This window comes from Eretmochelys imbricata, chromosome 3 (genome assembly GCF_965152235.1).
Source record: "Eretmochelys imbricata isolate rEreImb1 chromosome 3, rEreImb1.hap1, whole genome shotgun sequence".
NCBI classification, from domain to species: domain Eukaryota; kingdom Metazoa; phylum Chordata; order Testudines; family Cheloniidae; genus Eretmochelys; species Eretmochelys imbricata.
Genome location: NC_135574.1, coordinates 44,837,450 through 44,981,628, shown reverse-complemented (window position 1 = coordinate 44,981,628; position 144,179 = coordinate 44,837,450).

Below are 144,179 nucleotides of genomic sequence, written 5' to 3'. Positions count from 1 at the left end.
CAAGCAGTCAAGGTCTGCACACACCCAAACCTCTCTGCTATATCACTGGGCTACTTTCCATCTTGCCTTCTATCACCCTGAGACTGACTGTAGCCTCTATTTGAACCCACTTCTAGTCTCAGCTACTGGTATTTCCTCTTGTTTTTTCCTCCCCCCCCCTCCCCCCAGATGTTCTGGTTTAACTTGGATTTAAACTTGGAGAGTGGTCAGTTTGGACGAGCTATTACCAGCAGGAGAGTGAGTCTGTGTGTGTATGGGGGTGGGTTTTTGGAGGGGGGTGAGGGAGTGAGAGAACCTGGATTTGTGCAGGAAATGGCCTAACTTCATTATCATGCACATTGTGTAAAGAGTTGTCACTTTGGATGGGCTATCACCAGCAGGAGAGTGAATTTGTGTGGGGGGGTGGAGGGTGAGAAAACCTGGATTTGTGCTGGAAATGGCCTAACCTGACGATTACTTTAGATAAGCTATTACCAGCAGGACAGTGGGGTGGGAGGAGGTATTGTTTCATATTCTCTGTGTATATATAAAGTCTGCTGCAGTTTCCACGGTATGTATCTGATGAAGTGAGCTGTAGCTCACGAAAGCTCATGCTCAAATAAATTGGTTAGTCTCTAAGGTGCCACAAGTACTCCTTTTCTTTTTGGTATTTATACAGATACCTCTGTTTCTTTCCAGCTGAGCTTCCTCTCTAATTATTCCTCCTTGCTCCCTGATTCCTCCTCCACGTGCAGCTGCCTTAACCTCTTCATGCCTTGTGTGGGGTGGACACCCGATCACACAGGGGTATGAATTTATGAAGGATTATTAAAATGCAGAACTTGATACCATCAGAAGGAGTAAAGTAGAATGGTAAAGCTCAGGAAATATGACTACATAGGTTGTTTGACCTATCTTTTCCTCTAACCCTATCCACATCATCAGCATGGCTTTTACTGTAGCCACTTTTAACTTTTACTTTTAATATTTTGGAACCCGATTCTTCACAAGCTAGCCTGGCTGTAATTCCCATCAACTTTTATTTCTGTAGCTCCCTCTCATAACACAAATATCGTTTTTAATCATGCTTTAACTCTGACTAAGTCACACTCACCTTTTACTCATTGTAGAGAGTCAATAGCTTCTCTTCACTTTCTATTATAAATTTGTCTTCCATGTCTTACCTCAACACATTAAAAATACTCAAACTGTTCTTCCCACCTACAATTTTGCATGTGTGATCTGTGTCCGGAGGAAAGTTTTTAACCAAATTTGATAATGTTTTATTAGGTCAGTTTTAATGCTTCTAATTCAGTTTTAATAAACAGTGAAAGCAAAAATGGATGCAATGATGAATGTCAGGTTTTTCTATTGCTTCTGTTTCTGACAGTGACTGGACCTGCAGTGATCACAGGTGTGAAAGAGCTTAAACTAAATGACATTTCTGTTTCCTTGTGCTGGCACAAATACAATTTTGATGCCCAAGAAGCATGGATGGCCACTAGCCCCTAAAACACTGACTTAGTTAAGTAGTTTTAATGCATCTAAATAAGTGTGGAAATGCAGTAATATACTTTCAAAAATTCAAAACAATACCACTTTCCAAAAGCAGGTGAAAAGATAACACAGGCAAAGTTTTATGGGCTCTGTGCAATCTTAATTTTCAACAACAAAAATCCAATAATCTGAACCTGAATATCTAGTCCAAATTCTTCTTTTAAAGCTGGGTTGAGGTAAAGGAACACAATTTTAAAACCAGCCTTAGAGAAATTCACTTTCAATCCCGTTTTGTTGTCATATGATCAGGCCGTTGTCACTTTAGTCTCTTTACAATCTTTCAGATGTACTTCACCTTGGTTTGCTCTTTTATCAACTTGTTTGCTTTCCTGACTTTCCATGTGAAATTAACTGCACCTTTTCCCATCCAGATTTTAGCTTCTACTCCCTCTGCCTAGTTTGTGTTCTGTATGTCATGACCAGGTTTCAAAGTGTCATAAACCTTTTTTTTAGGTAGACAGGGAGCTTGTTCTGCATGGTCTGTTTAATATTTACACAGGTCCTCATCCAGTCTTGATTTTTCTTTTCTTCATACCTGCCTGTTTTAGAAAAGCACATATCTGTTGAATCAGGTAGTCAATACTCAGCTTCTAATGTTTTCCCAACCACTATGGTATGATCTTTTCTTATTTTATATTTATATTGAACTTGATTTGAATCTTCCACATATGCATTCTGGAAAGGCACCTACCAATTTTACAAATATCTGCTGAATACCCAAATAGTCTAAGAAGAGCATTTGGCACATTATCTAAAAGCTTTATTTTTCTTCTCTGGTGTCCCATTGTTACCCGGGGTTCTTTCAACCCAAAGCTCTTGGTAACGTTTACTCTGTGTGAGGTGGTGTCAGGAAATAAATCAGGGGAGACATGGCCATCTGACCGATAGATGGCTGGCACAAACAGTACAACGCAAAAGTGCTTTCACTTAAAGCTAAACTTTACTTAGTCTCAAGCACTTACACACATCCACGAAAAGTTAGTAAAACACCTCCAACTGTTGATAATTACCAAAGCTGAGTGTGGCTCTCATGTGGCACAGTGGCAGGCTTCCGGTGGCCAAATCTTCCGTCTGCTGGTGGGGACTGCAAGATGTATCCAGAGGGAGAGTCCAAAAACAGTCCAACTACCTCAAACTTTTCCCCCTTATTTATACATTAGACATGTCCCTTAAAGAAAACTTGTTACAAGCAGTTTCAGTGGTCCAGCAAAAGGTTCCTTCTGATTACTGATTACCCAGGTGGGTTTTTCCAGAGTTTGCAGCCTTGAGGCCCCCAATAGACATTCCTGGGGCACATCCTGCTCTTTGAAAATGCATGTATCAGCCACTTCAACACAATTCTTATCAAGAAGGACATGGGGTCAAGCCGCCCTCTCTGTGGCACCAAAAGACCCCCTCCCCTCCTGCCTTGGTTAAGCTAAGCCTGCTGACTTGGCCAATTTACAGCCTGCTGACTTGGCTGCTTTTAGCAATAAGCCATAGTGGTTTCAGGCACTTTACTGGTTTGCCAAAATCTCCCCATATACCATCACATACATCCTTACCACACTCAGTCAGCTGAAGCTCCTACATGCATAGTGTTTTGATGTTACAGCTATCTTGGATCCCTGCTGGGGTACAGAGTTGGCTCATATAGCATCCAGAATGTTACATATTAAAAATGAACATTCTTTCTGAAAAGTGATTTATACCTCAAATAACTAATATTAGTATAAAAGACGAGTCCTTGCAAATCCAAGCTAAGCCAAACAGTGCACAAATAAACAAAATCTGCAATAATACTGATCCCTAATAGGCCTGCTCCAAGATTTATTGTGTGTTAGCTACAATGTCAGAGCATGGTGCATGCTGGAACATTATGTTGGATTTAGGTCATGGTAAAGATGGATGTTTCTGGACCTGAAAGAAGAACAATAATATTTTAGCCTGCCTCTTAGCCTGACTACTGGTAGCATGTATTGGTAATGCTACTGGGACTTGGTAATCACCTTTGCAGATCATCCATAATGTTCATGGATGTTTGTGAGTGTTCTACATGTTGCCACCTGTGATTAGATGGGCCTCTGGACTTAACTGGCAGTGTGCCAGTTGGGAAGATCCTGAGTGCTGCAGTCCAGCCTTGGAGAGTAAAACTCACATGATTCCTTGGGGAAGAGAGAAACTTCCATTTCCAGGGTTGAGGGGAACCTCGGTTTGAATAAAGAGGCAGCAGGGGGGCTCCATTTTGTGGCGAGCTGAGACTTTGTTACCAGTCCTAGGGGATGGAAGATTGCTTTGTGGGGTTCTGTCCTATACAGGAGCTGCTGCTGAGAAACTGCTGGGGTTTTGACCAAGCAGGGAGCCAAGGGGGCAATTGCTGGGTTTCATCAGAGCCAGGGCAGAGACTATTGCTGTAACCAGAGCTTACTGAGGCTGGCATGAAGTGAAGGCAGCATGAGTAACCACAACATATTTTGTTTGGGAAAGTGTTTTCTGGGGAAGGGGGCTAGAAAAGAGACTAAGCCCTGGTCTACACTATGAGGTTAGGTCGAATTTAGCTGTGTTAGGTTGATTTTATAAGCAATTTGTCTACGCAACCAACCCTGTTCCATCGACCTAAAAGGCTCTTAAAATCGACTGCTGTACTCCTCCCCGGTGAGGGGAGTAGCGCTAAAATCAACTGTGCTGGGTCGAATTTGGGGTAGTGCAGATGCAATTTGACAGTATTGGCCTCCGGGAGCTATCCCAGATGCTCCAATGTGACTGCTCTGGACAGCACTTTCAACTCTGATGCACTAGCCAGGTACACAGGAAAAGGCCTGGGAAATTTTGAATTTAATTTCCTGTTTGGTCAGCATGGCGAGCTCAGCAGCACAGGTGACCATGCAGTCCCAGAATCACAAACGAGCTCCAGCATGGAGCGAACGGGAGACACTGGATCTGATTGCTGTACAGGGAGAAGAATCTGTGCAGGCCGAACTCCGATCAAAAAGAAGAAATGCTAATATATATGCCAAAATTGCACAGGGCATGGTGGACAAAGGCTACCACAGGGACACATAGCAGTGCCGCGTGAAAGTTAAGGAACTCAGGCAAGCCTACTAAAAGACAAAGGAGGCAAACTGTTACTCCGGGTCAGAGCCCCAGACATGCCGCTTCTATGATCAGCTGCATGGCATTCCAAGGCGGGACCCTACCACTACCCCACCACTGTCCGTGGATACCTGCAAGGGGGGAGTCGCACGCAACAGGGAGAAGGATTTTGTGGATGAGGAAGAGGAGGAGGAGGAGAATGCGCATGCGCAGCAGACAAGCAGAGAATCCATTCTCCCTGGCAGCCAGGACCTTTTCATCACTCTGGAGCCAATACCCTCCCAAGGTGGGTTCCCCGACCCTGAAGCCGGAGAAGGCACCTCTGGTGAATGCACATTTGTAACTACAGGGTTACAAAAGCAAGAGTGTTTGATTTGCCCTGAAGAATTGGGATGCATTCGCAGCCAGTACAGCTACTGGAAAATTCTATTAACGTATCTGGGGATGGAGCGGGAATCCTCCAGGGACATCTCCAGGAAGCTCTCCTGGAGGTACTCTGAAAGCCTTTGCTGAAGGTTTCTGGGAGGGCTGCCTTATTTCATCCTCCATGGTAGGACACTTTACCACGCCAAGCCAGTGGCAAGTAGTCTGGAATCATTGCAGCAAAAAGCATGGCAGCTAATGGTCCTGGGTTTTGGTTGCATTCAAGCAAGATTTGGTCTTTATATTTCTGTGTTAGCCTCAGCAGAGTGATATTATTCATGGTCACCTGGTTGAAATAGGGGAATTTTGTAAGGGAACAGTAAAAGGACCCCGTTCATGCTGGGCTGTTTGTGCTTGGCTAAAAGGGATCATACCTGAGAATAGCCATGCGGTGGGGGGAGGGGTGAAGGGATCATCCCAGAGAATAACCATGTGGTGGGTAGGGGGAGGGGTGTGCTCCCCTCGAAAACATCCACCCGAAAACTGCAGCCCCTCCTTTTAAATGGCAAACCCAACCAGCATTGCTTGCTATGGAAAAGGAGGACGCTGCAGTTTGAAACCATTCCCACATGTTACAGAGGCATTAGAAGCTAAACCCGCGTACCTTTTGGCTTACCATGGCTGCCTGGAAACCAAGTTCTGTTGCCCAGCTGTGTGTGATGTGTCACCATACCGGCAGGCGCTCAATATAAAAGGCAAAATGCGACCTGGTACCTAAAGCACATGTGCTGTCTGCTGTGCATTGCTTGATTCACTGTGAAAGAGTCTCCCTTTTGTTCTCAGAAATGTATCATCTTAAATTTTACTCTCCCTTTTTATCCCTCCGCAGGTGCAAATGTTTCTATGCTCCCCCATCATCTCCGTCCATGAGGTTATCACAGATTAGAAGGGGAAAAAAACACACTCGCGATTACATGTTTTCCGAGCTCATGCAGTCTCCTGCACTGATAGGGCACAGCTGAATGCATGGAGGCATTCAGTGTAAGAGCCAGAAAAGCATTAGGTGAGCACGATGAGAAGAGGCAGGAGACAATGCTGAGGCTAATGAGGGAGCAAACTGACATGCTCAGGCATCTGGTGGAGCTTCAGGAAGGGCAACAAGAGCACAGACCACCACTGCATCCACTGTATAACTGCCTGCCCTCCTCCCCAAGTTCCATATCCTCCTCACCCAGATGCCCAAGAACGCGGGGGAGGCTCCGAGCACCCAGCCACTCCACTCCAGAGGATGGCCCAAGCAACAGAAGGCTGTCATTCAAACAGCTTTGATTTGTAGTGTGGCTACAATAAGCAATGTGGCCTTGTCCTTCCCTCCTCCCCTCCTCCCTCACCCTACCCGGGCTACCTTGTCAATTATCTCACATTTTTTTCATTAATAAAGAAAGAATGCATGGTTTCAAAACAGTAGTGACTTTATTTCCATTGCCAGCTGTGATTGAAGGGGGGGAAGGTGGTTAGCTTACAGGGAATTAAAATCAACAAAGGGGGCGGGTTTGCATCAAGGAGAAACACACACAACTGTCACACCATAGCCTGGCCAATCATGAAACTGGTTTTCAAAGCCTCTCTGATGCACAGTGCACCTAGCTGTGCTCTTCTAATTGCCCTGGTGTCTGGCTGCTCAAAATTGGCCGCCAGGTGATTTGCCTCAACCTCCCACCCGGCCATAAATGTCTCCCCCTTACTCTCACAGATATTATGGAGCACACAGGAAGCAACAATAACAATGGGAATGTTGGTTGTGCTGAGGTCTAACCTAGTCAGCAAACAGCACCAGAGAGCTTTTAAACATCCAAAGGCACATTCTACCACCATTCTGCACTTGCTCAGCCTATAGTTGAACTGCTCCTTACTACTGTCCAGCCCGCCTGTGTACGGCTTCATGAGCCTGGGAATCAAGGGGTAGGCTGGGTCCCCAAGGGATAACTATTGGCACTTCAACATCCCCAATGGTAATTTTCTGGTCTGGGAAGTAAGTCCCTTCTTGCAGCTGTTCGAACAGCCCAGAGTTCCTAAAGATGCGAGAGTCATGCACCTTTCCCGGCCATCCCACGTTGATGTCGGTGAAAGTCCCTTGTGATCCACCAGTGCTTGCAGCACCATTGAGAAGCACCCATTGCGGTTTATGTACTGGTTGCCAAGATGGTCCGGTGCTAAGATAGGGATATGCATTCCATTTATTGCCCCACCACAGTTAGGGAACCCCATTGCAGCAAAGCCATCCACTATGACCTGCACATTTCCCAGAGTCACTACCCTTGTTAGCAGAAGGTCAGTGATTGCATTGGCTACTTGGATCACAGCAGCCCCCACAGTAGATTTGCCCACTCCAAATTGATTCCTGACTGACTGGTAGCAGTCAGGTGTTGCAAGCTTCCACAGGGCTATCACCACTCACTTCTCAACTGTCAGGGAAGCTCTCATCTTGGTATTTCTGTGCTTCAGGGTGGGGGAAAGCAACTCACAAAGTTCCAGGAAAGTGGCCTTACACATGTGAAAGTTTCGCAGCCACTGGGAATCATCCCATACCTGCAATACTATGCGGTCCCACCAGTCTGTGCTTGTTTGCCGGGCCCAGAATCGGCGTTCCAATCTATCAACCTGCCCCAATACCGCCATGATGTCCTAACTGCCACATCCCGTGCTTTCAGGAATGTCTGTGTCCATGTCCTCCTCATATCATCCTCATGCTGGTGTCTCCTAACCAGCTTCTGCACATACTGCAGGATATTGTGCAAGGTGTTTACAATGCTCACAACAGCAGCGATGAGCTGAGTGGGTTCCATGCTTGACATGCTATGGCGTTTGCCCGGGTAACCCAGGAAAAAAGGTGCAAAACGATTGTCTGCCATTGCTTTCACAGAGGGAGGGAGGGAGTGAGGGAGGGAGGTAGGGGAGACTGACAACATGTACCCAAAACCACGCACAACAATGTTTTTGCCACATCAGGCATTGGGAGCTTAACCCAGAATTCCAATAAGCAGCAGAGGCTGCGGGGACTATGGGATAGATACCCACAGTGCACCGCTCCATGAGTCGATGCTAGCCACGGTACTGAGGATGCACTCTGCCAACTTAATGTGCTTAGTGGGGACATACACAATCAACTGTATAAAATCGCTTTCTAAAGATTGACTTCTATAAAATTGACCTAATTTCGTAGTGTAGACATACCATAAGTGGTTTCCTTGAGTCTGAGAAGGGAAGTGGTCTTATTATCTAACCTGGATCCAGGGTTACTGAACTCTGGTTATAACAACTTCCATCTTCAGAGGGGTTATGCAGCTTGGATTGATCCCAGGTTAGAATTGTTCTTCCCCTTGTTACTGGACTACTTTACTTGACCATCAGAGTGCTGTCCCTGGCTTCAAGGGCTATCACGCAAGTGTCTAGAACTCTGAAATTCAGAGGACTGCATACTCAACATGGGATAACCAGAGGCAGTATACATGTAAGGTGGCTAAGGTTTATTTACTAGCATAGACTGCATTTATTAATTGATTTATTGAAGTGCTTCCAACTGACTTAAAGGGGTAACTGACTTCTGAGTTACACCTATTGCATAGATTAGCTCAGGTTTACCGCAAGGCATGACAGTCCTTGTGTACAGCGCCCAGGCTGGTGAAGGCACCTCCAAGATTAATTTCCTTATTAGTAAAAGAACTACAGCAGAGGGGTGGATAGAGGATTCCCAGGTATACAACATCACCACAGAGATACTCAGGATCTCCTTTACTGTCAACAACATCAGGTGCCTGGGCACACTGGTGAGTGTTGCCTGCTCCTGACTAACTCGGGAAAGAAAGCGGGGAGAAGGGGGAGGGGGTTACATACAAAATGTAGCTGAGTACCCTTTGCAAACTATTATTTATTATTATTAATAGTATTTATTTGTATAATCATAGCTTCTAAAAGCCCCAGTCATGGAGCAGGACCCCATTGTCCTAGGCGCTGGACAAACACAGAACAAAAAGTATGTTTGAGCAGTTTGACAGAGTATAGCACTAGCTATTCTATTGATGCTGCATGAATGAACTGTATTTATAAATTCCATGAATTGAAGTGTAGCTTTTTTTTAAAATAAGTTTTCAAAATGCATGGCAAACATTTTGAAAGACTTGCTCACAGATCTAGACATGTTTTCTGTAAATCTGGTTATCTAATTACATTGGCTAAACTATTACAGATAAGTAATAATAAAAATATTACAGTGGTGTTCAGAAAGCTCAGTCAGAATCAGGCTCCCACTGTTATAGGTGGTGTACAAACACACCCCACTCACCAAGGAGTTTACAGTCTAAGATCCTGACTGTGCAAACCTTTTTGTGCATGAGTAACAATGTGTGAGTAGTTCTCACATGCATAAAGTTATTCATAAGTATCTGTCTATAGTTTTCATTAGTGCATTAACTGGTAGGCTTTGGACTTAGAAAGATAGGTGACAGGTGGCTGGGGAAAAGGATTAATATTAATTAAAATAGAATTAAAAGAATTACAAAGCACTCTGGAAACATATAAGTAAAATAATTTACTTTCATTTGGTGGTGTCATTTTATTTAAAATTAAAATTACATATAAAGCAAACTGTGGATCCCATCATCTAATAGGTCCCATTGCAAGCCTGGAACCTGTATCAATTATCTTTTCTTTAGAACATAATTTGAGTGTATTTAATACCCTTCATATAAAAGTGAGCCCTGAAGCACTTTACAAACTGATGTTGATCCATGGTTAGAAAGAAATCCTCAACCAGTGAGAACAAAACAATTTGAAATCAGACTGTCAAGGAAATCTGTAGACTCCAGATTCTCTGGGAGTTGCCTCAACACTACCTTCCCGATAACCTTGCCCAGAGATTATAGACAGGGTGATAGTCTGTGTTGCCTAAACTAGTGATTGTGTGTTAATTATATTGATTACTTAAGAATTTCCAATTAACACTCCAAAGTTTGGTATGTTCTAGTCCCAATTTCAGGCCCAGTATTATTAGAATTACTGTTTAGTTGGAAACCCCAATGTGCACAGTTGCAACACTCAAGCTAAGGAAAAAGCCTTTTGAATTTTCAATAATTTTATTAATACAGTTAGCAAAGTTACAAACACCCCAACTTGTAAATAACCAGCCTCTCTCAGCACACCCTTTTCTGTGCAGGTGACCTGTTTATAAAGGCTTCTTCGTATTCTCTCAGATGGTAGGTAGTACCTTAGGATATGGGGCTGCTACCACAATGGTCAGGTGACCTCTCCTAAGTCAGTCCCTCAAAATTAATCAGTCTGAAGCTCATAAGAATGGTAAATTGCCAGCCTCAGAAATAATATTTTTCAGTGGACGACTTCCAACTTATTCCTTTGAAACAGATGTCTTGCTGTTGACACTCTTAGATTTAAATTTTTACTGGTACAAAATTTGCACTCTGCCTCTGACCCCAGGTCCAGCCTGGAGTCAGATAGATTTGCAAATATTAAACCGAGAAACAAACTGCCAGTTAGTTGTAAGCAGAGATTTCCCATCTTAGAAATACCCATTATTTTTCCGAAGTTTAGTGGAAGAAATACTTCACCTTTGAAGATAATAATTACTTCCAAAAGAAACAGAATGTCTTCATAGTGATGTTGCACATCACAGCTGTAAGTTAAATAAACAGACATATCTATTTATGTTCTGTTGCATTGTTCAAAGCAATCTTTTGTGTTTCATCAGAAATGTCATATATTATAGGTAGTAAAAGACCACCAGGTTGATGATTGCTCTGTACCTAATAATATGAATTACTAGCTGGCTCACCACTAATTGTAATTAATGTCTTCTGCCTCATCTATGTAATTAGCTGATGTTGCTATGCATTTTTTTGCTACATATTGTGACGGGGCAAGGCCAGATGGCTATGGAAAAGTAGTGGGAGATAGATATATTAGCTCCAGGCTAAACAAATCCCAGGTACCAGGATAAGTGAAATGGCAGCTGTTCCAGGTCAATTAAGACACCTGGGGCCAATTAAGAACTTTCCAGAAGGCAGGGAGAAGGCTAGGTTGATTGGGACACCTGAAGCCAATCAGGGGCTGGCTGAAACTAGATAAAAGCCTCCCAGTCAGTCAGGTGGGTGTGCATGTCAGGAGCTGTGGGAGGAAGTTGGGCTGTTGGAAAGGCTGAGTAGTACACACCATATCAGGCACAAGGAAGGAGGCCCTGAGGTAAGGGTGAAGTGAAGCTTGAGGAAGTGAGGGCTGCTGTGGGGGAAGTAGCCCAGGGAATTGTACATGTTATGTTTCTAAAAGGACAGCTACCATAGCTGATACTATTAGGGTCCCCGGGCTGGAGCCCGCAGTAGAGAGTGGGCCTGGGCTTCCCCCGCCAACCTTTGCCCCCTGATTAATCACTGAGACTGGGAGACAACAGAGACTGTGCAAGGAAGGATAACTTCTCCTCACCTCCCTTGCTAGCTTATGATGAAAATGGCTCAGTAGACTGAGACCCTTGTCTCTAGAGAGAGAAGGGTTATGTGGAGGGTCCCAGTGAGCCTCTGAGGCGAGCAAAATCCGCCAGGAAACGCAGGACCAATGGAGGCAAGGACAGAGCTTTGTCACAATATATAATCTTTATTTAATTTCTTTTGACTGTTCTTGAATTCAATTTGTGAGTAAATCTATAAACAATACATCCTTAGGTGGATTGGTTAGGGCAGTTCCTCATTAGTCATAGAAATTGTAACTTAGACCAGTGGTTCTCAACATATTTACCATTGTGGGCTGCACATGCACATTGCCTCTGTTTTATGTGGAAGGCAATCATACAATCTGTATACTACCTACACAATATGTATACCCCTGAGGATGTCACATGTGAATGTGCTGCAGCCAGTGGTGAGCTGGAGCCGGTTTGCTGGAACCGGTTGTTAAATTTAGAAGCCCCTTTAGAACCGGTTGTCCGGACAACTGGTTCTAAAAGGGTTTCTAAATTTAATAACTGGCCAAAAGTGGTGCCTTAGGCACCGACTCCATGGGTGCTCCGAGGCTGCAGCACCCACGGGGAAAATTGGGGGGCACGTGAGAAGGGCCACCCGCGCCACAGCAGGTAACCCGGGGGGGCGTGCAGGGGAACCGTTCCCTGTCCCAGCTCACCTCCACCTCCCTGGGCCTGAGCACAAAGCCGCCGCTTGCTTCTCAGCCCTCCCAGGCTTCCCGCATGAACAGCTGATTTGCGGGAAACCAGGTGGGGGGTGGTGGTGGAGAAGCAGAACGGGGCGGCGCATTCAGGGGACGAGGCGGAGTGAAGGTGAGCTGCAGCAGGGTGCGGGGCGGGGTGGGGAGCTGCTGAGCCCCCACCAAATTTTCCCCATGGGTGCTCCAGACCTGGAGCACCCACGGAGACAGTGCCTAAAGCACCACTTTTGATGTGATCAGTGGGGGGAGTGGCCACTCCCCCTGCTCCCCCCCTATACGCTATCCCACCCCTAGGAGCCAGAGGGACCTGCTGGATGCTTCCTTGGAGCTGCTCCAGGTAAGCACTGCTGGGATTCCCCACCTCTCCCCCTGGCAGGTCCCTCTGGCTCTTAGGGGCGGGGTAGGCACCCACTACAGTGGCCCACGAGACCCTCCTGCCCAGTTCTGGGGGCAGTCAGGGGACAGGGGAGGGGGGTGGATGGGGCAGGGGTCGGGGGGGGGCGTGTCAAGGAACACGGGGCGGGGGTTGGATGGGGCAGGAGTCCCGGGGGTGGGGGTGGGCCACGATCCCCTCGTGGGGTGAGGAGAGAACTGGTTGTTAAGATTTTGGGAGCTCATCACTGGCTGCAGCTGTATGCTGATTGGGCCGCAAGTGGGCCGTGGGTTGAGAACCACTGATTAGACTGTCTGTACCTCCAGGAAATTTACAGCAGACCACCTCTTTCTGTATGAGTAAATGTGCCTGCTGCATATTTTTGCTATTCACCTTGTCTGTTCTAACCCCTTTCTCAACTTGAATCTGATTTTTTTTGGTTGTGCACACTGTAATGGGGGAAAGGTCCAATCCATCTGTAACTAATTAGCTACCACCCTGTTGGCCTTTATAAACTCAGTACGGAAGCTCAGTGGAGAGGAAATGAGGGAAAACTGCTAGAGGGTGGAAAGGCTCTGACAGGAGCTCAGGGTGGGCTGCAGAAAGGAATTGCAAGGATAGTGAAAGCTCCAGCAGGACTCTCTGAAAGAGAGGGGAAATGCTGTTTTGACAGAACTGACATGTTTTATGGGAATGTGTTGATGCTGTCCAAACTTCAGATAGAAACTAGAAAGCTGGCTATTCTGTGTGCCTGATTTCCTGCCAGCCTAGTCCTCAAGCTCCTTGGCAGCCTACCTGGGTGGGAAGCTGGAATTCTCTGGGCTCTCCTGGTTATCTATTGGCAAGCTGCTGGGCTCCAGGCTCCCCAGGCACCTCACCGGGTAGACAGACTTCCCAGTTACCCAGGTGTGGGGTAGCTGTCTACCAGGAAAGGCATGCGGCTTGCTCCCTGACTGGCCATTTCACCAGGCTGACTGGTGGGCCAGTGGGTGGGCTCCCAAGCTCCTTGGGGAGTTGGGTGGTGGCTCATTGGCTGGCAGGCTGCCTGGCTTTTCACAGGGTCATGTGGTTGGCTACCTGGGATAAGCACATGATATCTCAAGGTGACCAGATCAAATGGCTACCTGGATTGCTGGGGAGCTGGATGGCTGGCCAGCAACTTGGGCAGCCTAGAAGTTGGAGAGCCTGGAAGCACATATTGTTATGGAAACACCAAAATGATCCTGCTGCCTAGGCAGCAGAAGCATTTCAGTGCTTCTGAAACAAAATATTTTGGAATTTCCAGTCCTGCAAAAAAATTCCAAGTTTTAGACTTTTTGTTTTGATATGGGCTGGAAAAAACCCTCAAGCTCAGAATTTTTTGAAGGATGGAAATCCTGTTTCCCAGACAGCTCTGGATATAAAGTTGACAAAAGTAAAGATAATTATTCAGCAGAAACCACCATGTTTTGTGCCACTTTGGGTAGTGAAGTAATGTAGAAATGCTAGTGTTCAGCATATATTTTTGCAGCGCCATCATAATGCTTTTGACACTACATGGTATTAAAGACAAAGGCCAACATTTTCAAACGTTAGTGGCTTAAGTTAGGCAGCTAAATCTCTATCCAAACCTAAATTGTTGGCCTGATTTTCAGAGATGAAGGTTCCATGTCTCCCACTATTCACAACATAGATAATTTATGTTAGACCAATTTTTTATTTGATTTTTAGGTATCTTTCTCATGCTCGCTGCAAAACTTGCCTGAGTGATTGTGAGGCAGCGTGTCAGAGCAATAGTGCCCCCTCAGGCCAAGGGTGGCACAGCCCCTAGGCTCACTTAGTCTAGCAGGGCTGAGAGTCTAATCCTGTTGCCCAAGGGTCTGAAAAGCCTTTCTCCAGTTCCAAGTCCAGCAAAGGGGTTGGCAGGGGAACCCAGGCCCACCCATTCCACTGGTTGCCAGCTCAAGGACCTTAAGCTAGGTCACCAAGGTCAAGGTTCTTTGACACTGACAATACCCTGAGCTTATTCCTACATTTCCCTGGATCTCTGCAGGCTGTCCTGCCTGTCAAACAGTTCATCCCCTCCTGGGCTATTGTTTCTGGGCAGTTCTTTAGTAGTTTGCTGGCAGGAGCTCACTAGCCTGCTCACTACTCTGGTAGTATCCTCACACTTCTGCTTCCCAACCTTTTTGTCCTCCCAGTTGCTGTGAGGCTTCCAATCAGCAGGGACCAGCAGTGCCTGTATTAACTCTTGGGGCATATGTACCCATGCTGGCCCAGCAACCAGTAGTAGTAATCCATTATAATTTTACCTTATAGTCCTTCAAAATTCTGTGAAATTACTCACTGAAGTATTTTAGGAGCAGAACTAACAGAAACAGCATTTGCTTAAACATATAAATGGTATACAGGCAGTCCTTGACCTTACGATGTTCAAGTTAGGATGCATGGCACTCATGCCATTTATAAATTGACACCCTGTTTTGACATTCTGACGTTGGTTTCAACTTTTTGATGCTCAATCTGACACAATGCCATGCCACTGAAAAAATTCATACACTCATATGTGCGCATCGACGTTCTGTGCTGCCCATCTCCCTGACTCAAGACGCTCAGTTGCTGTTCCAAGGCCATTTTTATATGATGAATTCAAACTTTTTCTTAAAATTTAGTGTTTCTTTGCCCATAATAATGGCAGAAAAAACATAAGTCTGGTGCAAGTGATGCTTCTTCTTCCAAGAAACGTAGAACAATTACTTTGGAAACAAAAATGGAAATAATTAAAAGATCCAAAAAGGGTGAAACACCAACTGAAATTGGGAGAGCTTTGGATATCCCCTGAATGACTATCGTGAACATCCTGAAAGACAAGGTAAGAATTCAGGAACATGTTAAGGGCTCGGCTCCTATGCAATCAACTGTGATAACTAAACAGCGTGTTGGACTTATTGCTCAGGTTGAGAAACTGTTAATCGTTTGGCTGGAGGATCAAAATCAATGCCGTGCTTCTGTGAGTTTAGGCATAATTCAGGAGAAGGCTAGGAGTCTTTATGATGCTCTAAAGAAACAACAGGGGAAGAGTTCTATTGCTGAACCATTTAATGCAAGTAGGGGGGAGGTTTATGCATTTTAAAGCCAGGGCCAATTTGCATAACAACAAGGTCTCAGGTGAAGCTGCCAATGCTGATGAGGAGGCAGCTCATGCTTTTCCTGAGACATAGGCTGAAATAATTGAAGAGGGTGGGTATTGTGCTTGGCAAGTTTTTAATGTTGACAAAAATGGGCTCCTTTGGAAAAAATGCTGTCGAGAACCTACATTGCCAAAGAGGAGAAATCCATGCCAGGGTAAAAAGCTGCTAAAAATAGGCTCACTCTTTTGCTCAGTGCAAATGCTGCAGGTGACTTTAAACTTAAACCTTTGCTTGTGTATCATTCGGAAAACCCAAGGGCTTTCAAAGGATATTCTAAGGCATTTCTCCCAGTGATATGGAAATCCAATCCTAAGGTGTGGGTCAATAAGAACATTGTTTATTCAGTTCCAGAAGTACATCTCACATTTACTAAGAATATTTTTGCTTCTGAGACTTTTCACTATGTACTGTTTTATGGCTTTATTTAAATCATGTAGGTCTATCTCTGGTATTCCTGATATTTGTATCTTTTTATATAAGCACTGACCTCCACTTCCTGAGAGTTGAACATGCTATTTTCCTTCATGAATTTCTACTGTTTTACATTTTTCAGCTTTTTCTTTCTGTTTGTTTACTGCTACATCAGCTTGAGTCTCTGCTTGATCAAGGCTGTCTATTCTCCTTTATAATGTGCAACTCTTGTTTGGGAACTCAGTCTCAAATTTATTTAAGACTGTAAAAGTCTCATAGACTCATAGGCCAGAAGGGACCATCATGATCATCTAGTCTGACCTCCTGCACATAGCAGGCCACAGAACTTCACCCACCCACTCCTATAGTAGACCCATAACCTCTGGCTGAGTTACTGAAGTCCTCAAATCATGATTTAAAAACTTAAGTTTACAGAGAATCAACTATTTACTCTAGTTCAAGCCAGCAAGTGACCCTTGCCTCATGCAGCAGAGGAAGACAAAACTCTTCCAGAGTCTCTGCCAATCTGACCTGGGGGAAAATTCTTTCCCAACCCCAAATATGGCAATCAATTACACTCTGAGCATATTGGCAAGACCCATTAGCCAGACACCTGGGAAAGAATTCACTGTAATAACACGTTTCAGAGTAACAGCCGTGTTAGTCTGTATTCGCAAAAAGAAAAGGAGTACTTGTGGCACCTTAGACTAACCAATTTATTTGAGCATAAGCTTTTGTGAGCTACAGCTCACTTCATCGGATGCTTATGCTCAAATAAATTGGTTAGTCTCTAAGGTGCCACAAGTACTCCTTTTCTTTTTACTGTAATAACACAACCTCCGCCCCCCCCAATCTAGTGTCCCATCTATGGCCATTGTAGATATTTGCTACTAGCAGTTGCAGATGGGCCATGTGGCCTTGTAGGCAATCTCATCATGCATCCCCTCCGTAAATTTAACAGCTGAATCTTGAAATAAGTTAGGCTTTTGCTGCCATTGCTCTGCTTGGAAGACTGTTCCAGAATTTAGCTCCTCTGATGGTTAGAAATCTTCATCTAATTTCAAGCCTAAAATTGTTCATGGCCAGTTTATATCCATTTGTTCTTGTGCCAACATTGGTGCTTAATTTAAATAACTCCTCCCCTTTTGGCATTTAACCCTCTAATATATTTATAAAGAGCTATTAGATTTCCCCTCAGCCTTCGTTTAGTTAGGCTATTAGATTTTTCTGTCAGTCTTTCTTCTGATTTCCTCTAGAGTTCTTTCAGGGAGGTGTCTTCATGATTTTTGCAGGTGAAGATGAAGGCAGGAGTAAGACTAGTTTGGATGATAAAACACATTTGATGCCTGAATCATGGAACTCTACCCTTGAAAAAAACGGCCGTTAATTTTTAAACTTTATTTGTCTTTTCCATCACTATCCTGGCTTTTAGCACAAAGATCTTTATTGTGTTTATAGCTGCACAAATCAAAATTTGTGTATTCTAGCTACCTCCTGACAGACCACTCACTGAACTGCCATTCAAACCACTGTGTTTATTAAAATCTGTTTATTAAAAATACTTTTTATGAATGTAACCCTAAAATGGTTAATGCAGTACTATGTTGTTTTGCTGAGAAATATATAAGCAATGGTAAAATTGAAATATTGAATGTACAAAATCTTGTTGTAGTCATTAAAGTAAATAGTGAGATGACTGATTTAAAAAAAAACCCCTAAACACATTAACCAAAAAATGAAGAATACCTCACACACTTTTGGTCACTGTATAAATAATAAATAACAATAAGAGAGAATTGCTTTGATCAAATATAGTTTTAAAAATATAAATGAAGCCTATAAATATAAAAAGAAAAGGAGTACTTGTGGCACCTTAGAGACTAAGAAATTTATTTGAGCATAAGCTTTCGTGAGCTACAGCTTACTTGCTCAAATAAATTTGTTAGTCTATAAGGCGCCACAAGTACTCCTTTTCTTTTTGCGGATACAGACTAACACGGCTGCTACTCTGAAACCTATAAAGTTATGCTGTATTTTTCCATAAGTGTAAACTTTTGGAATTTATCTCTGTTCAGACCTAGATGGACATGTCTGATATGAAGGCCGACTTAAAATTGTATTTAGGTAAATAGATAATGCATACAGTCTGATTTTTATAATTCGCCTTATTTTCCATGAATGTTTTTATGTTTTATATGTGAAGAAACATTAATAAAAACTTACAAATAACAAGAATTACATTCATACACCTCTTGTTTCACAGTGCTGTCCTTGTGATATGTTACATAGCAGTGATCAGGCCCTCTCAGAGGTCTGGAGAGGCTCGGGCCACTTCCAGCTTTTGAGGCCCCAAGCCATAATAAAAATAAAAAATGACGACACATGAAAACAAAATACGGCACCAAAAAGAGTGAGACATAATTTGAACATTTTTTATTTAACAAATGCTTTTCTAGCCTTTTTCTGTGCAAACACACTAATTATTGAGGAAAAATTTAGCTTTCTTGCAATGTCACAGTTGATATTAAGCATGGTGAGCCCATTCAATCACTCTTGTCCCATAATTGAATGGTGATAGTTCTTTACCTGCTTCAACACATTGAAGGTGCATTCACCTGAAGCCACTGATGCAGTCAAACTGACAAAAATACATGATGCAATTGTGATATTAGGAAACACCCCAGAGAGTCCAAGTTCGAGTATTTCTTGAACCAATTCCCTTGGCTTGCAATCCAATTTAAAGTTTGTGGAATATATTCGTTTGAGGAAGATGACCTCATCACTGAGATCTTGAGATTTCTTTGTTGTACTGTTGGTGAAATTGTTCAGCTGCAGAAAGTAGATCTTCATTACTCAGTGTGTTGAACTGCCAAAGAAACCCCAAAAGGTACAAATTAGTTGCAGTGACTTAAATCTACATGTAAGGCCTGATGGAATAGAGTCAATGATGACGAGAAAGACATTGACCCTAAAATGCTGCTCAGCATTGGATTCAGTAGGTAAGTTGCGATTGGTGGAGAACTCAGATGAAATGCCAGTATTCTGTGCTACTAATTTGGACTCAGTCAGGATAGCATTCCATTGTTCACGAATCTGTTGAATGTCATTGATAAGACATTCAGTGTTATCCCTCTCAACATCAAGCGTAGCATTGCGTGCTTCAATTACCAGATTAGTTTGGTGGATCATTGTAAGTAGCTTCATCCACAAAGAGGACATCAGAATGCATTCAAATTTGGACATGTGCTTCTGAATAGACTCAAGTTCAGTTTGAGCCTGTGCAGTGAGATTGAGAGATTCAAGCTCATTTAAAGCCTTTCTCACTGAATTCAAATGCTGCGCAACTGGTTGAACACCATCAATCTGTGCAGACCATCTAGTTTTGGACATCCCATGCAGTGAAACAGGAAGATATTGCTTCAGAATTTCCCACCTTTTTCAACTGCTGTTGAAGATATTGTACATTTGCTGAACAGTTCCAAAGTAAGTAATTGCCTCCTTTATCCTGTTGATAAACTTTAGATAGTTATTAAAGGATTGGCTACAAGAGTTTTCTAAGGGGCAATTGACCTGGGGCAAGTAACTGGTCCTTTGGTACTTAGAGTAACCTGAATATTGCTGTGATTTCTAGTGTAAAGCAGTGGTTCTCAAACCTATTTGATCTCCTCCCCTTTGTGTCCTCCCGCTCCCACCACACAAGTACATATACTGATAAAAAAAATCTTCATGAAACTCTCACTAAATATTAAAAACAGTAAGGCTTTGATTCAAACAGAGCCAATGATCCATTGTAATAAAAGCAAAAGTGTGATTGATGCTTATAATTAAATGTGCACAGCACGTCATACCAAATGGATTAATATACAGATGACAACAACTTTGTATAATACTATGCAAGTGTAACAGAAATGCATGAAATTGCACAGCACCATTTGATGACCTGATATGTCTGGAGGAATCAGCTTTGCTAGTTATTCATTGCTGTGAGTAAAATGTGTGCAGTTAATTTTTTTCCCTAAAGCTTCACACACCCCCACAGAATACATTCTGTGCCCCCCCCAGGAGGGCCTACCCTCCCCCCAGTTTGAGAACCTTTGGTGTAAAGGACCATCTGTCACAAAGGTAGGCTTATCTGCGTGACAAGACATATTGGAGTACCCAACAGAGATGTCTGTGACTCCATGTTAAGGCTGTTGTAGTGCCTGAGGAGTTTTCACTTGATAATTGGTTGGCGAAATTTAAATATAGAAATCACAGCCAATTTGGCATTTGTGTCCTGTTTCTTAACAGTCTGCCCTGGGGTTGGTACTCACGCTCGTAAGTCACTGCAGGACAGCTTGACTCCTCCATTAGTACCGGGTCTTGTGTTTTGGATATTTCTAGTTTTTTTTGTTCTAGAAATGCCTCATCCACCTCTTCCTCCTAATTTGGTGGTCTATTGTAGACCCCTGCCATGACATCGCCACTGTTTTCCCCCCTTTTATCTTCACCCAGAGACTTTCAACAGGTCTGCCTCTTAACTCTTTCTGGACTTCTGAATAAGTATATGTTCTTGATGTTTTATGCAACACATCTTTCTTTCCCCCCTCCCCCCTGACCTGTCCTTCCTGAACAAAATATACCCCTCTATACTAATATTCCCACAAAGTCTATGTGATTGTGTTAGGGTATACAAGCCCGATGCTGGTGAGGGAAGGGTTAAGGAGCAGCTCTGGGCCCAGTAAACTATGCCCAGCTGCCCCTGCTGGGCCTGTTCACAATGGAGGTTGAGCTCAAAAGGGAGCAGCTCAACTCAGTCTAGGTGGACCAAACAAGAGAGCAGTTGTGTGGTGCAGGTTCCTGCTGAGAAGCTGCTAGGGCTGTAGGTGGCCAGGGCCAACCACCAAGCTGGTGCAGGCCCTTCAGTCACAGAGGATGGCAACAATGAGCCCTGACTGAGAGAGGAAGACTCTCCAGACTTCAACCAGAGACGACTCCAGGAGGAACTCAGAAGTGAACCAGTGACACAAGCAGAGGAACTGAAGCCAGGGTAGGAAGTGGCCTAGAGAGCAGGTGTAGGGGCACCTGCCCCTGAGGTCACATATTTTGAATTATTGTTTTATTGGGCTCTGAGTTGGAACTCAGTGGACCAAGGCAGGTCCGGCTTCGCCTACCCCCAGGCATTGACTCTCACCACTGGGCGATGTGGCCACAGACTCTCGCCACTTGGTGGTACTGTTAGGCATGAACACCAACCTCCTCATCTGCAACTGTGATGCCATTTAAGTCATAATTTAGCTTTTATACTACAGTATAACCTCAGAGTTACAAACAACTTTGGAATGGATGTTGTTCACAACTCTGAAATGTTCGTAACTCCGAACAGAACATTATGGTTGTTCTTTCAAAAGTTTACAACTGAACATTAACTTAATACAGCTTTGAAATTTTATTATGCAGAAGAAAAATGCTGCTTTTAACCATCTTAATTGGAATGAAATAAGCACAGAAACAGTTTTCTTACATTGTCAAATCTTTTTTTAGAATTTTCCCATTTTTTTTAGTAGTTTACATTTAACACAGTACTGTACTGTATTTGCCTTTTTTTTGTCTCTGCTCCTGCCTGATTGTGTACTTCTGGTTCCAAATGGGGTGTGTGGATGACTGGTCAGTTTTTATAACTCTTGTGTTTGTAACTCTGAGGTTTCACTACAATACTTCCAGTTCTTTCTGGTTTTTCCCCATACTCCTTTGGGTATAGACATCTAAGAAGCTGATCAGATTCCCACACTGTTACCCCTTTTGCACCTATGATTCCATTGTTATTATACATGGTGGTTTTTATAGGTATTGGAGCCCTGTCACCATACCTCAGTGGGTCACAGCTGAGGATGGCAGATTCAGGACAAACTGAGAAATAGAGAAGACTTACCCCAAACTGATGGTTATTCTATTATTAGGAGAAAAGCTGGCTCCCCTTACAACATTTAGTGTAGTAATTAGGGAATTCACCTAGGATGTGGGAAATACCAGTTCAGTTCCCCGCTCTACCTGATTAGGGGAAGAGATTTGAACTTGGATTTCCTATCTTTTAGCTCCATTTTGTGCTTCTAATTCATGTGCAGGTCCCCTCAATGGTCACAGTCCACAGAAAGATATGGTTGAGGATTTCAGAGTAACAGCTGTGTTAGTCTGTATTCGCAAAAAGAAAAGGAGGACTTGTGGGACCTTAGAGACTAACCAATTTATTTGAGCATAAGCTTTCGTGAGCTACAGCTCACTTCATCGGATGAATACTGTGGAAAGTTTAGAAGATCTTATTATATACACACAAAGCATGAAAAAAATACCTCCTCCCACCCCACTCTCCTGCTGGTAATAGCTTATTTAAAGTGACCACTCTCCTTACAATGTGTATGATAATCAAGGTGGGCCATTTCCAACACAAATCCAGGTTTTCTCACCCCCCCACACACACACAAACTCACTCTCCTGCTGGTAATAGCTTATCCAAAGTGACCACTCTCCTTACATTGTGTATGATAATCAAGGTGGGCCATTTCCAGTGATGGTTGAGGATGTTTGCTACACAGTGATAAGGCTGGCCCTAGGTTTTGTGGGACTCTATGACTAACAATGCAGTGCTATAACAGTGGAGCATATACATTGCTGAGTGCAGTTGTAATCTACATACTTTATACTGCAACATTTGACTTGGTCTCTCCCAGAGAAAGGGAGAGAAGCAGCGGGGAGGAGAAAGAAATGTATTTTAGATGCAATTCTCTGTTTCTGCACATATGCAGAGGATAAGACACCGCAACGCAGTGAGAAGGGCCCAGAAACATCTGGAACTGATGTGTGGCAGTCATTGGACATGCTCAGTAGCTGTTTCTGAAGCTATATAAAAAGTTAAAGTTTTCATTGTGGGCAAGCCACCTAACAGGTCACCCCCAGCTACCTCTGAGAACTGAGTGAATCGGAACATGTGGTGGAGAGGTTATAAAGATAAGAATTAAAGATAGACCCAAAAGCTGATTGATCTGGACCAAGAGATGTGTCTGCTCTGAGGGCTGAGTCTCAATACCTGGACTGCTTTGGATACAAGCTACAGATTTCAGTTTCATCAGCAACTAAGGACCAGTCAACACAAGGACTGGCACATTATTAGCTGTGGAGATCAAATGTTTGCTGGCAAGGCTCTGAAGTGTTTGGAAAACAAATATGAGGCTGCCAATTGCCTCAAAGTCTGGAGACTGTAGGGACACATGCTATAAATTATGGTTACTCTGTGAAGACTAAGAAATCATCCCTGAAAGAAGATCAGAGGGAAATATGTTTGTGTGTGTGCTAAAGTATAGAAGTATAAATGTTATGTTAGAACCGTATATTTGAATATATGTAACAGCAACAAAGGCGGGGGTATCTGTCTGAAGAATACCCGTATATTTACTCTCTAACAGCTTTTTCTTATTCATGATATTCTAAAAACTCTTTACAATATTTTGTACTATTTACAGTGTGTTTTGTATGCATTAAACATTTGTTTTCAAAGAAACTATATGGTACTCTTTCTTTGACCTTGACTGGGCACTATTAACACTTTTTACATACCATCGCCCTGAAGTTTAACTTATAACTATTTCTTAAGTGCTGAAAAGACAGCTCCACCCTGTGCTTCAGCAGAGTTAAATTGAGGTGTAGGAAGGAGGGGAGGAGTATTAGAGCTATACAGAATATTGCCTCAACTTCCCTGCCCTAACCTGTTACACAATGAGGAAGCCTTTGGAGATGTAACATCAACAAATGTATTGAATCTTCAAACTTATGAACATTATTACATATTCTTATAAGCCAATCAATCATGCCCTTTGTACTGAGTAACTGTCTCCATATCTAACAACAGTTTCTTACAAGAGTTCAAAATGAAAACTTCCTCCAGTAGGAGGAGATGTTACTTAGCAGACAATAATCACACAGAGTAGTACTACTTTTCCCCTTTTTGTTCTTGTTTCCGGTTCAGAGTTAAACCAGTCCTGTTCATGTTGAAGGGATTAGCTGCTCCTTATGAAGTGGTGCTCTGACAGTAGAGAATACAGCTACAAGTTCCAGGGTTGCCTTGCTGCACCCATTGACTCAGGTGATGTTGCAGACTATATAACATGGTTTGAAATCTGCTGCATAGTAGATGGCTAGGAAGATGAGGTGACAGTCAGATGTCACCTTCTTGTTAGAAGGGAAGTCCCAAAGTAAATTCTGGAAGAAGCAACGAAGGAAAAGGAGGGACGGGTCAAGAAGGCAGAAGAGAACAGTTGTTCTTCTATGTGGCACTGTGATGAATTACTGTGCAAGAAACCTAAAGTCTGTGGTTTAGGCAGAGTGGAGACTTGAACCCATGTCCCGCATGAGTGCTCTAACTACGGGGGCTATGTCTACACAGGCAATTGAATGACAAAACTTTTGTCTTTCAGGAGGTGTTAACCCCCCACCCCCCGAAAGACAAAAGTTTTGCCGCAACAAGTGCCGGTGTGAACATTATGTTGTTGTCAGGAGCGCTGTCCTGCCGAGAACACAAACGCCACTCATTGGGGGTGGAAGTTTTTCTGTGGGCAGGACAGCCGACAAATAGCAGCTACATTGTACGACTTTTAGCGGCACAGCTGTGGCGACATAGCCATGTTGCTAAAAGCTGTGTAGCGTAGACAAAGACTGGGCTAAAAGTTATAAAGGAGGCAGCACTACCACCACCTCTACCTCGGTTCTGAAAAGGGCCCAAGCCAGTAGGCATCCTTATGTAACCTTTGGGTGGTGGGCTAGAGCAGTGGTTTTAAAACTCTTTTTTTCTGGGGACCCACTTGAAGAAAATTGTTGATGTCCATGACCCAGTGGAGCTGGGGATAAGGGGTTTGGAGTGTGGGAGGGGCTCAGAGCTGGGGCAGAAGGTTGCGGTGCAGGGGTGAGGGCTGTGGGGTGGGGCCGGGAATGAGGCGTTCAGGGTGTGGGAGAGGGCTCTGGGTTGGGGTGCTGGAGGGGGTCAGGGCTCAGGGATTTGGGGTGCAGGAAGGGGCTCTGGGTTTGGCGGGGGCTCATGGCTGGGACAGGGGCTTTGGGTGCGGGAGGGGGTCAGGACTCAGGGCTGGGGCAGGGGATTGGGGCGTGGACTTACCTTTGGCGGTTCCCGGTCAGTGGCGCAGCCGGGATGCACTGCAGACCACGCGGCACTCCGGAAGTGGCCAGCAGCAGGTCTGGCTGCTAGGCAGAGCCCTGTGGGCCCCCTGCCTAGAAGCCGGACCTGCTGCTGGCTGCTTCCAGGGCACTAGCCTGCCTTAGTTGGGCAGCACTGCTGATGGGACTTTTAACATTCCGGTTGGTGGTGCTGACCAGAGCAAGGCGACCCAACACCTTACATGCTGTGACCCAGAAGTGGGTCGCAACCCACAGTTTGGAAAAACACTGGGTTAGAGTTCACTTCATTGCCCTTCTCCAGTGCCTTAAAAAACCCAACTCCCACAGAAAGTAGCTGGAGACCCAGAGTTCAGTCTCTTAAAGATTTTCAGCAAGGATTGCACAGGATTCAGGCTCCCCACATTCAAGTCCCAAAAGGAACTAAAGAAATGAATTTAATTAAATAACTTTATAAAATCTTATGATAAAGAAACAAATAAGAATCTGATTTTGCAGCGTAACATGGCTATTTTATAATCACAGACAGTACCTTCACAGTTATACATAACCATAAATAAACAAATTAAAATCTGAACAGTTCAGTCCCCACAGAAACACAGCGAGAAGAATCTGAGAGTTCCCAAAAGCTTAGGTTTTGTTCACGTAAGTCTCAGTTAGTGTCTTTGATCACCAATCTATACATTCTGCTGAGTCTAAAACAACATCTGCCCTCCACTTGCTTGTAGGAATCTTCAGCTGGAATCCATGCAGACTCTTCTTCTCATGAAATCACTGCTAGCCAGTCAGCTAACTGATTAACCAACCACTCAGTTAAGTGTATAAATTTAAAGAAAATCCTGTTACAAGAAAATACAAAATTGAGAATAGCAAAATATAAATGATTCTTTCTCCATTACTACATTTAAATAAAAGTTGGTGAATCATACTAGAAGAGACAATTTAACTAGAAGAGTTTGGCTAAAATCAAAACAACATTCAAAGCATACAATTAAAATAGAAGAAGTTATTTTCTGCTCCCAGTGTCCCCTTGCTATAATTAGCATTACCCATGCTTTCCTGTTAGAGGGTACAATATCACTAACCTGCTGCAAAATGCTTCAGAGTTAGGGACAACAGCCTGCTTTCCCAACTCACACAGGGCACATGGCCCTTTGTAAAGCAACTGCCATCATGGAGTCTGACCCCAGCAACAGGGAACCTATTGGATCATACTCAAATCTACCACACCCAATTCCAGAAGCTTCTGGTTGTGGAGTGCTAAATCTGCCTAGTAACAATGACCAGACACAACTGACTCCTACCTTCCCTCAATGGGTCTCTTAAAGACATATCTCCCTATTAGGCACATGGGTTATACACTTAGAGCATTCCTATCTGCTCAGGCCCCACAGGCGAATAGGCACTTCTCTGATGAGGAGTCAGCAGGTTGGACGGTCCACTATTCTGCTGACGAGGGGGCGGATACTGCCTTTAGACGAGAGTGATGGATCCAGTTCTTGTGTCCCTCGATCTGTGCCGCTGTATGGGAGATCAGCAGGACGGTATAGGGTCCTTTCCACTTTTCCTGGAGAGGCTCGTCTTTCCAAGTACGAACAAGCACAGAGTCACCGGGCTGTAAGGAGTGGACGGGAGAGTCCAAGGGGAAAGGCTGGGAATTCTTGGTATACCTGTGAAGAGACAAGAGAACAGCAGACAGGGAACACATATACTGTGACAAAAAACCATTACCCATCTCCCATTCCCCTGACAGATCCGGGGTGCCATTCATAGGCCATGCCCTTCCAAACATAATTTCAAAGGGACTAAGCCCTAATCTACCCTTTGGGAGAACGTGGATACGGAGTAGGACGAGGGGCAAAGCATCAGGCCATCACAGTGAGGCTTCTTGGCACACTTTTGAGAGATGCCGTTTAAGGGTCTGATTGGTATGCTCCACTACACCACTGGCTTGTGGTCTCCAGGGAGTATGGAGTTTCCAGGGGATCTGTAAGGCATGTGAGATGCTTTGAATAATTTTTGACGTGAAGTGTGTCCCGTTGTCAGATTCCATCCACAGGGGGAGTCCAAAGCGAGGAATGATCTCCTTAACAAACTTAAGGGCCACTGTTCTGGCAGTGCAATTACAGCATGGGAAGGCTTCTGGCCATCCGCTGAACCGATCCACTATGACAAGGAGATATTTGAACCCTTGGGTCCGGGGAAACTCAGTGAAGTCTATTTGCCACACTTGTCCGGGGCCCGGAGTGGGTTCTAGGGCAGCTGGTGGCACAGGATGTCCCAGTCGGGGGTTATTCTTTTGGCAGACTAAGCAGTCCGCTTGTACCTGGGCAGCCAGGGTCGGAGTCCGGAAGTGATAAAGTATTTTCCCATTAGTTGGATAAGTGCTTCCCTGCCAGCATGAGTGGTTTGATGTAGTTTCTGCAGCATCGGCTGGATCAGGCCCTTTGGTAAGAGGACATTCCCTTCCGGGGAATGGAGCCATCCCTCCTTTTCCTGGAGACCAAGTTTGTCAGTTAGCTGTCTCTCCTCCCCAGAGTACTGAGGGGTTGGAAGCCCCCCTATTGATGGGATAAGGGCATGCATATGGGCGTTCTCAGTCTGAGGGGATGGCAGGGTGGCAGCATGCTTAGCCTCTCTATCTGCCCGGGCGTTACCTCTGGCCACATCTTGATCTTCCGTTTGATGGGCTTTACAGTGTACCACCGCCACTTCCAAGGGAAGTTGTACGGCATCTAGAAGCCGGAGGATTTGTGGCCCGTACTTGACTGGGGAGCCTTGGGTTGTCAGCATTCCCCTTTGCTTCCATAGGCCAGAATGAGCATGCAGCACACCAAAAGCATACTTTGAATCAGTAAAAATGTTGTCCCGCTTTCATTTTGAAAGTTCAAGTGCACGGGTCAGGGCTATTAGTTCGGCAAGCTGGGCAGAGGTCCCAGCAGGCAAACCTTCAGCTTCCACAGTGTCATGGAGGGTCACAACAGCATAACCCACCCTCCTTTGCCCATCTATTACAGTACTGCTACCATCGGTGTACCACTCATAATCTGCATTTGGGAGGGGTACATCCTTTAAATCCAGACGGCTGGAGTACTGGGCATCTATGATCTCTAAACAGTCATGTTTCTGTTACTCTGTTTCTGGCAAGAGGATGGCTGGGTTAAGGGAGGGGCAAGGCTGTAAGGTGACTTCAGAGTTCTCTAACAGCTTAGCCTGATACCGAGCAATCTGAGACTGGGTGAGCCAAAGCCCTCCTTTTGCATCCAATAAGGCTCGGACCATATGGGGAGTATATATTTGCATAACCCCTCCCAGTGTTAGGTTCTCGGCTTCCTCAAGCACTAGGGCAGTAGCTGCGACCACCCGTAAACATGCCGGCCAACCCTTTGCAACCTGATCCAGTTGCTTAGAAAAATAAGCCACAAGACGTCTCCATGCTCCTAACAGCTGTGTGAGCACTCCTAGGGCCACCCCCTTTCGTTCATGTACATACAACTGAAACGGCTTAGAGAGATCCGGCAGGCCCAGAGTCGGGGCTTCCATCAACTTCCTTTTCAGGATTTTAAATGCCCTGTCAGCCTCTGGGGTCCAGTAGAAGGGGTCATGATCTGCTCCTTTTACACATTTGTACAGGGGTTTAGCCCACAGTCCAAACTCTGGGATCCATATCCTGCAAAAGCCTGCCATACCCAGAAATGCCCTGAGCTGCTTACGATTACTTGGGGTAGGAACTTGACAGATAGCTTCCTTTCTTTCGCTTGAAAGCTGACGCTCCCCTTGCCTTAGCTGTAACCTGATCCCTCTCCACCTCAGACAACAGGGTTCTCAGGAGGATATTACAGTCATCCCAATCCGGCTTGTGACTACTGCGGCACCCCTCAAAGACTGAAATAAACCGGCTTGGGTTCGTGGAGAATTTCCCAGCCTGTGTTTTAAAAGCTGCTAAGTCTATTGGATTGAATGGCACATGGGTGTAAACTTGCATGGTGGTAGCCTGACGTCCGTCTGCCCCTGGGCAAGCCACAACAGTCTCGGTAATCAAAGGATAGAGTCCCACTGAGGGGGCAATCTCTGTAACCCTAGGCATCCTACCCTTATAAGGTGGAGGTGTGCGGGCTGAAGGGGACACCGGCTCTGCCATTACAGTGGGGGTGGGGGTCTGGGGACTAACATTAGCTACTATTGAACCAGTCGGAGTCAAATTACAGCTGTGCAGAATTACAACTCTGTTCTATCTCTTAAAGCCATAAACGCTTGTGCATACAAATGTTTATTCCATTTACCCATTCACTGACAAAACAAAACTAATTGGAGGATTGTGTTGTAATTAGTTGACCCACCTGGTGGCCACCACTCCTGGTCCTCTAGTTGATATTGAGGCCAGTCAACTGTACAGAATCGTTTTAATTGGCTCTTAGTCATCCGATACGCACCAAATACCTTCCAATTTGCTAGAATGCATTCTAGGGGCGTATACTGTGCCCTAACTCCCTGAGCTCTGTCCCTGTCCCATACCTACAGGGTAACTCTGGGCGTTCCCAGGTTCCAACAGAGCATACAATCTGGATTTCAAAAGGTTCAAAAGATTTTCAACTGGTTCCTCACCGTCGCCCGCAGCTGCTCCTCCCCTATGTCCAAGGGACCGATTCCTCACCGTCGCCCACAGCTGCTTCTCCACCATATGAGTGCGTTGCACCGTTGTGCCCTCCAAGGTCGATCAAATCGCGTCTCCTCTGAGGCCCCCAACGAACTCACCGGTGCGTGCTGGGCGTCGGTTCTCGCCGCAATCCTCGATCTCCAGGAGGGGTCCGGGCAAGGCTAAATAGCAGCCTCGTCGCCCACCCAGGGATGCCAAAAGCTGTTGCTAGCACCCAGTGCCGAGAGGCAAAACAACAGCAGGGGTTCGTTATCCGGTGTGCTTCATTCAATAATCACAACGGGGTGGAGAAGCAGAAAAGTTTATTTGAAGCTTCAAAAAGGTACAGGGAGATTAGAATCTCAAATCCTGTACACAGAGCAGGAAGTTACACAGGCTTTTATACATCCTTTCTTCAGCATACTGATCCAATAGCAAGCTGCCCTAAGTATCCATATAGCCAGCCCATACAGTTACCAGCTAGTTCCCTTGTTCTCTGTATCATTTGTTAAACTATACATAAAGCTGCTTTATTCAGCATTGTTCTTCCATATCTGCCCTGTTTGGCCTTGTTTAGTTTCAGGCAGTCTGACTCTGCAACATACTGTTGCAGATCCTCAGCATAACTGCTGCGAGTGCCTCCAGGCGGGTGGGGCCAGGACGCTTGGGCCTAGTGCGAGGGGGCTTCATTGACACTCGTGGTCTTCCATCCCCTCGAGTTACCTAGTGGCCATGCCCAGTGTCCCCAACACTTTCAATGAGACTTAGGCTTCTTAGGGTTCAGGTCTGCAGGGTACTGAGTGCTCCCAAGAGGTGATGAGAGGCCTCAAGTCTCAGGAGTTTCGGCCACTCACACCTTAAAAAACCTCTCAGCACCTTGCAGGATGGAACCCTTATAAAAACTTAAGTCACTTTAAAGACACCAACTGATCATGGATTTTTAAACTAATATATGGTGCAATAACAGTGGTTCAGTAGCAAAAGGTTTGGTTTTTTTAAATGGGCAACCAGATAGATAAACATTTTTCACAATGAATCACTAATAGCTCAGAGGAAGCTTTACAGTCTTTTGGATAGTTAGGCATGTTTTCAGTGTAGATGTGTCACATACTAAATCATAATGGCTCTTGAAGAACTGCTGCTTTCCATTGTATAAGTACTGCTTTGAGTGCTGCTAAGTATTGACTCTATACACCATAATGTAGCAAAAAGAAAAGGAGTACTTGTGGCACCTTAGAGACTAACCAATTTATTTGAGCATAAGCTTTCGTGAGCTACAGCTCACTTCATCGGATGCATACTGTGGAAAATACAGAAGATGTTTGTTTTTATACACACAAATCATGAAAAAATGGGTGTTTATCACTATAAAAGATTTTCTCTCCCCCACCCCACTCTCCTGCTGGTAATAGCTTATGTAAAGTAATCACTCTCCTTACAATGTGTATGATAATCAAGGTGGGCCATTTCCAGCACAAATCCAGGTTTTCTCCCACCCCCCCATCCCCCCCCCCCACAAACCCACTCTCCTGTTGGTAATAGCTTATCTAAAGTGATCACTCTCCTTACAATGTGTATGATAATCAAGGTGGGCCATTTTCAGCACAAATCCAGGGTTTAACAAGAACATCTGAGGAAGGGGGGGAGGGAGGTTAGGAAAACAAGGGGAAATAGGTTACCTTGCATAATGACTTAGCCACTCCCAGTCTCTATTCAAGCCTAAGTTAATTGTATCCAATTTGCAAATGAATTCCAATTCAGCAGTCTCTCGCTGGAGTCTGGATTTGAGGTTTTTCTGTTTTAATATTGCAACTTTCATGTCTGTAATCACGTGACCAGAGAGATTGAAGTGTTCTCCGACTGGTTTATGAATGTTATAATTCTTGACATCTGATTTGTGTCCATTTATTCTTTTACGTAGAGACTGTCCAGTTTGACCAATGTACATGGCAGAGGGGCATTGCTGGTACATGATGGCATATATCACATTGGTAGATGTGCAGGTGAACGAGCCTCTGATAGTGTGGCTGATGTTATTAGGCCCTGTGATGGTGTCCCCTGAATAGATATGTGGGCACAGTTGGCAACGGGCTTTGTTGCAAGGATAGGTTCCTGTGTTAGTGGTTCTGTTTTGTGGTATGTGGCTGCTGGTGAGTATTCGCTTCAGGTTGGGGGGCTGTCTGTAGGCAAGGACTGGCCTGTCTCCCAAGATTTGTGAGAGTGTTGGGTCATCCTTCAGGATAGGTTGTAGGTCATAATAATGCGTTGGAGGGGTTTTAGTTGGGGGCTGAAGGTGACGGCTAGTGGCGTTCTGTTATTTTCTTTGTTAGGCCTGTCCTGTAGTAGGTGACTTCTGGGAACTCTTCTGGCTCTATCAATCTGTTTCTTCACTTCCGCAGGTGGGTATTGTAGTTGTAAGAATGCTTGATAGAGATCTTGTAGTGTTTGTCTCTGTCTGAAGGGTTGGAGCAAATGCGGTTGTATCGCAGAGCAGAGGGTAATGGCTTCAGAGGTGTGCTGGAAATATTCCTTGAGTCGGACAGATATAGGCAGACATCATCTTCCTTTCCAAATGCAAACAGATGGACATCGTACCAAAAGGACTGAAGGTAAAAAATTCATTACAATCCATACCACACAGACTATGCTGACAGCTTGTGCCACACGCTCTCCAAGAAACTGCAGAACCACCTGATCAACATCCTCTACAGCAAACAGGGAAAGATAAAGAATGAGCTCTCAAAAATGGATACTCTCATAAAAAACCAACCTTCCACACAAACTTCCTCGTGGCTGGACTTTACTAAAACTAGACAAGTCATTTACAACACACACTTTGCTTCTCTACAAAAGAAAAAAACTTTCTAAATTACTACACACCACAAGGGGCCACAGCAATGATTCGCTCAACCCATCCAGCAATATTGTTAACCTATCCAACTATACTCTTAGCCCAGCAGAAGCAGCTGTCCTATCTCGGGGCCTCTCCTTCTGCCCCTCCACCCCCACGAACATGATACAGTTCTGTGGTGACCTGGAATCCTATTTTCAACATCTCCAACTCAAGGAATATTTCCAACACACCTCTGAACAACATACTAATCCACAGAGACCTCCCTACCAACACTACAAAAAGAAGGATTCTAGGTGGACTCCTCCTGAAGGTCGAGACAGCAGACTGGACTTCTACATAGAGTGCTTCCGCCGATGTGCACGGGCTAAAATTGTGGAAAAGCAGCATCACTTGCCCCACAACCTCAGCCGTGCAGAACACAATGCCATCCACAGCCTCAGAAACAACTCTGACATCATAATCAAAAAGGCTGACAAAGGAGGTGCTGTCGTCATCATGAATAGGTCGGAATATGAACAAGCGGCTGCTCGGCAGCTCTCCAACACCACTTTCTACAAGCCATTACCCTCTGATCCCACTGAGAGTTACCAAAAGAAACTACAGCATTTGCTCAAGAAACTCCCTGAAAAAGCACAAGATCAAATCCGCACAGACACACCCCTGGAACTCCAACCTGGGATATTCTGTCTACTACCCAAGATCCATAAACCTGGAAATCCTGGACGCCCCATCATCTCAGGCATTGGCACCCTGACAGCAGGATTCTCTGGCTGTGTAGACTGCCTCCTCAGGCCCTATGCTACCAGCACTCCCAGCTACCTTCGAGACACCACTGACTTCCTGTGGAAACGACAATCCATCGGTGATCTTCCTGATAACACCATCCTGGCCACTATGGATGTAGAAGCCCTCTACACAACATTCCACACAAAGATGGACCTCAAGCCATCAAGAACACTATCCCCGATAATGTCACGGCTAACCTGGTGGCTGAACTTTGTGACTTTGTCCTTACCCATAACTATTTTACATTTGGGGACAATGTATACCTTCAGATCAGCGGCGCTACTATGGGTACCCGCATGGCCCCACAGTATGCCAACACTTTTATGGCTGACTTAGAACAACGCTTCCTCAGCTCTCGTCCCCTAATGCCCCTACTCTACTTGCGCTATATTGATGACATCTTCATCATCTGGACCCATGAAAAAGAAGCTCTTGAGGAATTCCACCATGATTTCAACAATTTCCATCCCACCATAAACCTCATCCTGGTCCAGTCCACACAAGAGATCCACTTCCTGGACACTACAGTGCTAATAAACGATGGTCACGTAAACACCACCCTATACCGGAAACCTACTGACCACTATTCCTACCTACATGCCTCCAGCTTTCACCCTGACCACACCACACGATCCATTGTCTACAGCCAAGCTCTGCGATACAACCGCATTTGCTCCAACCCCTCAGACAGAGACAAACACCTACAAGATCTCTATCAAGCATTCTTACAACTACAATACCCACCTGCAGAAGTGAAGAAACAGATTGATAGAGCCAGAAGAGTTCCCAGAAGTCACCTACTACAGGACAGGCCTAACAAAGAAAATAACAGAACGCCACTAGCCATCACCTTCAGCCCCCAACTAAAACGCCTCCAACACATTATTAAGGATCTACCACCTATCCTGAAGGATGACCCAACACTCTCACAAATCTTGGGAGACAGGCCAGTCCTTGCCTACAGACAGCCCCCCAACTTGAAGCGAATACTCACCAGCAACCACATACCACACAACAGAACCACTAACCCAGGAACCTATCCTTGCAACAAAGCCCGTTGCCAACTGTGCCCACATATCTATTCAGGGGACACCATCATAGGGCCTAATCACATCAGCCACACTATCAGAGGCTCGTTCACCTGCACATCTACCAATGTGATATATGCCATCATGTACCAGCAATGCCCCTCTGCCATGTACATTGGTCAAACTGGACAGTCTCTACGTAAAAGAATAAATGGACACAAATCAGATGTCAAGAATTATAACATTCATAAACCAGTTGGAGAACACTTCAATCTCTCTGGTCACGTGATTACAGACATGAAAGTTGCGATATTACAATAGAAAAACTTCAAATCCAGACTCCAGCGAGAGACTGCTGAATTGGAATTCATTTGCAAACTGGATACAATTAACTTAGGCTTGAATAGAGACTGGGAGTGGCTAAGTCATTATGCAAGGTAACCTATTTCCCCTTGTTTTCCTAACCCCCCTCCCGCCCTTCCTCAGACGTTCTTGTTAAACCCTGGATTTGTGCTGAAAATGGCCCACCTTGATTATCATACACATTGTAAGGAGAGTGATTACTTTAGATAAGCTATTACCAACAGGAGAGTGGGTTTGTTTGGGGTGTGTGTCGGTGGGGGGTGAAGGGGGGGGAAAAACCTGGATTTGTGCTGGAAATGGCCCACCTTGATTATCATACACATTGTAAGGAGAGTGATCACTTTACATAAGCTATTACCAGCAGGAGAGTGGGGTGGGGGGAGAGAAAACCTTTTGTAGTGATAAACACCCATTTTTTCATGATTTGTGTGTATAAAAACAAACATCTTCTGTATTTTCTACAGTATGCATCCGATGAAGTGAGCTGTAGCTCACGAAAGCTTATGCTCAAATAAATTGGTTAGTCTCTAAGATGCCACAAGTACTCCTTTTCTTTTTGCGAATACAGACTAACATGGCTGTTACTCTGAAACCTGTCATAATGTAGCATTGTGTCAAACCAGCTGCCAGATATAGTATGTGTACATGTCTTTCTATGTGATAAAAATCTTTATGAAATCTTTTACATCTGTATGAGCAGGAAATTGTGATTTAAATTATTAAATTATTTCATTGTACAATAATCTTGTTCCTCATCAAACACATGGGCATATTATGGTATCATAGCAGGGAAAATTTCATGTTACAGCATTAGGTCACTTTAAGCCAGTGGCTCTCAACCTTTCCAGACTATTGTACCCTTTCAGGAGTGTGATTTGTCTCGGTACCCCCAAGTTTCACCTCACTTAAAAACTACTTCCTTAGTATAGCACTCAAAATCAGATATCAAAATACAGAAGTGTCACAGCACACTTACTGAAAAGTTGCTTACTTTCTGAGTTTTACCATATAATTATAAAATAAATCAATTGGAATATAAATATTGTACTTACATTTCAGTGTATAGTATATAAAGCAGTTTAAAAAAGTCAGTGTCTGTGTGAAACTTTGTACTGAATTCACTAGGGCTTTTTATGTAGCCTGTTAAAAACTAAGCAAATATCTAGATGAGTTGATGTACCCCTAGAAGACCTCTGGGTATCCCCAGGGTACAAGTACCCCTGGATGAGAAGCACTGCTTTAAGCAATAGAAGAGCAAACTAATGTTTGATATGTTCAGACTGTCTGGAGTAGCTCAAGAGAGTGAGTACCAACCATAGGTGCTGATTCTGTGGGCACTCTGGGGTTGGAGCAACTATGAGGAAAAATGATGGGTACTGAGCATCCACTGGCAGCCCCCTATCAGCCCCCCTTCCATCCCCCAGCACCTCCCGCATGCTGGTGGATCCTGCCGATGAGTGTCTCCCCCTCCCTCCCTGTGCTTCTCACCAGCTGTGATCAGCTGTTTCGCGGTGTGCAGGAGGCTCTGGGGGACAGGGGGGAAAGCAAGGACCTGGTGCTCAGTAGAGGGGGTGGAATGGGGTGGGAAGATTTGGAGGCGGGGTGAGGGTGGGGACTTGGGGAAAGAGGTGGAGTGGGAGCGGGGCCTGGGGTAGAGCCAGGGATTGAGCACCCTCTGGTACATTGCAAAGTTAGCCCCTGTGGTACTAGTCGCAGGACAGACTGTTGAAAAGCAGGGCACAAATCCCAAACTGGTTGCCAAGTTCTACACTTAGATTTCACCAACCAATTATCAGGTGTGAACTCCTCAAGCACTATAAGAGACTTAACATGGAGGAACAGACAGTCCTCTTGGGTACTCCAAACTATCTTGCCACCCAGGTAAACCTTTCTTTGTGTTAGATGATCCCTTACACCAAAATCACAGCACTATTCACATTACTCCTAAAGGACTGGTCACTTACCACTGGTCAGTTGCATCTTAGATCTTACACCAAAGACAATGCTTGTAACCAATCCTATTTACGATCTAAATATTGATTAACTAGGAAATGGAAATAGAGTTATTTACAAGGCTAATGCAGTAATCATACTCACACAAACAAGTTACAGTTTTAAGTTTCAAAAGTTGATAGAAGCTGCTGTAATATGCAAGATCTATATGTCCTTTAGGGCTAACCCAGGCTAGGCAACTGGGGCTCCCTTGCTTATGCTTAGAAATCTTGCCCTTTCAAAGTGCAAGCAGCACAGAGATACAGTTTCTTCTTGTCAGGGATTTTTATTCCCTTCCCCCAGAGTTCAGACTGATGGGACGAATTGACATGCACGGCTCCTCTTCATGAGTTTGGGGGACCAATCAGGAAAGTCTTTTGTCCTCTGATGTTCCACAATGGTTTGTCTGGTATCTATGGGCCTTCTTTTGTTGGGCAGGAGAAAACATCTCCTGTGGCAAACTAGTATTTCACACTTGGTGATCTCTCTCTCCTGACAGTTGGTTTACAGTTACAGTCCAAACACTTAAATATTACCTTACAACATGGGATATAGATATTATATAGATTAATGCATGCAGCAATTTACAAGTGTTTCATAAAATCTAAACACTAAACACAATTTTATAAATCCAAAACTTATATTAACAGTACCAACATGCAGGAGAGACAGACTGGTTTCCAGCTATGCATTTGTCAGTATTCACTTGAGGCCTTGGCATGAGCTGGCACCTGATCTGTCAGGGCCACATATATTACTTAGGACTGATCTACACACAAACTTGTACTTCACTAAACTGGAAACTTAGCAAAGTTGCAATTAACTGAGGAACAGACAACCTGTGCCTACTGACAGAGGTGTGTGGGAGGGCACAACCCAGAACAGTTCGTGTCACACCCCACACTGCAGCCCTCTCCCACCTGGAAAGCAGAACCCTCCCTGGAAAGCAGCAACCCCCGCGTGCAGCTCCCAGCTGTTCCTCTGCTCCTGCCTCTGCCTCTCCCTGCCCTGCACAGCTTGCCAGCTCAGCTGCTAAGCAGGGAGGGGGCCTGGCTGCACTGTGTGGCCGAGCAATCTTGGGGGGCCTCTGAACTGACGGTCTGAAGGATCTGGGCTAGGGTTTAAGTCAATGAAAGGAGAATGTGAGAGAGGCCAATCAGCTCTCCTCCTCCTCTGGCAGGCCAATGGATGAATAGAGACTCTAGAAGAGGAGGGGCCACAGTTGCATCCCCCCAACCCCCTTTCTTCTGAGGCTGTCCCAATCACTCCTGGTCCCATTAAGGTTTGGACCCTTTGAGCTATGTGGGTGGCATTCGTTTTGATGATTCATTTTTTAAATACTTTAAAAAAAACAGAAAAAGGAAACTTTTATTCCAAAATAAGAATGTCTACTCACTGACTTGCACAGAAATAGACTTAAAGTGATGTAGTTACTCTGATACAAGTGTGAATGGGGTACAGTAGTCTGGAAAGTTTGAGAGCCACTGTATTAGAAGAGAGACAATGTGGGTGAGGTGATATCTTTTATTGGACTAACTTCTGTTGGTGAGAGAGACAAGTTTTCAGAGCCACACAGAGCTTTTCTTCAGGTCTGGGAAAGGTACTTGGAGTGTCACAGCTACATGCAAGGTGGAACCAATTGTTTAGCTTAAGTAGTTAGCACATATTCTAAGGGACTATTCAAGGTCGAGTGGCCCATTAATACCTCTGCAGTCATAGGACAAAAAGAGGGGGTTAGTGGGTTACAGATTCTTGTAATAAACCATAAATCCGGTGTCTCGGCTCAGTCATTGATTTTTACTGTCTCTCTGAGTTATGAATTTAAGCTCCCAGGCTCGTCTTTTGAAAGCGTTGTGCAGGTTTCCTTTCAGGATGAGGACGGATACATATATTTGTATGGATTACAGTAGCGGCAGTGTTAGTCTGTATCTGCAAAAAGAAAAGGAGGACTTGTGGCACCTTAGAGACTAACAAATTTATTTGAGCATAAGCTTTCGTGAGCTACAGCTCCATATATTTGTATATTACTTAGTTTGAATTCCTAGAATAAGGGCTTGTCTATACTGGCAAGTTTTGCCACCAAAAAACGGGCTTTTGGTGGCAAAACAGAAATAGCGTACACACTGCAATGTGACTTTTTTCCAAAAAAACCCGCCTTGTTTTGGCGACAAAAAACTTCCACCCCTGCAAGAGACTTTTGTCTTTTCCCCTCCCTTTATTGTTCACAAACAGCCAGTGTAGACACCACAGGTTTTTTTCCAATTTTATTGGCCTTCAGAAAGTATCCCACAATTCCCATGCTGCTGTTCTGGTCAGAGGTTTGAACTCCCCTGCAGCCAACCCACCCCTCCCCCTTGCAAGCCCTGGGAATTTTAAATCTCATTTCCTGCTTGGTGGCTTCCCAGATGAGTTTCCCAGGTGGCTTTCCAGACAAGCATGGCTGGCTATCACATCAAACGTGCTCCTGCTTGGACCACCCCTGAGTTGATCGATCTGATCAACATATGGGGAGAGGAGTCTGTTCAGTCGCAGCTGTGAGTGATCTGTAAGAATCGGGACACATATGGGCAAATTTCTCGGGGCTTGTGCGAAAAGGGCTATGATCGGGACATGCAGCAGTGCAGAGTGAAGATAAAGGAGCTGAGGCAGGCATACCATAAGGTGCGGGAGGTGAACCATCACCCTGGTGATGCACCTAAGACCTGCTGCTTCTATAAGGAGCTGAATGCTATCCTCAGTGATGATCCCACCTCCATCGCCGATTGCCTTGTGAATACTTCGCATGCAGCAGAAAGAGGGGGTAACCCAAAGGCTGAAATTGTGGATGAAGAAGTCAAGCTAGAAGAGGATGTGGTGCTCCCAGAAGGGTCGCCCGGTGGGGCAGGCAGCCAGGAACTTTTCTCCACTCTAGAAGTTCTCAATGGGGAGCAGGAAGTAGATGAGACTCCGGGTAAGTTGCTGTGGCTTGTGTAGGGAATCGAAAAGGGGGAGGCAGGTATTGTTTTCTGTGAGCTGGACATTACTCTGTGTAGCTAATCTGCATGGCCAAGCCGGGTGTCGATGGATATTGAGACCTGCAGGGAATCTTCCAGAGAGAGGCTCTGGAAAGTTTCAAATTGGTACTTGTTAATCCTCTGCCACAGATTCCAAGGGATTGCAGCCTTGTTAGTTCCCCCATTGTAGGAAACTGTACCATGCCATTTAGCAATCACTGGAGCTGGGACTAAAGCAGCACATAGCTGAGCTGCTTATAGACCGGGGTGAAATTTGCAAGCGTTCAGCAGCTGAGCCCTGGTTTCTCTGGTCACCCACAGTGGCGAGATGTCAGCCAGCAGGTTGGCCGCCTGTGAAAAAGTGTGGGATAATTTTAGAATGAGTTCCCTGCAAAGCTGCCCTGCAAGCCATGACTTTTTTTGTCTGTATGCACAACCGCTTTCCCCCCACTCCTGAAACTCACCATGACTGAGGTGCTCGCGGAGCTGTGTGCCTGCCTAGAGTCTCAGAGAGAAAGTGATTTCTACTAGCAAAATGCCCTCTTTACTAAAATGTTTAAATCATTTACTGGAATGTAAAAATCCCTCTTCTGTTCAGCACAGACCTTGAAGAACACATCACACACCCCTGCAGACTGGCTTCGGCAGATAAGAAAAAAACCTAGGCCCAGCAAAGAAGACATGTTCCACGAGGTGCTGCAGTGTGATGAGAGACAGACCAGGGAACGGAAATAGTGCTGGGAAGCCGAAAGGCAGGACAGAAAAGAGAATGCTGCTTTTGCTAGGCAAGCCACAGAGAGGATGATAAAAGTTATGGAGGATCAGACAGAGATGCTCAAGTCCCTGATACAGCTGCGGACTGAGCAGATCCATGGTCGAGCGCCACTGCAGCAGATGCACAATTCTTTGCCAACCCCACCCCCCTCTATGGCCACACATTCCTTTTCACTCCACAGCACTCCTGAGTTTCCCCATCACTCCACCCCCCTCACAATGATAGCTGGAGCTACACACAGTTGTGAGGTTTTACCTTTTTTAACAATAAATAAAGGCTAAGGTATTTAATGGTACAGTGTTTACATTCTGTGTTCTGCAAAAGTATATAGCAATCAATTCACTCTCGGGAACAGGATTCTAAAGCATTGTGTTGCATGGGTCTTGTGTCCCAGAATTGTACATGGATGCAACTGGGAAGCAACTCCAAAGCAGACATGTGTTACTGCCCCTCATTGTCGAAGTGGTTCCTCAAAGCCTTTCTGATGTTAATAGCAGTCCTCTGGACTCCTCTGACAGCCCTAGCATTCTGGCTGATCATTCTGGCAGCCAAACGCTCTGCCTCAGTGATCCACACATGAGCAAACATTTCACCCTTAGATTCACACAGATTATGCAAAGTGCAGCACGCGGCTATGACCACGGGAATATTATCCTTGGTAAGGTCTAGCCTGCCATTTAAACACCTCAGGTGAGCTTTCAAACAGCCAAAGGCACATTCAACTATCATGCAGCACCTGCTTAGCCTGTTGTTAAAATGCTCCTTGCTGCTCTTCAGGTGCCCTGTGTAAGGTTTCATGAGCCGGGGCTGTAAGGGGTAAGCTGGGTCTCCCAGGATTACTGTGAGCATTTCTACATCCCGCACTGTGAACTTATGGTCTGGAAAGAAAGTCCCCACCTGCAGCTTTCTGTACAGGCCACTGTTCCTGAAGATGCATGCGTCATGCACCTTTCCAGACCAGCCTGCACTGATGTCCGTGAAACACCCCCGGAGACCCACAAGCACTTGCAACACCATGGAGACGTATCCTTCCTACTGATGCATTCAGAGGCAAGGTGGTCTAGCGCTAAAATCGGAATGTGTGTACCATCAATCGCACCGCTACAGTTAAGGAAACCCATCTCTGCAAAGCCAATCCACTATTTCATGCATATTTCCCAGAGTCACGGTCCTATGCAGCAGGACGCAATTTATTGCCCTGCACACTTGAAGTAATACAGCCCCAAGAGTGGACTTTCCTACTCCAAATTGCTTTGCGATTGACTGGTAGCAGTCTGGATTCGCCAGCTTCCGCACAGCGATTGCAACACGCTTCTCTACCGAAAGGACAGCTCTCAATTTGGTGTCCTCGTGCTGCAGGTCGGGGGACAGCTCAGCACATAGTTCCATGAACGTTTCTTTACACATCCTAAAGTTCTGGACTCACTGATTATCATCCCACACCTGCATGACAATGCAATCCCACCAATCAGTGCTTGTTTCTCTAGCCCAAAAATGACGGTCTACCATATGCAGCTGCTCTGTGAATGTACAAAGCACTGATAAGTTGCTGCCATCCATACCACACTCAGGTGCCTGCGATTTATTCTCTGCTAACTTTGCAAGTAACTGTGCTGCCATGCATGATGTCCTCACGACAGCTAACAGCACATAGGAGAGAAGTGCAGGATCCATCCTCTCTCACTGCAGATGCTGGCACACACTACAAAAGAATGACAATTGGAAGAATGGCACGAAAGGAAGCCAGAGACCTTTGGAGGGGTGGGACACAAAGCGGTGCACGGCGGTACATTTTGCACATCCCAGGATTCGCTGCGCTCTGTTTCCGCATTCTCACAACACTTAGCGATGGATGGTGTCACCAGGCACTTTGGGATACATACCTACAGTCCATTGCTCTCGCTGTTGACAAAGGTGCCCTGAATGTGGACATGATCTTTTGACACAGGGAGCAAATGTAGATACACTTTGGTGACTTTGTTTTTGTCGATTTTTCCTTGGCGACATTAGTTTCATCGAAAATACTTGCCAGTGTACACAAGCCCTAAGTTGTTTAAATCATGGCATCTAGTTTTAGCCCTCAGACATGAATCTATTCAAAAACATTTTGGTGCTATAAGCGTTATTAAAATTAAATCTTTATAGAGCATTTGTGACGGCATGTACTGTAATTGCAGTCATACAATAGTAATATGTAAATATGAGTCAAATACACGTCAAACAATCCTACTAATGTACTTTTTAAATTGCCTCACTTTGGGAGGCACTGCCTTAGTACGTGGTGCATTTTAATTATAGTCAAATTCAGTTTGCCCACCCCTGCCGGGACTCAAACAACCCCCTTTCTTGTAAATTAGTGTTAATAAGTCTTCAATAGATTCAGTTCCAGAATAATTAATTACTCAGTTGTTCTCACCAGTTCAATTCAAGTGAGCTGCATGCAACATGCTGAGCTATTATCCCCTGGTGGGGTCAGGCAGTGTGCATCGTGGCAACTGGTTAACAGCAGTGGGGGCATAACCATTTTAGAAATGACATAGTCATAATAGTCCAGATTTTTAGACCCTATTCTCCCCTTGTCAATATGTAATTTCAACTTCAGTGGGAGTTCTGCATGTGGAACAATTGAAGAGCATTGTGTAGTTGATGTACTGATAGTGATTAATTTATGTGCTAATTGGCTTACCGGTTATATTCAATTTTTTTTCTGTGGAGTAAATAATGTAAATTTATGACCTATTGTCATAAATATAAAGGGAAGGGTAAACCCCTTTGAAATCCCTCCTGGTCAGGGGAAAGCTCATCTCACCTGTAAAGGGTTAAGAAGCTAAAGGTAACCTCGCTGGCACCTGACCAAAATGACCAATGAGGAGACAAGATACTTTCAAAAGCTGGGAGGAGGGAGAGAAACAAAGGGTCTGTGTCTGTCTGTATGCTGGGTCTTGGCCAGGGATAGACCAGGAATGGAGTCTTAGAACTTTTAGTAAGTAATCTAGCTAGGTATGTGTTAGATTATGATTTCTTTAAATGGCTGAGAAAAGAATTGTGCTGAATAGAATAACTATTTCTGTCTGTGTATCTTTTTTGTAACTTAAGGTTTTGCCTAGAGGGGTTCTCTATGTTTTTGAATCTAATTACCCTGTAAGATATCCACCATCCTGATTTTACAGGGGGGATTTCTTTATTTCTATTTACTTCTATTTTTATTAAAAGTCTTCTTGTAAAAACTGAATGCTTTTTCATTGTTCTCAGATCCAAGGGTTTGGGTCTGTGGTCACCTATGCAAATTGGTGAGGCTTTTTATCCAACATTTCCCAGGAAAGGGGGGGTGCAAGTGTTGGGAGGATTGTTCATTGTCCTTAAGATCTAAGGGTCTGGGTCTGTAGTCACCTAGGCAATTTGGTGAGGCTTTTTACCAAATCTTGTCCAGGAAGTGGGGTGCAGGGTTTTGGGAAGTATTTTGGGGGGAAAGACGCGTCCAAACAGCTCTTCCCCAGTAACCAGTATTAGTCTGGTGGTGGTAGCGGCCAGTCCAAGGACAACGGGGGGGAATATTTTGTACCTTGGGGAAGTTTTTGACCTAAGCTGGTAAAGATAAGCTTAGGAGGTTTTTCATGCAGGTCCCCACATCTGTACCCTAGAGTTCAGAGTGGGGGAGGAACCTTGACATGGTGGCATAGCGGTGGGATTAACCTGAAATCATTTTGAGATCCAGTTGAGATTTTTTGAACTAGAAATACAGATTTTAAAAAGGAAATTTTTTTTTCCTTTGGAAAGCAGCTGAAACTGAAAGCTGAAACTGTGGCCAACCAGAGACAAAAGGGGATTATCTTTGTGAATTGCAGGTTTTCTTTGCCTGGAGGCAGGGTACTTAACTCCTGCAGGGAAATTCACAGTCTTCCAACCCAGAGGTTTTTCTTTTCTTTTCTTCCTAAAAGTAAATAGGGGGTGTGTGTTCTACCCATTTGCTTTTTCTTTGGGCTGGGTAAGCAGGTTTCCAAGTAGTTGGAGGTTTTTTGCTTTAATTTGGGCCCAGAGCAGAGACAAGGGAATTGTCTTTTTCTGTAGGCTGACAATCACTATCAGAGAATAGGTATTCTATTCCAGCACCGCAAAATTTTACAGCCAAGTTTTGTTTGTTTATTTCTAAACCTCGGGTGTAAAGTTAGTTAAAAACAGAGAGGTTAGAATGACCAAATCCTCAGCTCGACTACAGCTGGAATTAGCCAAATTTCAGGCTGAGGAAAAACAGAGGGAACATGAAAGACAGATAGAACTCATGCGGCTGGAGAAGGAGGTACAGGAGGCTGCCCACAAGAGGGAAATGGAGGCAAGGAAGCATGTGGAGGAGGAGAAGGAAAAAGAGAGGAAGCATGTGGAGGAGGAGAAGGAAAAAGAGAGGAAGCATGTGGAGGAGGTGGAGAGGATAAAGGCCCAGCAGAATATACCAACAAACCCTAGCAATCCTTCTCCAGGTACCACTTCCCATCCCAGAAAGTTCCCCACCTACAAGGCAGGTGATGATACTGAAGCCTTCTTAGAAAACTTCGAAAGGGCCTGCCTTGGGTACAACATCCCTACTGACCAATACATGGTAGAGCTGAGGCCACAGCTCAGTGGACCCTTAGCTGAGGTGGCAGCTGAAATGCCTAAAGAACACATGAACAAGTATGAACTGTTTAAATCCAAGGCGAGAGTCAGAATGGGGATAACACCCGAGCAGTCTCGTCGGAGGTTCAGAGCCCTAAGGTGGAAACCAGACGTGTCATTTACCCGACATGCCTACCACATTGTGAAACATTGGGATGCCTGGATATCAGGAGCAAGTGTTGAATCTCCAGTAAATTTGCCCTTCCTAATGCAAATGGAACAATTCTTAGAGGGTGTTCCTGAGGAAATAGAAAGATACATCCTAGATGGAAAACCCAAAACTGTAATCGAGGCAGGAGAGATTGGAGCCAGATGGGTGGAGGTGGCAGAGAAGAAGAAAACTGGTCGCAGTTGGAGCGGAGACCAGAAGGGACCACCCCAGACCACACCCTATTACTGGGGGCCGCCCAAGGCCCCACCTACCTCCCAAAGAACCCTCCTGACCGAACAGGAAGCAGATGAAAGCCTCCAGAGAGCTTGGATGGCGGCACGGAGCAACCCACCGCTTCTCAGCTCTTCTAATCGATCCAGGTTTGTTGTAGAAAGAGGACTTTTATACAAGGAAACTCTTTCTGGTGGACACCAGGAAGACTGGCATCCTCAGGGACAGTTGGTAGTTCCAACTAAATACCGGGCCAAGCTCTTGAGCTTAGCCCACGATCACCCTAGTGGCCATGCTGGGGTGAACAGGACCAAAGACCGTTTGGGGGGGTCATTCCACTGGGAGGGAATGGGCAAGGATGTTTCTACCTATGTCCAGTCTTGTGAGGTGTGCCAAAGAGTGGGAAAACCCCAAGACCAGGTCAAAGCCCCTCTCCAGCCACTCCCCATCATTGAAGTTCCATTTCAGCGAGTAGCTGTGGATATTCTGGGTCCTTTTCCGAAAAAGACACCCAGAGGAAAGCAGTACATACTGACTTTCATGGATTTTGCCACCCGATGGCCAGAAGCAGTAGCTCTAAGCAACACCAGGGCTAAAAGTGTGTGCCAGGCACTAGCAGACATTTTTGCCAGGGTAAGTTGGCCCTCCGACATCCTCACAGATGCAGGGACTAATTTCCTGGCAGGAACTATGAAAAACCTTTGGGAAGCTCATGGGGTAAATCACTTGGTTGCCACTCCTTACCACCATCAAACAAATGGCATGGTGGAGAAGTTTAATGGAACTTTGGGGGCCATGATACGTAAATTCGTAAATGAGCACTCCAATGATTGGGACCTAGTGTTGCAGCAGTTGCTCTTTGCCTACAGAGCTGTACCACATCCCAGTTTAGGGTTTTCCCCATTTGAACTTGTATATGGCCGTGAGGTTAAGGGGCCATTGCAGTTGGTGAAGCAGCAATGGGAGGGATTTACACCTTCTCCAGTAACTAACATTCTGGACTTTGTAACCAACCTACAGAACACCCTCCGAACCTCTTTAGCCCTTGCTAGAGAAAACTTACAGGATGCTCAAAAAGAGCAAAAAGCCTGGTATGATAAACATGCCAGAGAGCGTTCCTTCAAAGTAGGAGACCAGGTCATGGTCTTAAGGGCGCTCCAGGCCCATAAAATGGAAGCATCGTGGGAAGGGCCATTCATGGTCCAGGAGCACCTGGGAGCTGTTAATTATCTCATAGCATTCCCCACCTCCAACCGAAAGCCTAAGGTGTACCATATTAATTCTCTAAAGCCCTTTTATTCCAGAGAATTAAAGGTTTGTCAGTTTACAGCCCAGGGAGAAGATGATGCTGAGTGGCCTGAAGGTGTCTACTATGAAGGGAAATGTGCTGGCAGTGTGGAAGAGGTGAACCTCTCCATGACCCTTGGGCGTATGCAGCGACAACAGATCCAGGAGCTGTGCACTAGCTACGCGCCAACGTTCTCAGCCACCCCAGGACTGACTGAACGGGCATACCACTCCATTGACACAGGTAATGCTCACCCAATTAGGGTCCAGCCTTACCGGGTATCTCCTCAAGCTAAAACTGCTATAGAACGGGAGATCCAGGATATGTTACAGATGGGTGTAATCCGCCCCTCTGAAAGTGCATGGGCATCTCCAGTGGTTCTAGTTCCCAAACCAGATGGGGAAATACGTTTTTGCGTGGACTACCATAAGCTAAATGCTGTAACTCGCCCAGACAACTATCCAATGCCATGCACAGATGAACTATTAGAGAAACTGGGATGGGCCCAGTTCATCTCTACCTTGGACTTAACCAAGGGGTACTGGCAGGTACCGCTAGATGAATCTGCCAAGGAAAGGTCAGCCTTCATCACACATCTCGGGCTGTATGAATTTAATGTACTCCCTTTCGGGCTGCGAAATGCACCCGCCACTTTCCAAAGACTTGTAGATGGTCTCCTAGCGGGATTAGGAGAATATGCAGTCGCCTACCTTGACGATGTGGCCATATTTTCGGATTCCTGGGCAGACCACCTGGAACATCTACAAAAAGTCCTTGAGCGCATAAGGGAGGCAGGGCTAACTGTTAAGGCTAAGAAGTGTCAAATAGGCCTAAACAGAGTGACTTACCTTGGACACCAGGTGGGTCAAGGAACTATCAGCCCCCTACAGGCCAAAGTGGATGCTATCCAAAAGTGGCCTGTCCCAAAGTCAAAGAAACAGGTTCAATCCTTCTTAGGCTTGGCTGGTTATTACAGACGATTTGTACCGCACTACAGCCAAATCGCTGCCCCACTGACAGACCTAACCAAAAAGAAACAGCCAAATGCTGTTCAGTGGACCGAAAAGTGTCAGAAGGCCTTTAACAAGCTTAAAGCGACACTCATGTCTGACCCTGTCCTAAGGGCCCCAGACTTTGACAAACCATTCCTAGTAACCACAGATGCATCCGAGCGTGGTGTGGGAGCAGTTTTAATGCAGAAAGGACCTGATCAAGAATTCCACCCTGTAGTGTTTCTCAGCAAAAAACTGTCTGAGAGGGAAAGCAACTGGTCAGTCACTGAAAAAGAATGTTATGCCATTGTCTACGCTCTGGAAAACCTACGCCCATATGTTTGGGGACGGCGTTTCCACCTGCAAACCGACCATGCTGCACTGAAGTGGCTTCACACCGTCAAGGAAACTAACAAAAAACTTCTTCGGTGGAGTTTAGCTCTCCAAGATTTTGATTTCGACATCCAACACATCTCAGGAGCTTCTAACAAAGTGGCTGATGCACTCTCCCGTGAAAGTTTCCCAGAATCAACTGGTTAAAATCGTCCTTGAGATGTGGAAAATATTGTTAGTCTTTATGTACTTGGTAGTATATTTAGAGATGCATGTGTCTTATTAACTCTGTTTTTCCTAGAGCTCCAGGAAGAAATCCCAGCCAGTGTTTCACCCTAGCTGAGATTTGGGGGGCGTGTCATAAATATAAAGGGAAGGGTAAACCCCTTTGAAATCCCTCCTGGCCAGGGGAAAGCTCCTCTCACCTGTAAAGGGTTAAGAAGCTAAAGGTAACCTCGCTGGCACCTGACCAAAATGACCAATGAGGAGACAAGATACTTTCAAAAGCTGGGAGGAGGGAGAGAAACAAAGGGTCTGTGTCTGTCTGTATGCTGGGTCTTGGCCAGGGATAGACCAGGAATGGAGTCTTAGAACTTTTAGTAAGTAATCTAGCTAGGTATGTGTTAGATTATGATTTCTTTAAATGGCTGAGAAAAGAATTGTGCTGAATAGAATAACTATTTCTGTCTGTGTATCTTTTTTGTAACTTAAGGTTTTGCCTAGAGGGGTTCTCTATGTTTTTGAATCTAATTACCCTGTAAGATATCCACCATCCTGATTTTACAGGGGGGATTTCTTTATTTCTATTTACTTCTATTTTTATTAAAAGTCTTCTTGTAAAAACTGAATGCTTTTTCATTGTTCTCAGATCCAAGGGTTTGGGTCTGTGGTCACCTATGCAAATTGGTGAGGCTTTTTATCCAACATTTCCCAGGAAAGGGGGGTGCAAGTGTTGGGAGGATTGTTCATTGTCCTTAAGATCTAAGGGTCTGGGTCTGTAGTCACCTAGGCAATTTGGTGAGGCTTTTTACCAAACCTTGTCCAGGAAGTGGGGTGCAGGGTTTTGGGAAGTATTTTGGGGGGAAAGACGCGTCCAAACAGCTCTTCCCCAGTAACCAGTATTAGTTTGGTGGTGGTAGCGGCCAGTCCAAGGACAACGGGGGGGAATATTTTGTACCTTGGGGAAGTTTTTGACCTAAGCTGGTAAAGATAAGCTTAGGAGGTTTTTCATGCAGGTCCCCACATCTGTACCCTAGAGTTCAGAGTGGGGGAGGAACCTTGACACCTATCATATAGCTTTCTATCATTTATATTTTTAATCTTATTAGAGTTTATAAATCATGAACACATAGAACATCACAGTGCAAATCCCTGCACAACAGCTACAGTATAGGTGATGAGCATACCCACTTCTTAATTACAGTCATGCTTTTAGTGTTATTATTAATTATGTAAGCAGGGTCTGAATGAGCTTTCCCCTGAGATCTAGTGATGAACTGGAGGAGAAGCCTTCAGGAGTACAGACCGTATTTGCACAGATACACCAACTCTACTTAGGTGTGCAGCAGACAGAGCTCAGAACATGGCATCACAGAAGCGGCAGTGAGTGGTGCAGCAGAGGTGAGCACAGGGATGGCAGGTAATTACCAGAGATTATTTTTACAAGGTAAAATCATGGTTTTTCCCACCTTGGGAAAAACTAGCTAGACCCAGTTTATGGCATTTTTTAAATTTTAAAAACAGTTTCATTAATGCGTACCACGTTACAGTTAGTTTTAGTTACATATTCAAATCATGGTTACGTAAAGCAGTATATTTGCAGATTAATTTAGGGTTTTAACTGAAATGGGCATAATACTAATATATGTAATTGTAATACTGAACATCAGAATGTCTGTATACAGTTTGGTTCGGTATTTTCTCAAGGAAGTTATACATGTCATGACTCTTATTTCAGTTTCAACATTATATAAATAAGTTGAAAACATCGGATTATATGAAAATGATAATAATGCTGAGTTGTAGGCTTTATGCTTTAACCATGCAGAGTGCAGACTACCAAGACCATTTGACCGTGCTGCATTCTGTAGCAGCTTTGACGTACCGGATAGACCAAGCCTATTTCTCAATTTTGAATAGATGTAGCCAAAGTTTGAAAAGAGTTGTTCTATGCTTGCTGAACTTGCTGGACACTTGTGCAATTATTTTTTCCAGTTTCCTGGTTTAACCCAGGTTTAAACCGTTATTTACCAGCATCCTGTCCTAAACTAGTTTTTCCCAGGAAACTGCCAAGACTGACTGAACGGCCCCAGAGTTAACCCTGGCAGAGGTGGCATTGAGTGGCAGAGATAACAGTGGCAACACACAGCTAGTGGTGGCACCAAAAAGAGAAGCAGCAGCGGCCAGCAGCAGCAGAGGCAGTGGGAAAGATAGCAGCAGCAGTGAACCTGTTGCAAAGGTGGTGGCAACAGCAGCAGAGGCATTGCCAACCCCTCCTTTTCAGGGATGGGAGATGAACACACCTCTGAACCCTGGTCTTTACGGACCAAGGACAACCAACAGTGAGCAGGGTGCAGTGGAGGGAAAGGGGAGTGGCATGTTAAAGGGACATTCATTCATTGGACTTTCCCACCACAAAGTGGGAAACTAAGGCAAAGGACACTGTCCAACGTACTATGGGGTGGGGGTTTGCTTATGATTACATGCTTCTGAATTGTGGCTGTGGTATTTTCCCAAATTAATGCTGGGTTCCCTTTCCCTGTTAATAAATGTTTCCTTTTGTTAGAGAGAGAAAAGGTGGATGAAACAGGGTCCTTGGTGGGCTGGATGGGCTAGTGGTTAACACCCCCACCCCCAGTCATGGGGGATCCCAGGCCCACCCACTCTACTGGGTTCCAACTGAGGGCCCTAGGAGGGTCAGCAGTGTTTGGCCTCCAATGGGTCCTCTGAACTACCCTCCCTGGATCACTTCCTGCTGCTGCTTTCCCACCTCAGCTTCTGATCCCCGATAAGGAAAAAAGAAAAATGAAAAAGAAGCCCAGATCATCAGCCCCAACTGGGCTTAGCATATAGTCCTGTTCCCCCAGGGAAGTGTCTAGAGCACCTTTGTCAGGACCCTTCAGGGTAGGTCTGTCCTCCACTAGGGTTGCCAGACATCCAGTTTTCGACTGGAACGCCCGTTCAAAAAGTGACTCTGGTGGCTCTGGTCAGCACTACTGACCATGCCATTAAAAGTCTGGTCAGTGGTGCAGTGGGGCTAAGGCAGGCTCCCCTCCAGCTCCTAGGCACAGGGGCAGCCAGGGTGCTCCATGTGCTGCCCGTGCCCTGAGAGCTGGCTCCACAGCTCCCATTGGCTGGGAACTGCAGCCAATGGGAGCTGCAGGGGTGGTGCCTGTGGATAGGGCAGCACGCAGAGCCGCCTGGCTGCCCCTGCACCCCGCCTAAGAGCTGGAGGGGGGACATGCCGGCCACTTCTGGGAGCCGCCTGTGGTAAACGCCACCTGGAGCCTACTTCCCACACCTCAACCTCTTGCCCCAGCCCTAGGGCAGCACGCAGAGCCCCCTTCTGCACCCAAATTCCCTCCTGGAGTCTGCAATCCACGCCCCCTCCCACACTCCAACCCTCTGCCCCAGCCCCGTCCCATACTCTGAACCCCTCAGCCCCACCTCCAAGCCCAGAGCCCCCTCCTACACCCCAATCCCCTGACCCAGCCCAGTGAAAGTGAGTGAGTGAGCAAGGGTGGGGAAAAGTGAGCAATAGAGGGAGGGAGATGGAGTAAACGGGGGGTGGGGCCTTGGAGAAGAGGCAGGGCAGGGCCTCAGAGTGAGTCAAGGGTGTTCGATTTTCTGCAATCAGAAAGTTGGCAACCCAGTGGACCTCCATCCAGTCTCCTTCTTCTGAGCTGAGTCACTCCCTTTTCAACCCTGTCTCCAGTTGGAGCATTCTCTTCAGGGCTGGCAGGGCAGGGCTACCTGGGTCCAGTATTTTCCTTTAACCCCTTCCGGCCCAGTGTGGGATTTGTATACCCCATGACAGTGGGTGATATAAGGTCTTTTACTGGACCAACTTCTGTTGATGAGTGTTAGGGGGCTTATTCCTTCACCCACTTACTTCCCTGGTCCTTCTCGCATGAACAGAGAGCAACAATACCCGAAGTCCAAAGGTGCAAACAATTCGATGTTTATTGGGGTGAACTTCCAGCAAGCATGATTCCAGTTTCCTTCCTTAGTATCCTCCTTCCCAGCTCTGACACCACAGAGCCTTACACCTGTGTCCCTGTTCCCATTCCTACCCTTAGCTAAACATGATTCCAACTTCCTTACTCCCATTCCCTGTTCCCATCTCCCCCTTTAGCAAAACATGATTCCAATTTTCTTACCCCCATTCCCTGTTCCCATCTCACACACCCACATGCCCACCCCCACCCACACCCAGTCACTTCCTCATTGACTACAGATTATATAGTAAAACTTGAGTTCTGCTTAGCTATACCTTAACCAATCATTTTCCTGAAATTTAACTAACCAATCCTAACATATTGTAACATGATTATGTAACCAATTATATCCCACCACCTCAATTAGTTTACACCCAGCAAAATTAATTATACAGCAGACAGGAACAATCACAGAACCAGACAGAGATTATACAGACAAACAACAGCAAAGTGGGAACTATAATGACAAAACAATACAGAAGTGAGGATTTCACATCCCAGCTATTGATAAGTGAGTTCTTGCCAGACAGGATGCTATCAAACTAAGTTTCCTTTTACATTTTCTAGGCACTTCCCTTTCTCTGGAGGCGATAGGCATTATCAGGACAGGATTGTATCCTAACAGCCCAATAGCACCTTATTTCAATGTGACTAGTTTGGAATGTGAGGATGTGACCGGTCGCTTCCCAGCTTATGGCTGCCTCTGCTGCTTAGCCAAAGGCCTGAGCCTAAGCACAGGGCCACAAACTGTCACAGTAAGAGAAGGCCCTTACACTGGCAGACAGTGGTTTTGATTCTTTCTTTTATACCTCTATCACTAGCCAAGTGATAAGAATACACCTAAATTCTTAGAGTATAGGCCTTTACAGACAGGCCTACCTCACCAACCTTGTCTCCCTAATATCCTGGGACCAACACAGCTACAACTACACTTCTTTTGTTATACACAGACTCAGTGCTTGTGAGTGGGGAAATACTGCCTTTTGGAGGCACCAAGGGGTTGTGCTTAATTTTCCCTGATTACTTGGTGTGGGCTTGAGATGGTTCTGTTTTGTATTAAGAAGAACCCTTTGATATTGAATCCAGGCCTTGTTGGTGCTGATACCACCTGGCAGAAGGGTTACTGTGAAGGAGCAGAGAGACTGCAGCCAGGCACAGCAGGGGTTAAAGAATACCTGTGGGTTCAGCTAGCCCCGCCCCATTATACCTGCAGCCAATGCCAGACCTGGGTGGGGAGAAAAGAAGGGAGCCTGGCTCAGTCAGGGGCTGACCAGCGAAGGGGCAGGAGCTCTTTGTATGCCTGCCTGAAGGCACAGACCAGCAACCTGCCTGTCAATGCAGCCACTGGAGGCAAGTAAATGTTCCCCTGCCAAGGGAAACCTACAGATAAGCCCCAACTATGGGGCAACTGGACTAGCCCCAAACTAAAAGGACGTGCAGAGAGAGCAGGCCAAGAAAACAAGCCCGGAACTACCCCCACATCACGGCTGGGAGAAAGATCCATCTTCCCTGTTTAGGGGCTGAGTGACGCAGGACCCTGGGCCAGCACCTGAGGGAGAAGGAGAGGTCAAGTCCCCCTGTAGGCCCCCCTAACCAATGATCTAGCCACTAAGCTCCCCAGCCACTGAGGGCCCTATCACAGTTACAATTATTATTATTTGTATCACAATAATACATAGAGGCCTCAGTTAAGGATCAGGGCCCCATTATGCTGGGCACATAACGAAAAGATGATCTTTGGTTACATATTTTTCAAATGAACATCAACTATTTATATATTTTATGTTAACTAACGTAATTCTAACTTCAAAGGGAGTTCTCTGTAATGCCTGCAGGATCATATACAGTGTATCAATGTAACATGGGCTGCATACTTGTCCAACCAAGGGTTTTCTTTCTTCACCCCTTTACATACCCACAGTTGCTCCTTCTTCCAAAAAATCTCTCATGTGGCCTCAGGTACTGCTCCTGCCCTGAGCTCCTTTGCTCCCATCCCTCTTCTTAAGAGCTAGTCTTGCCTCAGAGAGAGCAGGTCTTCCTCTCCCTCACCTTCTCAGGAGCAACTTCTGAGTGCAATTTGTTGCCCCTATATCACCCTCCTCCTGGTGCCTCTTCTTCCACCCTCCGATCTTGCCTGTTTGTGTTCCCATCTCCTTGAGCCCCCTCTCCTCATACCCAGACTAGTCTATATGGGAACATAGGGAGACTTTTGAAGCCATCATGTTTTTGTTCCTGTATACATAGTATTTTAGTAGTAAATTATGGTGGTGGAGAGGGCCATGAATGATTTTATAGGCAGGGACAGCTGTAATAAGATCCATAGAAATAGTGTGGTTGAACCACCCTGGACAAATGGTATTCATACTTCCTAATATTTTTCAGTTTCTTTCATTCCAAGAAGTGATTCCCTGCCCTCCCCTCCCCTCCTTGATATCTTCAAATTACAATCTTCCTCCAATATTTTTTGGGTATCTTTCACACATGGAAATGCCCTAATCTATTCATTGATTTATGAACCCAGAGTGGTCCAAGGATTATCACAAATACACAATATGGTGTGTCTGAATATCAGAATTTAGGACTGGATCTCTGATATAGCTGAAAGATTTTTAATATCGCATGTCATCAGACACATCTCAATTGGCAACATAGCTGAAGAGCAAGTATGTAGATGATTTCATCTAAAACCAATAGTAATTTATGCTAAGGTTGGCTCCAGTGTGTACCTGTTTGATGTAGTAACTCAAAATGAATGTATATGGTTTGTTAAAACCTTTTTTGTCCAAATTACATAATGGTTTAGAAATCTATTATCATAAATATACATCTGGAGATCTGTGTATTATTAGGAAGGATCACAGAATTATATGCCAGTTAGTAAACATTTTAAACTGGAGGTTGCTGTGAACCACATCAAATGCATATTGCCTGTAATGGCAGAATGCAGTCTCTAGGATGAGCAAGCAATTCTGTCTTACTGTACCTCAATCCTGACTTGTAGCACACCTGTTCTTCCAGGGCTAGGCCTCCCTTAATCAGATTGTCAATATTCAATTATGATAAACTTTCTGGTAGTTTCATTATGTAGTCCAATGTCCACGAGGGACTAGGAATACTCACAAAATTAATTTCCACTTATTTAAACCAAGATTTGAATGCGGATCTCCAGTGGCAAAAGTCTCTTGCTTTAAACCACTGCATTATATATCCCATCAATGTAAACTATTTACAAACTGGTTGTGAAAAGAAAAGGAGTACTTGTGGCACCTTAGAGACTAACACATTCATTTGAGCATAAGCTTTCGTGAGCTACAGCTCACTTCATCAATTGTGAGTTCATCTGACAAACCATTCATTCTTTCATCAGTAAAACCCCTAAAATAACCCCTTTTGAGACACATGCTTAAGACTATCAATTGTCTTGCACACATCACTGAACCACATTTACTCAACACCTGGAGAAACTGCATATTTGTTGATTTCAGTACTATTGTGGTGATTATGATGTCATGTAACACATGGTGAAGCAGAATAAGTACATCCTTCTGCCTTGTTATGAATCTTCTTTTTGTCAGTTTAAAAATACTATGTATATAAACCAGACATCTGTTAAAAACTGTGTTGTTCCTTTTGCTCCCCCTATGTTCTCTTTGCAATGAGATAATAACTAGTGGCAGGGCTATCTAAAAAACATAGGTTCCTATGCATACAATAAACTATATTAACATGTCATCTTTCACCCACTTCAGTTATTGTATCCTCAGTAAACTTAGAAAAGTGGCCAAAATTCTGCTGATAGTTAGACTGGTGTAAATCTTAAACCACTTGACTTCAGTGGGATTATTCTGGATTTTCGGTGTAATTAACAGCAGAATTTGGCTGATGTAAATCATGAGTAACACCATCAAAGTCAGTGGAGTTACCCTAATGTAAAATTGGTGTTTGATCAGAATTGGGCCCTATGACAGCTTTTTAACTGAGTTAAAAATAACAGTCTCAGTATAAAGCATTTAGCAGTGTAATCACTTTAATTAGCATCAATGATGAATGAACTCAAGGTAAACTGAAATTATTTCTTAATGGGCATTTAAACATTTCATCAGACTGGCAAACATGGAGACGCTTCTGTAAGAAAATAATCACTGCTCTGACGATAAACAACTTCCCTTTTGTGGGTTAACGGAGTTTTCTGACATACTTGTTTTAGCATTAATTCGTGTTCCATGAAATTATCAAAAGCAAAGCATGAGACAGTTTTTGCTGTTGTTTCCATTAAAAAAAATTGATAGTGTATAGTCAGAAATGTACTTAGATTTCATTGCTATCATCCAGTATTGTTACTTACTCCATAAAGCCAAGTTTTCAAAGAGAAAATAATTACGTTTCATTAATCCTGGATTCCAAAATTAAATATACACAGTTGTGTGCATTTTTATGAACTATTCGTGCTGTTTATGAGGCAATATGTGACTCCTCTGGCATAAGTTCCTGACACATTTTTAGTGCATTTTTAAGACTGGTGTTATATTCCCTGTTAGCAATTGACTTTTTAGTTTTAGATGGCTATTTAGCTTGTGCTGCATATTTACCTCTTGAGTACATGGAATGCTGTATTTTATTTGGATGTTGAGTTTTGTCACTGCATTTCACTGCTGCTTCACAGGTAGCCCTGCAAGGAAGAGATCATGGGAGATACATCTGAAAGAAGAAGAGAAAGAAATAGAATGGAGAATGCTGATCAGGATCATTCTTGCAAAATGGGGATTGTTGTGGTGAGATAGGTATGGAACAAGAACTGAAAAATGTTGAATGAAGAACCTTTTGTAGAATGGCAGAAATGAAGGCAACCAGGATGTTGTAAAGAGTCTTTGGGCCAATGTAAATCCTGCTGTGACTGGGTACAATTCCACTGATTTACACCAAGGATATATTTAATGCTGTGGGGATGGAACAGACTCTTGGTTTTCAAGAGTCCTTTTTGTGGACACCACCTCATGAGTTAGACAAAGACAGGGAGTGAACCTGCCAACAGAATGATTGTCAACAGATATAAGTACCACACAGGTCTTCCTAAGCAAGCCTACTTTATTCTTAAGGTAAAAAGCATTACAGAAAAACAAATGAAAAACCATTAAAGAATCTACATGCATGCTAATAAGCTTACAAAAGTTCATCCCAAGCCCTAACATGGATTCTGTCAGGATAAATCTTTCAGTCCCTCCAACCTGTTCATCATGTTCAGCTCAGAAAAAGCATATTTAATCCACCCTTTTATATAGATCAGGGACTTTGATTTGGAGTTTCCAGAAGCTGGTAATTAGTGTACAATGGGTCTCTCTCCTCACAGTATATCTTCAGAAAGTTGGCTTTGGAGGGAGAGAACTTGCATTTCCTTCATCTCAAGTTATTTCCTAAGGAAATTAAGTTATTTCCACTTCACACATGTTGTTACAAAATGAGCTTTGAACTTCCTCACATCTTCCAGAGATTACATTAATCTTGTCTTCCTGCTAAACAAATTCCATATAATCTTACAATAGTACATAAACATTCCCATTTCTAATACAATGTACCCCAAAGGTATTAACCCTAATTCAATAAGGTTAATTTAATGAGGTAAGGTTCATTCTGGATATTGTCAGTCTGTCACACACTGTTTCAAGACAGACTACAGCAACTGCTTCTAGAATGCATGGTGCTGTTGATTCATGCAATACTGATATGACAGATGTTAATTCCCTTTTATTCAGGCTTTTTGCTCCAATTTCCCAACCAGTGGTTTACAGCAGGATTATAGAAATACTGTCAGCCCAAATCCTGAGATTTTGATTTAGTAAATTAGCACTGAGGTCAGCGGTCAACGGCCTGAGTAAGAATTGAATAAGGATGGAAGGATTTGGCCTTGAAAAACATACAGCTTGTAAAGGCTAAATACGTTTTTATTAAGTTTACTTTTCAGTTAGAGATATTAAGCCAGAATCTATTCTCATTTGTACCAATGTAAATGAGACCGAAATCTGACTTAGATATGCCAACCTGTAAGTCTTCCTATTTAAAAACAAAAACAAACCATTTCCTCCAAAAACCCCAAATTTGTGATTCTTTTTCCTACCAGTTTATGAAATCCTTAACTTTCATTTGTTAGTGGTAGTCACATCTGTGGCTACATGCAAGTATTTATTTCAGGAAACAACTGACTCGGAGTTCTGATGCCTGTTGCTTTGGATGCTAAAGTACTGATATTGTCTGACTCACATAAAAATAGTTTTGATAGTTTTCGTTATGTTTCTTCACCTGAGCTAGTGAAAGCATTCCAGCAGATATTTTTCACAAGCTGCTTCTTGTACCTATGCCTTACAATATATGGCTTATAAAAGCATGATTTGAGGGACTTCAGTAACTCAGCCAGAGAAGTTAAGGGTCTATTACAGGAGTGGGTAGGTGAGGTTCTGTGGCCTGCAATGTGCAGGAGAGGTCAGTCTAGATGATCGTGATGTTCCCTTCTGAACATCAAGTCTATGAGTCTATGAACTCGCTCTGTGGGATCAGTTGTTAGTCCAATCATAAAAATTGCTTTTGATTTGTTTTTCCAGTTTCCTTTAAAGGAGAGACTTCCTCTTTTGCATAAAAAGTCAACACTTTTGCCTGAAGATTTTATTTAATTTTAATCCAATTTCTAATTTGTTATTTGTGCCTACTCTTTTTGAAAAGGGTTTGCTAAACAGTTATAGTTCATTTATAACAAAAGGAAGAAGCCAAGTTTCAGTTGAGGGTTTCTGTAATGCTACAGTTCAGAAACTATTCTGGTTAAAGGCCTGCAGTGTCTTTGTAGTCCTGTAAGAAGAGGTAGTACCCATTGTGTTTTTTACAGATTATACATCCTGAGTCTGATTCACCTTTACCTTGCACCTTGTGTAATCATATACTGTAGTGCAGCCAGTGTAGAACAGGTGAAAAACACTACCATACTAGTCTCATTTGGTTGCATTGTACATCAACTGCACTCACTTTGCACAAGTGTAAATAACCACATATACTGGTCAACAGTGAATCAGGCCCTCTCTACAGAAATTCCAGATTTACTCCCTCTAGGCAAAATAGATTTCAGCTTACACTTTTCCCCTTTCAAAATGGCTATTTCTAAGGATTTCCCTATAGGCCCCATCTGTCCCAGATCCTAATTTTCTCTACCCCCAACTCCTTTCACCTGCAGGTAAGACTCAGCAATCATTATATTGCATGTTCAAGTACTCGATAATTGGATGACACAATAGAGGAGCTCATCCCTCATCCGATGCAGTCAGGATCTCGGAGTCTGCCATCCTGTTATAAGTACCTTTAAATCTTTGTAAAGAACTTTTAAAATGAATGTAGTGCTTGTTAATGGTGCCTGATTGACAGCCCTGTACTCTGACATTACATACCAGTACAGACAGTAGCAGTGCAAGCTTCCTCACAGTGCTGTGCCAATGTGCTACAATCCTCATTTAGATGCACTGTCTCCAAGAATGAGAGAGTAGTTCAGTTTCCAATGCCTAGTCCTTGCTCTCTGTTGATTGTGTCTATGAGCACACAGAACCACTTAGTGGAAATTCCTGGTAATGGCTTTGGGATTCAGTTAATTAAGACCAAGTTTGTTACCATCACCACATTTCATATACCAATGGGTATTGAATGTCAGATAGTAACATGTTTTAGTTACTGCCAATTTGGACTAGATTTTAAGGTGTAATGTACTTTCTATTTAATATAATTTATTTCCTGGTATGTTTCTGGTAAATGGGATAGAGTCTACTTTCCTGCTGCTGAGGAAGCTGTCATTTTGTGTTCCAATGCAGTCTGTTACTCAAAAGACACACATGAAGGTCTCAATTTTGTTCTTTACCGTCTTGTTGATTTTAAACAAACGAAGGTAAATCACACTGATTATAGGGCTCTATTTTGACAGTGGAAAAACATAACAGCTTTGAATCAGCCCATATTTTTGAACCAGTCACCATCCTTTGCTGCTGTGATTTGCTAGGTCCTGCTGGAACACTTTGGAGAATCCATCATAGCTTTAAGAAGGTTAAGACATTATTATTGAGATCATTGTTAGACTGTGAACCAGATTCTGTCCCCATTTTTTCTGCTTTCTATTCTGCCTAATTTAGGATGGCTGTGCCCCAGGGCTCTGCATAAGAACCATTATATTTTCTTATTGTATATACTGCCTCTTGCTTCATTTTTCACCATCACAATATGATGGTCTATTGCTATGCTGATGATACTCAGCTCCCTCTCTCGTGATGCTTCAGCTGCAGCCTATGTTTTGTCGCAGTGTCTGGCAGAGATTCAGGGCTGAACACCTCAATTTTAAAGTGAATTTTAACAAGATTGAAATAAAGCTAATTATCTTGTGGCACATGCTTTCAACAAACCCTTCTGCTACTATATAATTTAATAAACTTGCATTTTCTCTTCTTCTGCACTTAAGGATCGAGTTATTATTTTGGATCTATATTTTGATTTTAAAGGCTAAATAACAAATTTCAGACTAGAGATGGTTTTTATCACTTAAAGAGCACTGCTGGAGTGAAACCATTTTTATCCCATACTCAAAGTGATGCTGTTCTAGTCACTGACTGGGTTAATGCAAGTCTAGACTAAGAGTTGGCTAACATAAATTTTTGCTGATGTTGGGATTAAACTTAATCCAAATGCTTCTGCAAGAGTCACTAATTTATTCTGAATTACTAAACCAGAGTACTTCCTTTCTCCAGATCCCTTGCTGGTTTTACATTTTATATTTGATTTCACATTCACTGTAAATGTTATCATTGACTTTTAAACCACTCAAAGGCTCTGTCAGATAACTTGCCATGTCAATGATTCCTATTCTCTATAGATTTGAGATCTTTCTTTCCTGAATTTTGTCAGCGTCAGTTGTTTGTTGTATGGATTTTTATCACAGGTGCATTCATTTATGAACTAGTTCTTTGTAATTCAGTTTCACTTGTAACCTAGTCAATAAGTTTTTAAAGTCAGAGATTAAAGGTAAACTACTTGCTTTGTTGCTGTGATGAAAAGGTGATGCTAACAGTGTTAAATTTATGCTAAGTAATTGAAGAGAGATTCTATGGGAAAAGATTTATACCCCAACTGTTGCTAAGGTACAAAGTTAACATTTTAAAACATAAATTGTTGAACCCTGCCTTTAATTTAACTATACTGGTACTTTTTTTCATTTTATTGTAAGAAAGGCCCCAATGCTGAGAACACAATGCTGCGGGTGACTTACACAGATGCTTAACTCTGCTACCAGGAGTAGTCCCATTGAAATCAACAAGACTACTCCTTGTAGTAAAGTTAAGCACGTGGTGAGTATTTGTGAAACGGGCCAAAGTTTACATTGTAGCTTACACTGTGTTTACCTTAGAAAAGAGCCAGAATGTTTATAGAAAATTGCTTTTTCCACTTTTGTGCCTTCTATCTTTTTCCTTCTTTTGCTTTGTCTACCTAACTGCTACCTAGTTTCTTGATTGCCTTTTTAATTTTCCCATTTTCTTGTTGGTAAAGACTTCTTTTTTAATATTCCTCTGTAACCAGAGATTTGGAAAATGTGCTTGAGAGTTTGTACCAAATTTAAACTGAAAGACCATATTTAGTTGTTGTTCTTGGATGGTTTTATGGATTAAAAATGTCACTGTTATTCATTACCATCTAGCATTGCTGAAGAAAGAGTAGAAATAAAATCACCTGAAGAGTTAACTTGACTTGTTATCTGTAAGAGCTGCTCTCTAGATGGATAGCCAAAATGAAGAGGAGAAGAAAAGGTGTGAAGAGAGAAATAGCATGGCAGCCACCCATAGACAGAACTCCTCTTATTGCGTGCTTGTTTTTTCTTATTTCTCTCCTTTCATGTTGTTAGTCTGTATTTAGCCCCAAACTGTATTGAGAAATTATTTAAATGCTAATTGAAGCTGTGAAGGGTGACATTCTCCCTTACTCACCAAAAAATTGAAGGCGTTCACATCAGAAATATGCTGTGTTCAGATTATGGCCCCCTGCCCCATGCTAAAAACATTATATTCTGGGTTGTTATCTAGTAAAATACAATTAAGGCAATGTTTTCCTATTTCTGTTAAACAGAGGAGATAATAGGGTTGATATTACTCATTTAATCTCAGGTACTTATCACCGTGGCATTGTTTTGTATATATGGTAACAAAATACTACAGTTGGATTTATAGTCATGTGTATGTGTGCGTAGTCCATACTCACTTCAAAAGCAGCAGTTGTCTTAGCATATGCGCAACAGGCCTCAGGAGGCACATGACCAGGATTAATCACCAAATTTGGTCCGCTGGTTGGATCATTAGCTTCCCCAGCTTGGGCTGGGTACTGACATGAACACTGATCCATCTGGATGCACAGAGCTGTAGTGGCCGAAATAGGGTGCTCTGAGGCATTCTGCCAACTTTTGGCAAACGTAGGCAGAATGCCTCAGGTTGGGATGGGGGCATTGTTGCACATTGTGTACCACTCCTGATTCCTGCTGGTAAAATGTGCAACCTCAGCTCTCTGAGCATGTACAGAAAAATGCCAAATACTAAATAAGCGCTGAAGGAGAAAGGATTGGCCACGTCAATTCAGTAAAGTACTTAAACATATGTTTATCTTTAAGCACATGAGTACCACTAACATACTTAGGCCAAATACTTGCTTAAGTGCTTTGCCAGGTCCAGACTTGCAGGATCAGTGCCCTGAAAACATTAGTCTCAGCATTTTGCCTGCATCCTGAAAAAGTTGGGACACTGTAAGAAGCTAGTTGTGTCTTCTAGCTGCCATCCGCACACCTCCTCCTTCACAGCACACTTGCACAGAAAAGCTGAAATTAGCTCAAGATCCAGAAGATAAATTTAAGGTAATACTTGAGGTCAATAGGGGCACTATGTTAGGCTATCCTAATGAAAGTGACTTCACTTTGTATACAAATAGCAGAGACAATATATTTTCTTCATATATTTGGCTATGAACTACTTGCATCTTAGAAGCACCTTCTATGTATTTTGTCAGATGCACTGGGGTATTGTTGCTTAGATAAAGCACAATGCATGCTTTTTATTTTATACTTAATTTTCTTTTTGAGAGGCATCTGTGCTTATGTTGTTGTTACGGCTTCAGCAAATCTTTAGCAAGTTACCATTTACCACCCTATGCCTCAAGGTACCTTAAAAACGACGCTAACATTTTCTTGAAACCCTAAACATCACAAATCGATTAATTTTTCTATAGTGTTGTGAGTGGTTAGTACTCTACAGCAGTGAGTTACATTAATGGAGTTGTTATTGGGAGGTACTGAGATGTAATTAACGTGTCCATCAACACCACATGGTGTAAACCTGCACAATTTCTTTTCAAAAGGAAGCAACTGCTTACTCTGTATGTGGGTGTCATATATGTCATATATTCTCAGGAGATATCTTATGGGACAAAGTGAAAAGCAAAGTCCTCGCAGTATGGAGGAATATTGTGATATAGCCTCATTGTCCACTTGTAGGAACATATGCCATCTCCAGTCCTTGTGCAGCTAAATGACAACATATCCCTTTGAGTATGAAATTTAATTTATATTGTAAAATAACACTAGGAAATCTAACACTCTGATTTCTCTCAGTAGCTGTATGCAGTAGGATACTTTTGTCTTTGAAATCAAAATCCCTTTGCTCCACAGCACTGTGACACCTCACCCACGTGAGGTTCCCAGCAGTATGAGTTTCCTCATATCTGTTCCCCCATGAAACCAGCAGCACTAACTTTGGTGCAAGTCATTCTGCTATGGTCTTCTTGAGGATCCCTAATGGTCTTTGGCCAAAATCCTTTCCTGTGCTTCAATTCCCTCTCAGGCTTCCAGCTTGAGACATAGTTGAAAAATTTCATAGTAGTTTTTATATGTTTGACTATTTGCTCCTCAAAATCCACCTGAGCCCTTCTAATTTGTATGTTGCTTTTTCTTTTTGTAGTTTATAGTCCTTTCTGTTGCCTTCACTTTAGTTAGATTTCCATGTTGTGAAGGATCTCTGTTTGGCTAGAATAACTTCTTGAACCTTGTCATTTAAGAACATAAAAACGACCATGCTGGGCCAAACCAATGATCTGTCTAGCCCACTATCCTGTCTTCTGACAGTGGTCAATGCCAGGTGGTTCAGAGGGAATGAACAGAATAGGCAACTGTCAAGTGATTCACCCCCTGTCATCCACTCCCAATTTCTGGCAAACCGCGGCCAAGGACACTCAGAGCATGGGGTGCATCCCTGATCTTCTTGATTAATAGCTATTTATGGACCTATCCTCCATGAATTTATCTAGTTCTTTTTTGAGCCCTGTTATAGTTTTGGCCTTCACAACATCCCCCGGCAATGAGTTCAGCAGATTGACCGCGTTGTGTGAAGAAGTACTTCCTTCTGCTTATTTTAAACCTGCTGCCTATTATTTTCATTGGCAGACCTCTGGTTCTTGTGTTATAAGAAGGAGTAAATAACATTTCCTTATTCACCTTCTCCACACCATTCATGATTTTATAGACCTCTATCATATCCCTCCTTAGTTGTCTCTTTTCTAGACTGAACCATCACAGTCTTTTTGATCTCTGCTCATATGGAAGCTGTTCCATACCCCTAATCATTTTTTGTGCCCCTTTCTGTATCTTTTCCAATTGCCTTTCTCTGTACCTCTTCAAGGTAGGGGGTCTACTATAGACCACCTCACCAGGAAGAAGAGGTAGATGAGGCTTTTAAAAAAAAAAACTAAGTAAATAATTCAAGCATAAGACTTGGTGGTGTTGGGGGATGTTGTGGGCGAATATACACTGTCACCCCTTTGGGGGCATTATGGCCCTGCAGCCAAGTCCAAATAACTGCTCTTCTTCTCAGGGCAGTATGACCTAATGGTCCAAGTCCCTGGGGCAGCCTGGTTAAGTGGCCTAGGTCTATGAGGGGGCCCTGTAACTCAGGGCAGTATGGCACAATGGCCAGAGTCAGCAGGGCTCTCCTTAGATTCAGGACAGTATATGGTTAAACCCTTCCTGTCTGTGCGGGGCAAGTATGCCCCATCACACACCTTGTTAAAAACTTTCTGAAAGTCTAAGTACATTATATCCACTGGATCCCCCTGGTGCCCATGTTTGTTGACTCCCTCAAAGAATTCTAATAGATTGGTGAGGCATGATTTCCCTTTACAAAAGCCATGTTGACACTTCCCCAACAAATCATGTACATCTATGTGTCTGATAATTCTGTTCTTTACTATAATTTCAACCAGTTTGCCTGGTACTGAAGTTAGGCTTACTGGCCTGTAATTGCCAGGATAGCCTCTGGAGCCTTTTTAAAAAATTGGTGTCACAATAGCTATCCTCTAGTCATCTGGTACAGAAACTGATTTAAATGATAGGTTACATGCCACATGTATGTAACCTATCATTTAATCATACTGCGGTTTTTTTGACCTTTCTGCTTCCTTTTATTTAGGGTTATGCATGCCTTCAGAGGCTGTGCTGTAGCATGCTTAAATAATTTCATCTGGAGTCATAAGAACATAAGAGCTGCCATACTGGGTCAGACCTGGTCCATCTTGCCTACTATCCTGTCTTCGACAGCAGCCTTGTACCAGAGCTTCAGGGAAAGTGTACAGAACAGGGCAATTATGGAGCAATCCACCCCTGTCTTTCACACTTGGCTTCTGACAGTCAGAGACTATGGCTTGGTCTACACTAGGGGGGATCAATCTAAGATACGCAATTTCAGCTACGAGAATAGCGTAGCTGAAGTCGACGTATTTTAGACTGACTTAGAATCACTTACTTTGTTTCCTCGCGGCATGGGATCAACGGCAGCCGCTCCCCCGTTGATTCTGCTTCTCGCCATGGTGGAGTTCCAGAGTCGACGGCAGAGCGTTTGGGGATCGATTTATTGCGTCTACACTAGATGCGATAAACTGATCCCTGATAGATCGATCACTACCTGCCGATGCGGCGGGTAGTGTAGACGTGGCCTTAGGGTTAATAGCCATTGATGGACTATCCTCCATGAATTTACCGAGTTCATTTTTGTTCCTCGTTATACTTTTGGCCATAACAACATTCCACAGAAATGGGTTCCACAGGTTAGTTGGGTCTTGTGAAGAAAAAGTACTTGCTCTTGTTTGCATTAAACCTGCTGCCTATTAATTACATTGGATGACCCTTGCAATTTTTGTATTGTGTGAAAGATAAATTATACTTTTTCCACACCATTCCTGATTTTATCAACCTGTATGATATCCCCACTTAGGCATCTCTTTTCTAAGATGAATACAAATACAAAGAGAATACATCTCTTTTCTAATCTTAGTCTCTCCTAGTATGAAAGCCACTGCATACCCTTGATCATCTTCACTGCCATTTTTTGAAAAGTTTCCAGTTCTACTACATCCTTTTTGAGATGGGGCAATCATTACTGGACACACTAGTCAAAGCGTGGGATTGTTATAGTAACATTATGATATTTTTCGTTTTATCTTTTATCCTTTTCCCAGTAGTTCCTAAAATACTGCTAGCCTTTTTGACTGCTACTGCACATTGAGTGGTAGCTTTCAGAGAACTATCCACAGTGACTCCAAAATCATCTTGTTGTTGTAACAGCTAATTTAGAACCTATACTTTTATATGTACAGTTGGGATTATTTTTTCCAAAGTGCATTATTTTGAACTTATCAATGTTTAATTTCATCTGCTATTTTGTTGACCAGCCACACAATTTTGTTTGCTCCCTCTGTAACTCCTTGCAGTCAGCCATGGACGTAACTATCTTGAATAATTTCGTATCCTCTGCAAACTTTGCCCCGTCATTATTCATCCCCTTTTCCAGATCATTTATGAGTATGTTGAACAGCACAGGTCCCAGTACAGATGAAATAAGTCCAATAACTTTTTAAATTTGCTTACTGTTAACTAAAAGATCTCTTAGACTAGTTTCCTCTCCCTCTATATCCCCTGCTGCACCTTAAGGTCCCTCTTTCTAAATGTACCCATGCTAGCTTATGCTATGATTCCTTCTCCGAGGATGTTGAACTTAATTGTATTATGGTCACCATTACATAGGTCCTGTTCCTGAAAACACTTGCGTGTCTGCTTATATTTAGGTACTTGATTGGTCAAGTTGGAACAAATCACCTGCTTAAAGTAAAGTAAAGCACATGCATAATTTTTTGAAAAATTGGGGCCTTAATGGTTCAACAGTAGGTATTTTCTGAACTTTTCCCATTGTGACCATTGACCAGTCTCTTCTGTGTGTAGTTGAAGTCACCTGTTATTACTGTTTTATAAGACTTAGTTGTTTGATCTTCCTTTACATTGCACCCATAACTGATCTCCCTTTACATTGCAGTCTTAAAAAGATATAGTGGCCTCTTATCAAAGGAGTGTCAGAGTGGCTCCTGCCAGTGTGTTTCAATCATGGTGGCAGGCATAGACCTTGTTTGGCATGAGTAAACTTGCACATAGTTTGATTTGAGTGCAAGGTTAAACTGTAAACAAGGGTGTGACAGGCTGTGTGTTGGAGATGGTGGTCTCAGCCTACTTGAGATAAATGAGAACACCCTGAATTGCTAAGATTGAAATGTAAATAAGATGAGGACATAAGCGATCAGTCCATATGTGATCTGCAAGCGACTGGTCCTCATACAGTCTGCAAAGCGATTGGTCTTTACATGAGTCATATGATGTCCAAACCAGCTAGATTCAAGAAGTATAGATGTTAATAGCTAGGAAAAATGTATATAAACTGTACTGAGTGACATGATTTGGAAACTGTGATATCACTGTGTACCAAAGCCCCCTGCATCTTGGCCTAGCCAGTGTTGTCATAGAGATGTTATATGAGTACTACAGTAAATAACATAAGTGATGAGTTGGAGTCAGACTGAGTTTTTGTATCCCAGGGAACTGAATGATGAGTTCTCCCAGGACTGGACGAGGTGTTCTGGATAAGCCCAATGGAAAAGGACTCAGAGAAAATCCCAGCAGTGGCCTGCTCGGTCATTGTTATAACTGCTGTGTGTTGTGAGACATTTGTACATAAGATACATTATAAAATTAAATTGTATTGTATTAAAGTGTAATTACAGCAAAGCTGTGTGGGCTTGTACTTCATAAGAAAAAAAAATCAATGTCTGAAAATCATAAAAGATTAAATTGAGATGGAAAATTGTTGTTTTCAAGCTTTGACAAAAATATTAGAAACAATGGATAAGAAAAAGCAAAAATGAAAATCCAGAAGAGTATTTGAATGTGTCCCTTTTCATACTACAGTGGAATAGGTTTTTTACTGGTCATTAGTTATTAGTGATCATTCTGTTAGATGGAAGGATTCTACCTTCTAAAAGCCAGTGTCCAGAGTACTGATCTGTTTGACCTTCACTCACATAACACCTTTCATTTGCAAGGATCAGTTCAGAAGTGATTTTCTTCAGCATTTGCATCAAATAAGAGAACACAAGAATTCAGCACCTTTTGGAGCACTAGTTTATAAAACATTACAGCTTATGGGAATGTTAATTTAAGGTCACTAGCAACTTCGCTTACTTGAGTTGGTGATAAAATGCCTGTTAGAAAGTGTTCTGACCTAGCAAGTGGAGATTTTGCCCCTGTCTCTATATTACTGATTTTGGAAGTTCATTCTTGCTTATTACCACTTAGATATTGTGATCTTTGTTCCATGATTATATAGGCCTGGCTTTCAAAGATAACCTTTTTAAAGTGCACCTGTGAAATTTGCTTGCAGAATTAGAGGCCAGGTTGAAGCTGAATTTTTTAAAATCTCTACTTGTTAGCTAAGGTGTATGTGGCTTCCTTTTATATACCCTTTAAAATAAAACCCTGAACCTACCCATACAGTCATTTGCAGAGTTGGGGCCATGACATAACAATTTATTTTAGCTCTTCAGTGAAAAGTGAAAATCCAGACCCAGAACTGGTTTAAATTTCAAACTGTTTCCAAGTTTGAAGATGTTTAGATGCCTGGGTTTTCTTTAGACCCACTTCTGATCATAGTACTTATCTTACACAGCTCTTGTGAGGTTTTCCAAATTAACATTTCGTCACCACTAAAAAGCCCACAGTATTTACCCAGAGATACACACAGTGATATCTGGGATAAGTTAATTTCTAGTCTGCACATAGCAATTACCTGTGTTTCACAGTTTCAGGGCTAGCTGCACTCTTGACCCCTCTGATCTCTCCAAGAACAATCTTAGGTATTATTCCTCTTACTGTCACCTGTGTTAAGTTGGAATCCTGCAATTCTCCCACTCTTAAACCCGGTCCCTGGGCTGCTGTATTCTGTGTACCAACCGTAATTGCTCAGCAGGCCTGATTGACTTTGACACCTGCAGTTCTGCTCTTTGGGGTAATACAGGTGACCAGACAGCTTTCTTAAACCAAATATTGTTTAATCTTAACAGTAGACATACAGAAAGCATAAGGGGAAAAAAAAAAAAGGGATTTGAAAACAATAAAATGGATTGACAGGGTGCATGGGGCCCAGAGGTCCCCTACTGGAGGCCTCCCAGTCCTCCCATACCCTGTCCCAAAAGGAGCAGTGGAATTAAGTCCTCCAGGCAGCCGAGAAAGGCTAGGCAGGAAGCAGCCAATCCAGGAGAGGGTGGTGTTCTTGGCTGGCTGAAGAGACTGCAGTACCTCTGACAGAGCAGTTGCTGGCAGGGACTGGGGAGCAAGAAGAAACTCCTGGCTGAGTGCCAGGACTTGGTAGCTGAATCCCCTGAGGTAAGGGTGAATCATTTATGAAGGTGAAGTGGCCCCAGGGAAATGTAGCAGCATCACTACTCAGTCAAAGGGACATAATAGGTGGCTGCTATTGGTGGGATCCATGTGCTGGGACCTGGAGTAGTGAGCAGGCCCAGGACCCCTTCACTGGTCACAGGTAGAGACAGTGGTGAGCTGGAGCTGGTTTGCACCGGTTCGCTAGAACTGGTTGTTAAATTTAGAAGCCCTTTTAGAACCGGTTGACCTGTGGGGGACAACTGGTTCTAAAAGGGCTTCTAAATTTAACAACCAGCCAAAAGTGGTGCCTTAGGCGCTGACTCTGTGAGTGCTCTGGGGCTGGAGCACCCACGGGGAAAATTTGATGGGTGCAGAGCACCCACCGGCAGCTCCCCGCGCCTGGCCCCAGCTCACCTCCGCTCCGCCTCCTCCCCTGAACGTGCCGCTCAGTTCTGCTTCTCCACCCCCTGGCTTCCCGCGAATAAGCTGTTCATGCGGGAAGCCTGGGAGGGCCGAGAAGCAGATGGCGGCTTCGCGCTCAGGCCCAGGGAGGCGGAGGCAGACTGAAGGTGAGCTGGGGCGGCGGGGGGTGGTGGTGCAAGGAGGGCCTCCTGCACCACAGCAGGTAACCCGGGGAAGGGGGGGCATGCAGGGGAACCGCTCCCTGCCCCAGCTCACCGCTGCCTCCCTGGGCCTGAGCACGAAGTTGCTGCCTGCTTCTCAGCCCTCCCAGGCTTCCCGCATGAACAGCTGATTCTTGGGAAGCCTGGGGTGGAGGGGGGGGTGGAGAAGCAGAGCAGGGCAGCACATTCAGGGGAGGAGGTGGAGCGGAGGTGAGGTGAGCTGGGGCCAGGCGCGGGGCAGGGAGTTGCCGGTGGGTGCTCTGCACCCACCGAATTTTCTCCATGGATGCTCCGGCCCCGGAACACCCACGGAGTCAGTGCCTAAGGCGCCACTTTTGATGTGATCAGTGGGGGGAGCTGCCGCTTCCCCTGCTCCCCGCCCTTAGGAGCCAGAGGGACCTGCTGGATGCTTCCTGGGAGCTGCCTCAGGTAAGCACTGCTGGGACTCCACACTTAGAGAGGGTGCAAACACACACACTTGGCCAAGGGGACACTTGTGAGAGGTGAGTGCCACCCTGTTACAGGATGTTTATCTTACCTAAGGCCTAGATAAACTCAGCTGCTTCAGACACCCCTGCAAGGCCTGTGTCTGTGCCAACCTGTTCCTTGTAAAGAGACCCTGACTGCTGTTTCCCCCGCTCTCTAGGGGCTAACATTTTAGCTGATGTTAGTGTCCTTTTGATTTTTTTGCTTCCACCCTTGGCAAAGCAGGTCTTGCAAGTTGGTTGGAACTTGGAAGTAGCCTTTTCATAGCTTAATAGCTCAGGCATTGTTTCATAGCCTCCTTGAAATGTTTCTAAGGAGGTTACTTATTGAGAGTCATTGTGTTACTTTCCTGCTAGTTTCCTAACAACCCAGCTATTAAATTAAACCAACATACCTGCAAACATTCCAATAACTGTGTATAGTTATACAGTAATGATCCCATTAACTAGATCATATACACTGTGATACACTGTAATACTTGGTGACAGGTTTCAGAGTAGCAGCTGTATTAGTCTGTATCTGCAAAAAGAAAAGGAGGACTTGTGGCACCTTAAAGACTAACCAATTTATTTGAGCATAAGCTTTCATGAGCTACAGCTCACTTCATCGGATGCATACCGTGGAAAATACAGTGGGGATATTTATATACAAAGAGAACATGAAACAATGGGCGTTACCATACAAGTTGTAATGAGAGTGATTAGGTATGGTGAGCTATTACCAGCAGGAGAGTAGGGGGGAGAATCTTTTGTAGTGATGATCAAGGTGGGCCATTTCCAGCAGTTAACAAGAACGTCTGAGGAACGGTGGGAGGTGAGGGCGGGGATAAACATGGGGAAATAGTTTTACTTTGTTTAATGACCCATCCACTCCCAGTCTCTATTCAAGCCTAAATTAATTGTATCCAGTTTGCAAATTAATTCCAATTCAGCAGTCTCTCCTTGGAGTCTGTTTTTGAAGTTTTTTTGTTGAAGAATTGCCACTTTTAGGTCTGTAATCCAGAGACCAAAGAGGTTGAAGTGCTCTCTGACTATCAAGAGTTCTTACAACTACAATACCCACCTGCTGAAGTGAAGAAACAGATTGACAGAGCCAGAAGAGTACCCAGAAGTTACCTACTACAGGACAGGCCCAACAAAGAAAATAACAGAATGCCACTAGCCATCACCTTCAGCCCCCAACTAAAACCTCTCCAACGCATTATCAAGGATCTACAACCTATCCTGAAGGATCACCCATTAGTCTCATAGATCTTGGGAGACAGGCCAGTCCTTGCTTACAGACAGCCCCCCAACCTGAAGCAAATACTCACCAGCAAGCACACACCACATAACAGAACCACTAACCCAGGAACCTATCCTTGCAACAAAGCCGATTGCCAACTGTGTCCACGTGTCTATTCAGGGGACACCATCATAGGGCCTAATCACATCAGCCACACTATCAGAGGCTTGTTCACCTGCACATCTACCAATGTGATATATGCCATCATGTGCCAGCAATGCCCCTCTGCCATGTACATTGGCCAAACTGGACAGTTTCTATGTAAAAAAATAAATGGACACAAATCAGACGTCAAGAATTATAACATTCAAAAACCAGTTGGAGAACACTTCAATCTCTTTGGTCACTCGATTACAGACCTAAAAGTGGCAATTCTTCAACAAAAAACTTCAAAAACAGACTCCAAGGAGAGACTGCTGAATTGGAATTAATTTGCAAACTGGATACATTTAACTTAGGCTTGAATAAAGACTGGGAGTGGATGTGTCATTACATAAACTAAAACTATTTCCCCATGTTTATTTCCCCCACCCCATCCTCCACTGTTCCTCAGACGTTCTTGTCAACTGCTGGAAATGGCCCACCTTGATTATCACTACAAAAGTTTTTTTCCCCCCTGCTCTCCTGCTGGTAATAGCTTACCTTACCTGATCACTCTCCTTACAGTGTGTATGGTAACACCCATTGTTTCATGTTCTCTGTGTATATAAATCTCCCCACTGTATTTTCCATTGAATGCATCCAATGAAGTGAGCTGTAGCTCACGAAAGCTTATGCTCAAATATACATTTGTTAGTCTCTAAGGTGCCACAAGTCCTCCTTTTCTTTTTACTGTAATACTTATGGGTAAACATTCTTTTTTAATTAGCAAAATATTTTGTGTGCCAAATATTAATTAATACTTCAGTATCCTAAGATGTTGATGCTAGAGAAGAGATAATGCCATTTGTTAGGATATGTAATAAGCTGCTGGAGAGATCATATTGTGAAGAGTGAATTGATTTTTATAAAATAAGAATCAACACAAACCTTGAATCAACCTAAACTATACATTTTTTTCAGATCCAGAAAAGTTTTTACTTGACTTTTTTTAATGACTTAAAATTTTGTACTTACAGAGTGTTTTGCAGGAGAACTAGAATTTTCATTTACAAAGGCAGCTGCCATATATTTGGAAGTTCTTAACAATGTTCCCTGGAATCTGGGCCCATTTTGGAAGGCACCTCAAAATTTGTCAACAAGTGGGCCTCAGTTAATTCCTGCCAATGCAGGATTCATGATCCATGGTGAGTAGGAAGAGGAACAGAATATGAACTGGACGGGTCTGACCATTCATGTCATGACATCACTTGTTTGTTGATGTACTAAACCGAAAAGGTAGGGAGGCAAGTTGTAAAGTGCTGCTTGTAGAGGTGAAAGTAAGATGGTATGCCCCGGTACGGCATACTGGATTGGATTCCCCAGGCTGGGAGCCCAGGGCCCTTTAAATCACTGCTGGAGCTACCAGCTGCAGAGGCAGCTGGGAGCCCCGGGGGCCATTTAAATGGCCCAGGGCTCCAGCCGCCATTACCACAGCGAAGCCCTAGGCCCTTTAAATCACTACCCAAGCCCTGCTGCCGGAACCCTGGGGTAGCGGTGGCAGGGCTATGGTAGTGATTTAAAGGGTCTGGGGCTCCCAGCAGTGGTTGGAGCCCTGGGCCCTTTAAATTGCCACCAGAGCCCCGCTGCCAGAGCGCCCGGGTAGCAGAGGTGGCTGGGACCCCCCGGGCTCCAGTGCAGTAGCCACAGCTGGGAGCCCCTGCCCCTTTAGATCACTGCCAGAGCCCTGCCACCACTACCCGAGGGCTCGGGCAGTGATTTAAAGGGCCCAGCGCTCTGCTATGGTAGTGGCGGCTGGAGCCCTGGGCCATTTAAATGGCCCCTGGGGCAGCTGGTAGCTCCAGCAGTGATTTAAAGGACCCAGGGGTCCCAGCCACCACTACCACAGCAGGAGCCCAGGACCCTTTAAATCTCAATTTAAACGGCCCAGGGCTCTAAAGGCCCCACCTCTTCCGGTTGAGGCCACATGCCTTCCGGCTGAGGCCCCACCCTCTTCTCAGGACTCTGGAGTACTGGTAAATCCTTTAAGTTACTTTCACCCCTGGCTGCTATAGTCATTAAGAGGATGACAAATAGGTCATCAGTATTTTTTATGTTTGAGTGCTCAGGTTTCCCATGGTTTTCCTGTTCTGTGTAGATAATTATTTATATCATGCTCTTTCTTTAAAAAAAAATTCCTATTTTAAACCAACTGTTTTCAATGGGAATTTTTCAACACTATGTAGGTTCACCGTAAATTCATAGTGAAACCATACTCCTCATGGCATTACCAACAAGAGATATTCCTGCCTCTGAGTCTCTAGTTTCCATTAGAGAGAACATAGTTTTGTGGCTTCCTAGCGAGCATAATGTCTTGAAGAGATGCAGCCATTGCAACAGAAGTTGAGGGTATGATCCCTCTGTGGACTGGGGATAGAAGAAAGCTGAAGAGCAAGGGAATTTATATACTGTGAAGGCAGGTTCAGGGAGGTGTAATGGGGTTCTGTGGTATCCAATCCTTTCCTTGTCCTGCTCTAGAGTGAGAGGGATTTTTGGCTAATTCCCATTGGCGATGAATTCTCCTGAAGATCCTTCAGATGACTCAGTCTCCATTTTGCTCCTTTACTCCCAACTGTGCAGAGTGCAGCATTGAGCAGAGAAGCCAAAGGGAGTCTTAGCTAGCGCTGGGGCTTCATAAGGGGAAAAGCATCTTTTGTTACAGCAGCAGGGCAGACCTTTTTAAAATCTGACCTGTTGTCTACCTGCAGCTGTCGATTGCTGGGATGGTCATGTGGGGCTGACAGGTGGTGACAAACTATCCAGACTCAATAAAATGCAAACATTAAACTGCGTACCTGATAAACAAAATTTGATTTAAAATAAGTTCAGTTTTACTAACCAGTCTGTAAGTTATTACAGATGTAATAAATTTTTAACTCTGAAGTTTCCTTAAATTTATCTATTTACAGAATATATTTATATATAGAGAGGGAGAGGTAGGATGCAATTTCATATTTATAACAAGCACCAAATATACAAATTTTAATTCTGTGTTGGATACCATTCACCACTCCATCAACCAGCTGTGAGATGAGTGCAGAAAGGATATAGGGGAACTATATCAAATGTACAATGTTAAGTTATGCAAGATTAAAACAAAACCAAAAACCAAACCCTGGCTACGTGAAAAATTGTTGAAACCCCAAAGACTTGCAGGAGACAATAAAATGATCATCTTACACTTTAGTTGTATGTAAATCTGTGGAGTGTGTGTGTGTGGGAAGTGTAAGTATTCCTCCTAAAATAGCAGCTTTTTCAGATCATTAGCTGACAAATCTGAAACTGAGACTCACTAGCTAAAAAACCTGGCATTCTAAGCCTACTATTAACCTTCTGCAGAGGTCAATTGACAGCAAACTACAGGCAGAAACAATTCAAGCTCTAGTAGCTCCACCATCTTCAGAGGAAATCAATAAAGCTGTGCATCAACTGAAGTCACTGCTCACCTGACCATAATGGGATTCCCTTTGCACTTAAGTATGATGGCTCCACACTTATTCATCTTGGATTGTTATTTGTATCCATTTGGGAATATAAAACCATGTCAATTTCAGTGATACAATGACTATTCCTCTGTGGAAGAAAAGGGTGACATGTCAGATTAAAAATCCGGGATCTCCTTTATCTATTCCTAGTAAAGCTCTAGCAAGACCCCAAGTCAGTGCAATATGTCAAGTGTATTTCTACCCAAGAGTCAGTGTGTTTTCAGAGGAGAATAGTGAGCTGTATTTTATAAAATAAGTCAATAAAAAGTCTCTCAAACAATATAGTCTCAACAGAACAGCAGAGTCAGAACTTGTCAGAAAACATGGCTGCTCAGTTGCTGTTTTCCATTTATTCCATCATCTGTATCTAGAAGGATCTGCTACCATAAGTATCTTTCTTATCAGATCAGGACAAGTGCCAAACAGGGATACCAAAACCATTACAAGAATTAACAAGTTTAATACATTTTTATGGAAAGACTGGATTTCATAAAGACACCAATCTTAAATAGTGTGTCACGTTACCCACCTTGCCAACTGATTTTAAAGTCTGGACATTTTACATGAAAGAAGATTGATATATTCCATTAAAAAAATCTTGATATTCATCTGTCTCCAAGGAAGAGTTTATATCAGTCAAGGCCTCTGAATGAGCTGGTGTTCTTCAGGAAATGCAGAGCTTAACATTTTGTTCAATGACCCCAAATGCCTTCCTAAGTGTCGTCTTCAGCTAACTATGTAACATTTTACACCAGAATTCTCACCTCCAGGGTGCCCTCACATGTACAGGTGTGGTATTGACGAGGGTTTTTTTTTTTCCTCCAGTTTAGTGCCCTGTTTAGCCATTCTGGCCCATCAATGATCTGTCATTTTCTGTGGCCTACCCCTCTGGCCAGGTAGGTACTCAGTCCATTCCCCTTCTGGGATAAACAAAAAAAGTACCAAAGTAGGAAACTCAAAATCTCATGGCCTTCAGGCCCAACTCCCAACATATCTTGGGTCCCCCCCACCACTTTTTTTTTTACAGCCATGCAGCCCCTCTCCATGTGAGGGAGAAGCAAGGATACCCAGGCCCAACATCCCCTCTGGGTTTAAGCCCAAGAACTCTGTTTTAGGGAGATGAGGACTGTTTCTTCCTCCTCTCTGCCACTTTCCTGAACTGCTTCTACCTTCATCCTGGTTATCAGCACCTCTACTAGGTCTCCAGACTCTGCTTTTGCTACTTGCATCTGTGGTTGCTCACAGTGACTTCTTAGGCTGTTATGAAAGTCCTTTCTCCAAGACTGCTCCTAGCCCCTCTCTGCAGCCACTGGGCTGTATTGCAAGCAGTTCCTTTGTCTCTCACCTTTAGCGTAGTCAATATTTCTCTAATTCAAAAAGGACTTCCCCCTCCGCTCTCTCTCTCTCTGAGACTTGGGTTTGTGTCTCAGGCCTCTTGTATTAGGATAGCCTGTCCTTCACTCCTTCAAGCAGGAGTTCCTCCTCAGCCCTCTTCCTGCAGCTGGGGTTTGTCTCAGGCCCCTTGACTTGAAAGTCAACTGCAAGGCTTTTGCTGGGCTCGTTCCAGCTGAACACTCTAACTAGTCATCCCTTTCCCTTTATGCTGTTTCTCTTCTAACTCCTTCCCAATGGGATGAGTTAAAGGGGAGCCTTGCCCTGCCTCCTCTACAAGGCTTCTGGCCTCAGGCCTTTAAAGAAACAATGCATGTCTTTCTCTCAAACACTAATTATTCCTGGGACTGTTTCCTCTCTATCCTATCCCTCCTGAGGTCATTGTGGTATCTTTATTTCTAAATCCTTAAGGGGCCATGACAGGTTGTGTGGGCACTAGTGCCCTTTAGGGCAGGACACCCCAACAAACCATCTTTTAGCAAAAATAATAATTTAACCTAATTGCCTTTGTTTATAGCTATATCATGTGTACAATGATATTATGTACTTCTTTTGCTACATTGTAAGTACACAGATACAAAGTAATATATTTAGGTAATGTTATCAGTAGTCTAACATTGTTAATATAGACCATTCACCATATAACCACTAAACTTCACTACAAATCTGAGAACCTCCAGTTTGAAAAATGTAATTTTTGAACAAGTTGATGTTCCCTTTACCACCAGTTTGGTGCACTACTTTCTTCTGTAACTAGGGGCAATTATGATAGGCCTTCATTCTGTTTTTCTCTGAATAGTCTTACTGGGCAGCTATTTGACCCAACAGTAGAAATTGCCAGTAAAATCGTTTGGTACATAGTTGAAAACGAGGCCTTGTAAAAGTGATGAGCTGATTTCTGTGACTGAAGACATGTTTTATGAATGCTATTACTTAGAATTAAAGTCATGCTATGTTTAACTCAGCTTCCATCTTCAAATGACAGCAATGAGAACCGGGGACTTGGCATAACCTCCCCTCACTGCAATTTGAGCACCAATAACTAACATTATTCAATGTGACTGTGATGGCATCCCCGGGCTAGATTGCATGAATGCTCCCAGAGCCACTCATGAATCACACACACAAAGGCACCAGCCAAATCCTCCCAGCTCTGTACCTCAGGAATATACCATCTTTCACTATTCAAGATGAGCAGTTCAAGTTTGTTGTTTGGTTTACCACTTCATCAGTGGAAAGTGGATGCACACCAGCTTTTGTAAACCTGAGCAGATTTACCAAACACTTCAGGCAAACTCACTGGTAAAGATAAACAGTCAAACAAGTTTATTGAATAAAAGGCAAAGTCAGAGTGGTTACCAAAATAAAATAAAATAAAATAAAATGTAAGAACGCAGTCTAAATGCCCATTCCTATTAGACTGGGCAACATCTAAATTAAGCAGTTTTTCTCACCCCACTGGATATTGCAGTTCATCGTACACAGGTTTCACCCTTGAAACCTGGGCCAGTCTTCTGAGTGTCCTTGTTGCTAGTTGTAGCGTAAGTGGGGGGAGGAGGTGAGTCCAGGCATCTCTGGTGCGTATTCCTGAGTCACCAGGTAAAGTTGAGCAATTCCCTTGGTGTGGCCTTGTGCAAATGAGTCATTGCATTGTTACTCCGTTGCTAGACAATAGCTGTTGATGGTTGTTTGACACTTGCCTGGGTGTTGCTTATCCCCCTGGTTATTGTCTTTGGGGAGCTAGTATCTGGGCAGTTCCCCAACTCACAGCATATTTTGGTGACAACCATACAACACAATCTCATAACTTCATATGCACTAATGATCTACATATTTAGATAGAACAATGACTTTCAGCAGAGCGTAACCTTCCCCTGATACCTCACATGGCATGCTTTATCTGCAATATCACGAATAATATACAAATGATGAATATGGGGGTTACACAGTGCTCCTCTGGGGTGTAGTGTCACAGTGACATGGCTGTAATTTGTAGTCAAAGAGAAAACTTGCCTCAATTGATGTTCCTTCCCTTTAGGGAAAGCTCAGAAGCTTATTTTTATGCATATATTTTCTCAAAGGATACTAAACATTTCCCACAGTGTTATATTCAACTTACTGATTTAGAAGGCTGTTATCCCAAAGTAGGAAGCTGAGATAATAAGTAGAGAGGTAATTTTTGTTTGGTCACACTATTTTAAAGTAGCCAGCCGGGGAGGTACAGATTTTTTTTCTTTAGTAGTGTATGGGTAGGAGAGGGTAGAAAAGGTCATCTTAAATTATAACCAGGGAGGTTTGTAATTGATTTGAGCATTTCTGAACCATCCCAGTCTCTCTCTCATGCTGAGAGATAATAAAGTAAACCCAGATGTCCATTTATTTATGACATGACACATTTTATGTGAAAGTCTTGACTACTTGCCACCCTCAATTAAATGGTTATTTATGCTGAGGAAAGTGAGTTAAATTTATAGTGCTAGAATGCTCTTTGTAAGAGTAGGAGAATATTCATTTTGAGAGTGATGTTATCCATAAAGGACATTTGCAAGGATTTCCAACGTTGAGTCTGGTAGAGAATTTTTTCTTAAAGATTGAGTAGGTGATGATGATGATGATAGAAATTTTGGAGGATCAGAAACCTGTTCAATACCCAGGAATTGTTCACAGTGGATAGTCTCAAATTATGAGAAGAGCATAAATTTACTTCTTCTGCTGTTGATTTTGTAGCTCATGAAGCTGTCAAAAAATTGTTCCCAAAGCTTAGGGAGGGATTCTGATTGATTGGCACAAGTCAATAAAATACCCATTTTGATACTCCAAGGTTACCCATTTGATATTCGAGAGATATGGATGAAATTGTATTTTCATTGCTAATGAGTACCAATGTCACGAACCCATAGGTCTCAAATCCAGACCTGCAGAGTTTATAGGAGCAGCTACACTCCAACCCTCCACCTGTAAACTTGCTGATATTGGCCTGTCTGAGACCCATGAAACCCAGCCCCAGTATGAGGCTCTGCCCCTGTGGTTGGACTAGTGGACTCCCTGAATGGCTGAAAGGAACAAAAAGCTATCTGAACAACTGGGCTCCATCCTGCTCTGGACTGTGCCTTCTGCTCCCTTCTCCTTCTACCTGCTTTCTGCTTCTACTTCACCAGGTTGCCAGGCTTGATTCCTGGCATCTGACTTGTGGTTCTGATCTCCAGTTTGTTTCCTGCTTCTGACCTCCCAGCATCCTGACCCAATCAACTCTTGACTCCTATCTCATTGCTGTGGAATCTGGCTCCAACTATTAGGTATGCCTGCCTATGACCTGGCCCTGACAACCAGTGCTAGATTAAATAAAACAGGGAAAGATAATCTTACTTACCCAAACCTACCCAAAGTGTAACAATAGTGGAGATTATACTGTTAGTTGTAATGAAGTCAAGTGGTTCTTAATAGATGATTTGAGACCCATTTGAGAAATGCCCAGAATTTCATCAAACAAAGGCTTCTGCTGATCTCAAAATATCAGCCACATACCCAGATCAATATATAACTTAGATTTTACCCAAATAATCCTTTAGTATCTAATATCTAAAGGTTTATTTATAAGAGAAGAAAAAGGAGAGTTAAAATGGACAAAAATCCTATATATGCAATCATTTCACTCTTCTTGGATCAGGGTTGTAGCAGCAATGTTACAGACTACTGGCTTGAAAGGTCTCTAGTAACTTCCAAAAGATCAGAAGGTCCTCATTCCATAGTCCATACTCCTTTTAGTGTAAGTCCATAATCCAGAGATCAGAGCAGGAGAGAGACCCTGGAAACATCTCCATTGTCCTTTTATACCTTCTCTCATGTGGAGGGATTTTCACTGTCCTAAACAAAGCGCTCAGTCTTAGATTAGGTCTGGTCTACACTAAGAGTTTGTCAGATTTAGCAGTGTTAAGTCGAATTAATCCTGCATCCGTCCACACAACGAAGCCATTTTTTTCGACATAAAGGACTCTTAATACCGATTTCTGTACTCCTCCCCAATGAGGGGATTAGCACTGAAATCAACATCGCCATTTCGAATTAGGGTTAGTGTGGACGCAATTCGAAGGTATTGACCTCCGGGAGCTATCCCACAGTGCAGCATTGTGACCGCTCTGGACAGCACTCTGAACTCGGATGCACTGGCCAGGTGTACAGGAAAAGCCCTGGGAACTTTTGATCTCATTTCCTGTTTGGCCAGGCGAGCTCATCAGCACAGGTGACCATGCAGTCCCAGAATCGAAAAAGAGCTCCAGCATGGACTGAACAGGAGGTACTGGATCTGATCACTGTATGGGGAGAGGAATCCGTGCTATCAGAACTATGTTCCAAAAGACGAAATGCCAAAACATTTCAAAAAAATCTCTGAGGCCATGAGGGACAGAGGCTACAGCAGAGATGCAACATAGTGCCGCGTGAAACTTAAGGAGCTCAGACGAGCGTACCCAGAAAACCAAAGAATCAAACGGATGCTCCGGGACAGAGCCCCAGACATGCAGCTTCTACGCTGAGCTGCATGCAATTCTAGGGGTGGCCGCCACCACTACCCCACCCCTGTCCGTGGACTCCAATGATGGGGTACTCTCCTCCATGCCTGAGGATTTTGCGGATGGGGAAGAGGAGGAGGAGGAGGACAATAAGCCTGAGGAGAGCACACAGCACTCCATTCTCCCCCACAGCCAGGATCTTTTTATCACCCTATCTGAAATACCCTCCCAACTCAATGAAGCCGGAGAAGGGACCTCTGGTGACTGTACCTTTTAAAATATAATACATGTTATAAAAGCAAGTGTTTTTTAATGATTAAGTAGCCCTGAGGATTTGGGATGCATTCATGGCTAGTACAGCTACTGGAAAAGTCTGTTAATGTGTCTGGGGATGGAGCGGAAATCCTCCAGGGACATCTCCATGAAGCTCTCATGGAGGTACTCTAAAAGCCTTTGCAGAAGGTTCCTGGGGAGAGCAGCCTTATTCCGTCCTCCATGGTAGGACACTTTACCACGCCATGCTAGTAGCAAGTAATCTGGTATCACTGCATGACAAAGCCTGGCAGTGTATGGTCCCGGTGTTTGCTGGCATTCAAGCAACATCCGTTCTTTATCTCTCTGTGTTATCCTCAGAGTGATATCGTTCATGGTAACCTGGTTGAAATAGGGGAATTTAATTAAGGGGACATTCAGAAGTGCCCGTTCCTAGTGGGCTGTTTGCCTGTGGCTGAAAAGAAATCCTCCCTGCAGTTAGTCACACAGGGCCATTGGTGCTGAGTTGTTCGCGTTTGGCTATCAGGGATCTTCCCTGATGCCAGCCACACAGTGGGGTGAGGGGTAAAACAATCATCCCAGAGAATTGGATGGGGGGGGCGGGGTTTAGTTTGGTTTCTGCTGCTGCATGTTAACAGGAAAACCGCAGCACTAAATGGCCAACTTAATGTGCTTTGCTTGGTATGGGAGAGGAGGGCGCTGCTGTTATGAAGGTTGCGGAAGCCGAAAGACTATGGCTTACCATGGCTGCCTGCAAGCCGAATTCTGTTGCCCGGCACTGTGTGTCTGATCTCTAACACCAAAGCCACAGGCACTCAATATAAGATCCAAAATGCGACCTTGTACCAAAATCACATGTGCAATGTAATGTGACTAGTGTTGTTCACCGTGAAAGAGTATAGCCATTGTTCTGTAAAATGTATCTTTTTTTTTTCCCCTCCAGCAGCTGCAGATGTTTCAAGCCTCCCTCCTCTGTCCCAAAGGCTATCTCAGATAAAGTGGTGAAAAAAATGCAAGTGAGATTAAATGTTCTCTGAGCTCAATCAGTCGCCACAGAGCTCAGCAGAATGTGTGGAGGGACACAATAACAGAATACAGAAAAATGGCCCATGAATGTGAGGAGAGGTGGCGGCAGGAAGATCAGAGGAGGCATGATGCAACGCTGGGGCTACTGCAGGATCAAACGGACATGCTCTGGCGTCTGGTGAAGGTTCATGAATGGCAGAAGGATCACAGACTGCCACTGCATCCCCTGTTTAACTGCCCTCCCTCCTCTCCAAGTTCCATAGCCTCCTCACCCAGACGCCCAAGAATGCGGCGGGAGGAGGCTCCGGGCACCCAATCACTCCACCTTAGTGGACAGCCCAAGCAACAGATGGCTGTCATTCAAGACGTTTTGAAGTGGCCTTTTCCTTCCCTACTCCCGCACCCCACCTGGGCTACCTTTTGAGTTATCTCCCTATTTTTATAATCAATTAATAAAGAATACATGTTTTTTAGATGATAGTGACTTTATTTCCTTTGCAAGCAAGTTGTGATCAAAGGCAGGAGGGCGGGTGGCTTACAGGGAATTTAGAGGCAACCAAGGGGGCTGGTTTTCATCAAGGAGAAACAAACAGAAGTGTCACACAGTACCCTGGCCAGTCATGAAACAGGTTTCAAAGATTCTCTGATGCGCAGCGCTTCCTGCTGTGCTCTTCTAACCACCCTGGTCTGGCTGTGCGTATTCAGTGGCCAGGCGATTTGCCTCAACCTCCCACCCCGCCATAAACGTCTCCCCCTTACTCTCACAGAGATTGTGGAAACAGCAATAACAATGGGAATATTGGTTTCGCTGAGGTCTGAGCGAGTCAGTAAACTGCCCCAGTGACCCTGTAAATGTCCAAATGCACACTCTACCATCATTCTGCACTTGCTCAGGCTATAGTTTAACAGCTCCTGACTACTGTCCAGGGTGCCTGTGTACGGCTTCATGAGCCAGGGCATTAAGGGGTAGGCTGGGTCCCCAAGAATAATTATAGGCATTTCAACATCCCCAACAGTTATTTTCTGGTCTGGGAAGTAAATCCCTTGCTGCAGCCATTTAAACAGACCACAGTTCCTGAAGACGCGAGTGTCATGAACCTTTCCCAGCCATCCCACATTGATGTTGGTAAAATATCCCTTGTGATCCACCAGTGCTTGCAGCACTATTGAAAAGTACCCCTTGTGGTTTATGTACTTGCTGGCTTGGTGTTCCGGTGCCAAGATAGGGATATGGGTTCCGTCTATGGCCCCACCACAGTTAGGGAATCCCATTTCAGCAAAGCCATCCACTATGACCTGCACATTTCCCAGGGTCACTACCTTTGATAGCAGCAGCTCAATGATTGTGTTGGCTACTTGCATCACAGCAACCCCCACAGTAGATTTGCCCATTCCAAATTGATAACCAACTGACCTGTAGCTGTCTGGCATTTCAAGCTTCCACAGGGCTACTGCCACTCGCTTGTGAGATGTGAGGGCTGCTTTCATCTTGGTATTCTTGTGCTTCAGGACAGGGGAAAGCGAGTCACAAAGTTCCATGAAAGTGCCCTTATGCATGCAAAAGTTTCAGAGCCACTGGGAATCATCCCAAACCTGCAACACTATGCGGTCTCACCACTCTGTGCTTGTTTCCCAGGCCCAGAATCGGCATTCCACGGCATGAGCCTGCCCCACTAACGCCATGATCTCCTAATTGCCTGGGACCGTGGTTATAGAGAAATCGGTGTTCATGTCCTCATCACTGCGCTGCCGTTGCCTCCTTGTTTGATTTTTCAGGTGCTGGTTCTGCATGAACTGCACGATAATGCGCGAGGTGTTTACAATAGTCATAACCGCTGCAGTGAGCTGAACGGGGTCCATGCTTGCTGTGCTATGTTGTCTGCTCAGGCAATCCAGGGAAAAGGGTGTGAAATGATTGTCTGCTGTTGCTTTCATGGAGGGAGGGAAGGTTGAGTGACGACATTTACCCATAACCACCCGTGACAAATTTTTGGCCCCATCAAGCATTGGGAGCTCAGCCCAGAATTCCAATGGGCAGTGGGGACTGCAGGAACTGTGGGATAGCTACCCACAGTGCACCTCTCGGAATGTCAACGCTTGCCATGGTACTGTGGACACACACTGCCAAATTAATGTGCTTACTGTGGATGCATGCACTTGACTTTGTACAATCTGTTCCCAAAAATCAACTTCTGTAAAATCGGAGTACTTTCGTAGTGTAGACATGGCCTTAGTTTGTGGAAAATTACAGGCACAAGATGGAGTCCAGGATCACATGAGCAGGTCAGATGCCCTTACATGCCTTGAGGACTCATAGGAGCAGCCATTACTGATATTCTGGCTAAAGTGTACACAGGAAGGCTTACTGGGTGGGAACAAGCTTCTTCTATGGCCCATTGTGAGAGTTAAGTATTCTTTAATGGGCCATCAACTTGAATAGTTCATTCAATGTGCTGGCCAGACTGGATGTAAATTACCCGAGGGATCGCAACCCCCAGTTTGAGAACCAATGTTGTAGACAAGACAGAGAACCATTTTTGCTTTACTGCTTTATATCCGAATTCATGTTATACTGGATCGCGTTATGTCGTGTGTGTATATCTATATCTATAAAAACTTCAGATACAGTGATACATGCATTTAAACAGGATAAACTTGATAAATCAAATGTCAATTGATAAATTACATGATACACTTTGTACAAGATTTGTTGCAATTTGCTTAGTGGCAATATTAATGATATATAAATGGTCATGTTTCAATCATACAGAATCACAGAGCTCCTATAAAATGTTTTATTTTAGCCAGAATCTCATCCAGCCATGAGGTATCTATCTACAAACCTCCTCTATCAGACATTCATGTTTCAATTTATCCCCACTCCTATTTTCTGGTCTGTCTTTCTATTTCTTAGCCACTCCTTTTTTCTCACTCCTCTTTTTTTTTCTTTTTTTTTTCTTTCTTACCACTTTCTTCTTTAAGGGTTACATTTTAGACTTTAGGCACAGTCCTGAGCCAGGGCAAGTACATAAGCTGCATCACCCCAGAAGTAGCTTCTGTAGGCATTCTGACAAAGACACTCCTTTTGAAGTTCAGTTCCTTGCCCGCTTCCTCCTTCTTCTGGGGGTAACTTACCAGCCCCCAGTTACACATCCCTGCACTGGCCAGCAGGTGAAGGGGATGGAGCTAAATCTCTAGCCATTTTCCATTTACCTTCTGCAGGGACCAAGTAAGCAGGACCCATTTATTCGTCTCCCTTGGTCCAGGTAGCACATGTGGAGGCATAAGGGGGTGGCTCATACTCCCCTGCACAGGTGTGTGGTACAAGTCACAATCTATCCTCAGTAACCTAGGAAATCTCAGCACCAGCTGGCCTGGAACACACAGGGTCCATTGTGTAGCTTGTAATCCCTTTGTCTATTGTATTAACAGTTATATTTTATTGTATACTTCTTTTATCCTTTTAGTATGAGTGCATTTTTTGGGTTTCTTTTTTGTACTTATTTTTTTTCTTACTGCACCAGGATTCATTTTTTCTTTATAAAAAGTTATCAAAAATAAGAGTTCTGATTATGTACATTTGTTTTTTGTAGCTTTTTCACACTGTATTTGTTTATTTCTTGGAACTTGTTTAATTAATCCAGATAGCATAAAATGGCTAGGTATTGAAGAAAACTTTTGCATTTGAACATGAAAACGTGGGACTGTTGGTTCCCCTTTTACTGAAGGCCATCCAATCTTCTTGGGGAGAGGCTAGCTAGGATAGTCAGGAGGGTATTAAACTAATTACAGAAGGGGAGGGTGAAAAAAGAGAAGAAATGAGCACTCAGCATAAAATCAAGATTGGTTTCATCATTTTTGTTCTCAACATAAGGACACAGAGAATAAATTATTTGCTTTCATACCAATGCTGGGAGCCTGGGTAACCTACAAGAGGAATTGGAATTGCTCATTTATGAGCATAAATTTGATCTAGTGCATCTTATTCAAACCTGCTAGGATGGTTCACATGATTAGAATGTTAAAATCAATAGTTATGAATTATTTAGGAAGGACTGAGTGGGCAATAGGGGAGGGAAGTGGCTCTCTATGTCAAAAATGACATTACCTGTTTCTGAGTCACTGACAACTTGGAAGAATATCATCTTGAATACTTTATGGATCATTGTCCTAACAGATTAAGCACAAGATGAGGTGTTAGCTGGTGTCTGCTACAAATCACAACAGGGAACCATATGACCAGCTCCTCAAGCACCTATTTACAGTGTGTGTGTGTGGCGGGGAGCTGAATGATCATGGGAGAATTCAGTTTGAGGGACAAAGGTCTCAGACTGCCAGTACTAAAACATCCTCAGAATTACTAAATATTATAGATAAGTTTCTCAATTCTAATTCAAAAAGTGTTGCGTCCATTATGGGAGAATTATATATTAGACCTTTTCTTGACAGATAAGAAAAATTGATCACAAAACTAAAAGTTAGTGATAACTTATGGACACGTTTGCATGACTTGATCATAGTTGTTATGTTCAAACAGAATCAAGTCCAAATCAGTAATATGTGGTGCTTTAAATGAAAACAGTTTATGAGCCAAATCATCCGTGAGGAATGATTTTAATCATAAAAATGTGAATGATCATTGGGAATGGTTTAAGAACTAGATGTCCCAAAGCCATAATCTAGAATCAAGGAAGATGGCTGCACTAGTTTAAAAAACAAAACAGCTCAGAGGGTAAGTGAAGGTAGCTATAAATATACACAAATGGAAGAAAAAGAAAGTTAATAGGAATGAATATAAATAGAAACTAGGAATTGTAGAAAACAGATTTCTGCTTGTGTCCTTTTTGCTTCCTTTGTTAATTGCCATAAAAGATAGAGATAACCAGATTTTTTTTTTTAAACAAAAAAAATCCTAACAATGGTATTGGTCTATTACTAGGAAATGGTAGCATTGTCAACAGTAATGCAGAAAAGGCAACAAAGTTCAATAAATACTTCTGTTCTGTATTTGGGGAAAAAACAGATATATTCATATCATATGATGATACACATTCTAGTCCAATAGTAACTCAGGAGGATGTTAAACAGTAGCTATGGAAGACAGATGTCTTAAAATCAGCAAATCCAGATAACTTACATCCGATATTATTAAAAGAGCTGCCTGAGAAACTTGCTGGCCCATTACCATTGATTTTGAATAACTCTTTGAACATTGGGGAAGTTCCAGAAGACTAGAAGAAACCTAATGTTTTGCCAGTATTTTAAAAATAAGTGCGCTGACTGAGTAATTGTGGGCCTGTCAGCCTGACACTGATCCTTGGCAAAATACTGGAGCAGGTGATAAGGGTCTTAAATAAAAAACAATTAAAGGAGGGTATGTAACTAATGCAAATCAAAATGGGTTTCTCTAATTTTTCAAGGTCATTTTGAATTCTATTCATGTCCAACAAGGGTTTGCAATACTTCCAGCTTGGTGTCATCTACAAATTTTATAAACATACTCTCCACTCCATTATCCAAGTTATTAAGGACAATATTGTCCTAGTACCGCACCCAGGACTGACCCCAAAGGACCCCACTACGTACATCATCACAGTTAGACAGCATACCAATGATAACTACTTTTAGTATGGTTGTTAAACCCAGTTATACAACCACCTTATAGTGATTTCTAGATCACATTTCCCTAGTTTGCTCATGAGAATTTCATGTGGGACAGTGTCAAAATCCTTACTAAAAATCAAGGTATATCTATTGCTTTCCCCCCCATCAACAAGGCCAGTAATCCTGTCAAAAGGAATTAGGTTGGCATGACTTGTTCTTGACAAATCCATGTTGGCTATTATTTATACCCAGTTATCCTCTAGATGCTCATAGATCGTTTAATAATTTGTTCCAGTATCTTTCCAGGCATTGAAGTTAGGCTGACTGAGTCTGTAATTCCATAGGTTCTCTTTGTTCCCCTTTTTAAAGATTGGTACTATGTTTGCCTTTCTCCAGTCCTCTGTGACCTCATCCATCCTCCATGATAATTGCTAATGGTTCCAGTATTGCTTCAGCTACTTCCTTAAGTACCCTATGGTAAATTTAATCAGACTGTGACAACTTGAGTACATCTTGTGATGCTGTATGGAATATGGGTGACCATTTATAATATTATCAATACCAATGTTACAAAATTGCAATGAATCTTATACAAGATATGCCACGTAGGGTATCAATGGAAAAGTTATGATTTGCTAAATATGATATGCTTGTTTGTATGTATGTATCATCTTTGTATTGTGACAGGTTTCAGAGTAACAGCCGTGTTAGTCTGTATTCGCAAAAAGAAAAGGAGTACTTGTGGCACCTTAGAGACTAACCAATTTATTTGAGCATGAGCTTTCGTGAGCTACAGCTCACTTCGGTATGTATCTGATGAAGTGAGCTGTAGCTCACGAAAGCTCATGCTCAAATAAATTGGTTAGTCTCTAAGGTGCCACAAGTACTCCTTTTCTTTTTGTATTGTGAGTTATAAATATGTGTGATATACTGATATCTCAAACTTGTGCTGTGCATCAGGGTGATACCCCAGACAGATTAGCATCAGCACTAGCCAGTCTGCTTGATAGTATATCAAGGGCAATCAGCTGTACAATGAACCCACTGAAAAAAGCCAAGGCAAGGCCTATGAGTCAGCAGGACATGTAGGAACATGCCTATAGACAGAGGACTCCAAATACTTTTCCATGCCCATGTGCTGTGAGCTTGCATTTGGGACAAAGGATGTACAAACCACATGGAAGAGAATATAAAAAGGCAGCTGCATTACCTTCATTTTTATTGTCAATCCTGCTTCTCACCTCTGGAGTAACTTCTTTACAAACTGAAATTTCTTTCCCCACTAAGTAATGGACCTACACATCCTTCATCTTTCTCTTGCTCTTAATGTACTCATAGAACCTGTTCTTATTTCCTTTTTCTCCTTTGCTAGGTGTAACTCATTTTGTGACTAAGCCGGTCTGATTTTGTCCCTACATGTGTGTGCTATTCTTTTTTTATCCTCCTTAGCAATTTGGCCATACTTCCACTTCTTGTAGGATTTCATTTTGCTTTTCAGGTAATTAAAGAGCTCCTGATGGAGCCATAGTGGCCTCTTACCATTTGACTTTTCTTTTCTTTGCATCAGGATAGTTTGGTGTTGTATCTTTATTATTGTCTCTTTGAAAAACTGCCAGCACTTCTGATTTCCTATTTCCCTTAGATTTTCTTCTCAAGGGACGTTACCTTTCAGTTCTTCTTCAAGTGCTTCCTCATGTCCATTCCTTATTAGGTGTGTGTGTGTGCTTGTCACACTCACTGGTGCCGGAAGTTTTTCCCTTAGCAGTATCCATAGGGGACCATCTCTGGCACCCTTTGGATCGGTGCCTGCATGGCATGGGATAAGGGATGCTGCCGGCTCCCTTACCATCAGTTCCTTCTTGCCGCCAGTGACGGTGCTGGAACGTCTGCTGCGTCAGCTAGCTTTCGCTTACTTCAGTGTGTCTCGCGAACGTTTCTTTATAAAATAGTTGTATATAGCTTAATATTTACCCGTAGCGAATTAGCTGTTTAAGGTGAAGGACACAAGTGACAAGTGTCGCATCTGTAAGTCATTCAAACCCAGAACAATAAAGAACAGAGACATCCATCTCAGGGCACTTCTGATGGAGTCAGTGCTGACTGGCACTGCAGCAGAGGTCCAACTTCACCCCGAGTGCCGCAGCATCAGTATGGAGCGCCCCACCGGTGATATCTATGATCCGGCACCAGTCCCCCTCCCCGGCCCTGGTGAAGAAGCCAAAGAGGTCTGCGAGGGGAAGATTTCCCACTTCCTGTAAGGGAAAGGAGAGGGCTAGAGGAGAGCCAAAACCCGTGCTCGGCAGCTCAACACCTTCATCAGGGAGTCAGGCCCCAGCTCATGTCGAGCGATCAAACCCCTCCCGTATTATGCCTGCCACACCAGACAGTGACGAGGGCCTCCGTAAACTCAAATCCCATCTGAGGCCCTGAAGGCAGCGCAGGCGATCCTTATGCTGCTGGTGCTTCCCACATTGGTTCCGGTGGCACCCAAGCCGGGGGTAAACCCACCTTGGGACCATTCTGAGTGTCCCCACCTCCGCAGCGCTGCTCCCCATCGTGGGGAACATCCCACCAGTGCTTGCCTGCATGGAGCTGTCATGCCTCTGACTTTGAGGCAGGCTCAGAGAAGCCCTCTTTGGTCTCTGGACCCTGGGCGCTGACAGCAGGATTTGAGGTGTAGCTTGCCGGTAACCTGGTGCAGACCTGTGGAGGCATATGCTGTCTGGCATGAGTGTAGAGACCAACCCATCGGGTCTCCAACGCCTTGGCACCAGTCATGTGACCGATTGGCGGAATGGGATCACCAGTCACCCACCCACTGGCACCTGCCTCCAAGACGCTAATCCTCTTGATCAGGGAGATTCTATTGATGACTGGCCTGCTCCAACTCCCAGTCCCACTCTAGATCTTGGTACAGGTCAAGTAGCGTGAGGCGTAAATAACAGGTCTACTGATGCAGATCTGCCGAACACTGAAGATCCCGGGGGTCCTGCGGGAGGAACTCATCCTGATTGGACAGGTCAGCATCGAGGTACAGTGACTGGTACTGCGGGGAGGAGGGCCACTGGGCCAGCCGGACATGGTTACTCTGCAGCATCCACTCCACTTATGACTCCAGTGCTGATCAGGAGTCCCTGGCAGCAGGACAGGCCCTGGAACCAGAGGTACCATTGACCTCATTGGCATGGCAACCGACTCCGTGACCTCCAGGCCAATGGCCGGCAGCGTGATACCCCTGGAATCCATGGGGGTTCAGCCAGTCTTCCCAGGCCACCTGATCAGAGGCGGGGGCCTCAGGTAGGCCATTGGCCGCAGCATCCCTCCCTCCTCTGGAGGTGGACGCCCCACAGGGACAGACCCCCCATGAGGACCTAGGGAAGCAGCCAGTTGGATCACCTAGGGATGTGATGGATCCCTCGGTGATGGCTTCATCCTCATCATCGCTGGACAAAGGGATTACAGGTTCCCTTCACACAGTTCTGCAAGATGATGCCAAGGCTCACAAGGAGCTTGAGAAGAGGGTCGCCTCTGACCTGGGGCTCCAGGCAGAAGAACTTGAGCTGTCAAACTCTCTGTTCGATGTCCTTTGCTCCATGGCACCTGCTAGAGTGGCTTTACCCCCTCATGTAGGGGTAATCGAAAATAATTAATGCCCTTTGGCACCCCTCTCCTTTCTGCCACCTGTCTCAAAAAGGGCTGAGCACAAATATTTTGTGCCAGCTACAGGCCATGAGTATGTCTATACTCACCTGGCCCCAAACTCCCTCGTAGTTGAGGCCGTTAACCAGAGTGAGAGGCAGTGTCAACCCAGGCTACCCCCAAGAATAAAGATTCGAAGACACTGGATCTCTTTGGGTGAAAAATGTATTAGTCTTCCAGCCTTCAGTTGAGAGTGGTCAACGAACAACCCCTCCTAGGCTGCTATGACTACAATCTGTGGCAGTCTATGGCCAAATTCGAGGTCTCGGTGTCCGAAGTATCTAGAAGGGAATTCCAGGTGATCCTCAAAGACGGTACATCTGCACCAAGAGCAGCCCTCCAAGCAGCCTCAGTTGCAGCAGACTCTGTGGCTTGCACCATGGCCTTGGCCATCTCTATGCAAAGGGTGTCCTGGCTGCTCCTCTTGGGTCTGTCGACGGAGGCTCAGCAAACAATGCAGGACCTCCTCTTCGACGGCCAGGCCCTGTTTTCAGAGCAGATGGATAGTAAACTGCATGGCCTTCAGGACTCCCACACCACCCTGAAAACTCTGGGACTGCACGTTCCCAGTACAGCCCGTAATTGGTTCAAACAGCAGCAATCTCCGGGCCAAGGGAATCAACCCTGCCAGGAGGGGATTAAGAAGAGATGGGGCTACAAGTGCTGCCCGAGCCACCCACCTCCACCCTCTGCCCAGTCGGGCTCGACCCGCAATAAACAGGTGGGTGAGTGAGAGTTTTGAGGGTGCACTTGCAGGAGACCTACCAGGTTATACCCTGGATCGTTCTGTCCCGCTGTTCTCCAACCACCTTTCTTTTTTCCTTCCTGTGTGGATCACTATAACTTCAGACCTCTGGGTCCTCAATACTGTGGTGGAGGGTTATATCCTAAAGTTTATTTCTGCACCTCCCCTGCAACGTCCTTCCCCATCCCTCTTCAGGGGCCCTTCTCACAAGAGTCTCCTCATGCAGGAGGTAAAAGGGTTGCCGCAATTGGGTACAGTGGAAGAAGTTCCTCTCGAGTACATGAACAAGGGGTTTTATTCCTGGTACTTCTTAATCCCAAGGGCAGTCTGTGGCCCATCCTGGACCTGAGGGACCTCAATAAGTATCTAAAGAAGCTAAAGTTCCGCATGGTCTCCTTGGCTTCTATCATCTTCTCCCTGGATCCGGGAGACTGGTATGCTGCCCTTGACTTGAAGGATGCATACTTCCACATAGCGATCTTTCAAGGTCACAGATGCTTCCTCCGGTTTATGGTGGGCCCCCACCACTACCAGTTTGCGGTCCCCCTGTTTGCCTGGAAACAGAACCCAGAGTGTTTACCAAGTGCAGGTTGGTGGTGGCTGCTTACCGCAGTCATCAGGGTATCGAGATCTACCCATACCTCAACGACTAGCTAGTCAAGGGTGACTCCAGGTCTCAGGTCCAAGAGGATGTTGTGGTGCTGCAAGCCACATGCTGCTCCCTGGGCCTACTGGTGAATGACACAATTTATGTTACTTCTGGTGCAAAGAATAGAGTTCACTGGAGCCGTGCCTGACTCCACCTGCGCCAGAGTGTTCCTGCCACTAGAAAGGTTCTAGACATTGATGGACCTCATCGTGGAAGTCTCTGCATTCCCCCGTCTACAGCCAGGGTTTGCCTGTGCTTCCTGGGTCACATGGCAGCGTGCATATATGTTGTCCACCATGCCAGGCTTCAGATGCATCTCCTGCAGCAATGGCTGGTGATGGTCTATTCCCAGTTCAGAGATCACCTGGAGAAGGTCATTACCATTTCCCCGACAGTACTCGCTTCACTGTGATGGTGGACCAATCGCATGACTGTCCTAGAGTGGGTTCCATTCAACATCCCTCCATCACTCCATCGAGTTGGTATTGGACTCCTTGGACTTTGGCTGGGATGTGCACCTCAGTGACCTCCAGATCCAGGGTATATGGTCCCCGGCAGAGGTGACGTTACACATAAATGTCAAAGAACTCATGGTGGTCCACTTGGCATGCGGAGTCTTCCTATCTCACTGGTCAGGCAAGGTGGTGAGAGTCCTGCGGACAACATGGCCTCAATGTTCTGCATCAACAGGCAATGGGGAGCATGTTTGTTGACTCTCTGCCAAGAGGCACTCCATCTCTAGGACTTCTGCATCAGCCACGAAATCCATCTGGAAGCTTGTCATCTCCCTGGTGTCAAGAACACACTAGCGGATCACCTCAGCAGGGCCTTCTCCTCTCACCACAAGTGGTCACTCCACCTGGAGGTAGCCTGAATGATCTTCCAGAGGTGAGGAACTCCCCGTGTGGACCTGTTCGCCACCAGGCTAAACAGAAAATGCCACCAGTTTTATTTGCGGCAAGGCCTCGGCAAGGGTTCCCTCTCTGATGCCTTCCTCCTGTCGTGGTCAGGGAACCTGTTGTACGTGTTCCCTCCAATTCCTCTCATCAACAGGGTCCTAGCAAAGATCAAGAGAGACAAGGCACAGGGTATCCTGCCTGGCCTTACCAGCACTGGTTCAGCATGCTCATGAACCTGGCAGTGGCTCCTCCCTGGCCCCTGCCCAACCAACTGGACCTGCTGTCACAGGATCATGGTTGGTTCCTGCACCCCAACCTCATGTCCCTCCACCTCTCGATGTGAATGCTGCGTGCTCTGGAGGAGTGGACCTGCTCAGGTGAGGTACAACAGGTCCTCCTGGGAAGCAGGAAACCCTCAACCAGACTGACTTACCTGGCCAAGTGGATGAGGTTTTCCCACTGGGTGTCCGAGCGTGGCATCTCTCCCTCGCATTCTTCCATACAGTCTGTCCTAAACTACCTGCTTCATCTGAGGAACCAGGGCCTGCAAACTCTTCCATTAGAGTGCATCTCACAGCCATCTCCGCTTTTCACCCACCGATCTAAGGTCTGATAGTGTTTTCTCATGACATGACGGTCAGATTCTTGAGAGGCCTTGAGATACTCTTTCTGCAGGTATGGACCCCTGTCCCAGAGTGGGATCTTAACTTGGTTCTTTCCAGGTTCACGGGCCCATCCTTTGAGCCGCTGGGCTCCTGCTGCCTTCCCCAGCTGTCATGGAAAGTTGCTTTCCTAGTGGTGGTGACATCGGCGAGGCGAGTCTCTGAGATTAAAGCCTTGTTTTCAGAACCGCCATACATGGTATTCTACAAAGAGAAGGTCCAGCCGAGGGTGGTGTCTACCTTCCATATGAACCAGGACATCTTCCTCCTGGTGTTCTGTCCTAATCCGCACAAGACCATTGAGGAGAGGCCGCTGCATGCCCTGGACATCCGAAGGGCCCTGGCTTTTTACCTAGAGCGTACCAAGCCTTTCTGTAATCAACTCAGCTCTTCACTGCCACAGCAGATAGGATGAAGGGCCTTCCGGTGTCCTCACAGAGGATTTCCAACTGGATCACCTCTTGCATATGGACCTGCTACGATCTGGCGGGGGTCACGCCACTGCTGATTGTCAGAGCCCACTCGACTAGAGCTCAGGCATCTTTGGCGGCCTTCCTAGCGTACATCCCTATCCAGGACATCTGTAGAGCTGTGACATAGTCCTCTGTCCACATGTTCATGGTGCATTATGCCATCACTCAGCAGGCCAGAGATGACACTGGATTCGGCAGAGCTGTGTTGCAGTCTACAGGTTTGTGAACTACCCACCTCCAGGGGTACTGCTTGGGAGTCACCTAATATGGAATGGACATGAGCAAACACTTGAAGAAAAGACAGTTACCTTTTCCGTAACTGGTGTTCTTTGAGATGTGTTGCTCATGTCCATTCCATGACCCGCTCTCCTTCCCCACTGGCAGAGTTTCCGGCAAGAAGGAACTGAGGGTGGGGGGAGCCGGTGGCACCACTCTGGAGAGTGCCAGAGCCGGTCTCCTATGGATATTGCTAAGGGAAAAACTTCTGGCACTGGTGCATGGGGCGAGTGCACACACACCTAATATGGAATGGACATGAGCAACACATCTCAAAGAACACCAGTTACGGAAAAGGTAACTGTCTTTTCTCTTAGTTTGTTAAAATCTGCTTTTTTGAAATCTATTGCTCCTTCAGTGCTGCTGCTCTCATTCCTTCCTTTCCAGAGAATCATGCAGTCATCATTTCATGATCACTTTCACCCAAATTGCGTTCCACCCTCAGATTTGCAACCAATTCCTTCCTGTTAGGGAGAATCAAATTTAAAATATCTGTTACCTCGGTTACCACTTCCACCTTCTGAAACAAGAAGTTGTCACCAGTACATTCTAAGAACTTTATGGAAATTTTTGTGTTTTGTCCCCCATTATTACCAAGTCTTGTGTTTTTGCATATTTCTATTAATTGTTCTAGAAATACCTCATCCATCTCCTCCTAATTTGGTGGTCTATAGTAGACCACTACGATAACATTACCCCTGTTTTTTCCTTTTTTTTTTAAAATCTTCACCCAGAGACATTCAACTGGTCTGCCTCTCACTTCCTTTTGGACCTCAGAACAAGCATATATATTTTTAGTTATTATTTAGTTTAACACAATATCCCCCACTTAGCCAAGCTATATTATTTATTGAAAGCTTATGTTCAAATAAATTTGTTGCTCTCTAAGGTGCCACAAGTCCTCCTTTTCTTTTGCGGATACAGACTAACATGGCTGCTACTCTGAAACCTATCTCAAGATAGGTATTTTAAAATTCACACATAGTAATCCATTTGTGTAAGGAGATATAAATATAGTTAGCTGAAGAGGAATAGAGTGTTTCCAAAAAGCTTTACGTGGATTTTCACCTGATGATAAATTTATTCATTGTTAGTAAACCAGACTTCAATAGGATTTTACTGCTGTTGTTTTAAATTAGCTTGTCGAATCTGCGTTTAACTGCTGCAGAAGTAAAAATGGCAGATCCTCTTACATGTAAGGATTTGACTACTACATAGGATTAGTTCTACTTAACTTCCCTTTCAACGGTCTTTGCACAATAGTAATTGTGGCAGTAGACTGGACTGCAGAACTTGTCTCCCATTCAACCATCATTGAAGCTGATCCTGCTTATATCATTCCTTCCCTGCAGCTGCTTTGCAGCTAAACTGCCAGCTCCACAGCCAGGCTCTATATCTCTCTGCGGTGGAAGCTGAAGAACTTAAAATCAGGCTCCACAAGAATATGTTACCCAACACATATACTATATTATAAATAACCGTTGCATGATGATATGCAAGCAGCTAAAGAAGTTACTTTAATAGATTTCTGGTCTTTAAACTGTCTGGACTAACACATCAAGGATTTAGAAAGGGAAAATAAATAAAGTCACTTCCAATAATAACATTCCTCACTAGCTATCAAAAGAGCTGATTTGACACTGTTACAGAATATAAAATCAACACATAGCATGAGGAAAAGTTTTGTACACAGATTTTATTAATTAAATATGATCCCTTACACATCATTCAGGAAAACACACTGTAAAATGAATGCAAAATTTTATGGATATCAGTGTCACAGAAACTACCAGTGTAAATTATTCACTGTTTATTTGACAATTTTAGCATATATTTTCTGTTCGTGAGTAAACTTTGATTTTGTTCATTTGCAATTATCTGAATTTTTTATACAAAAATATTTCCTATGGATCACTCATGAGCCATTTGTTGGAAGTATAGTTTTGTGTCACTCCTATTCATAATCCATTAGCATTGCATAATCTATTTGCATAGTTGCCTCAGTCACATGTAGTTGTTTCTGTTCACTAGTTGGATGATTCTCAAATAACTTTTAAATTCTCCAGAAGTGTTTTGAAGGCTAATACATCTTCGCACAAACATACTTTGTTAAAATTTTCCCTTCATGAACATTCTCAAAAAAAAATTGATTATATCATTTTCTTGGGGACAAAAAAAAAAAGAGTGCAAATATTAGCAAGGTGATGGGGATGGAAAGCATCCTTAAAAAATAGAAAATACCTACCTTTATATATTTGCAAGCAATCCTTGTGCTTCCCCAAAATATAGGCATTGAACTCAGATTACAAAATCTATTGAAGATTGGGTAGATTGAAGTATTACATTGAATGCCATCATAAATATTTCTCCTTTCCTTTCTGTCTGTATTGCTAAAATCCCTTGTCCATAGATTGGCATGACTTAGGGTGACCATACTTCCCTTTTCGGTTAGGATAGTCCCTTTTCAAAAGCCTTGTCGTGGCCATTCCGACTTTTTTTTTTTTTTTGGCAAAAGTGGGCATGTGTCTCATTTGCTCTTGCCAACTGATCAAGTTGGCAAGAAAAAATGGGACAAATGCCCACTTTTGTCAAAAAAGTTGGGTGTGGAGGAATGTTCGGGGGGAGGGGTGAGCAGCGATGCCAGCCCTGTGTGGAGGGTGGGGTGGGGAGCAGGGCTCCGGCCGAGGGCAGGTAGGGCTTGAGTGAGCAGTGACACCAGCTCAAGCCTTTGGGAAATATGGCCACCCTATCTAGTATGTGCGTCGCTGCTCGCCAGAGCCCTGCCATCCCCCCGCACAGGGAGCGGGGCTTGGACGAGTGGCTTGGGCCAGCCCCCAGGGTGCAGGGGCAGAGTGGGGGAGAGGGCTTGGGCCAGCCCTGCGCGGTGTCTTATTTTCCTCTTGGGAAATATAGTCACCCTAGTATGACTTCACTGCAATTTCATCCTTTCTATACTCCCAGCCTCCCATCCAAAACAGTGCCCTGAAAATCATCTTCATTAACTGATGTTCTATCATGTCACTCTCCTCTTTGAATCCCTTCACAGGCTTTCCCTTGCCTCCCACATCAGGTTCAGGCATCTTACCTTCAAGGCTCTGCACAACTGTGTCTGACTGCATCTCTGCTCTCATCAGTTCTCACTTCTGCTAGTCCTCTCAATCCTGTGATTTAACCACCCTGTCCCCCCAACCCTTTGTCTTCTCTCATTTCCATGTCTTCTGCCACTTCATGTTGCTCACTTCACCTGGAACTCTCTTGCATCTTTGGGGGGCCAAGTTTCCACCCTCTTAAACCTGCCAAGACTAGTTAATCAAACAAAAGTGATATCATTATTGTAATCAGTATATTAGAACCCCCACCCCAGTGCTTTGTGATAAATGGATCTTCTGATTACCCTGTGCTTTATGTGCATGTATTGTATTACTTGTCTGTTTAACTTGTAAGCTCTCATGAGTTTGGAGCTGCACTGTGCACACTGTCTGTGTTCAGGAAATCATAAATAATAGTGACAACAGTTCTGTGGGAAAGAGACAGGAAGAGAAACAAGAAAAGGAGTTGAGTTTCTTGCTATTCCCTTAAAGACAACAAGCAGATATTTAATGTGGTCTCCTGCCTGCGAACTATAAAAAAGCCACCCAACAGCAACAACAACCCACCAGACAGTGTCCGTATTTACTCCTGCAGACAACAGTAATCAAAAATGAACCTTGTCAGTATCAGAAAGGTAGAGAGAAAGATGACAAAAAACATGTAGTTTGCAGACAATGGGGGTGAAAGGTGGGGTGAAAAATCAACTTCCTTGAACCATTACCTCTCCAAAATCATTTCCTGTCTCTAGTTACTTGTTGTTCACACACATCTGGAGGGGAAAAAAAATCTGCTTTTAGTAATAAAGGCTGAGAAATTAAAGTGACAGGCAGAGTAGAACTACCTACAGTGATGGCAGTTCTTAATTATGTGATATTGGGCGAGAGTCTAATCCCATTTACACCAGTGCACATTTTCTTTAATGTGGTTACAGCAAGATTTGCGCGAGCATAACTGAGATCAGAACCTGGCTGCCTGCCTCTAATCATCAGGCCAAATTCTGCTCTTAATTGCACCAGTGTAACTCAGCATCATAATTAAAAGCATGATTTTTCAAGAATAATTCTTTCCTGTCAGGATGTAATTGGTATGCATGGAGTTACTCCAGATTCTTACTAGTATAATAATCAGAATTTGAGTCTATTTAATAGCAGAAGTCCTTCTGCAAATTAAACTTCCATTGATGTCTATGGGAGTTATGCATGTTTAAGGACCGGGAGATCAGGTTGGGCCTTTACTAAAGATGCTGAGCAGTGATCTAGGGTAAAATATTCAGAAGTGTCTAAGTCCCAATATTTAAGTGACTTAGGCCCAAACTGTTAAAAGTATTTAGGTAATGCTGTGCTCAGTCATATGCCTACAGATTTAAGAGCCTAAATCTCATCTTCAGAAGGGATTTAGGCACTTATGAGTCTAACTCCCATAAACTGTTGATGGAATTTAGACTACTAAATGCCTAAATCCCCTTTGAAAGGGAGATTTAGCTCCTAAATTGATTAGGCATTGTGACAGTGAATGAAGCAATGCCTAAATACCTTTACAAATCTGGGCCTTAGGCTATAGTAGTTAGCCTCCTATGTGAACCTAAATTAAGTATAAATTTAGGTTAGTTCAAAACCGGAATTTAGGCTTCAAAGTAACTTAGCCACTTGAGGAAATTTTGCCCCTCAAGGAAATCTCGTGTTAACAATAGTTATATTTAAATTGTTTATTTGCAATATGAGTTTTTTGGGTCAGATCTACAAGCAAATGCAGTACAGTAAATGCAGACATTGCAAATCTTAAAGGAATACAAATATTCTACAGCAGCTCAGAGTTTCATCCGGATCTCCATATAAATCCATTCTCCTCTCTTTTCCTATCATGCAGACCAGCTGTTTTTCATTCCAGCATTTCAGTATCAACAACTTGCTTGTGCCAATAGTCCACTGAGGAAAAGATTTTACAGAGGAAGGCAATAGCATGCCACTGTCGCTGCCTGAATCAAATAAATGGCAAACTTAAAATCCTAGCAAAAGGCTGTGATATCAGGCCAGCCACCCAACAACAAAGGGAATCTAAAGGGATTTGCAAACCAGTTAAATTAATAATTCTTTCCTGACAGGATTTATGATTTAGTTATTTCAGATGGAAAAGCAAAATGCAGTAGTTTTAAAGCTGGAGCTCCAGCATCATGGCACAAGGCGAATGGCACAAGGGACATTCTCAAAACCTTTGTGCAAAGCCACCACAAATGGCTATAAAAATTGACTTGCTCACGTCTGTTCCAGCACAGGGAGTTACAGTTTGAATTAAATATTAAAGTGCAATGTTGTTAGTATATGGTTATATTTTGTACATTCATGATGAAATTATATTGGCTGAGAATCAAATACTCTGCCACTCTCAGGAAGGTTCAGTTAGATATAATGGAGTCTGATCCGTATTCCGGGGAAGTGAGTGGCAAATATCCTATTGGTGTCAGTGGCAAGAAGATCAGCTTGATAATGAATACTATTCTATCCATATATACAAAACCCTAAAAGACAGAGAAGTTTGGAGAAATTATGTTTAATCATCTGTGATTGCAGCCTTCTCAGAAAAAAAGAATGCAGAGATTGGCAAAGATGTAGGAATCTATAAAATAGATAGATATTGGTCAAACTCCATTACCGAGTGCGGTAGGAATGTGAGGTTACCAGCCAACAAAAATGCCATCTATGGGTTATGCTTTTATTTTTTCATAGTAGCATCTCCCTGAGATGATAGAACAAACAGTAGAGGCTAGAAGAAGGCATTAAGAGAAGTGTGTGATGGGAGACTGGAAATGTCTCTACCTTAGAGGCAAGAATTTTATGGTAAGCCTCCAAATAAATATGTATAGCTCTCAGAAGCTAGGGATGGGACCAAATTGCAAAGTGAAGATAATACATTTGGTAGCAATCAATGTGGGATTTGGTTTGGGTTCAGTTGTTTAGAAATAAAGGCACAGGCTGTAATTTAGGTTTGGGATTCTGAAAGATTGAATGTACTAACGCCATTCTTTGGAAAGGAAGGTCTGTTCTAAATGTGAATTTGAAACAAGCTAAAGGATTCATGGTGGGTTTGTCCATCTGCACTAAGGTCCCCATTGCTTAAAAGGGACAGACTGCTCAACAGCACTCCTCATGCTTTATTAATTCTGAAAAGGCTTTAGTGACATCAAAACAATATAGACTGCCAACCAGCGTTGTCATTGCCTTTTCTCTATCTAATGCTAGAAAACAAAACACAGAATGTTAAATTACATTCTAAGGTACTATTTGAAATAGATTCATAGTCCTAAATTCCTCTCTGCGGTAACGCCATATAAGTCAATGAAGTTACAGCATGATGAATTTGGCTTAAGGTTTTATCCATGGATTTTTAACCAATGCTGATTTAAGCTCAAAATATAACTGGCTTAGATATGAAATTTATAGAGATCTTAAAAATATCAATAGATAGAAAATGATCCCAAGCCTCTTGTCAGATTTTAGCAAAGATTGTAATGGTCATGTTTACAATGAAAATTGGACAGTATGTCCAGCAACCTAGTTAATCTTTCCCTTTTATCATACAAGTTCATAACAACTCTCCTGCATTCCGGATAAAACGGTTCAGACTCTTTTTTTGAAGTACAAATATAGTTCAGTCAGGAGGAAGAGAGCTTGCAGAAAGATTTTTTTCTAAGATTTCATGACTCCTGTTAGGATCTGAGGTTCTGTCATACTACTACAATGAAGAGACAGCCTCAGGGTATGTCTACACTGCAATTAGACACCCACAGCTTGCTTGTGCTAGCTGACTCAAGCTAGTTGACTCGGGCTCATGGGGCTGTTTAACTGCAGTGTAGACTTCTGGACGCGGGCTGCACCCCAGGCTCTAGACTCTGCAAGGTGGGAAGGTCCGAGAGCTCAGGCTGCAGCCCAATCCCGGAAGTCTATGCTGCAATGAAATAGCCCCACAACCCACAGGCACCGACTCTGTGGGTACTCTGGGGCTGGAGCACCCACAGGAAAAAAATGGTGGGTGCTGAGCACCCACTGGAAGCCCCCCTATCCGCACCTCCCTTCCCCCAAGCGCCTCCTGCCTGCCGAAGGGCCCTGGCAATCAGCGCTTCCCTCTCCCTCCCAGCGCCTACCGCCTACTGCAGATCAGCTGTTTTGTGGCAGCAGGGGGTGAGGGGATGAGCGAGGGTGCAGCATGCTCATGGGAGGGGGCAGAACTGGCCAGGGAAGGGGCGGGGTAGGGGCAGAGTGTGTGTGTGTGGGGGGGAAGAAGCAGGGTCAGGATGGAGGCACAGCCTGGGCAGAGCTGGGGGGGAAGAACCACCCTGCAGATTAGAAACTCGGTGCCTATGCCACAACCTGAGGCTTGGGAGCCCGAATCACCTGGCAGGGGACAGCCAGAGGTTTTTCTCTGCAGTGTAGACATACCCTCAGTAACCTGACAGCCTTAAGATACCTCATGAAGTTGAGTGCATTGGAGAAGCCATGAACTTGCCATTGTCTATGTGTTTGCAGTACAGCATTAAGATTAGATCAAATGTTTAAAGCCATTTTTGTTCTTGGATGTGTTTTGTCTGCTGAATTAAGTCAGAGTAAACCAAATATTTGCTTGTTTAACTGTTCCTTGATATTTTCATAAAGTTACTTGGGACTTGAACCAGCTTCCATGGAGTCACGGGGAGTCAGCATTACCTATCATTTCCTAGGTGCCATAAGTCCTTACACATTACTAACTTGGCACATTAGTACAAAGGGTCATGTGGCCTGGGTACTGAAGGGGTGGGGGCAGAGACAGGGAACAGTTGCTCAGTATGGCATGTTCCATCAGCAAGAGTGGTAAGCTGACTCAGAATAGAGTTTACATTACTGATTCTCAGGCTGAAATAATTCCTTCCAAGGTTTCCATAGATCATTGCAGGAAAGAGAAGTACAGTATATGGCAGGTAGTGTAATAGGGAATGGCAACATATCAGGGAAAATAAATATTACAGCTGGGTGAACACTACAAAACTTTTTCCACATATGAATTTTTACATGAATTCACTCTGAGTGTGCTTATACCCCTGTTGTGTTAGCTTGCTGTGCATGGCCTAGTAGGCAGATTTCCTTGCAGGAATGCTCACTGGAACACTGAATTTTAAGTGGCTATTGCCAAATATTTGTAATTATAAATTCTGGGCCAGATTGTTCCCTGGTGCTACACAGCTACACATGGCAGTTGATTTCCTTCATGACTATGTGGGACCTACTGAGATCGTTACTTATGGGGAGAGGGAGAGTAGAGGCTGAGAGTCGAGTACTACCCACAGGTGAAAGTGGGCAGAGTGGGAAATAAACTGAACCGAAAAAACAGGTTACTGTCACAACTTAGGCCATGTCTACACTACAGAGTTAGTCGTCTTAAGTTACATCGATGATCATAAGCCGTTTTAACTGCATCAGTCATGCATGTCACACAATGCTCCTTGTGTCGTGGAGCACGTCCACAGTCGTTACTCTTGCATCGAGAGAGAGTGTTGCATCATGGGTCGTGTCAAGGTTCCTCCCCCACTCTGAACTCTAGGGTACAGATGTGGGGACCTGCATGAAAAACCTCCTAAGCTTATCTTTACCAGCTTAGGTCAAAACTTCCCCAAGGTACAAAATATTCCACCCATTGTCCTTGGACTGGCCGCTACCACCACCAAACTAATACTGGTTACTGGGGAAGAGCTGTTTGGACGCGTCCTTCCCCCCAGAATACTTCCCAAAACCTTGCACCCCACTTCCTGGACAAGGTTTGGTAAAAAGCCTCACCAATTTGCCTAGGTGACTACAGACCCAGACCCTTGGATCTTAAGAACAATGAACAATCCTCCCAACACTTGCACCCCCCCTTTCCTGGGAAATGTTGGATAAAAAGCCTCACCAATTTGCATAGGTGACCACAGACCCAAACCCTTGGATCTGAGAACAATGAAAAAGCATTCAGTTTCTTACAAGAAGACTTTTAATAAAAATAGAAGTAAATAGAAATGAAGAAATCCCCCCTGTAAAATCAGGATGGTAGATATCTTACAGGGTAATTAGATTCAAAAACATAGAGAACCCCTCTAGGCAAAACCTTAAGTTACAAAAAAGATACACAGACAGAAATAGTTATTCTATTCAGCACAATTCTTTTCTCAGCCATTTAAAGAAATCATAATCTAACACATACCTAGCTAGATTACTTACTAAAAGTTCTAAGACTCCATTCCTGGTCTATCCCCGACAAAGACCAGCATATAGATAGACACAGACCCTTTGTTTCTCTCCCTCCTCCCAGCTTTTGAAAGTATCTTGTCTCCTCATTGGTCATTTTGGTCAGGTGCCAGCGAAGTTACCTTTAGCTTCTTAACCCTTTACAGGTGAGAGGAGCTTTCCCCTGGCCAGGGGGGATTTCAAAGGGGTTTACCCTTCCCTTTGTATTTATGACAGGTCGCCTCCTCAGGGAAGCGGAGTTCAAACTGCTGACTAGAGAGGTCAGGATGGGCACTGTGGGATGACACTTGAAGGCCAATTAGGGCAACATAACCAAGCGCAGTGTCTGCACTGACATTTGAATCGCTCTAACTATGTTGCAGAAAGCCCTATGCCTCTCACCAAGGTGGTTTTAAAAAGTCGGCATAGCAGGGGAGTTACATCGGCAGGAGGAGCATTAAAGTGTGTACACAGTCACCATTTTGTCAATGAAAGCTGACTTTTGTTGATGAAATTGTGTAGTGTAGACAAGGCCTTAAACCAGTGGTTCTCAAACTTTTGTACTGGGGACCCCTTTCAAATAGCAAGCCTCTGAGTGAGACCCCCACCTTATAAATTAAAAACACTTCATATATTTAACACCATTATAAATGCTGGATGCAAAAAGAGGTTTGGGGTGGAGGCTGGCAGATCACGACCCCCCATATAATAACCTTGCAACCCTCTGAGGTGTCCCGACCCCCAGTTTGAGAACCCCTGCCTTAATCCTTTCTGCAGCAAGTGGGAGGAACAGGGGAGGAATTAACTGGGAGTAGCCATTCTTTCCTGGGCTTTTCGTGGGGCAGGCTGCTTTTTGACTCTTGGGTGGAGCCCAAAAACTCAGTCTAGCCCTTTGGACTTGTAATTGTAATTATTTTCAGAAGAAATCTGATTCTAAGAGTTACACTAATCTAATCAATGTATGGAAACATGCCACGTTACCCATGTATCCACTCCAAGCAGCCTAGGGTCAGAGCCAGAGGAAGGAGCAAGCTGCCAGAGTCAAAGTTCAGAGCCAAGAGTTTAGTGCCAAAGCCAAAAATCAGAGCTGTGCTACCTGGAGCAAGGTAAGGCAGGGACAATGTTGGGAACAAGCAAACACTATTACACCCATGAGGCTGCTACTGCTGCAGGGCTTAAGAGCCAGTCTGCTGAATTTTCCAGTTAATCAGGCAGCCAATTACAGGCCACCTGTGCTAGTTGGGGTGCCTGGAGACTGGCTCAGCTGTAGGCCTTAGTTCCTGACAGTCTTTTGGGAGGAGCAGAGATCATTCAAAAGAAATGGTCTCTATTTTTGCCAGAGGCCCTTGGACTCAGCATATTTGGAACCTTCCATCCAGGTCTGTGCCTAAGGGGAGGTTCAGCAAGACTGAATTATTCTGGCTTCATCATGCAAAGTGCAAAAGCCTAATTTAAAAAAAAAAAACTTTTACAAGTCACATATGATTTAAGTTACTTAAAATCTTAAGGAACATATTACTAGTACCACCTACAAGTGTTTGTGAAATCAGTATTTATAGAAGTAAAGGAACAATTTGTTTTTTATTTGTAAAAAAGTACAACAATTACCATTTATTTAGCAGCTTCCATATAGCAACATTTCCCATGTCTTGGTTTTCCAAATAGCCTGACCTTGAGATGTTTACACTTTTTTTGTTGGAATTAAAATATAGAATATGGCTTTGCAGGACAATGCTTTACTCCCTCTCATCAAACGCCAGGTTCTGTTATTTAGGTCAGAGGTGATTCAACCACTCTGCAGAACCCATTTGGAGAAAAAACTATCCCACATAAATGGAAATGCTGTTTTAAGATCAGAGAGCTTTTATCTGCAGTCATTGAATTAGCTGAATCCTTTTTTCTTTTTGTTATGATTAAGTGTTAGAAAATCTGAAATGCTGGAGTTATTCTTCATGTATCATGGTACCAGCTGCAACATTTGTCTCCATTTGGATTCTTTGCCCTGCCTAGGTTTATTGATAGTTTACTTTCTGTAGTGTTTATTGAGCTAAGTTGTGTTACTTAATCATCTTTGCTTTCTACCTTTTCCTCATCCCAAATGTAAGTCAGATCCCACAGTTACATTATAGTTAATATAGTGAAGGTAGTGCAGGAGTTTTAGCAATTAATGGGAGAATGTTGAAATAGAAGCTTTAATGTGGAGTGCGACAACGAGTATTCTACTTTCTTTGTAATAGAGATGCTGGGAACATATGTTTTCTACATGCAGGTGGCCTTGGTATGGAGTCTAATGGCAGTGGACATTGAAACTAAAGTATTGAACAGGAACACCCAAAAACCCCCTTTCATGAATATCCCATCAGTATCTGCCTCTCTTGTGGACTATGGATACAGCCTGGACCTAGCACTAAACTATGAAAGTTAGCATTTGCTTGCATCCTATATTTTCTGTGGAAAAGAGTGACTCTTATGGACCTGGTTAGATTCTCAGCTTTCAAGCAGATGAAAGTAATATCCTGGTCTCACTGAAGTCAACGGGGCCAGGTTTTCACTCATTGTACGAGAGGATGCTCAACTGCCAACCCCAGGTATTTAAAATCAGGAGTTTGGCTTAAAAATTATGCCAAAGGGTCCCCTTTTCCTCTGTTGTGGGGGTATGCTGGGACCACTGGGATTTAAACATTGCCTCTTGTGGAGGGAAGCTTATCCTGGTCAGCAACCAACATTCCTTGTGCATTTGCTGCCTGAGGGATGCACATATCTCTCAGAAGTGTAGTCTTTGTGCAGCTCTTAAGAATGGGGCTTGGAAGAATCAGGAGATCAGGCTAACATGATGGAGTGCTTTCTTCACCCTACCTCAGATCTGGGTCAGCAGAACTCCCTGAACACGAGCCTCCCAGTGAGCATTGTGTGTCCCCTCTATCTTGGCAGCATGCTCACCCAGCTCTTTGATAGATATGTCATCTGAAAGTACTAGGGAAGGCTGCTAAAAGGAGGAGTTTTAGTTTTCCTTGTAAAGATTTTGCCTCAGAGAACTCAGTCTCTACAGAAATTGACTGTTTCAGAGTCCTCAGGTCATGGTTTAGGTACTGGTTTCAGAGTAACAGCCATGTTAGTCTGTATTTGCAAAAAGAAAAGGAGTACTTGTGGCACCTTAGAGACTAACCAATTTATTTGAGCATAAGCTTTCATGAGCTACAGCTTATGCTCAAATAAATTGGTTTAGGTACTGTTGCAATTCCAGGCTCCTCTGGTACCAATAGTGTTCCTGGGGCACTGGGCTTATCAAGGAGTTCCAAGCCAGTTTTGGGACCTAAACCATCTCTAGTACCGTCCAAATGCAACTGGAGCAGCAGAGTGAAGAGAGTTTCTTCTGACAAGACAATTAGCCCGTACACTGCAACCTCTGGTACCTAGCCATTTGACTTCCTTGGTATTCCAGAAGTCTAAGCAGCCTCATATGACTTAATCTTTGAGATAGTCAGCATTGTCAGTACTGATGACTTCCATTACCAAGGACTCACTGAAGTAGGCACCTCTTTCAGTTTTGACAATTCACCTGGTACTGCAGATGTTTAGGTTGTTCACGGATCTGCATGTCTCCGATGAGCCAGAATCTCCCCCCTTACTGGGTAGGGAGAACCTATCGATAACTGGAATTACAACCTTCTCCAATACCATCCTGTTCCTCACAAGTTTTGAAGCTAGGCAGAATTCCCTGCCCCTGCTTTGATGTTGAGGATGACCTCTCATCAGACTCTCAAATGTCAGTGCAAGATTCCCCTACCTCCCAGTATATCAAATCCTTGCCTGATACCTACAGGGAGAGGGACTGTTTGTGTGAGACATATACTCAACATCCTCTGCCTTGACATGATCAACAATGGCTGCCACCTCCTATATCTTATGATTAAGGCTGTCATGGAGGTCACAGGTTTCTCCATGACTTCTGCAGCGGCCAGTGCAGCTGGCCCAGGGGCCACCTGAACAACTTGGGCAGCCCCCAGGCAAGCCACACCGGCTGCTGCTGGGACAGTCTCGGGCCACCTGCAGGCACTGTCCCCGCAGCTCCCATTGGCCATGATTCCTGACCAATAGGAGCTGCGGAGCTGGCGCTCAGGGCACAGGCAGTGTGCAGAGTTGCCTGGCCACACCTCCACTGATGAGCTGAGGGAGGGGGATGTTGCTGCTTCTGGAGAAGCGCAGAGCCAAGTAGGGAGCCTGCCAGCCCACCAACCACTCCTCCAGCACCAGCGGGGATCCCAGGCCATGCACCACTGACTGCCCCCCCCACCCCAGCACCAGCAGAGGTTCTGGGTCACATTCCACTGCCCATCCCACTGCACCAGTGGGGGTCCTGGACTGCCCCCCCAGCACCTATAGTGCCCCTGGGCCACCCCCGCCCAAAGTCAGGGACAAGTCATGGACAGGTCATGGGCCATGAATTTTTGTTTACTGACCGTGACCTGTCCATGACTTTTACTAAAAATACAGTGACTAAAACATAGCCTTACTTATGATCCTCCTTAATGGCCATATTGGGACCTTTGGGCAGCCTACCACCAATAAATCTGATGAGCCCCTCGTCTTTCTCATCCTGACAGGTCTCCTACCACATCATTTCCTCCTCAGCCACATCAGTTGTAGAAAGAAACCTTTGTAGAGCAAGATGACAGAGTGGAGAAGGAGGCCTCCCCCATTCTCCATAGCTGATGACTTTAAGCAATTTCAGGTCTTAATGAAATGTTGCAGACTCATTGCAGATTCCTTTAGAAGAGATCTGAGAATCTCAGCACAAACTCTTACATATTTTGCAAATGTCACCTTTTGCAGAGATGGCCTTGCCCATCAATGAAGCCCTCCTGGACCCTGCCAGAACCATAGAATGGTTCCACCCACATACAAGGTCAATGATAAGAAATATTATGTACCAGCCAAGGATTCTGAATTCTTATTTTTGGATCCTTCACCTAACTCCTTGGTACTTGAAGCTGTAAATGAGTGTGGCAGATAGCACCATGCTAAATCAACCCCTTGCAACAAGGATCATAAACACCTTGACCTTTTTGGCTATATGATTTATTTGTCTATGACTCTACAGTTCAGGGTCACAAATTATTAAGCCATTATGGTGAAGTATGATCATATCAATTATTCAAAATTCACCTTGTTTATTGAACACCTTCTGACAGAATATCAGGAACCGTTCCAGGCCATCATAACCGATTGTCAGCTACTGGCTAGAACATCATTACAAACCTCCTTAGATGCAGCTGACAGGGTAGCTCACTTTATCTCCCATGCTATTACGATGCATTGGGCATCTTGGCTTCAACTCTCTGGATTTCCCTGGGATATCCAGAATACTGTAGAGAACCTCTCCATTGGTGTACTGAAGCTCTTTGCTTAGACAACCAACCATTACACATAGTGAAAGATTCTAGGGCCACCTTGAGATTTTGTGGGATCTGCAAACAAATGAAGATTTAGCAGATCCCTCCCCACCCAACTTTTGGATTTTCACAGGGCTGATGAGCCTTGTAGAAAGAGACCTAGGTTTCAAAGAAACAGACCACCCATTACAGCTGTCTTGGCTACTCAACCATCCTCAGCGTCAAAATATCAGTTTTGACTGGCTGAGGGTCTGGAACAGCCCTTTTTTCAATCCTTCAGCTACACCAGTTTATCTGCCTCTGTCTTCAGCGACCATCTCTCTCATTTTCAACCAGCATGGGAGTGGATTGTGTCCGATTAAATGGGTGTTGAAGGTTATAAAATTGGGTTACCCATCTATTTTACATCTAGCACCCTAATATACCCCCCTTTCCCATCCCTCTATAGGCACCCCCTCACAAACCCTTGCTGAGACAGGAAATCCTCTTCCTCTCTCAGTTAGGAATAATAGAACCAGTTCCACCTCAGCACAGGGTATTTTCTGGTCCCAAAAAAGAATGCGGGGTGCAGATCATTTCTAGATCTAAGATTTCTAAACAACTTTATTCAGGCACAAAGGTTAACGTTGATGACTCTAGAAGCTATAATTCTATCATTGGATCAAGAGGATTGGTTTTCAGCCCTTGACCTTCAAGACGCACATTTTCATATTGCAATTCACTTGTCTCACAAGAGATTCCTTTGGTTTATAGTGGATCAAGAACACATCCAATATTGGGGTCCTCTTTCTGGCCCTTCCTCTTCTCTAAAGGTATCCTCCAAGGTGTTGGGAGTGGTTGCTGCCTACCTACATTGACTGCGGATAATTGGTTGATCAAAGGCTGATTTTTTCAACAAAGCTCTTTCATCCAAAAAGACAGCATTATCTCTGTTCCTCAGGTTAGGTCTCCAGCTCAACATTTGAAAGTCCACTTTGGCATCATACAAAAGATAGTATGCATAGGAGCCTCCTTAGATGGAATAACAGCCAGAACTTATCTCCCCAGGGACAGGTTCATGATTCTATCAGATCTACTGGCAAAGATTCAAATAAACCCACAGACATCCACAAGAAATTATCTTCAGTTACTGGAATATATGACAGTTTGTATCTTTGAGACACTAAATGGCAGATTATGTCTCTGCTGCTTGTGGGGGTGGCTCAGAACAGTTTATGCTCTGAGCCAACACAATCAAGACAGACGTACTTTTTGAGTCACTGACACTAGTAACTCCCTCAGTTGGTGGAAGGACCCTCACAACGTCTGTGCAGGAGTTATATTCATTCAATGTCCTCTGACTATCACCATAACAACAGATGCCTTTCTCCTAGAATGGGAAGTGCACTTAGGGATGCACACTATTCAGAGTAGGTGGTCTACACAAGAAGCTTGCTTATCAGCTTCCTGGAGCTGAGGGCACTCATGAATGCCTGCGTACAGCCCCTTCCATTAATCAAGGACACATCCATTAAAAGCACAACAGACAATGTAGCCTGCATGTTCTATATCAACCAGCAAGGAGGGAGGGGATGAGATCCCCTTTGTACTGAAGTAACGAGGCTATGGAACTGGTACATAGCCAATCACATTCTAATTTCAGTGGCTTACCTCACAGACATACGAAACACCATGGTTGACAACCTCAGCAGACACTTCTCCCAAGAATATGAAAGGGAATGTCAGACTCCATCACATTTTTTTAGGCTTGGGGCTTTCCAGAGGTGGACCTTCTCACTACCATTGCCAACAGGATGTGTAGACATTTTTGTTCAAGGGGAGAGTTGGGCCTTCATTCCTCCTTCGATGGAGAAGGGGCCTTCTTGATACATTTCCTTAAACACTTCTGTTTATTGAAAGTGGTAAAGAAGATAAAAAAAGATAATCCAAGCTTATACTAGTAACTCCATTGTGGCCTAGAGAGGCATGGTATGGTTATCTGATTCGCCTTGCTCTTTGTTCAGTGTTCAGGGATGTACATCTTGAACTCACCTCTCCTTCACTCATAATTGAATGACTCCTGGAGCTGGGGGTTCAGAAAAACTCCTAATATTATGAGATTCACAATAAAAATCACAAGAGTTGGCAACAATAGGATGACATTTCTTGTATGGATTCAGAGGCTTAGGACTTGTTAAAAGTTGTATGCATGCAGTTTCAAATCGAACTTGTATCCTATATTTATAAATTATTGCAGGTCTTGTTTCAGGAATAAAATAAAAAAGGAGCTCAGTCAGGTGGTTGACTAGAACGTTCTTGGTTGTAAAGCCAACACCATTTATTCACTTGTTGCTTGCTGGTTTTCCGTTCCAGAAGAAAGTGTAACCACCATCCTCTTCCTTCAAGAGGCCTTCATCTGCACATCTTGTGTCACTGGGACAAGAGTAGTAATGTCAGTGTTGAATCTTGAGAGCTCTCGGGTGACAATTGCTGTTCATTTGGGTCTTTCACCTTTTGAGTTTTCTAGTAGGGTATGGACATTCCAAGTTGCAAAAAACATTTTTGCTTTTTCACCACATTGGGAGTGATCCCTCCAGATGTGGTTATTCAGTCAGGTATGCTGGGATAGCCTATGTTGGGGGCACCTTTTCTAGCCCCCTTCCCATATGGGGTGAGAAGAGGGGTTCCTAAAAAGGGTCTGCTCAGTCAAAAAGCCAAAATACCCTGTTATCCCAGGCCAAGGGCACAGGACGACAACCAACAGCAGTCGCTGCCTGTGTGTGGGTCTGTGACTCAGGACTCCTGGTGATCAATTCACCTGTCCCCGTCACCCATCACTGCAGGACTTTTATGGGTAGGGGTGGGGAGAAATTTCTTGTGGTGAAAGAAGCCTGCATATAAGTAGTTTAATGTGGGGGAGCCATTGTGCACCAGTAGCCACACAGATCTTGGTAGAAAAGGTACCTGTTTCCAGTGGCAAGGAGGTCCGAGATGACCAGGAGTTTCTCCTCCATTGCAGCCTTTGTACGCCTTCACAGCCATTGAGATGTGATCCCGCTTCATCTGCCTGCTCTGCAGTTGTGGTCTTATACTGGGTTGTGTTGCACTGCGCTTTGTCTGGTACCTTGCCTTTGACTTTACTACCAAGGGTGACCCTGCCAGCAGTACAGGACTCGTGGTGCATTGCTCTTAGGGTCTTAAGTATACGCAAGCTTCTTTGCCACGTCAAGGTGGCAGCCCAAGGAGAAGTCTATTCTGATCACTTGGTTATTAAAAGAGAGGTTTAAAATAAAGCTGGGCAAATAATATGGGGGGAAAGGTTGAATAATGTATTATAAAATATAACAATTTTTGGATAAATTATCCAATGACTATTATTCATAAATTAATAGGTTCCAAGGCCAGAAGGGACCATTGTGATCCTCTAGTCTGACCTCCAGTGTATTACAGGCCATAGAACTTCCCCAAAATAATTTCTAGCGTAGATCAATCCACCATGGCCCTTGGTAAGTTGTTCCAGTGGCTAATTACTGTCACAGTTAAAAGTTTACACCTTTTCCAGTGTGAATTTTACTAACTTCAACTTCCAGCCATAGGATCATTGTAACTGGTTATCCCCACCCTCTGGTAGCCCAGAAACCTCTCAAACTCTGTCCAGTAAATGGCAATGTCCTGTGATTTATTTGTTTTCCCATCACCAACACCAATACAGTCTTGTGCAGTGAATTATGTACAGTGCTTTTCTACCTTTTGCCCTTTCTCACAGGCACAGAAAGGAACAGAGCAGAAGTCTCCCTTCCCTGAGATTGCTGAACACACTGGGCTTAGATAACCCTGGTCCTCTCTCTCTCTGACTTACTTATCATCTCTTTCTTATACCCCTCATCTGATGGGCTAATTGGTTCACCAGCCCTCCTAGGCTGATCAGCTAATTAGCTTGTGTATCACCAATCAGTCTTCCCTAGGGAACTGATTGGTCCTTAAATGATCGGAGTGCTGCCTTCACCTGTTAGCTTCCAGTATTCTGTGACAAATGTTATACCTTTCTCTGGTACATTGAAGTCCCCATTATTAAATATTTGATATCTGTGCAGATACTTATAGACTGTAATCAAGTCACTCCTTAACCTTCTCTTTCGTTAAGCTAAATAGATAGACTCAAGGAACTCAGTCATTATAAGGCATATTTGATAAAAGGATAAGAATTCTTGTGGCTCTTCGTGGAACCCTCTCCAATTTATTCACATCCTCCTTCAACTGTGGGCACCGGAACTAGACACAGTGTGGTCACACCAGTGCCAAATACAGAGGTATGATAAGCTTTGCACTCCTACTCAAGATTCCCCTATTTATGCATCCTAGGATCTCATTAGCTGTCTAGGCCAGTGGTTCTCAAAGCCGGTCAGCTGCTTGTTCAGGGAAAGCCCCTGGCGGGCCGGACTGGTTTGTTTACCTGCTGCGTCAGCAGGTTTGGCCGATCGCTGCTCCCACTAGCCGCAGTTTGCTGCTCCTGGCCAATGGGGGCTGCGGGAAGCGGCGCGGGCCGAGGGACATGCTGGCCACCCTTCCCAAAGCCCCCATTGGCCTGGAGCGGCGAACCGCAGCCAGTGGGAGCTGCGATCGGCCAAACCTGCAGACGTGGCAGGTAAACAAACTGTTCCGGCCCACCAGGGGTTTTCCTGAACAAGCAGCGGACTGGCTTTGAGAACCACTGGTCTAGGCTACAGCATCACACTGGGCGCTCATGTTCAGCTGATTATCCACCATGTCCCCCAAATCTTTTTCAGAGTCACTTCTTCCTGGGATAGAGTCACCCATCCAGTAAGTATGGCCTACATTCTTTGTTCCTAGATGCATACATTTACATTTAGCTGAATTAAAATGCATATTGTTTGCCTGCAACCCATTTACAAGCAATCCAGGTTGCTTTGTCCTCTTTATTTTTTACCACTCCCCCCAATTTTTGTGTCCTCTGCAAACTTTATTCAAACAGCTGTAATTCAAAATTATTGTCACTTCCTTTTTCTTGCCTCTTCACTTTCCCTGTTTTGCTGTACATTACAAAACCTGAAAGGGATCATTTATTTGTAAACAACAAAAACTTACTCTAGTTATGGACACAGCTACGATAATCCCACGTTTGAGATTACCAAATCAGATGAGGTAAAATTGTGACTTTTCTGAGTGAAGGAGAAAAATAAATAAAGTGTGAAACAATTACTTGTTTTTTTTGGAGAGAGGGGTACTTTAACTGCATTTGAATAGTGAACCTTGAGTTGTGACTGCTTTTTTGCAATTTGTAAATTTTGATTTTTAGATTGCATAACTCAGAGTGCAATAGCTGCAGTCATCATATACAGGAGCTAGTGATTGTCACCAACTGCAAAATTCAGATGAAATTCAGATCCAGAATTTGGGTTTGTCCTATTAAAAAGATAGTGTCCATTTATGAAATTCTGAACTAAAGCGGTGTTTTATTTTCAGACTCCCAATATCTGGAAGGATTTAAATCCAGGGTTTTGGTTTAGACATATCTCTGATTTCTTATCTAAGAGCCTTAAAGGAAACATGAAATAGTTTTCAATGATGATCATTTTTAATTCTGAAAAATAAAATTGTCCGGCTTTTAAATGATTTTTCTCACAATTTTGACATTAGAGTAAATGCAGCATTGCACTCACTAATGCCATGCTCAATGTGCTCATTGCTGATGATTATGTTATAGAAGTGCATTACTGTTTCAGTTGAAAGACTTCCTTTCTGTTTCATAATGTATTCAGGGCAAATATCTAACTTTCAAGATCAGGTTGAAAAGAATAATAATCAGCTGTTCCCAGAAGCATTTTTGGTGCAAGGCTAAATGCCTTTTTATTCAGTTTTTTAGCTCAAAAAGTAAGTAGATGCCTGTTTCATGCACAGTCTATTTATAATTTATTTCTCCTAATCAATAAGTAGTTGATCTCAATAGCATTTTTATTGCAACAGTATTAGTCACATGTATAAGCTATTTCTGAGGAAAACACTGTCTTATAGAAAAATTAGTCTAGGTAGTCCCATTCTGTCCCATTCTCTCCAGCCATTAAACAACATTCTTATGCCAACTTAATAAAAGTGAAATGAGTTAAAAAAATCCATACACATACAAAAAAGGGAGAATTAACATGATATGTACTTAGCTAAATCAAGTAATCTAATAAAATATTATTATGTAGAGCTCCCTCACTCCTTTTTGCCTAATACTTATGAGGAGAGGCTGGGGGAACTGGTCTGCAGAAGAGAAGAGTGAGGGGCGATTTGACAGCAGACTTCAACTACCTGAAGCAGGGTTCCAAAGAGGATGGGGCTAGGCTGTTCTCAGTGGGGGCAGATGACAGAACAAGAAGCAGTGGTCTCAAGTTGCAGTGGGGGAGGTCTAGGTTGTATATTAGGAAACACTATTTTACTTGGAGGGTGGTGAAGCACTGGAATGGGTTACCTAGGGAGGTGGTGGAATCTCCATCCTTAGACGTTTTTAAGGCCCGGCTTGACAAAGCCCTGGCTGGGATGATTTAGTTGGTGTTGGTCCTGCTTTGAGCAGGGATTGGACTAGACGACCTCCTGAGGTCTCTTCCAACCCTAAGATTCTATGAATACAGATCCCAGTTAAACAAGCTAGTGAAGAATATGCATAACTTTAAATGCAAGAATGATGAGTTATAATTAGAGCTGGTGAATTTTTTTTAGTGAATAAGCCAAAAATGCATTTTTCAGGGTACCAAAACCACTCTCAAATTTGACACAAATTTGCTGAATAATTTTGTCTACATTTTTTTTTTTTGAGAGTCAGGGTAGGAGGTGAATGGTGATGGTGCATCCCTTATGAGCTTTAGCCCAGTGGTTGGGGCTCTTAACTAAGATGTTAGAGACTGGAGTTCAATTCCCCCCCTTTGTCTGATATGGAAAAGTGGTTTGAATTAGGGTCTTCCACATCCCAGGTGAGTGCCTCAACCACCAGGCTAACACTTATTGAGGAGGCACTACCACTACCTCCTCCCATCAAGAGTGCTACTATAATATAAATAGTATTAATATTAGTGCATAGCCCCAGTGAAAAGCCCCAGTGGGACCAGTCATATGATTAGTTACACATGTAGAATCATGTATTGTCTATCCCATCTCTGACAGGTATTTGTCTAACATGTTCTTTGAAACCTCCAGTGATGGAGATTCCTTTGGTAATTTGTTCCAGTACTTAACTATCCTGATAGGAAGTTTTTCCTAATGTCTAACCTAAATCTCCCTTGCTGCAATTTAAGCCCATAACTTCTTGTCTTGTCTTCTGTAGTTAAGGAGAACAATTTATTACCCTCCTCTTTATAACAGCCTTTTACATATATACACAAATGTTATCATGTCCCTCTTTCCCTCAGTTTTCTTTTCTCCAGACTAAACAAATCCAAGTTTTTCAATCATTCTTTGTAGCTCATGTTTTCTAGACCTTGAATAATTTTTGTCTCTGGCCTTTCTCCAGTTTCTCTACACCTTTCCCAAAGTGTGGTGCCCAGAACTGGATACAGTACTCCAGGTAAGGTCTTATCAGTGCTGAGTAGAGTGGAAGAATTACTTCTTGTGTCTTTCTCACAACATTCCTGCTAATACATCCCACAATGATGTTTGCTGTTTTTGCAACAGTATTACATTGTTGACCCATATTTAGTTTGTGATCTACTATAATTCCCAGATCCTTTTCTGCAGTACTCCATCCTAGGCAGTTGCTTCCTACTTTGTATTTGTGCAATTGATTATTTCTTCCCAAGTGTAGTACTTTGCGTTTGTCCACACTGAATTTCATCCTATTTTCTTCAGATCATTTCTCCTGTTTGTCAAGATCATTTTGAATTCTAATTCTGTCCTCCAAAGAGCTCCCAACTCTTCCCTGCCTGGTATTGTGCGCAAACTTTTTAAGTGTAGTCTCTATGACATTATCCAAATCATTTATGTACTTCAGCACCATACAGAACTGGGATCATATTTCCTTCCTGCATCATGTAGTGTCATGACTATCCTCAAGGAAGGGACTATGACCCCAATTCTACAATCAGTTCTGTGGAGGCAAACTCCTGCACCTATCTGGAACTCCACTGAGTTCAGTGGAACTCTTCATGGGCAAAGGGATCCACCTATTGGGATCTCAGTGCAAAACTGGGCATTAGTGCAGTTCTTTTTGGATAGTGCCATACATATCAATGGCATTATGACCACATATTAAATAGTAAACATTTATTATTATTCTGTTGGGCAGACATCTTACAATATGGAAGGTTCTATAAGTTAATGATTAAACAGCATTGTGGATAGTTTTCCAAACAACATTTATTCTGAACTCTTATCTTAATTAATATTTTATTGTCATTTTAACACCTTAGTCTTAATTCATACACTGAAGTAAATAATGAGGTAAATTTGGAAGAGATTGTAAGAAGTGTGAACAAAACCATGTAAAAGCTTGATCCCACAGCAGCTGCACTCTCATAACTCTAATTAAAATAAATTTAATGTCAAGTTTTCAATGTGCAGTGATTGAAGGATTGGGACCTAGTTGTTTGCAAGTTCTGAAAATGTGCTTCATTAGGATAAAAGATGTAACAGTACTGAAGCACCTTGACAATAGTTGCACACCTATCATTTAGCAGAAACCCTTCATTCTGTACCACATTGTTGCCATATACCTTTAATATGTCACAGAAACATTACATTTAGTAGAAACAGCCTTTGTTTGGAAGCCACCTGTCATTAAAATCATAGGGAGAAGTAATTAAATTTAGTAGAAACTGCGTACCTCTAAACAAAGATATATATGGTATGTATGTGAACGTGTATTGAATCCTTAAAGCAATGCTCAAATAAGACCAAGATTTGAAAAATGGCTTTTTTACCCTGAAGGTTAAATTGCTACCAGTGAACTGGAAAAAGAAATGTTTTCAATACAAAACTTTTTATTTGCACCAGATCCTTGCATCAGACATCCTAATTTACATTTTGGAATCACTTTCTGTTCTGATTACTAGCTCCTGCAGAGCAGTGAAAAAAATCTAGCATTAGAAAATACAATAATATAAATATCTTGCCAAATTAATTAATACAGCTCTGAGGCCCCCTCCCTTCCCATTAATTTGGCTGAGAACATATACCATCCATGTTGAAATTTATGTACTGGGAACGAAGCATGGGGTTATTCCAACAACTTGCCAGAATTCTGAAACCAAAAGTCTATCCACTATAAAGCAGCACTGCTGTTGCTTAAATACCATTCATAGTCAACAAGCAAGCTACCAGAGTACTAATGTATTCGGGTTCAATACTCTCACTCTACAGCAAGTGTATTAACATATAAAACAACAGGAACTTATCCACTGGGAAATTCACTAGTCCAATAAAACACATAAAAGCATGATAGTTATTTCAGGAAAGCTATTTTTGCACTTGAGACCCTAGTGGGCTGTGTAGGCTGCTCTAATACTTTGGTATAAGAGGAACACACTGAAAGATTTTAATTGGCATGTGATTTCTACACTGTGCCCAGTGGAACAGTATTAACTTTATGTACTGTTTCAGTTCATTATACAGATTACATTATTGTTAAAGGGAGACTGTCACTTTAAACTTTTGAAATTGGCTTGTTTGACTAATTTTTAAAAAAGATGAGTCCCCGAGAGAGCTCCTTTTTAAAAAGTGTGTCTTGAATTATTATTTTTTAATACAAAATCCATTTTATAGAAAGGTCTGCAAGGGTATTTCTCTTTCCATGTTTTGTTAAGGTTTTTAATGGCTTTTTCAGCAAGGAAAAATGGGCAGGTCAGAGAACACCACCACCAGACGTTCTCAGAATTCCCTCTCCTTTTGGGCACACCTCAGCTGGACTCCTCAGCAGTATTATCAGGGCTCTCAAACTCTGAATTTCCCCCCAAGACTGCAAGGAATGCCTCCTTTGTGTTATATCCTCACCTGAAGCCTGCCACTTCTCTCTGGATCCGTGAAGGGCTCTCTTGATGGAAGATGTGGGCTCCCCATCTCTCCCTCAGGTCTCTATTGCTCCTTGTCCCACTGCTTGGGTTAAGAGGCATGTGAAGTGGGGCACAATGAATTACTTAAATACCCCAAGAAATGTTATTAGTGACACCTATAGACAATTGGGAAATTAGTATTCTATCAACCCTCAGTCTGTGTGAAACCCTACTGAAGTCAATAGAGCTCCTTGTAAGACTTGGACTTTATTTTCAACCTTGTCTGCTTTTGAGAGAGAACAAACACTTTATTTGTTGTTGTATGCAAAGAATAGAATATAACTGTGCAATGCTTGCTACCTCTCATCAACTAGACAGTTTCTGTTGTTCAGGTGGGTGGTGATTCTAACAGTCTGTGGAATGAAGAAAAATATCCCACATAGATAAAAATGCTGTTTTAAGATCAGAGAGCCTTTATCTGCAGTCATTAAATTAGGTGAATCCTTTTTTGGTTTTGTTATGATTCAGTGTTAGGAAGTCTGAAATGCTGGAGCTATTCTTTGTGCATCATGGCAGCCACCAGCAACAACATTTGTCTCTAGTAGGATTCTCCACCTTGCCCAAGTATACTGACAGTTTACTCACTTCAGTGTTTACTGAGCTAGGTTGTGTTAGTGAATCATCTTTTCTGCGTCCATTTTCTTCCTTTTCCTCACCACAAGATTTAAGTCAAATCCCACAGTTATACTATCAGGCACTGGAGATTATGCTGGCCAAAATTTTCTCATTGATTCATTGTGCTCCCCTGGTCTATTTGACTCATCATCTGTAAACTCTCCTATTATACTTGGATTTAAGCTCCTTGGCCTATCTCTTTAAGTGTTTGTACAATGCTGAACATAATGGGGACTTTATTCATTAATGGGGCTTCCATGTGATACCATAATACACATAATAATTATATTTATAATACAGGAGTTTTAAGAGCAATATGGCTTACTCTGAGGGTATACATGCTGTTTCTTTAAGTTTATAGCAATAAGCCAAACAGCATGGAGTTGAAAAAGGTTCTAGGCAGAATCATAGAATTGTAAGACTGGAAGGGACCTTGAGAGGTCATCTGGTCCTGTCCCCTGCACTCGTGGCAGGACTAAGTATTATCTAGACCAGTGTTTCCCAAACTTGTTCTGCTGCTTGTGCAAGGAAAGCCCCTGACTGGCCGGGCTGGTTTGTTTACCTGCTGCGTCCACAGGTTTGGCTGATCACGGCTCCAAGTGGCCGCGGTTCGCTGCTCCAGGCCACTGGGAGCCGCTGGAAGCAGTGGCAACTATGCCCCTTGGCCTGCGCCGCTTCCAGCAGCTCCCATTGGCCTGGAGTAGTGAACTGCGGCCATTGGGAGCCACGATCAGCCGAACCTGTAGACGTAGCAGGTAAACAAACTGGCCCGGCCTGCCAGGGGCTTTCCCTGCACAAGCGGCGGAACAAGTTTGGGAACCTCTGATCTAGACCATCCTTGACAGGTGTTTATCTGCTCTACAGTGGAGCAGAAGGACAGATATAGAGATGCTTTCAGAGTAATATTTTCCTTATTACTAATAATCACCCTTACTTGGTGGTAGAAAGCATCTCTTTCTTGGATTCATTACAAAAACCATTGCCCCATGACAAGTGGGGATATTGTCATAGCAGTTGAACTGAGGTGTAGGTATCCCTAGATAAAATGGTAATGGTGAATGGAGACCGGGATAATGAAGTAGAAAAAGAGCTGCTGGCAGCAAATGGAGCCTGTTTCCTCTAAGATAGAATCACAGAAGTGTAGGACTGGAAGGGACCTCAGTAGGTCTTCGAGTCCATTCCTCTGGACTCACGGCAGGACTAAGTAATAACTAGTCAAATCTATCGTGTAGGCTAAATCTATCCTTACAGGTGTATCGCTTGGTGCAGGGATGGAGGTAGGGGAACTTGTGCCAGCCTCCCAAGTCTTGCTCTTGGACCCACTCACACTCGCTGCTGAAAAGACACTTATAAAAAGTCAAGGAAGTAGAAAAAATGTATACACTTTTCTTGCAGCATTAACTCATCATACAAAGGTCATGTGCCTCCAGAAGGTTCATGACCCACATCAGCTAAGAGTTTTTTTTAACTGCCTTGCTAGAGATTGCAGAATCTTTATCTTACACTCAATGCATGACATTGGTATTTCTCCAGCAGTTCCACTCAGGTAGGTGCAAAGATGAAACAGGATCTGTTTGCTGCCAGCAGCTCTTCTACTTCCTCATTATCCCCATCTCCAATCACCTCTACCACTTTATCCAAGGACACGTACACCTCAGTTCAACTGCTACCACAGTATCTTTGCTTGTGTAATTGGTTCAGTTCCCAGCACTCTCCTAACTTGTGCTCTAGCTGCCATGGCATTTATAGATGTTGCTGGAGTATAGGGATGCCATGCCCATCCCTACTCCCTCCTTGATTCCTGGCACCCTCCTTCCCAAGTCTCTGTGCCCTCAGTGTACTTCAGTTTCCTTAGGTGTAGGAGGGGAAATTGGAGGAGGCCTGGAACTGTTCTTTGGCTGCCAGAGAGGCCACCTGCACCAGGGGCATTCCGTGGGATTCTGTTGCCTCTTTGCACCTGCTTAGCTACCTCAGGGGAACTGCTGGAGAAATACCAATGTCATGCATTAAGTGTAAGATAAAGATTCTGCAATCTGTAGCAAGGCAGTTGAAGAACTTCTTGACTGCTGTGGGCCATGAATCTTGAGGAGGCAGATGACCTTTGTATGATGAGTTAATGCTGCAAGAAAAGTGTATACATTTTTTCTACTTCCTTGACTTTGTATAAGTGTCTTTTCAGCAGCGAGTGTGAGTGGGCCCAAGAACAAGAGCACCATAACTGCTCAGTTCCCATAACCCCTCTACCTAACCTGTGTGCTTACTCCTGTTGGCCTCTTCAGCCGCATTCAGATTAGGCCTCTCTAGTTCTAAATGCATGGGAAGGAACTATGGAGATGTATCCAGAAGTGGAAAACCCTCTGGCAATTAGATCTCAGTTCTCCTGAGACCTTCCCTTCCAAGGGGCAGAGAGCGCACTCTGAGGGAAGATATATTAGAAATGGAAAAGGTACAGAGAAGGGTAACAAAAATGATTAGGGTTATGGAACAGCTTCCGCATGAGGAGAGATTGAAAAGACTGGGATTGTTTAGCTTGGAAAAGAGACGGCTAAAGAAGGATATGATAGAGGTCTGTAAAATCATGCCTGTTGTGTAGAAAGTGAATAAGGAAATGTTATTTACCCCTTCACATAACATAAGAACCAGGAGTCACCTAATTAAATTAATAGGCAGCAGGTTTAAAACTAGCAAAAGGAAATACTACTTCACACAATGCAGTCAGCCTGTGGAACTCATTGCCGGGGATGTTGTAAAGGCCAAAATTATAACAAGATTCAAAAAAGAACTAGATAAGTTCATGGAGGATAGGTACATCAATGGCTATTAGTAGGCTCCTTGTCTGTCACGGAGGTCGCAGAAGTCATGGATTCTGTGAGTTTCTGTGACCTCTTTGACTTCTGCAGGGGCCAGTGTGGCTGACCCCAGGGCTGCCCAAGCAGCTGGCTCTAGGCCAGCTGGTCAGGTGGCCCCTGGGCAGCCACACCAGCTGCTGCTGGAGTGGCTCCGGGGACAACCACACCAGCTGCTACTCTGGTGGCCCCCGGCAGTGGTCCCCAGGCTGCCAGAGCAGCCGGGGTCTACGTCCCTGAGTGGGCAGCCGGAGCAGCCATGGTCCACTGGTGCTGGTAGCAGGCGGCCGGAACAGGTGTGGTCCGTGGCCCCAGGCAGTGGTCCCTGGCAAGAGCAGCTGCATTCTGTGGCCCTGAGCAGCGGTTCCCAGCTGACTGGAGCAGCCGTGGTCTACTGGCTCCGGCAGCAGTCCCTGACCAGAGCAGCCACGGTCCGCGGCCCCTGGCAGCTGGTGCCTCTGGCCCTGGGTACCCCTCCAGCAGTGGCACTCCGGGTTCCCCCCCAGGGGTGGCCCCTCCCCAGATGGCCGCACCAGCAGCGGCTCCCCACGCCCTTCAGTGCCCCCCTCCAAGATTTAATCACAGTATTTTTAGTATAAGTCATGGACAGGTCACAGGCCATGTTTTTTATTGGTTTATTTTTGTTTATTGCCCCATATCTGTCCATGACTTTTACTATAAATACCTGTTACTAAATCATAGCCTTAGCTATTAGCCAAGAAGATCAGGATTGCATGATCTGGGTGTCTCTAAGCCTCTGACTGCCAGATGCTGGGACTGGACAACAGGGGATGGATCACTCAATAATTGCTCTGTTATGTACATTCTCTCTGCAGCATCTGGCAGTGGACACTGTTAGAAGACAGAATTCTTGGTTAGATTGGTCTGACCCAGTATGGCCATTCTTTTGTTCTTAATTTAGCGGCTCAGGAGCTGATAGTAGTTTCTGGGAAGAGAAGAGCAGGGCAGAAGGAACTGCTGGAATTAATACATTTTTCCCAGGCAGGAGGAGGGAGCAGACAAGGCCCTGAGTTGCTATGCTTGTCATGGGCTCAGAGGCTTCACATCCTTTCCCCAACTATACAGCCTTAAAATTTAGTAGGAAAATGTAATTTAGGCTTGTGAAATTGCCCTAAATGAAACAGCGAAACTTTTTGAAACTTTTTAGTGAAATGTCACTAAAAATGTCAACCAGCTTTGCACAGATAGCTGTATGCAGGTTTCACACTCTGATGCTCTGATAATATACTGTGATGCTTTAATGTGGCTTAGTCTGGGGGTATATATGCTGTTTCAGTAAATCTATAGCAGAAAACTAAGCACGATAGCGTGATGCTCCAATAACACTAGAAAAACACACAGCATTACTATTCAGAGTGTAAGTGTTCATGACATCACTGAAAGTTTTTAAAATAGCCTGTATAACATTTCCACTGTCTCATTTTTTTCCCAGGCTAGTTGACATAGAAATATGGCAAACCATCTCTTGGTCTTGGCCCATTTTCAATTTATCTGTAATTTTTTTCTCCCTATTTGATTACCAAATTTGAATTATAAATATGTAACTGCATATAAAGGCTACAAAAATGAAAAATATAATAAAGCCTGAGGAGTAAACAACATGGTTAAAATGAAAAAATAATTTTAACAAGATATTCTTTGAGGGCACAGGTTTTTTTTCATTAATACACCATGGAATTCAAAGTCTCCTTTGCTGCCTAAGTATTATGAATGTTATGAATACTTTTTGTGAATGTCAGAAATAATTTGTACTTTAGCTCATGCTCTTTTCATATCTACATTTATTAATATTCCTGGCTTTTGGGGACTGGTCAATAGAAATTTCAGGGTCTCTAATATTTTTGATGAATTAATCCTACCTATAATAATATGGCATCCAACTTTTGTCAATCAACGCTAAGCTCTTCCTTCCCTGATTGAAATGAAATCTCTTTGCTTATCTCTTATTATCTCCTGTTCTTAGTCTTATTAAATCTTCACTATAATCAAAATATTTAAGTTATGTGAAGGAAAAGCTTTAAAAAACAAATGAAGTTTTGGATCAGGAAATTGATAGGGCCATATAGAAAGGAACTGTGTTCACTTCTGGGGTAGCCTTACCATAGTGGGGCCTCTGGCAGGAGCAAGGGGACAAACTGCTAGGAGTAGGGGATCAAACTTATCAATCGTCTTTCCTGTCAGCTCTCATTCTGGTAGAGAAAGACTAAGCTGGCCTGTGGGTCTGAGACCTTACATGGAATCTTCCTGAAATGTGGGGCTCACTAGAGTGGAACCCCGAGTTGCTGCTTCATTTGTTTGTGCTTAAGATGTCCATCCCTGTGTGTGTTGCATTAGGGAATACAGTTCTGGTCACCTCAGGCCTGGTCTACACACAAAGCTGCACTGCTTTTACTGAAAGTGTATTTTTAAAATGATTTAGTAAAATCCCTATGTGGACACTTAATTCAATTTCAATCAGGTTTATAACTATTCACCATGAATAGAATTTGGTATGAATTTTGTCCCTTTTTGATTAGTAAATAGTTTGCAAGCTGTTAGCTGTAAGTATTAATCAAATTGTTTGGATCAATCATGGTCAGCCTATGGGTTGTTTTGTTTTAATAATTTGCTGTTGGCTAGATTTTCAGAAGAGTGCATCACTATGATGGGGTGTACCAGGCCCTTTGCTAGAGGCTCTGTGGTCCTACCACTTCGTGCCCCCGGAAAGGAGCAGCGAAGATGGGTCTTCCTGGCCTGCCTAGAGAGGCTGCAGGGAAGCAACGAATCAGAGCCCAGCAGGCTCAGATAAAAGGAGCTGCAGGGCCTGAGAAGGTCACTTTCTACCTTGTATCAGAGGAGTAAGGAATGTTATTTCTTGCTGGTCACAGGAGCTTGGGAGAGAACCAGAAGGTGGGTTCTGGTGATATTTTGCATTCAGCGAGAAGGAAGAGCCTCTGAGAACTTCAGCCCTAATATAATGGGTGAAAGGAAAGGGGCTATGTGGGAAAAGGCCCAGGGAATAGCAACAGCAAACTGTCAGTTGTATGTCGCTGCTGTTTATAGGGTCTTTGGGTTGGGACCTAGAGTAGTGGGCAGGCCTGGGTTCTCCCACTGGGCATAAGCAAAGTAGCCTAAACCCCAGAAGGGGACTTAACTTGAGAGATGACCTCAGAGGAGAGCTGGGGCAGTGAGAACCTGTGAAAATAAAGAGTCTCTGGGGGCAGAACTTAACTAAAGGAGCAAAGAGTTCTGCAGGGCCCAGGAATAGGAGTAAAGAGCAGGAAACTTCAACAAGTGATGGACTGCAAGAAGGACTCCAGGGAAAGCAGCCTGGGAGTCAGTGCTTTATAACAGGGTAGGGAAGGACTTAAAATTAGACCAGAAAGGACTGAGAGCTAAGCCCAGAAAGCAGCCTGAAGAGTAAGCCAAAAGGAAGAGAACAATCATTTGTGTGGATGTTTGTTTAGGCACTCTCGAGAGGTGCGTGTTCCCTATTACTACCACCCACAATTGGGGCCAGTTTTTCTAAAGAAATCAGGATCCAGTGTAGACTTTGTTTAGGTGTCTATATAGGAGTGGAGCTCTCTTGAAAATACACTCTAATTGTGAGTGCTGAGCACTTTTGAAAATGTAGCCCAATGTGTGGAATGATTGCTTAGTCACATGGTGTTGTTTTTGCTTCCTAATTAGATGACTGAAATGTCCTCAAACAGAATAGCCAGTAATGCATGTCCATTATGAATTTTTTTGATAAATTAACATTTGTTTCAAAATTTGGAACACTTGGGTTTCTCTGGTGTTTTCATAAATATCTAGTAGTAGCTTTGGTGGATTGTGCATAATATGACTATGAGTCATAAACCAAATATGGCACTATTATTCATCCTTTTTTTTTCTTTGGTGGAGGGGTAGGTTTTAATTTTTGTTACCATTTGCAACACAGACCCCCCTTTTTTTTAAAGTTAAGGGTGAAAGCGTGTTTCAATGGAGTCCAGCTAACACTCAAAACAATATTACAGTTTTAATTACATAAATTCTACAGGTTAAGAAAATAACCCACATTAGAATGGCTGGAGATGTACAATTAAGGGATAAAACTATTCCCTCATAGCCATATTTCTCACTTTCTTCTTAATCATTGCCTATCCAGGTTTAACTTTTCTTCGTCACATTTGCAAAAATATATCCAAAAGTTAACAAACATTTTAAAGGAGATTGTTGGAAAGGATCTCTTGAATAGAAAGTAGAACTTAAATTTATTAGCAATTATGATGAGCTTGCTACATATTTTTGCAAATTTTAATGTGCAAAGTTAACTTTGAGTGAGTGGGAAAGTTGAGTGAGTGAGTGAAAGAGGATTACGTATAGGCTTGCAAGGATTAGATTTATTATAAATGTTGATTTCACCATACACACAAACCCACAAAAATTTCCATAGATAAAGTAAGAAGAATGCTGCATGAGAACTTATTAGAATTTGATTAAGGATATTGATTGTGTATATTTCAACATGTGAGGGTGACAATATGCTTTTATCAGTTATACAGCTTTAACTGTTTTTGAATGTCAGTGCTCAGTGTCATTAATTGTCTGACACCCCATATGTGACCCCCCATTTCCTGCAATGGTGAAAATTCAAAACTGATAAAATGCTTAACCCATACTTTTGTACAGCTGTGAAAATTTAAATTGATAAATAAAAATGATTAAAAATAAACAGATATGATCCATCAAAGTGAGAGAGAGAGTGTCACTCTGCCAAGCCTAACAATATGACAGTGGGGAAAGGATCAGTCCCTTAACTATTTCCACTACTACATAATGGTAACCAGTTCTAGATGCACATGCTATATTGCCGTGTTCAGTTTTGACCTACTTTGAACATGTGTCAAATTAATTAATCTCACAGCAGAGTTTAAATTTGTCAGAGGATTTAATTTGCTAAAAAATATAAAATAAAAACCCACAATGGGAAAAATATTTTTGCTATATGTTCTAGATACAAAAGGCCCAAAACTGTGCCCTAGAGCAGGTGGGTTTTTTTAGTGTGCATTCATCATTTCATGTGGGATAGCTTTACTCTTTTAAATATTTATTATTTAATCCCAAAAAGTAATAATAGTAATGTTCTAACTTTTCTCTGGCTGTGTTCCCTCTGCAGGGTAATTACTTGTGATGAATGCTTGAGGGCACACTATTCCCAGGCTGAATCTCTCTGGCTAGAGAGAAAATGATCAAGATGGTTCTTACCTTTCTGTATTCCAGTCCCAAAGCTATTGTGGAAATATTATACTGTAAGCAAAGGCATAAGAGAATTTCAAGTGTCAACCTTTAATTACAAGATTAACAGTTTCCTATCTAGAAAAAATAAGTATCCTGTCACTTTCAGTTGTTGTATCAGTGTTTTATTTATTCACTTAGCTAACTAAATGTAGCTGAATAGGACATTTACAATAATGGCGGTAGCTGTAATTTTCTCAAACTGCTTTTGAAAATCTACAGTGTAGGTTGGGAGTGATTCATCTACCAAAGTATTTATTCAGTCTGAATAAGCAGTCTGAAAATACAAAGTCAATATATAAAACAAAAGGGTATAGTGTATTGGGAATACTTTCACCGGAGGTCAAAGTTGGGGAAGAAAAGCAGTGGAATTCTGCTCAAGTTCAACTTGCCACATCTCCAACCCACTGGTGGATCCTTTATTGGCCCCTTTCCTTTTCACTGGAGAGTGCTGCATCCTTTTCACATACAGTGACGGCTCATTGTGAGCCCTCGGGTACCATCAGCAATGATGGATGAAAATATGAAAAGGAAGAAGTTGGTATGGATTAGTGTCTCTCTAGCAAAGTGGTAGAAGTCCCATCACTGGAGTCACTTATATTTCAACTTAACAATGCACCGAATGAAGAATATACTGTATTGGCCTTGTACTGGCTGGGCAATGGACGAGGTGTCTTCTTAATTTCTGATTTCTAGAATATCCAACTAAAAGGATACACACTAGCTTTATGTCTCGACTAAAATGATCTACACACTTTTTTGACATTTAATATGACACTTAGGTTTCATGGTGAGCATACCAATGCCATGAATGAGGCAGTTCACACTTCTTTCAGAGCTACTGGGCCAAATTCTGGTCTCACTTTCACTAGTGTAAATCCAGTGTAAAAAAACCCACAAAAATATATCTAAGATTTTATTCCGGATCCTGATTCTTTATCTGCTCCTCATGGAAATTTTACATCTGAGATTTCACAGAGTGGGGACAGAGTCCTATATGTCTGAGTCATCTACAGTTGTCTCACTGACAGTGTCAGTCAACTTTTACAATTAACTCAGTTTGTGAGATTTTTTTTTTCCATTTAAATCATTGGTATTAATGCAAATGGTAAGTATACCCTAAATTATCTCAGCTAATATGTACAGAAGGATCAAAAATGAAAAATACTTTCACAGATCAGTTTTAAAAGGTAAAAATATGTCTAACTATATTGCAAATATTTGTTATACATTTACAGGGCACACCTCTCCAGTGTGTCTGGCACAATTTATGTGGTTTGCAGTAGGCATAGATAAACATTAGCCAGATATACCAGGCCACACTGTGCCCCATAAGTCTGTGCATGGAGGGTAAGCTCCCTATGCAGAAAGGATGGTCAGCAGCATCTCTGCACTACAAGGGAGCCAGAGCACCCCAGCCGGTAGACTTAGTTATACAAATACACAGGATGGGCTTTTGTCCTCCAGGGATCTCAAATAGCACATACCTAGCACTACAACACACAAATGTAACTCTGATCTCATTCAGTACTTTCTCCACAAAACACATTGCACATGCCTCAACTATCCTGTCAGTGCTGAATATTTGCAAATTTTGCTGAGATTGTAGTTAAGGTTTTGAATTGTACTATGAGGGAGATGACTGTGTAGTGTGTTTCCTTATCTACTGGAGGCAGAAGGAAATTCTGGAGATACAGAGTCTGTCACTGTCTGTGGAAACAAGCTGTATGGGCAATAGGGTATGATTAATGCATTAACTTGACATTCTCTGCTTTTTTAGGGTTAGATTTTAATGAGAAATTGCACATTTTTTTTAGCAGATTCACCACTTCATTCTAAAGTCCCTTCAGAACTTTTGGGTATCTGTCATCTGGGCACGGTGCTATTTAACTTTTCGGTTTATTCCAGCACCTTCTCTTTTAATGCATGAATCTTCAACATTGCCTTGTCTTTCATACCTGAAAATGGTATTGTAGTTCTGTGGTAGAAAACTCTTCAAAATCATCTGTGCAGAAAAACTGATGCAAAGAAGTCATTTTAACTATTTTAAGGTAATTTTATCATCTTCACTTGTTCCTTTCACCCCTTTGTGGTCCAGCAGATCCACTAATTTTCTCAGGCTACCTGCTTCTGATATACCCAGATTTCTTATTTGTTTTTATTTCTCTGCATATTTTTTCATTGAATCCCCTCTCAGCCATCCTAATTCCCACATGACATTTACCTGCCTAGTTTGCTTTTTCAATTAGCTTTACTTGGACTGGATTTTCATGGTTTTTGGAAGGATCCCTGTTTGGCTTATACCATTTAACCATGGCATTTCCTTCTTTTGTGTAGGAATATGCAAACCTCTGGGACTCGATTATGGCAACCTTATGTAGCACTGGAACTATGATGGAGTATCACACACTTTATTATTTCTAGTAAAAGCTCTATTAAAAAGATCAGCTCTGTAAAATTATAGTGTTGAAGCCTATATTTCAGGAACTGGATCCTAGGTAGTAACAAGGAAAATTTTTCTAGAATTTAACAAGTGAGTCTCTGAAGCCTAGGGAGTGAGTTGGCCTTCAGAGCCTGAGCTCCAGCCCAAGCCACAACTACCAAGCACTGTCTAAATAGCTGTTTATAGAGCACCAGTCTGAGCCCTGGTAGCCGAAAACTGTCCATCTGGGGTTGGGAGTCTCGCTTCTGTGGGTTGTCTAGATGTACCCTCGAGCTCTTTTTTATTGTTCCTTTAACTTTATATTGGATTTACACCACATTTTCACTAGATGGCACTGTACTAAACACTATATCAAATGTAGGTGTCTGTGCAAAGAACGGTCAACATTCTTTTTCTAATGGCTTTTATGAAAACAATAGTTGCCAAAATAACTTATCAGCAAGCTTATTATTAATGCTAATACGTTATCAGATTTACCATAGGTTAGAATAGAATCACATGGCATATGATAGGTATACAGTGTTGTACCCCTGTCAATCCCAGGATATTAGAGACAAGGTGGGTGAGGAAATATCTTTTATTGGATCAACTTCTGCTGGAGATAGAGACAAGCTTTAGAAGTACATAGAGCTCTTCCTCAGGATGCTGCGTGTTGCTTGAAAGCTTCTCTCTCTCCCCCCAACAGAAGCAGGTCCAATAAAAGGTATTACCTCACCCACCTTGTGTCCCTGATGGCCCTCAGTTACCATTACTAGAGATGACCACTTCAAAGCAGAAAGTGAGAGGAATTTTACAACATCCCATATAACCAACCCCTTACAATTCATTAGGTGAAATCTTATTTTAAGGGTGCTACGTACATTACATATATATATATATATATATATATTTTAAAATATGTTAAAGCTTTTCATTCGGAAATAGATCTTAATTCTTTAGCTCACATACTGTATGCAAAAACTTAGCTGATCACTCTGGAGTATTAAATTCAAATTCACCTCTGTGCCTTCATGTACAAATATAACAATTACCTCATTCCCTTCTATATAACTAGTACATTTAATAAGCTTTAAATATGCATTCTCATGCCAACAGGTCCTTCAGCAAAGGCAATCTGCACATTTCAAAACTCAAAAGCAATTTTGATAAATGACCTGTAACCTAAGTTGGTGCATGCCTCTGGAAATCACTAAGTCTAGTCTTCAGATAGATCACAGAGCCAAAGCTAAATATTCTTTCAGACAGACGTGCTCTGAGGAAAGTGACTTCAGTGTGACTCATAATCTGTGCGTGATATGATAGTTTTTGACGTGTGCGTGTGTATAAATTATTCACATTCTTTTTATTGACCTGTAACTACCAGTCTATTTCACCATCATGCTGCTGTGTATGTATATATTCCACTAAAACTACCCAGTACAGATATCCTCAACAAATCTGTTAGCAACAGTTTGGGGAATTATATTTGAAACTGATTGTACTGGAATTTTTATATCTCCTTCCCCTTTATTATTTATTTAACTTTGCTAATGAAGTTTCCAGGACCACAGCTTGGATATACACTCTGATACTACAGTGATGAACAATATAAATACTTGAAGAGATCAATTATTCAAAACTTTCCTTTCACCATCAATACCATATCTTATATGCCCTCACATTTTGAAAGCTGTATGATATTTCATTTCTAGGTGAAGAACAAGAAAATGTCTCACAATTTAAACAAACGTAGATAAAAATCTTCTTTAATTACCAGAACAAACATAGATGTTCTTCAGATAATATAACTTCTTTTACAGCCAATGGGCCAGATCCTCAGCTGGTTTAAATGGGCTGTAATGATGTTATGTTTTTTTACATCAGCTGAAGTTCTGGTCCATTCTAGTGGGAATGTTCTGACCAGAGAAGTACTGATTATGGATCACATAGGGGGCCAGAATTTCAGAAGAGCACAGGGCCAGGTATTCAAAAACTCAGCATCTGCAAATGACACTGGATTTTCCAAAGAGATTGGCACCCAGGAACTCCAATTGTGATACTTATGGTCAGATTTTAAAAATAACTCAGCATATTGGGTGTTGAGTTCTTTTGAAAATCTGGCCACTTATTTTGGTGCCTAAATGGCAACTGATCTCTCTTGAAAATCTGGCCCATGGTGTATAGACATCCAAAAAGAAAAATATTATAGGTGCTAAGAGCCTAATACAACACCCATTGATGCTATGGAAATTTGGACTGGCTACTAAAAATATAAGTAGAGACTTGACTGTAAGTTTAAATTTTAAACACCAATCCCATTTGGCAGAAGAACAGGTCTGTCCCTTCTACAATCAGATCTGCGCACAAGATGTGCAGAAAATCAAGGCAACAGAACTTCGCCTATATCCTGATCACGTGACCTACCAAAATTTTGAGGTTATTTTAATGGATTCAGATTTCAAGGCCAGAAGGGACACCTGTAGTCATCTGCTTTGCATAACACAGTCCTAAAGGACAAAATTTCTGCTTGAACTATAGCTCAGTATAGCATCCAATCTTGACATTAAAATTGCCAATGATGGAGAATCCACCGCAAAGCTGGGTAAATTGTTTCAGTGGTTAATTAGCCTAACTTTTAAAAATGTATACCTTATGTTCAGTCTGAATTTGTCTAGGTTCAGCTTCTAATGATTGGACTATGTTATACATTTCTCTACTAGATTGAAGAGCCATTATTAAATATTTGTTCCCCATGTAGGTATTTATAGACTGGACTCAAGTCACTCCTTAATGTTCTAATAAGCTAAGTTGATTGAGCTTCTTGAGTCTATCCTTTAATCGTTCTTGTGGTTCTTCTCTGAATACTCTCCAATTTATCAACATCATCTTTGAACTGAGGACACCAGAACTGCACATAGTATTCCAGTTCCAGTGACTCCAGTGCCAGATAGAGAGATAATATACCTTTTCTCAGCTCCAACTTGATATTCACATTAGCCCCTTTGGACACAGCACTGCACTGGGACCTATGTTTAAAAGCTGATCATCTGCCACGAATCCCAAATCTCTTTCAGAGTCACTATCTTCCAGGATAGAGTCCCCTATGCTGTAAAGTTGGTCTAGCTTCTCTGTGTAGGAGCAGGATTTTATAATTGTACTATAAGAATAGAGGTACTAATGTATGTCTTGATTTCATTTTACCAGCCAATCTTTTTGAATAGCAGAAAGGAATGACCCTCTGGGACATTGATAGGAATGCATCTGACAGACTGCCAGTGTCTGTACTGATGATAAGGCAGGGACAGACCAGAACAATCCTTATGACAGATTATGGTCATCCTTTTGTTTTAGGATAAGTTACAATGTCTACTATGGTTTCCTATATGTATTACAAATTAGGCACTCTAGTTAAATATACATTTCATTGTTTTTAAGGTTTAGTAAGTAAAAGACAGGATCTTGTATTGTGTCTGTGTTAAGGAGATTCAAAATAAACTGACTATTTGTATTCTCAAAGGTCTCTGTAAAAAGACTATGAGAATGAGGAATGTATGCATCAGGAAAAAATAAGGTGTGAAGGCCATTGTTATAGCCAGATGGTCAAGGAAAAAGGAGTAAAGAAACTTAACGACACCAGAAAATCATCAACGTGCATCCATAATGAAGGAAGGGCAAGTTGATGACCCTGAGGTGAAGGCTGGCACCCCTAAAGACAGGACAATTGATGAAATCGGAACCAGGACAGGATAACCCTCTTGGAGGTGTATTGGAATGTTTACATCAGAAGATAACACCAATTAAGAAGTAACCTGTCACAAACAGACACAGCAAAATCCATAGACTTCAACAGAGAAAAGGAACTATAAGAATAGGGTGCTTTGCCATGGGATTTTGGGTTCGTCTTGCCATGACTCCAGGAGCATCGGATCACAACCGACTGAGCCCAGCTCCCCTCTGCGACCAATCTGGCTGGCCACTAGATTGATCCAGACTGGTAACTATTAAAAACATCAACTGGCAGGACTGGTGTGTGTGTGTGTGACTGAAAAGCATATACTAACTGTTGTATTTTCAACAAATATGGTGTATTTGCCTTCTCTTATAAAAGATCCCATGTGTTTTGTATAGCAGAACATCTGTTCCTGGATGTATATATTTACATTTGGCTGCATTAAAACACATGCTGTTTGCTTGTACTCAGTTTACCAAGTGATCCAGATTGCTCTGTACCAGACATCCCCTCTTAATTATTTACCACTCCTCCAATCATTGTATTATCTGCAAACTTTATCAGTGGTGATTTTATGTTTTCTTGGGCACCAATACAAATGTTAAGGCCAAGAACAGATTCTGCTGGAAACAAACCAGCTCAATGATGATTCCCCATTTTCAATTACATTTTGAGACCTGCTACTTAACTATTTTTTAAACTCATTTCATGTGTGCTATGTTAATTTGGTATCATTCTAGTTTTTTAATCAAAATAGCATGCAGTACCAAGTCAAATGCTGTCAAGAGGTCTAAGTATATTGCATCAACACTATTACCTTCACCAACCAAACTTACAATCTCAAAAATAAAATAATTCAAATTAGTGTGACAAGATTTGTTTTTCATGAGCCCTTGTTGATGGGCGTTAATTGTACTACTCTCCTTTTATTAATTATCTTGCTTGGGATCGATGTCAGGTTGACAGGACTATAATTACCTGGGACCACCCAGGTAATAGTCAGAACATAAGCTTTCTTCTAGAGCTTCCTCTGTGTTCCAAGAGTTATATGCATCATCTTCAAGGGGGGAGGGGGGAAAATCATACCCCTAGTATTTAAAATGGAAACACTGCTGAATTCTGCAGTCTAAGGCCACTTTGCATAAGCCAGTTTGTGCTGTTCTAAAGGGGCTACAGGTGGCCAGTGGAGAATTCCCCCTGAGCAGGGGAGCTCTCCCCAATGGAAAGTTAGTACAAGTGCTCTGCTGCTTCCTGCACTATTCCCATTCTTAGTGTATAGGGAAAGGAGGCAGCATGTTGGATGCCTGGATGACGTGAAAGGGGGCATGGTGGAGCAGAATGGAGCCTGTGCAGTTCCACGATTCAGAGTGCAGCCCTTACTTGTGATGGGACCAGGGTGGCTCTGAATTGTGGAGCTGCAACTAGAGCCCTTTGCCCCCACCCTTCGCTCCATCTGAACCAAGTCTAATATTTTCAGTCAGAAATAACTTAAAAATTATGTTAAGTTTTTGTTCGGTTACTGTCAGTTTATCTGAAAAAAAAAATCACATCAATGATTTTTCAGTAAAGCAGAATTTAATGGATTTCCAAATCTTGTATGGAGATGTCATTTCTCATATTAAACATTGTAAGCTGTTGACATTTAGCTTTAGCCTCTTTTAATTCATGAGCTTTACAAAATTCTTAAATCAGATTCATTAGCTGAAGTATACATCTTCTCTAGTCAACGGTGTGGATCCCATGTCTGACTTGATCATAGGGGTTTCATTTTCATGATATTTCAATACAGTTTTATCCCCTGTCTTCTCTCTGGGACCACCATTTTACACACAAGGAACTGAGCTCAAGTGACTTGCCCAAGGTCACACAGGAAGTATGGGGTGGAGTAGGGAATTGAATCTCCCACATCCCAAGCTAGTGTCCTAACCACTGAGCCATCCTTCCTTCTCTCTAGTCAACTATTGTCCTAATAATAAAGGGCTTCCAATAATTTTACCAGGATATTTTCCTTATTCATTATAGGATGTACCTGTTAGTAGCCTTTAATCTTCATCCCTTTGGTCTCACAGGCAGTAACTATAAAACACTGCAAAATGGTAAGGTAAAAACAGGTTTTTTTTGCCTCAAAGAATTTATTTAATGATAAGCAAACAAGGTATAGTGTAGTAAAAATAAAAAGATGAAAGTCAAGTATAAAAATGGTTGTTATTCCTCCTCTTGACACAAATCTTCTGTTTGGATAAAAGATAGGAATGAGAAGTATTTAATCACACCTAGGATCGACTTTTAGGTAAGGGCCTGAACTAGAAGTTAAGAGACGTAGGATTAAATCTTGGTACCCTCTGCACTCAATGGGAGTTTTGTCATTGACTTAAATGGAGTCACTTCTGTTCTATTGCTTGCTTTGCTACTGATTTGCTGTATGGCCCAGAACACACCATTTAAGCTCTGAAGGGAAAAACAGTCTATGAAACTGGACTAATAATATGTACCCACTGGTACTTCAGTGGATTATTGAGAGGTTAAGTGAACTAGTATTTGCAAATTATATTGATGTCATCAGTTGAATTATAAATGAAAACAGAAAGCTTAGCCCTCAATTGTGTTACACTGGTTTTATGACATTGTAGCTCCATTGATGATGATAACTATACAGGCCCTTTATTAATAGTAATATTATAGATAATCAATTTTACAATAACAAATAAAAACTATTTAGGTAAAGCTATATTCAGCTTTCAACACTAACCATTTTTTGGCCATTAACTTTTCAGAAATTGGTCAATTTCAAAGGCTATCTAAACTGCTTTCATTAAAATAATCAAATTATAGGAACAAGAACTTGGAAATAAGATTTTTGTGCAAAGTCCAAATCCTCATCCATGGAGATTGATAGAGTTTAAGGCCAGAAAGGACCAGTAGATCAAGGCTGATATTATGGTAGGGGTCTACCACAGACCCAGGCAGAAGAGGTGGATGAGGCTTTCTTTAAACAACTAATAAAATCATCCAAAGCACAGGACTTGGTGGTGATGGGGGACTTCAATTATCCAGACATCTATTGGGCAAATAACACAGCAGGGCACAGATTATCCAACAAATTCTTAGAAAGTATTGGACACAATGTTTTATTTCAGAAGGTGGAGAAAGCTTCTTAGGGGAGATGTTCTAGATTTGATTTTGACAAATAGGAACGAACTGATTGAGAATTTGAAAGTGGAAGGCAATGTAGGTGAACATGATTATGAAATTGTAAAAGGGAAAACAGCACAATAAAGATAATGGATTTAAAGAAGGCAGACTTTAGCAAACTCAGGAAGTTTTTAGGTAAGATCCCATGGGAAGCAAATCTTAGGGGAAAAACAGTTCGAGAGAGTTGGCAGTTTTTCAAAGAGACATTATTAAGGGCACAAGTACAAACTATCTCACTGCATAGGAAAGATAGGAAATATGGCAAGAGACCACCCTGGCTTAACAAGGAGATCTTCAATGATCTGAAACTCAAAAAAGTGTCCTACAATAAGTGGAAACTAAGTCAAATAACAAAGGATGAATATAAACAAATAACCCAAGTGTGTAGGGAAAAAATTAGAAAAGCCAAGGTACAAAACAAGATTAAATTAGCTAGAGACATAAAGGGTAATAAGAAAACCTTCTATAAACACATTAGAAGCAAGAGGAAGACCAAGGACAGGATAGGCCTCTTACTTGGTGAGAGGGGAACATCAATAACAGAAAATGTGGAAATGGCAGAAGAGTAAAATGACTTTTTTGTTTCAGTTTTCACCAAAAGTTTAGTAGCAATTGGATGTCTAACAGTGAATGCCAGAGAAAATGAGGTAGGATCAGAAGCTAAAATAGGGAAAAAACAAGTTAAAATTACTTAGACAAGTTAGATGTCTTCAAGTCAGCCGTGCCTGATGAAATTCATCCTAGAATTCATCAAGGAGCTGACTGGGGAAGTATTTGATCCATTAGTATTATCTTTGAAAAATCATGGAAGATGGGAGAGATTCCAGAGGACTGGAAAAGGACAAATGTAGTGCCAATCTATAAAAAGGGAAATAAGGACAACCTGGGGAATTACAGACCAGTCTGCTTAACTTCCTTACCCAGAAAGATAATGGAGCAAATAATTAAGCAATCAATTTGCAAACACCTAGAACATAATAAAGTGATAAGTAACAAAATGGTAAATGATGGCGTAGGAAGCAGTACTTTAGAAAGAGATCTGGGGGTCATAATGGATCACAAGCTAAATATGAGTCCAAAGGTCTGGGGTTCAGGAACAGGGCTTAAACAAGGTCATAATAGGGTATGGATGAGGCTGAAATGTGTTGAAACAAGGCTGGGGCAGGCATAGGCAAGGCACAGGAAGGAGGGCAGGCTGGAAGCCCAGGAAGTCTGTAACACTGTGAGGTAGCAAGAGGGTCCTAACCAAGTGGTACTGTTGCACAAATTGACTTGCAGCTCTGGTGGTGAGAGTGAAATACCTGTACCTGGGGGTCATCTGTCCTGGGTCCAGCCCAGGAATAGCGTGCTGCGGCATGCCTGAGGGATGGCTCACTTCAGGCTCTGTGGAAAGAGTGAGTCGTAATGGAGTGAGCGGCCCTGGTCCGGTTGTGGGTATGCCTCACAGGGAGTAGTGCTGCTGGGTCAAATTCTTTTCTCATTTACATTGAGGCAACGCCTTTGGCTTCAGTGGGATGCTATTGGTGTATGCAAGAGGAGATTTGGTCCACTGATTTCAGTGAAAGTATGGGCTTTAGTATCAGACCTTAAATTAACTTTTTGAAGTTTGAGTAGTTTGAGATGTCCCTTTAGTACCTTTGTAAAGGTGTCTGAGTTACAGAGAAAAGGGGCTTCTGACTTCCAAACGCATGGCAAGGCAAGTTATAGAAATATTTTTCTAAATACATCATTCCAAACTTTTCTATAATTCATAGGGAAGTTATTATGTAGTACACCTAAAATTCTTGGGGCAATAGCTAAATATAACTATAAAGTGTATCATGTTGTTTTGTTTTATATCTGACAGTCAGATGGCAGAAGGTCAAAAAAGTGTAAGAGAAAATCTTCAGGAGGGTAAACTAACTGAAAATAACATGAACATGTATTCATGTGCCCACAGCAAAGAAACGGCAGGGTTTGGGTAACATTTCATCTGAGTTATGATGACTGAGCTGTGCACTTTCTAAACCATTTGTATGGTATATGTCTTACTAAATTCAGGGCCAGATTTTCAGTGGCTGTAACCAGAATAGATGCATTGACTTCAATGGATTTACACCAGCTGAGGATCTGGCCCTCTATTTTTAACATGATCATTATATGCAGCTGTTTTATTACTTCTTTATTGTTGGTACAGTTACAGGGTAAACAGTGTAAAATGAATGGGAACTCAATAGTTTGCCCAATTAGAGAAGGGGGGGCTACATTGGCAGCTTGCTAGGGGGTCATATAATCACATCTAATTAGCTGAATGGAGCACAATTTAGGATCTCTCCCTTTATTAAGGTGTGATTTGTGGAGACTGTGGGTGTCAGTGTTCAATCCTTCATCGTATCAGAATGGCCAGATCACACTACATGCTGACACCTGTACTCTGCTGGCTGCATTTCCGCAATAAAGATAAAGGTGGCCACAGGCAATTATACCCTTGATACACTGAAAATAAACCCGAATTGCAACTATTCAGCCAGCACTCCAGATTATAAGCGTTTTCTTTTTCTGCCTAGTGATTGGTGGGTGGATGGGTGAGGCTATATTCATTTTGAAACTAAACTGCTGTTTATTTTTGAGATAACTATAATATTTTCATGTGTTCTCATCTCTGTTTAAGTTACTGTTTTGCCCCATGAAAGGTTTAATGATATAAAATAACTTAGTGGAGCACAATGAGTTTGTTTTTCCGCTCACACTCCAATTTCTTGCTGTACATATTTGAAAATCACCACAGGAAGACACTGCAATTTACTAAAATCAATATAATTAGAGAAAAAATGATGTACTGAAAAGATGACAATTCAGAGAACTACTGAACATGATTGAAATGCTTAGTGACCTGCAGAACTTCAGAGAGCAGTGTCTCAACTGCAGTGAAACCTGGCCTTTTACGATGGAAATCTTACTTTTCATCTTGGTTCATCTAAACTCTTCTAAATGCCACTTCATGTTAGCAGCAGTATTAGGAAAAATCTCTATCATGCTTGATGCCATTTCAGATAGCTATTCATGCTGAGAAACATGACACCGAAATGTCAAACTTGCACCTAATTTCTTCACATTATTAACATTTACTTCTGTTGCTAAGGTGAGTGTGCAAATCTGTTATAAAAAGTCCCGTGCGAATAGAGAATTTGTTCTTTTAACAGTTTACTTTGGAGTTGTTTCTTTTAAAAGGATGTTACAGCATTATTGATTATTTACAATCTTATGAACAGTCTTTGGTCAAAATCCTGCCCTTTCTATATTAAGCAACAAAGCAAGGACTTGGGGATTGGTATGTAATCCTATTGTTGTGGTGAAGAAGAAGAAAGCATTCCTTTTTATGTCCCAACTTTGCCATAATGGCTGTAGGAAATCAACCAAATAATGATGGCTAAATTAAAGAGCAAATAAGGATAGCTGTCATGTCCTTTAGTTATATCATTAGTAATCATGAGCAAACATGTATAGACTGGATTGTCTCTTCCCGCCCCAGCCTCCCTTTGTCACTTGGCTTCTTAGATTGTAAATTCTTGCGACAAAAACATATAGACTCATAGACTCATAGATATTAAGATCAGAAGGGACCATTATGATCATCTATCCTGACCTCCTGCACAATGCAGGCCACAGAATCTCACCTACCCACTCCTGCGATAAACCTCTCACCTATGTCTGAGCTATTGAAGTCCTCAAATCATGGTTTAAAGACTTCAAGGAGCAGAGAATCCTCCAGCAAGTGACCCAGGCCCCATGCTACAGAGAAAGGCGAAAAACCCCCACGGTCTCTTCCAATCTGCCCTGGAGAAAAATTCCTTCCTGACCCCAAATATGGCGATCAGCTAAACCCTGAGCATGTGGGAAAGATTCACCAGCCATATACCTAGGAAAGAAGTCTCTGTAGTAACTCAGATCCCACCCCATCTGACATCCCATCATAGGCCATTGGGCCTATTTACCATAGAATCATAGAATCTCAGGGTTGGAAGGGACTTCAGGAGGTCATCTAGTCCAACCCCCTGCTCAAAGCAGGACCAGTCCCCAATTAAATCATCCCAGCCAGGGCTTTGTCAAGCCTGACCTTAAAAACTTCTAAGGAAGGAGATTCTACCACCGCCCAAGGTAATGCATTCCAGTGTTTCACCACCCTCCTGGTGAAAAAGTTTTTCCTAATATCCAACCTAAACCTCCCCCACTGCAACTTGAGACCATTACTCCTTGTCCTGTCCTCTTCTACCACTGAGAATAGTCTAGAACCATCCTCTCTGGAACCACCTCTCAGGTAGTTGAAAGCAGCTATCAAATCCCCCCTCGTTCTTCTCTTCTGTAGACTAAACAATCCCAGTTCCCTCAGCCTCTCTTCATAAGTCATGTGTTCCAGACCCCTAATCATTTTTGTTGCCCTCCATGAATAGTTAAAGATCAATTAATTGCCAAAATCATGTTATCCCATTGTACCATCTCCTCCATAAACTTATCAAGTTTAATCTTAAAGCCAGATAGGTCTTTTGCCCCCACTGCTTCCCTTGGAAGGCTATTCCAAAACTTCACTCCTCTAATGGTTAGAAACCTTTGTCTAATTTCAAGTCTAAACTTCCTGATGGCCAGTTTATATCCATTTGTTCTTGTGTGTACATTGGTGCTGAGCTTAAATAATTCCTCTCCCTCTCCGGTATTTATCCCTCTGATATATTTATAGAGAGCAATCATATCTCCCCTCAACCTTCTTTTAGT